Below are 144,179 nucleotides of genomic sequence, written 5' to 3'. Positions count from 1 at the left end.
GAGCCATGAACCAGATGGGCAGCAAGCCCTGAGCCTATAGTCCACCAGGAGAAGGAAACTTTGACAAAAAAAAAAGCCCTGAGGAAACAAACAAGGTGATTTTAGGTAGTCCTAGGTGACACGGAGAAAGTAAGAGTGGAGAGAAGCAGGAAGAGAGCGAGAAGGACATTCGGGGGAGTGGAAGGACCTGAGAGCTGAGCGAGAGGGTGGGCTTTCCAGGCAGAGGGGGCGGCCAGGGCACAGACTGTGCAGTGGGAATGGGCTTGGCGTGTCTGAGGAGCCCAGAGAGAGGCTGGGGGAGTAGGGCACAGTGAGCAGAGACGATGGAGAGGAGACAAGGGCTGGATCACTCCGCGGCTGTGCACCAAGCACAGAGGCATTGTGTGTGCGTATTTAGAGAGAAAGAAAGGGAGATGGAGAGAGAGAGAGAGAGAAGCATCAATGTGAGAGTGAAACATTGGTCAGCTGCCACCTGCATGCCCTGCACCAGGGATCAAACCCGCAACCCCAGGCATGTGCCCTGACCAGGAATTGAACCAGCAACCTTTCAGTGTAAGGGATGGTGCCCAACCGAGCCACGCTGGCCAGGGTGAGGCATTGCATTTCTATTCGAATGGAAACAGAATGGGAAGTGTTAAAGCAGGGAGGTTCATAAGATCTGAGTCATGGTTTGGGAAGGTCACTGTGGTGGTGGTTCGGAGAAAAGACTGTGATGGCGCAATCAGGGAAGCGAGAGACAGGCTGGGAGGCTGCTGAGGCCGGCGACGGTGACAGAGCAGAGCATCTGGCGATGCAAAGCCGAGCTTAGTCATGTAAGTCATTCCTCCAAGACAGCGCCACAGTCAGAGCCTATTGCTGCAGCCCAGAAACAGCAATTACTTGCCAGAAAAAACACACACACATGTATTTATGCTGAAACAATAGTAATTACCAGGCAACTCCTCTTCACACCTTCCCTGCTGTCTCCCAATTGCCCTAACTGCTCTTGCCAGGGAGTGATTCGCTTTGCCCACCTGCTCTTGCCCTATGGGATGCTTGAATTCCCCCAGGCCCCTGCCACCCTCTGCAATGCCCCCACCAGTGTGCTAGACTTCCAGTACCAACTGGTTACTCGACAGTGTCAGAGGTGTAGGGATCCGAGATTTTTTAAGATGTTTCACATATTATAAGTTATTTGCTTACTGTGACAAAACAATTATTCACCTCAAATCCTTTATCATTCTGGAAGAATGTACTCACTCATTTCTTTGTCTGTTCACTCATTTTTCGTTCAACAGACATTTGTGGAATCCCTACTATAATGCCATACCCCATGCTGGGCAGGAGCTGGAGAAACTGAGGCAAAAGGCACAGAGCCTACCCCCAGGCGGGAATGGCTGTCCGCGTATCTCATTGTGACTGGCTCTTCATTACGCACCAACACCAACCCAGGGTTTCCATCCACAGAGCTAGAGACTCTCTATCTAGTAGAAGGAAGGAAATGAACATTCACATCTATTAAGTAGTTACCCTCTGCCAGATACTGTGTAAGGTCCTTCCAAAGACCTAACCTCATTTAGTTCTCACAAAAGCCTGGAAAATGGATGTGTTTGTTGAACTGGTGAGTCTCTTGAAGCTGGGAGAGGTCCTACTATTTGCACACTATTGTGTAGTCAGTGACTAGCCAAGCAATCAACTCTGCTTGACTCAGAGACCCACGCTCTTTCCACCCCAACACAGTTAAACTGTAAAAAAGTAGATCAGCCCTGGCTGGTGTGGCTCAGTTGGTTAGGCGCCGTCCTGTGCACCGAAAAGTTGTCTGTTCGATTCCCAGTCAGGGCACACGCCCGGGTTGTGGGCTCGATCCCCGGTGGGGAGTGTGCAGGAGGCAGCTGATTGATGTTTCTCTCTCTCACTCTCTCTCTAAAAATCGATTTAAAAAAATTTTTTTTTAAGTACATCAAATTGAAGTAGAAGGGAGGACCAGGGCACATGCTGAGGCCCTCCTCAGTCAAAGGAGAGAACAGACTGTCAGGACAAGAAGGAAGTCACATGTCAGGGATGATAAAGTGTCAGCAGCAACAAAAGAATCATGAAAACAATAACAAACACAAAGGGACATCATGGAAAAATCCCACAAGCTGTTTCACTTCACAGAATGAGTCATTTCTGAAAAACTTTGGAGAAAGACTAGAAAATGGATAGGCTGTGGAATAATTACTTATCTGAACATTTTCTGGGAGTCGGAGTCCTGCCCAGGCCCTGTATTTAGCATCCAGCTGGGGGAGGTGGGAGGACAGTTCTCCTAGGACTTTGAGTTAAAGTCAACCAAATGGTATCCTCAGCTCAGTGTCAGGAAGAGGACCCTCCAGGTCCCTGTGTCTTGACCTGGATGCCTGCACCCAGGGGACTGTTGGCAGGTCAGAGGGTATAACAAGTCACAGGAGAAAGAAGACAGACTTTTTTTTTTTTTAAGGATTGTCCATTTCACTTAAAAATGTGAGTAAAATCAATAACATTACTTTGATAACAAGTGTTACTCTATTATGGGAGAGACAGCCAGTTTCATACCAAATGCTAAGATAGTACAAGTCTTCGAGGAAGTTTCATGATTTGGGTTGGGCTCCTTCAAGCTTTGTTCCAGACTCTCGGAGATCTGTGAGCTCTGGTGGGAAATAACTGAGACACCCCATGCAGGTCATCTGGGACGTGTCCCATGAACTCCCCACCTCCCACGCTCAACTCCGCTTTAACCAACAGTAACTGAACTCTCATCCTGGGCTAGTTATTCCGCTGTGTCCTGCTTGAGATTCCTAAGTCTTGTTCATGCCGTAGACCCTACTACATGTCCATAAAAACGATAATATAATGCATTAATTATGTGACATAGAGGCATGCAGAGAGAGTTACGGGGTGCTCAGGGAAGGAGAGATTAGTTCTACCCGCGAGAGGAGCTACGGGGCAGACTCTGCAAAGAAGTTTCAGCTGAGAAGGAAGAGCTCTGTCCCGGCACTTACTTATCCCAGGCAGAGGAAGCTGGGGGCCCTGCGTGGGTGGCCTAGGCCGGGATGCAGGAAGGCAGGGTGCTTACCACGGCTAGAGTGTGGAGATCACGGGAGGCACTGGTCACAAGGCCTTAAATACCATCCTGGGCGTCCTAGGGTTTATTCTGGGCACGGTGGAGGGTGGGTACCAAAAGGTTTAGAATTGCTGAGAAATGCAAGCAAACCTGTGTTTTAGAAGGTTAATGAAGGAAAAGGGTGGTTCGAAGGGAGGAGGTCTTGTATTCAGTTTTCTGAAGCCATCCATTGGTGTCTGTCCTGAAACCATCAGCCACTTGGGCAGCTCAGCCCATTTCTGTCACAGTCTAATGGACACATTTAGGAAGCCCATTCTAATGCGTAGTTGCTCCCATAAGTGTATATATTGCTATATCACAATTTTTTAAAGGTGTTTTAAAACTTTAATGTCCTTCATGTATTCAACATAAAACACTGATAAAGTCCTGGCCAGTGTGGCTCAGTGGTTGAGTGTCAACCCATGCACCAAGAGGTCGCTGGTTCGATTCCCGGTTAGGGCACCTGCCCAGGTTGTGGGCCCAATCGCCAGTGGGGGGCATGCAGGAGGCAGCCAATCAATGTTTTCTTTCATTGATGTTTCTATCTCTCTCTCCCTCTCCCTTCCTCTCTCTGTAAAATCAATAAAGAAAAAAATACTTAAAAAAAACAAACAAAACAATAACAACAACTGACAAAGGATAAACAGGGGCACAGACTCCAGCAGGGCTCTTCCAGAGCTCACAGCATCACCCTCGGGGTGTCCCTGGTGCTGCGGCGGGGGTGGCGAGTCAGCCGGAGAGAACCAGACACGCGGGCTGCACAAGTGTCGCTATATCACACTTCCTGGTAGCATTTTGATAAATACATTTCAGTGTAGTTTCCTTTGTCTTCCTGTGTGTTTTCTTTTTTGCACCTAAAAGCGCTGTTCTGGGAAAGACTCCATGCACTTCGCCAGCACCCACCGAGGTTCCCGGCTCAGAGTCTTCCAACATTTGCAGATGTTACACAGACCACCTTCTTCCCTTTCTCTGCTTGTGGTAACTGCCAGACCAAGCAGGCATCTATCAAACACCGGCCACACGCTCAGGCATTGGCACAGGCTGTCTCTGTGAGCCTGGGACCAGGCTGCCTGGGCTGGGATCCTGGCCCTGCCGTTTCCTGCTGTGTCCTGGGGCCAGGTCACCTCCCCTCCAGTCTCCTCCTCCGTAAACCCAGGACAATAACAGCTCTGACTTCGTGGGGTTCTCGTGAGAATTCAACCAGCTCGCGTGTGTGAAGCTGTAGCCCAGAGTCCAGCCCCTGCCCCCGTGTCAGTCACGGTGTGCTCACAGTATGGTCGCTGAGCCCCCATAACCCCGGGGGGCTGCCTGAGAGCTGAGCACTACTCGGTACAACTCTCATCACTCTGGTGTCTTTTCTCTAGGTCTCGCTCTGAATGACCCAGAAATTTCGCCCCAAAGTAGTAATAGAATCCCTTCAAAGTCTATACTTTACCTAAAATTTGTGTAGATGTCTTAGTTGGGGCAAGTAGTATATATCTGGGGAATGATCCCAGGAAGCAAAGTGGGGAAGCGAGACCGGGAAGAAGGAAACGCCGGGAAGGGTACGTTACTGAGCAGGTCACCTGAGGGCAACTGGGACCCTCTGAGAGGCTGTGTGGAGCACACCCCCTGCTGTCCCTCCAGGGCTGAGGGGGCTGGTGGACTGATCCACAGCTCCTACCCTCATCTCTTGAGGGCTGTCCTGGGGCTGGTTGTTTGTGGGCTCAGCATGACAGAGAACCCCTCCGGCATCAAGACACAGGTGGCCACAGGTGAGGCACTGACTATGTCCACTTCAGTGAGCATGGCCAAGTGAAACACAGTTGGTTAAAGGCAAAAGAGACAAGGAACAGATTAGTTTTGATTTCATTTGGTTAAAAATAGGACTAAAAGATGCCCGGCCGGTGCGGCTCAGTGGTTGAGCATCGACCCGTGCACCAGGAGGTCGCCGGCTTGATTCCCGGTCAGGGCACATGCCCAGGTTGTGGGCCTGATCCCCAGTGGAGGCGGCCAATTGATGTTCTCTCTCATCAATGTGTCTATCTTTCTCCCTCTCCCTTCTTCTCTCACTAAAATCAATAAAGAAAGAAAAGAAGTACTAAAAGAGGCTTGACCAGCCTGAATCTTTCAACTTCTCCTTCCACACCCAAACTTGTCACAGTCTGTGATTTTCAGATGGTTCCTGTAGCAACCTGTGTGTGATTCACTCGTTAAGAGTGTTTATCAGAAATTCTAACCACCCACTCTTCAAAGTCCACATATTATTGTGGGTAAACTTCTCCGTGATTTGGGGAAGGGTGTGTCAAAAGATATTCATTATTTTGGTACCCACTTATTAGCAAAAAATAAAATGAAATGTATTTTATTGACTTGACTTGCAATGCAAAATCTTAGGACCGTAGGATGTTAGACTCATCTGGCTAGATATCAGTATAAGTAGAGCCATAACAGCTTGCCCTTTGGTGAGGAAATGAATGACTGTCACAGTGTTAAATTCCATAAAAAGCAGTTACGTCTGCTCAGTTTCCAGGTGAGAGAGAGAGAGAGAGAGGATACTGGAGAGAAAATGTATCGTCATTATTTTTAAAAGTAATAGCAGAGGAAGGGAAATATAGAATAACACATTTTAAACTACACTGTGAGTGCAATAGTGTACCAAATATGTAAGTTTGTAGATGAGAACAGGAAGGTAAAATGAGGAAATGAAAACTGTTTTGCCAATACAGTCTATTTTCTTTTCTTTATTGATTCTAGAGGGAAAGGGAGAGAGAGAGAAAAAAACATCGATTGGCCGCCTCCTGCATGCCCTTCACTGGGGATCTGGTCTACAAATGTGCCCTGACCGGGAATTGAACCAGCGACCTCCTGGTGCATGGTCGATACTCAACCACTGAGCCACACCGACCGGGCCAGCTCATTTTCTTTTTAACACAGAAGGCAAGAGAGTTCAGCAGCTCCTATAAACAAGTCCCACTGGGACATAAACCTGTCAGCATGCTTTTAGTTCCCTTGGTACCTTTTCTAGGTTCAGATCTAGTTGCTGAGGAATTTCCCCAAATTTCCTTCCCCCCATTTTTGTTTCTTCTGAAAGTAGGCTGAAAATTTGGACGGGCGGGCAAAGTGCGATGAACATGGATGTACGTCAGTGAAACCACCGAGGCACAAAGGCTGCATGTTGTATGATCCCATTTACATGACATTTCTTTTAAAAAAAAAAAAAGGCCAAACTGCAGGTCTAGAGAGCAGACAGAAGTTTCTTCGTGGTGCTGGAAGGAGACAGTGGGTCCAAACCAAGAATGAGGAAAATGTTCGGGGTAATGAAATCGTCCTACAGTTGGATTGTGGTGATGGTTACACAATTATGTAAATGTAGGAAAACTCATCAAACTATGAATCTTAGGACGTAAATTATATCACGAAGCTGTTTGCCGGAGCGACGGAGAGGCATTGGTCGTTGCATACTCCACACTCCGTGCCATTTCTGAAATGCAAGAAAATGTCAGAAAACAATATCCCGTTCCTGCGGGACGGAAAACCTCACTGAGGCTGGAAGGGTGGGAACACCTCCCTGCAAGTTATCCCAGCAGCCCCCACAAATGAACCTCCTCAAACACATGTTGGGGAGGGGCTGTTCTTGTTTTGCTAAAGAACAGCAAGACAGGCCTCCTGAGCCCCCTTCCAACGGATTGCCCCCCAAGCCCAGCTACAGAAGACCTGCTACAGCAGTGCACTCCAGCAGAAACACAGTGGGAGCCACACAGCTGAATTCTACGTTTTCTAGTAGACATAGTAAAAACAGGGAAGGAGCCCTGGCCGGGGTGGCTCAGTTGGTTGGAGCGACGTCCTGTACACTGAAGGGTGGCCGGTTCAATATCTGGTCAGTGCACATACAGAAGGCAACCAGTTGTTTCTCTCTCCATTGATGTTTCTCTCTCTCTCTCTAAAATAAAAGAAAAAATGAAACAAACAGATGAAAAAAATTAGTAATATATTTTCTTTAACCCAATATGTCCAAAGTATTACCCCTTCAGTATGTACTCAATATAAAAAATTACCCATGAGAGGTTTTGCATTCTTTCTTTTCATGCGAAATCTTCAGAATCGGATGTCCTGAGCATGTCAGTTCAGATGGCTACATTTTCAAGGGCTCAGGACTGGCCAGTGCAGGCCTAGAGATTTCCTGCTCAGGAACGAGAATCCGGGGGGACTGGTTCTCACGCGAACCTCTGCTGATGGAAATAAACGCACACGTAAAGGTATATGTTGGATTGTAGTCTAGGAAAACACTCATTTCCGCGATCCTCACTTTTTCTAAAAAGATTAATTTTTCACATGGTGCCGAGGAATTTTTTAATGTACTCAGTGAGTTTCATTTTTATGTCTTGGCAGTTAGATCCCTACAGTCAGCACATTCAACCGTGTTTGGAATGGACATGGCAAAGGAGCCACTTTGAGACCAGGAACGATGAAGCAAGGAGTTTAGTCAGGATGCAAAGGAATGCGCTTTATCAGGGCGCTGCATCCTATTCTGCAAAGGAACCGCCCTGGCGATGGACAGTAATGTCTATCTGATTATTACCATTATTGAACTAAAGCTCCCAGCCGCCATCTAGAAATGACAGGTGACACAGATAAAGCCCTACAGTTTGGGAGGGCCTCAGGTGGACTTTTTTGGTTTGGTTTCGTTGGCGGTAGGATTGTCTAGTTGTGGATAGCACAGCCACTTGAAGTATTGCCAAGATTCTTACTGCTCTGATTCATCGACGGGTTCCATTCTGCTCTCTCCACTGCAGGAGAGTCCGATTCATTCTACAATATTCACCGCCCAACTTTGGCAACTGTAGCTGACCACCCAGGTTCCGTGTGGAATTATCATGGTGCCGCAGCTGTGGCACCTGAAGAAAGAGTTCTTTCTCCAGAAACACTGTAACGGCATTTTCTCTGTAAACCCACACATCCAACTAAAAATACTGCAGCCTCATAAAGTCAGCAGGAAGAAAGGCAAGCGGGTGTTGATTATTGGAAATCCCCCTTTGCTCGAGGTGGCCGCTTGTTCTACTCTTCCTTCTGTGGGTTGGAACTGTGCCCTTGGGACGCAGGTGTCTTCCTTGTGCCCAGCTGCTTTGTATCTGTGCCTCCCTCTCTGCATTTTCTTTTCTTTTCCTCCCTTACAAGTAGAGCCACAGCCAGGGAAGGTGTTGCTAGGTCTGCTGGGCTCGTTAGGGGCATTGTTCTGTGGCAGGAGGCAGGCCCCTCACGCAAAGGTCGGGAAGGGAGAGCAGCTTTGGCCTTGGCCTTCACCCTTGGTCCCTGCAGTGGGGACCCCCTGTGAATCTAGACCCCCTGTGCCTCACGTCTGCCTTACCCACTTGGTTCTTGGACTCTGTAAGCTCAGTTTGGCCTTCCCAGGCCCCGAGTTTGCTTTGAACATTTGCCTCTGTCTCGACCACATCCTTTTCCCATTTACACGTTCTGCCTCCAGCTCACAGCACTAGATCTGAGAATAAGAAATACTTCCGCACCCAGAATCCCTCATGCTCTTCCGACCCCAGCTGTCGGCAGATCCCGGCCTTATCCACAGTCAGCTTGAGGGTTCGGCTTTGTGACCAAATGACCAGGACTGAGCTCCCCGGGCTGTAGCTCCAACGATAGCTCTTTCCGATTTCATTCTTGTTCAGCAAAGGAGCAACTTTACTTCTGAACGTTAAACAAAAGGAAACACCTCCCCACATGCTTGTCGACACATGTTTTAGTTTAGGTTGTCCCCCAAACAAAGCCTCAGGTAGAGACCTGGATCGTGGGCACAGGTAGCCTTTTCGGGAGGGGAACCTGAGAAGCAGGAGTGAGGGAAGGGGGGGGGAGCCAGTAAAAGATGTTAATCCACTGGTTATTGTTGCGGGCAATTGGGCTCCCTCTTACTGGGGGCCCTCTGAGGAACGGTGTAGACTGCCCCCCTGAATTTTGCCTCCAAAGAACCAGAGGCTGGAGGCCCTTTGGCACTCACTGTCCATCCCTCCAGTGGTTGAGGGATGTCCTGGGAGTGTTCCCCTCCCCACCCCCACTCTGTACTGCAGGCTGCCTGTGTGAGGGCCAAGGGAACCACCAGAGCTTCAGAAAAGCCCTGTCATGGAAAACTTCAGGGACTTCACAGGTGCTGACAGTGGGTGCTGCCAGTGTGCATGGAGACCATCCACCCTGGCCACAGCTAAAGTCCCAGACAAGCCTGGGCCGGGTACTAAGTCGGTTGGAGCGTTGTCCTGATATGCCAAGGTGACAGGTTCGATCCCCGGTTAGGGCAAGAAGCAACCAACAAATGCGTAAATAAACAAATGCATAAATCTCTCTCCCCCTCCCCTCCACCTCCTCTCTCTCTCTCTCTCTAAAAATCAATCAATAAAAAATATATATTGAAATCCCAGACAAGCTGAGAAGACGTGGTGTGGAGCACAGAAAGCATTGGCTACCATTTATAAACAGTAATTAAAAGTTATCCTCCTCACCCTCCTCAAAAAAACAAAGTACGTTTACGTGGAAATATTCCCAAGGCCCGATACAGCATCTGCAGCTGTTGCTTGGTGTCAGGACGATGGAATACTCCAGCCGGCTCACACACCGGCAGCTCGGGGCCGATGCCAAGAAGCCTTTCGCTGGAGCCTGGCCTCGTTCCTGTGTGTCCCTATCTGAGATGTGCTCCGCTAGCTGAAGGCAGGCCACAGAGGTGGTCATCCAGCCCTGCGCTTGCTCTTCATCTGTCTTCCAGGAAGCTGACCCAGAGGCAGTGGGCTTGGGGAGAGGACGTTTGCTCCTGTGCAAGCTGAGGCTTTGGGAACATTCAAAGCCAAGCTGAAAACTGGTCCAAACCAGAACTCAGCTGTTTCCACAGCACAGCAGTTCCCATGGTAATGTCGTCAAAACTAGAGAAGGCAAGTGGAGAAGTTCCTCTTCATTGGCGCAATTCTAGATGACCGCTGAGAACTTGGGGACAAGGAGGTGAAAGGTTGGGGGGCTTTGCAAGGAGCCCTTGGAGCATCAGTTATGGGAGATATTTATGTCAACAGACAACCTTCTGAAGCCTGTGACTCTTGAAGGTATTGGCTTAAATTTACTGCCAACTATTGGATTCCCAAAGCACCAAGATTATTCCTTTAAAAAAAAATTGCTTATTGATTTGAAAGAGGGAAAATAAGGGGGAGAGAGAGAGAGAGAATACCATTGATTTGTCATTCCACTTATTTATTCACTCATTGGTTAACTCTTGTACGTGCCCTGACCAGGGATCGAACCCACAACCTTGGTGTATTGGCATGATGGTCTAACCAACTGAGCTACCTGGCCAGGGCCACCAAGATCATTCTTAAAGTAGAGAGACAGACAGTCTGGACTATGGGATAGGATAACCCGGGAGATCTGGGATCCCTCTTAATAGTTCATGACGCAGCTTGGCCTTTTCAGTAAGGACTGGGGGTACTAAAAGATATTATTCTTCATGATAGCTACCATGTAGTGCACTCAGAATACATACACAGATCTTTACTTGCAGTAGCTTATTTAATACATAACAGCAAATTAGCTCTAGTATCATCGATGACAAATGAACAACCGTGTTCACAGAGGCCGAGGACTCGCTCAGAGCCACACACCTTCGTAAGGAGCAGATCTGGGATTCTGGGCTAGCTGCTGGGCAAAGACAGAAATAGGTTCCTGTTATGATCATATATACACCATTTTATAGATCCAGGAAGACAGGCAACCTAACAAGTCAGCCAGAGATCAGACTGTGGAGTCAGATCATCTCTTTTGAAGACCATAAATGTTAAAAAATAATCTCCTTATCTTCCTTACAGTATGTGATTAAATTTAAAAATAACAATATGGCCCTGGCCGGTTTGGCTTAGCGGTTAGAGCATCGGCCTGTGGTCCAGAGAGACCCGGGTTCAGTTCCCGCTAAGGGCACGTACCTTGGTTGCAGTTTGTCCCCGGCCCTGGTTGGGTTGTACGGGTGGCAGCCACTCAATGTGTCCCTTTCACATTGATGTTTTCCTCTCTCTCTCTCCCTCCCACTCTATCTGAACAAAAAATGGAAAAATGTTCTCAAGTGAGAATAAAATAATAATAACAATAAGTAATGTGTGCATGAGTGTGAGTGTTTTGACCTTGATGTCCATCAGAAGAAACTAAAATGTTTTCCAGGAAAAACAAACAAACAAACAAACAAACAAAGCTGTGAAACAAAAATGTTACTTTGTGGCCTTCTACAAGATACGTTTGTGTCCTGACTACAGAAATCTGCTTATTCTTTGGGTCACACATTTATATTCGGCAGCAAATTTCAGAAGTTTGCATGAACAAGTTTCCTTGGGAAAGTGTGGAAGGAAGAGCTTGTGTGCACACCCAGCAGAAATGAAACTGCTGGCTGGATGGGTTTGCAGGTCTGCCTACGACACAGAGGAAACCTGATGGGACGTCGCCACTCGCCTCTGTGGCTGCAGTCTTCCTTTTTCTTGTGTTTTTTCTTGAAGTTATTGGTATGGATTTCTGTTGTGCTCCATCCAACTTCCCAATGAACTGTCAGGAAGGCATTGCTCTTCAGCATTGCAGACAAGTAATGAGCTGGCACACATGAGGTGCTTCATGGAGTCAAAGCTTCTCAAGATTGAAAGAGACTTTAAAGGCCTTGAGCCTGCCGTGGACTTCCGTGGTTTTTATCTGTTTGTTTTGCAGCAAAACGACTCAAAAGAGGTCCTGTCTCCACTTGCCCACATGCAATGTTTTCCTCAAACCCCTCCAGCCTATGGTCAGTTCCCCCAACACTGAAATTGCCCTGGTCAAGTTTTCAGAGAGATTTTATATCACTAAATGCAGTGGTTACTGACCCACTGACCTGAATAACATTAAGCATAGTGGACCACCCCTTCCGGCTTGAAATATTCTTTTCAGGTTCTTCTAAAACCAGTTTCCCAGCTCCCTTCTGTCTTGGTTAATAAAATCATATACGTTTTAGGTGTACAGACTGGCTGGTGTGGCTCAGTGGTTGAGCGTCGACTCATGCACCAAGAGGTTGCCAGTTTGATTCCCGGTCAGGGCACATGCCCAGGTTGTGGGCCCGATCCCCAGTGGGGGACATACAGGAGGCGGCCACTTGATGTTCTCTCTCATTGATGTTTCTATCCCTCTCCTTCTCTCTCTAAAAATCATTAAAGAAAAAAGTTGTTTTACAAAGTTTCAGGTGTACAATCCTATAATACATCATCTGTATATTGTACTGTGCGTTCACCACCCCAAGTCAGTCCTTCTTAAATCTCTTCTACTGATTTTCCTGCCTCCAGTGGCCTCTGATTTTTGCCCAGCCGAGGGCTTTCTTCACCATTTCCCTGGAGATATTGCTTCCAGGCCTCTGGCTTCAATACTGTCCACTTAATGATGTTGATGAAAAACGAGAGCTATGCTAAATCTCTCCGAAGGTAACCTCACAGGGTGATCTGATCATAAATTCCTGACTGGGCAGGTCAGGATGGGAAGTCATGCCCCAGGCCTATAACTTCCCTAAGGAAAGGTTATCTTTGCTTTAAGTAAGCCCTGTCCACTGTTTTTGTGCATCTAGGTTAACACAGTTTTGAAATGCCTCTTTTTCAGACCCTTGGGAAGCATCCTCAGGAGAGCACATACTCTTAACTACCCTGTAATCTATCCCCTGCCTTGCTGCCCCCACCTCACAGAATCTTCCTTCCCTTCCCCTCTTAATTCCAAATGTATCAAACAAACCGCCACTCTGGGCAGCAGTCCTCTGTCTGTTGCGATCTTGCTTAAACAGACTCATAAAATTTCCCCACAGGTTGGTATTTTCTTATGTCGGCATCGAGGATTCTCGGATGTATACCCCGAGCTCCATCCAGAGTCAAGCACCTACCTGTTGGCTTGACTTTGATTCTGGGGTGCCTGACAGAGCTCACCAAGCTGCTATGTGCAAAACACCGATCCCATCTCCCAGCCTGCTCCCCGCCGTCTTTCCCTTCTCCGGGATGGCACCGCCGTTCACCCAGCTGCTCACGCCAAAATCCTAGCTGTCCTCTCTCTCCCTGTCCCAGGCCTCCGCAAGCCCTGTGAGTTTCCTGTCCCCAGTACATGTGCCAAGTTGATCTACTTCTCTAAGCTATCCTCTCCGCCGTCTCTCATCTGGATGAGTGCCATGATCTGCTGCTGGCCTTCTGCGTTCACGTTTACTCTCCTGTAATCCATTCCCAGAGAGGACCTTTTATTTATTTTTATCATTTCTTTTTTTTTTTGGTGGTACCTGCCTCTAGCGGGAACTGAACCCGGGACTCTCTGGTCCGCAAGCCAACGCTCAACCGCTGAGCCAAACTGGCTCATTTCTTTTTTTAAAAAATTATCTTTATTGTTGAGAGTATTAAGGATGTCCCCCCCTTATTGGCCCCCTCCAATCTGCTCTTGCCCCCCACCCAGGCCTTCACCTGTTCCTTCTTTAGGCGTATATGCATATACTGTACGTTCTTCGGTTAATCTCTTCCTGCTCTCTCCCACCTTCCCTCTCAGATTTGTCAGCCAGAGCAGATCTTTAAAAACTGGAGGTCAGCCCTGGCCGGTTTGGCTTAGCGGTTAGAGCCTCGGCCTGCGGACCGGAGAGTCCCTGGTTCAGTTCCCGCTAAGGGCACGGACCTCGGCTGCAGTTTGTCCCCACCCAGGTTGGGGTTGTGTGGGTGGCAACCACTGGATGTGTCTCTCTCACATCAATGTTTCTCACTCTCTCTTCCCCCCTCTCTCCCTCCTGCTCTATCTGAAGATAAATACAAAAATGTCCTCGAGTGAGGATAAAAAAAATAAAAATAAATAAAAAACTGGAGGTCAGACAATGTGGCTCACTGGTTTAAAACCCTCTAGGGACTTCCCATCACTTAGAATAAAATTCAAATCCTGCAGCAAGATTTATCAGGCACCTCACAATTTAGCCCAGGGGTTGGCAAACTTTTCTGTAAAGGACCAGATAGTAAATATTCTATGCTTTTATTTTGTTTGTTTTTAAAAATATTTTGTTGTTGTTGTTAGTCCTCACTTGAGGATATTTTTTCCATTGATTTTTAGAGAGAGTGGAAGAGAGGCAAGGAGAGAGAGAGAGAGAGAGAGAGAGAGAGAGAGAGAGAACATTGATGTGAGAGAGACACATTGATTGGTTGCCTCCCACACCACTCCGATGGGGGCTGGGGATTGAATCTGCAACCCACAACCCTTTAGTCCTTGGGCTGATGCTCTAACCGCTGAGCCAAACCAGCCAGGGTAACATCTAATTTTTTTTTTTTTAATGTGATGCTTTAAGCCACAACTTCTCCATCTTGTTCCAGCTGATTTCCATCTAAGTTCAGGACATTATATTTAACTTTAATGAATTTTACAATGCTCTGTTTGGCCCATTGACCTTTCCTTTAAAAGCCAAATTTCTTCTGTACCCATTGAGTCAAAGTCTTTGTCAATTATTTTCTCTATTTGTGTCATGATACAACACCATAAAATCCAACGCCAAGATCTTTGTGAATCACATTTGTGCAATCCAGGGTACCCCTTCCAACATCTTCTGCAAGTTTGAGAAGCATGCCTTCTGTATATTCACCTGCGTCACTATTACAGATGTTGAAAAGGACAGAGCTGAGCATCAAGCCCAAAGAATGTATATGGCTGGACAATGATTCATTAGCCTTTAGGTTTGGCTGGCCAGTCAGTCACTGCTTCTCTGACTTGGGCTAGCAACCACCTGTGTTTCTCAGCCTGTCTATAGGAACTCACAGGATACCAACTAAGTATCTTGCTGAAACACATAAAGGGCTCCTCACAACTGGGTATTCATTACTCCATTCCCGAAGTTAAGTAGAGCAATGTGTTATTTAGGATAGGCTAATCCAGAGTAACAAATGGAGCCAAACATTTAATGGCTAAATCACAATGGAATTTCACTTGTATCTTGGGTAACAAGCTACTCAGGTTGGGGTGGGGTGCTCTCCTCCATGCAGCCACTCAGGGATCCAGGTTCTCTCTGCCTTGTGAATCTGCCATTCTCCAGGGCCGCACTGTCATCTACATCTAGCCATAGAGGTGGAAAGAGCATAAAAGAGTACACGTAGGAAGTTTTTGTGGGACAGGCCTGAAAATGCATATCACTGATGCTCACTTAGACACAGAGCCACACCTAGCCAAATGGTAGATAGGGAAATGCTGTTTAGCTGAGTGCTTAAAAACAGGGAGAGTAGCTCAGTGAACAGTCAGTGGTCTCCACTATGGGCACCTACTATAATCATGACACAAAACTAAAATCACTAATCAACAGACCACACACACCTTCCTTTTAAAACCAAGTTTCTACCCCTGTCTATTGGTCAAAGTCTTTGTTCATGATTCTCACTAGAGTTATTAGGCTGCAACGACATAATGCAAATACAATACAAATTACATACAAATTGAAAGCAAAGTGAAACTGTCAGTCTTGTTTTGTTTTGAATTTTTATTTTATTTTATTATTTTTTTAATTAATTTATTTTTGTTACAGATGTTTCTCCTTTTCCCCCCACTGATTCCCCTCCTCTTCCCTCCCTGCCCTGTCCCCGCTTTGTTGTCCATGTCCATTGTTCATGCATACATGCATATAAGTTCTGTGGTTTATCTCTCCCCAACCATCCCCTCTTCTGGGGATTTTCAGTCTGTACCCCACTTCCAAGTCTCTGGGACTACTCCATTCCTCAGACTGTTATGTTCATTATATTCCACAAATAAATGAGATCATATGACACTTGTCTTTCTCTGTTTGGCTTGTTTTGCTTAGGATCACACTTTCCAGGTCCCTCCATGTCGTTTCAAAGGATAAGAGATCTTTCTTTCTTATAGCTGCATAGTACTCCATTGTGTATATGTACCACAGCTTTTTTATCCATTCGTCTACTGATGGACATTTGGACTGTTTCCAGATCTTAGCTATTGTAAATAGTGCTGCTGCGAACATGGGAGTACATATATTCTTTCTGATTGGTGTTTCAGGCTTCTTAGGGTATAGAAACTGTCAGTCTTGCAAGGTAGCCAAGATTTCAGGATTAGAAAAGCAGTTTTGGGGACCAGCCTCATTATTGGCAAAGCCATTGACAAATGAGGAAATGGCAGTGTTAGACCAGAGAAAATCTATGAGGCTGAGGACCAAAAAAACACTGCATATAAGAATGTTGTTAACCTCAGAAGGGTAAGAGAGACACCTGGAAAAATTAACAAATGCCTTAAATACTTTTGCCAAAGTTATACTGTTTATGATTATGCTGTGAAAGTCAAATCATAATGGAATAATTTGATATTATATGATCTTATAATTTTATCAAAAAACATGCCAAAAAAATCCCCCATGCAAGAGTGGATTGATCATTTTTGAGGTTGTTGTTGCTAGTCTTAGAGTGAGCTGGTGGCACCTCTTACTGGCTTCTTTTCTAAGGCCCAACCTAAATGTTGGTGGCCCCAGAGTTTCATCCCGGTTGTCTTCCCTTCAGCATTTCCCTTCCTAGGTGATCCCCTCCAGGCCCTCGGCTTTAAACATCATCTACGTGCCGCTGACTCTCAAATTTATACTGTGTACTTCTGGTGCACTTAAAAAAAAAATCCTCACCAAGGATATGTTTACTGGTTTCAGAGAAAAAGAAACATCAATCAGTTGCCTCCTGCACATGCCCCAACTGGGGATCAGACCTGCAACCTAGGTATGTGCCCTGATGTGGAATTGAACCAGCCGCCTTTTGGTGTACGGGACTATGCTCCAACTGACCAAGCCACCTGCCCAAGTATATTTTTGTACTTGACATCTCTACATGAGTGCTTAATAGACTCTCAGACTTAGGTGTCCAAAAACACACCTCTTGATTTCAAACCTATTTATCTAGTCTTCCCTACTTTGCTTACTAAATGGTAGTATCATTCTCGTCAAAATCTCGAGTCATGGTTGGTGCTTCTGACTCCACCCACTCCCACCTCTAATGGAATTACAGGTTTTGTTGGGTCTATCCTCAAAATACATCCCAAATTGACTCCACTCCATCTCCTCCCTACCACTTAGCCCAAGTGGCTGCATGGCTTGCTGGGGCCCGTGATGGCCTCCTCTCCGGTGTTCCAGCTCACACTCTACCTGCATGGTCATCTGTTAAACATTCACATCAGATTGTGTCATTCCTCGGCTTAAATCCTTCCAATGGCTTCTCATCACATTTATAAAAATCCCAACTCTTTCCCATGACACCACAGAATCTGATTTGTGCCCAAGTCTCTCATCTCATTTCATCACCCTGTCCCCTTGCTCACTCTCTGGCTATCACGTGGGCTGTCCTGCTGGCTCTGCCTTCAGCCTCTGCTGTCCAGATCACACTTTCCTGCAGAGCATGCCTGCCCGGTTCCTTCTCAGCCCCTGATCTCAGCTGCAGTATATTCATAGAGACCTTCTCTGTCCCCCCTCTAAGGCAGCACCGCCCCCTCCCCAAACCCAGCCCTCTTTGTTTGGTCATCTAATTTATTTTCTTCAAAGCAGTTATTGGTATCACGAGGTAAACTATCTCATTTATGTATTTACATTGTTTTCCTGTCTTCCCTTAGACTACGATCCCTGTCGAGGGCAGGGCTTTGGTCTCATTTGCTCACTGCTGTATCTTCCTTGCTGGAGGCTGTCACGTACGCTCAGCACATATTGGTCAACTAAATACTTTTTAAAATACAACAAAAGTAGCTTATGTTCCTATTGTAAGTTTCACTTTTTAGGATAAATATCTCAGCAACAGCCCTTTTATTCACTATTTCATGTGAAATTATGGATTCCTTCACAAGGGGATTTATTTATGTGGTCTTTTTCTGTACCAGTGATCTCTGAACAATAAAAATCTCCTATGTTTGTGTATTTCCTTCCCTGGCTAGACTAATAAACCTGTGGAATAAAGAAGTGAGGGCAAGGTGCACATGATTTGTTCTTGGTTAACCCAAGCTTGGTCTCAGTGACCGATCGTTTTTCTTCCAGGGGCAGAAATGCCCTTTCCTCTTTAAAATCCATCCTCGAATCAGGCCTGCAGTCTGTTTTGCTCACAGGTTTGTGGTGTGGAACCCTCTTTCTTCTTGTTAGTGGACCGCTTTTTTCAGTCTCTAAGATTCCAGCACCATTTTAAGTCCTGCAGGTCCTCTAAGACCACAGATAAACACTGAGAATCTCTTTCCTGGGTTCTCTAAGTCCTCTGGCCTGTAATTCATCTGGGTCAAGAGAGTTGACTTTAATTCGATTTAGGAGACAAATAAAGGTCCTCATTAGAGGGGAGAGGACACAGTACAAGACAATTTGGCAACACGCTGATGTCACTGAGTCACAGCATTAAACAGACGCCTCCTTAACGAGGAAGCTCTGAAGTCTTTCAGAGCACCGGCTTCTGCTCCCTGAGTTCTGGGAACCAGTCATCTGGGGCCCAGGAGTGTTGTGGAAGGGTCTGAGGTCACCTTTAAAATTCCCTTCTATGTTGTCACATGCCATGCTCCTTCGGAGTCGGTGGGGAGAGAAGGGAAAACGAGGAGGAGGAGAGGGAACCAGCTTCCCACACCCCCTGTCACCTCACCGCGGGGTGCCGAGGAGAGGTGGGGGTCCACCGTGTGTGGCCTGCTGGGGTAAGTGGTTCTGCCGCGGGCTCTGAGGTCCACCTGAGATTGCACACCTTTCCAGACGGGTCAGCTGCTCCTTGCAGCTCCTCTGGACGTTTGCCAAGCTGAGACGTGTGAATTTCCTGTTGCAATGCCCGAGTTTTAACTGCTGGCTCAAATTTATAAAAACCCCATGTCATCCAGCTAACACGTGCCCTCAGGTCTGATGCAGCCAGTGGTTCTTAGCTGGCAACCTCTGGCCTAAGACATCACGTCAAGATTGCTGATGGGCCAAGAGAAGATGCTGATCGTCAATTTCTCCAGTCACTGCTACCAGAATGTGGTGTGGACAGAGATGCCTTTCCTTCTTGGTCCAAAAGAGCAGTTTCTATTTTATAGGGGTGAACAGGCAGATGCAAAGTTGTTGTTGTTGTTTTTTTAAGTGGTGCTGCAGAAAATCTTCATTTAAATGTCATTGATGTTTGACAGAAAGCCTTAACTTATGTGGTTGTGGCCTTGGGGCACACTTTTGGTGGGGGCCTGTCTCTCCAAGTAGGAAGGCACTATGACTTTGTCATCTACATGTTTTGGGGCCTCAAATTGGTACTTGGAATAGTGCATGCAGTAGGTGCTCAAAAATGTATTAATGTTGCTGGTCACTTTCAGCTTGCAAATTTCACTTTAAGAGACATTAGGAAAAAAAAGTCTCGTGTAAAATACCAGATTCCCTTAGGTTTAAGACCAGACATGGGGCAGAGGAGGACAAAGACAAGGGAACCACCATGAATTAAACTTTTGTCACATCGTTCTATAAATATCACTTTATTTAACATTCATAATGTCTCTGATGGCCAGATGCCAATGTTATTATCCTGATTTTACAGCTGAGGATACTGAGGTTCTGAGAGAATCAATAGCTTGTCCAAAGTCAGCTCGTAAATAAAATAGCTGGGACTTAACCCCAGTTCCAGTGTGATTGTCGTCACTAACGCTCTGTGAGCCCTACCTCGAGAGGAGACTTGCCTGTGTCTCGGTTTCCTGGAGGCCACCCAATGTCAGAAATAAAAGCTACATGAGCTCAGGGATCGGATGAACTGTCACACACCTGCTAAGGCCTATATCGTGGCAACAAGAAAGGCCTTCCAGAGAGTTTGGTTCGACCCTTCGAAAACTGGGATCGCTGTTTTCAGATACAACAGGCAGTTGCGCTTTTGGGGTTTTCCATTTAGAATCAGTACGTTCTAAAATCATATTTATTCTCTTCCCAACCAAAAACTTCTGTGGCATAGATCCTAACTATTGGCATCATCCAGTTACTCAAACTAGAAACTCTGGGGCCGTCTTTGACCTGCCCCAGCTCTCATTGGTTTCTCACTTCTGCACAGTCTCCTATTCATTCCGTCCCTCTGTCCCTTGGGTCAGGGATTCGTCCTTGCTTCCCCGGAGTATTTTAACAAGCCCTCCCTCCCCCCTCGTGCCCGCACCTCCCATTTGATCCAGTGTAGATTACACGGGCCGTCATTAAAATCATGACGCCGGCAGGTACCTTCAACTGCCTCACCCCTCTCCCTCCCCACTGTAAGGCCTTCGGGTAATCCCAACCCCGGTCAAATCTCACATTCTCACTACTTTTCACCTGCACCCAGAAGCTGAGCCTGGGTAGGAAAAACCCACTCCTACTTGCTGATCGGTCTCATTGAGAAGCTCACTCCATAGGTAGGTCCTCAGTGCGGCTTGGCAATGACAATATGTTCCTTTGGTCAGCTCACTTTCCGACTCCCCTGCACAGCTACCCGGCAACATCTCTCTCCTCCAGGCTCCAGTGTTGCTCCAAAACCCTCAGTGCCCCTTCCTCTCCGCTGATGACCTTGCTCATGACTTCACTGGGAACAGAGAAGCACCCAGAGGAGGCATGCTTCACACTCCTACAACTAGATCATCAGCCTGACTGATGCCCTGTGTCTCCCCTGCCTCCAACTCCTCATTGTCCCTCTGGTCAAGTCCCCACACTTTTGCCAGAGTGGTCACGTGATCACGCACCCAGATAAAATCCAAACTCTTTACCATGACCCAACGGTCCTCTGCAGGTCTCTGATTTCACGTCCCCTGCTTCTCCCCAGCTGTCTGCCCTGCCCGCACTGACGGCCTCCTCACCAACACTTGGAGCACAGACCCACCGCAGGAGCACAGACCCACCGCAGGACCGCTGCGCGTGCTGCTGCAGTGCTCCTCCCCACAAGGCACGCGTGGTTTGCTCTCTCATCTCTTTCAGGTCTTTCTAGGCTGAAAGTGCCCTTTCAGACAGGCCTTCCGTAACCACAATAGTGTCTCTGCACCTGGTCACTCTGTTCATTCCCTGCTTTGTTTTTGCCTTTAGCACTGATCAGCCTGACATATTATATATTTATTCCTTAAAAAATTTTTTTCTTCATTGATTGTTTTAGGAAAAGGGGAAGGGAGAGGGAGAGAGAGATAGAAACATTGATGAGAGAGAACATCGATTGGCCGCCTCCTGCATGCCCCCCACTGGGGATCAGGCCCACAACTGGGCATGTGCCCTGACAAGGAATCAAACTGGGGACCTCTTGGTGCATGGGTCAACACTCAACCACTGAGCCACCCCAGCCAGGCTACATTTATTTCTTTATTGTCCCCTGCTAGTAGAATGTAAACTTCCTGACAGCAGGGAGTCTGTCTTTTGTTCATAATGGCACCCCTGACATCTGGTACGGTATCTAAAACGTGTTAGACGCTCACTAAATATTTGTAGATGAGGCATGAACAGATGAAGGAATGGCATCTTGCTTTGTATAGTCTGTAGTCTAGAGTTTTTAGCCTGGCATTGAAGCCCTTGAGGTCCTGCCCCAAACGTTAGCCTTTATCTCTGTTCCTTCCATCTTCCTTGGTCCCTTCCAGGGCCCCAAGTCCAAGGGATCTCCCTCCTCATTCCTGACCTGTCCATCTCCTCCATGATTTCATGTTATTTCCTATCCGGGAAGCCCTTTCTTTCTTTCTCTGGCAAAATCTTCCTTCCTTGTTTGAGGACATTCTGTTTATTATTCAAAACCCAGTATCAACTTCTCTGTAAAACCATCTGGCCCTTGCAGGCAGAACGTGGGATGATGTCTGTGCTCTTACAGAGGGTCACATGGCCCTTTCCGGCTGCCGGGAGAGAGACTCTGGTCCGTCACCCATAGCAATGGCCCTCTTTCCTAAAATCAGTCTGAGCCCTCTGAGGTCAGCAGATCATATCACTTCTCATTTCCCCCTCCTGGGTTTTCACCTCTTTGGTTTCTCTTTTCACAAAAAAGACTGAGGAGTATTTTAGACCCAGTTGGAGACCCTTCTGTTCACCTGAAGATTGAGTGTGGCAGGACTTTCTGTGTTTATTAAACACATCCAAGTTTCTCTCCACACCTACAGAAATAGAAACAGCCCCAAACGCTTGCCACTGAATGGGTGAGCCAAATAAGGAGAGGGTGTCTCTGCTGGAGACCCGCTTGCTTTGTAGTCCAGGGAGGAGGAGGCTTGGGTTGTAGGCGTGGTGCATCAGTGAGGACGCAAGGTTACAAAAGGAGAGATGAATTTAATCCCACGAAAGAACTGAGAGCACGTCAAATAAGGGCCCAGAGAGGCAAAGGTCAACCTAGCCTCATCCTGCCTGATGCCCCTTCCCTCCTGCTTTCTAAATTTCAGCCCACTATTTTCCATGGCAACTGGGAAGCACAAAGGCTGGGATTTTTACCTAAGTAGATTAATTTACAACTTGAGGAAGTGGTGGGCAGGGAACAGACACACGGTGTATTTCCTTCCCTCCAGTGTCAGGACTTAAATAAACTGCAAGGAGAAAGTAAAAATAAATCGGACAGGGAGTGTGGTTTCCAAGCAAAGCAGTCCTCAAGAATTTTGTTAAGATGTCAGCCATCCCCCAGGGGCCCACACTGGCACCCTGTGATCAGGGTCCTGTCAGGAAACGGCAGCTTTGATACGGCGGGTCTGGAACCACTGGAAGCCGCTCGGAGCCTGGCAAGGCAGAGATGGGGCCTTGGAAACACGTCACAGACTAAGCGTTATAACACTAACCATTTTCTCCCAAAGGAGCAACCTTATAAATGGGTGATGAATTCTTCATAGGAATGGAAACTACATAGATTCCAGGAAACAACCGGAGAGATGCCACACGAGCAGCACTTATCTAACCATCTCAATCCTTTAAAATCGCCAGTCCCTGGCCAGGTAGCTCAGTTGGTTAAAGGGTCGTCCCGACCAAGGTCGAGGGTTTGGTCTCTGGTCAGGGCACATACAGGAATCAACCAATGAATGAATAAATAAGTGGAATGACAAGTTGATGTCTTTCTCTTTCCCTGTCTAAAATCAATGAAAAAATTATTAAATTGTATTTAAAGTCTTTAAAAATGGGTAAAAATGTATGGTGCCTGTGATACTCCACCAGTGGCCAACAGGGTTCTTGGGTGGGGGTATACATCTTTTGAATGAAGGAGGAAGTGAAACTTTACATACAAATAAAAAAGGGTCACAGACCTGGAGCACACATTTCCTCTCACTCAGTGATTCTCAAACTTCTTGGTGCCACTACTCCTTTATATTTTTTTTAAATGACTGGAAATCTCAAAGAGCTGTTGTTTATGTGGTTACATCTACTGGTGGTTACTATATATAAATTAAAACAGAATTTAAAAAAAATATGTTTTAATAGATTTTTTAGAGCGAGAGGGAGGGAGAGAGAGATGGAAACATCAATGTGAGAGAGAGACATCGATCGGATGCCTCCTGCACACCCCCTACTGGGGATTGAGCTGGAAACCCAGGCTTGTGCCCACTGGAAATCAGACTTGGACCTCTCAGTCCATGGGACAATGCTCAATCTGCTGAGCCACACTGGCTGGGCTAAAACAGAACTTTTAAAAATAATTTTTATTAACTGACCTAAAAATAATGGCAATAAATCTATTTACTATTTGGTGTTAACATTAATATAATATTTTTATGAAAAATAGTTTCTAAAGTAAAATAGTTTTCAAAACAAAATAAATAGGGAGCATAAGGGCATTATTTTACATTTTTGTAAAACTTAAAAACAATTTTTTTTCTTTATTGATTCTAGAGAGTGAGGAAGGGAGAGGGGGAGAGACAGAAACATCAATGAGAGAGAACATTAATTGACTGCCTGCTGCATGCCTCCCACTGGGGATTGGGCCCACAACCTGGGCATGTGCCCTGACTGGAAACTGAGCCGACGATCTCTTGGTGCACAGGCTGATGCTCAACCGCTGAGCCAGGCTGGCTGGGCTTTTTGCAAAACTTTTAAATGTGCCCCTTAAGAGAAGACAGCTGGATTCTTCCCTCGCTGGTTTGGCTCAGCAGTTACAGCATCAGCCGATGGACCAAAGAGTCACTGGTTCAATTCCGGTCAAGGGCATGTACCTTGGTTGCAGTTCAGTCCCCAGCCCTGGTCGTGCAGGAGGCAACCGATTGATGTGTCTCTCTCACATGGATGACTCTCTCTTTCTCTCTCTCCCTCCCACATTAAAGATAAATGAAAAAATATCCTCAGGTGAGGATTAAAAAAAAAAAAAAAAAAAAAAGACAGCTGATTCTTGTATGTCCTGCATTCAATCTGTTGTGCTATCATGTGTCTGCTTCTGGAAAACTCACATGCACATTCATAAAAGAATGAGAGTGAAAAAAGCAAATATTGTCCAGTATTAATATGAAAGTAGTTTTGACCTCATGGGCCTCCTGAAAGAGACATCCAGGGGTCTCCAGCCCTTACCTCTAGAGCCACCACTCCAGCTCAGTGTGCCAGATAAAATAAATATCAAACATTTGCTTGGCTTACAAGCCATTTACATGGCTTCCCTTCTTGGTATGTACAGTAGGCAGAATTATAAGATTGACCCATTTCCTATTCCCTTGTTCACATACTCCTATATAATTTGGGGAACTTGTGAAAATGAAGGAATAGTTACTCCTATGATTACGTTATGTATATGGCACAGTTGACTTTAAGATGGGAGACTATTCTGGGAGTATCTGACCTAATCAAGTGAACCCTTAAAAGGAATCGGGCTCCTGAAGAATAGATTGAAGTGTGTAATTTCATTCAATTGAACACAAGTGAGATTCTCTGTTGCTGGCTTTGCAGGTGGAAGGAGCCATATGGCAAGGAATGCAGGGAGCCTCTATAGCTGAGACTAACCCTTCGCAGATAGTTGGCAAGGAAACAGGGACCACAGTCCTACAGCCACAAGGAACTGAATACAGCCAATAACCTGAATGAGCTGAAAGAATTTTTTACTCAGAGCCTACAGAAAGGAATACAGCCTGGACAACACCCCGATTCAGCCTGGGATACCCTAAGCAAAGAACCTAGTCACACAATGCTTGAACTTCAGACCTACAGAATTGTGAGATAATGAATATTGTTTTAAGCTGCTAAGTTTGTGGTAAAGTTACAGAGCAATGGAAGACTAATACAGTATGTACTATTTTAAACTACACAAATAATTATAAATACATCTTTCTTGTAAAAAATGAATACATTATTGAGAGATTAAAAGTTCCCTTTGAGCCCTGGCAGGTTTGGCTCAGCAGTTAGAGCACCAGCCCGCGGACCAGAAACGTTCCCTTTGACTCTCTCTACCCTAGCCAATCTTAAGCCCCTTCATACCCCCCTTTTCCTAGGGGTATGATATGAATACCTCCTTTGTTGGGTATGAATCCTTCCATTTGAACCACTCTATTGCTCTTAGATCTAAGTTGAAATAGAAATGTCTTTTGGAGGTTGTTTCGAATGGTGAGGATGAGGTTCCACCAGCAGAGAAGCATTTAGAGTCAGGGCTGACTTCCCATTTCTGGTTTCCAACCTCTGTCTCTCAGGTTATTCACAGCTAGGATGTACCTGCTCAGTTATAGGCTCAATTCCAAGCCACCAGAGAAACATTGGTGGCTCCCTTGTCCCCAAGTAACCCTTAATGACCATCTGGTTCCTGCTTTCATCCAGTACTGGAAAATCAAGGAACTTGAGAATATCTTTCAAAGAACTGCTAACTCTCCATTGATTTAAAGAACAATGAATAGGTGTGACCTTTTCAGAAACAAACCTATACACCCATATTACCTCCAGGAGCTAGGACGAATCTCCTTTGATAGTGGACCGCAGAGCCAGCCTGTGGGGGGTGGTACCTTGCCTAAGCAATAACCCACCATCCTAGCTTCTGATAAAACTGCCAGAAGCAGGTTTTCCAAGGTGGCTCTCAGAAAGAAGCTCCTTTCTCAAGCAAGTTTGTTCTCCAAACTCACAGAGCCGATGGGCCACAAGCCTGTGTGTGAAAAGTGTGCACTTCTGCATTCTTGCTGCAAAGGAGACGAAACAGTGGCCAGTTGGCAGTGTCCTTCCTGCTTTGCTAAGCTCATCTCATCTTGTGCTCCCCTGACATCACAGTGGTCCTGACATTTTATAACAGCACAGACATGCCCTTTCGAACTTTGTTTGGCCTTTTGTGATGTTGAGTTTGCCAGGGAAGCTCTGGCTGCCTACTTGTTCTGGGTGAGCAGGAAACCTTACCCGTTCATACATCCTTGGACAGAGTGTGCCCATTAACAGGGTTTTACACTTACTGCCTTCCTGCAAAGGCTATACCCACCACCCACGTCCCTTATCCATGATTTTCCATGCTTCCTGGCTGTTCAGGTAGGACCATCCCACAACTATGAAAACACAGGTGTCTGGGTGTGGAGCTCTGCCCAGCGGGGCCCCACAGCCTTTGGACAGGAATGCATGCATGGAGTGACAGGTGACTACTTTGTATGTCTGTGTCTCTGAGCGCATATGTTTCTGTTTCCTTTTCTGGTAAAATCCTCAAATAGATACAATTCCCAAGGTTCACCCCAGGGGAGAAACGAGCTTTGGGAGTCCACAGACAGAAATTTGGGTAAGTCTCGAAACTAATCCAGGGCCACTGGGTACAGGCTCCTAAAGGTGACTTCAGAGAGTGGAAATACCCCAAACTTTCCTTCCAGACAGTCAGTTGGCCTTAGACGAGGAGGGAGCAGGTTGCCTCGAAAGGGGGCGTCCAGCGTTTGGTAGTTTGGGATATATTCGGGCTGCTGAGTCACACAGGGGCCAGGGCTCCTCTATTCCACCACGCCAGGGGTTTGCAGAGCGCTGGTGTTTGGGAGGCTGACCTGGGTACCCGGGCCTGCGGGGGACCGTGAGAGCGCGGAGGGCGGCCCCGGCGGGACGAGGGCGGAGCGGGCGCCGCTGCGCTGACGGCCGCTGCAGAAAGGGGGCGGCCGCGCCCATTTCCTCCGCTCCGCCTCGGCCGGGGGATCCGCAGCGCGAGCGGCGCCTCTCGGGTGTCGGCTGCGGCGGCTCCCGGACCTGCCGGGCTCTGGCGAGACGCTGCGGGCGAGCTAGCGGCGGCGGCAGCGGACGCTCCGAAGCCCGCCGCGAGGTTGGCGTTCCGGCGGCCCGCATGGACGCGGCACTGAAGCGGAGCCTCTCGGAGGAGCCGGCTGAGCCCCTGCCGCCGGCCCGGGACCTGGAGGAGGAGGAGGAGGAGGAGGGGATGGAGCAAGAGCTGGAGGAGGAAGAAGAGGTGGACCCCCGGATCCAGGTAGGGCGCGCGGGGGCGCCCGGATCCCGGCTCCTCGAGCGCGGGCGCGGAGGTCGGCATCTACACCCACACCCGCCCCGCAGCCCCAGTGCTTGCGGTCTGTGGGCAGGAAGAGCGGCTCTGAATCCTCGGCTTCACCCGGTTCTTGGGGAGGCTGCAGTGCCCGCATGAATACGGCCTGACTAGATTGCGGGGACACCCCCGCAGACTCCGGGCAGGACCCTGGGGTCGCCGCAGCGTGCTCAGTGGATGTGCAACAAAGGGAAAAAGGGGGCGGGGGCGCCATGCGGGTATGGGGTACCCCGCCAAGCTCCCGGCGCCGCGGGCAGTGCGCGGCCCTCGGGCGCGGGGAGAAGGGTCGGCCGCCGGGTGGGCGTTGTCCGCCCTGCAGCGTGGCGGCCTGGCACCGGTGCCCTGGCTTCCCAGTCTTCACCTGGCGCAGGTGCCTGGCCTGAGCCATCTTCCTCCTTGGATTCATTGTTACCAAACTGAAGGGTTTATTGTCACCGCTGGCTCAGCCTTGCACTTGGCCTGAAAGGTTTAAAACCCACCTTTTCCTTGTGAGGCTGAGTGTGAACAGAAATTAGGGACAACTGATGCGCAAAGCTGACTCGGGGAGAAGGTGAGGGGATTGGCCTGGCTCTCTGCACCTCCATTTCTAAAGGAGATGATTAAAAAACAATTTCCCAGCCGAGATCTAGGAGTGACAGCTTAACCTCTTCACCCTTCAAGCAAAAAGCACAGCAAATCCTTTTTCCAAGACCCGTTTTTCTACCCTTCCCATAAATCGTTTTTTAAAATGGACTTACATGCATTATGCACAACCAATGGACACAGACATTATGTTGGGAAAAGCAGAAGAGGGTGGGAGCCGGAGGAGGGGGTCATGGGAGAAAAAAAGGGGAACATCTATAATACTTTCAATAATAATAAAAAAAAATGCTTTAAAGTATGTTTTTCAATTCCTGGAGCCCTAATTGGTTTTACAGTGCACAGATCAATTAAAAGCTCATTTAACTCAGCTATTTCAATTTAAATGAATAGTTTTGGCAGATTAGCAAGATAAAAGATCAAGTGGGAAATGTTTGCATTAGAAATTTTATTAAAATCATCAGTTTGAACTGTTCTCTTGTTTTCTTGGTTCTGGAATTCTGTTAACAAGATCCTTTGTTTGCATAGTAAAATGAGTTAACTTCATGCTGGCTACTTTTTACAGAATTTCATTATGTAAATGTTTATTTAAAGATAGTTTGTGTGTTTTTTAAAAGCTAGTTTTTAAAAATAGCTACCTAGGGAGATTGAATAATTGGCAGTTTGAAGAGAAGAGATTTTCATCTTTATAGAAAAATACTCAACCACCAATGAGTTAATGCCAGAATTCTGCCCTTGATTGAAAACATTTCACTGGGTTTATACTTTTGGGTTGGCCTTGTTTATTTCCTTTTATTATCTTCTGCAGAGTTCTTGCTATAAGGCAGAAGGCAATGGTTTTGATTTGGTCCCTAAACCATTTGTAACAGGTGGGTTTACCTGAAGGCACAAACCTGGAATAAATATTTGACCTTCTAAGAAAAGACAAATTCCTGGGACCTTATGACATTTCAAATCAAGAAAAAGTTTTCAGAAATGCTGACATGAATTTGCTTTTCTGGCTGAGGCTCAGCTATTTTCCTTGAGAATTAATACTGACTTGTCCCCCTCTTCCCACAAATTGTGCTGGTGTGATTTTGCAGGTAGTGGGCTGAGTCATAGTGGAAACAAAGGAAAATCCCTTAAATCTTTTTTTTTTTTTTCTTCCTCTTTTCTTCTTTAGGGAGAATTGGAGAAATTAAACCAATCCACGGATGACATCAACAGACGGGAGACCGAACTTGAGGTATGGAAAGCCGGGTCCCTGTTCTTGTTGAAGTGGGCAGTCCCGCGGACACCAGAACGGTTAATTTTGTTTTAGTAGCTGGAGGGTGGTTGCTGGCCTCCCCTTCTCGAGGTTGAGCAATAGCCTGCTGCCTGACAGAATAACGCACACCACTGAGCCCAGCTTGTGGGTGGATCGCATATGGATCCAATTTCACATGTTGTTTTTCATCTTGGAAGCTCCATAGGGCCAAAAACCAAGGACTTGACACACGTGTAAGCCCTGAAGTTAATATGTCTGTGGAAGAGCTGAAGAACAGAGGGCGAAATGAGCTGAACTCTTTAATGGAGAAGAATAAATTAGCTCACAAAATCTGGTCAGTGTTTCCAGGCGGGTCCTTACGTTGTACTTGGAAACCTTGTGTGTTTCCTCAGGCTCAAACCTTTTTGACTTTCTTGCTCTAATAACTCACCCCCTTCTGCTTCCCTGCTCATGTCTTTATTGTCTGCTTGGTGTAGAATATAATTATCTTAATGGTAAAGAAAAACTGTTTTGACTGGGAAGGGCTTTCCTGCTGGGAAGAATCTTGAGAGACTAGAACTTGATTTGAATTTCATGAACATCTTCCAACCTGAGTGTAAACAGATTAGCATTCTTCACAGCTACCAATTAGTCCCTGTGCTTTTTCAGTTGAGGTTGGTTTCACCATCCATCAGCGGATTTGAACAACTCCCGCGTATAACGAGAGCCTGTGAGTGACTGTCAGCTGAAGGAGTGCAGGGAGCTGCTGGGAGGGCCTAGTTCTGTAGCAGAAGAAATCACAGGGGAGGTTGATGGAAAGGGTGGGACGCATCTGGTCCCTATAGTGAGGGTGCAGAAGATAGGAATGTAATCTACCAGCCACAATACACTGGCAACCTTGATTTCTGGCTGCCTTCCGTGCGTAGGCCCTGGAGGTACCAAATCTGGATGTGGGAGTGGGGATTAAAAACTTGTTTTTCGGAGCTGTGTGTGAAGGGTTAAAGTCTTTATTGCAATAGTAGGAATCTGTGAACACTGGCTGCCCTTCTCCCTCAAGTGGGGTAAAATCTGAGTGTTTGTTTAAATTCTTTTCACTTAGGATGAATCGAGTCCTTTTGTTGGGCAATTGAAATCTTTTAGAATCTCAGATCTCATATTCTACCATCCCAAGCAGGAAGACCAATTGGAAATAGTGTTTATTTTTTTCAAAGGACTGATTGATTCATTCATTCAACAAACATTTGTATGCCTACGCTGCGCCGGCCGCTGTTCTGGTAGCGCTTACTTACCTTCTGGGGGTACAATTGTTTCATCTGTTAAACTCTTTTTAGCCCTGATTTCCGAATGCTTTTCTGAATGCTTAGGTGTTTGTGTGTCACAGGAAGCCATGGGACAGGTGTTTCCTGCCTTGCTCTGGAGCGCACTTGGCAGCAGCAGAGAGGTGGTCAGAGCTGGCCTGTGTCTCTGGCTGACCTTTTCATGGTATTATTGTAACCAAGATGAACTCAGAAACATAACGCAAGCTCCGTAAGCAATTCAAACTTCCTAGTAACCACATTAAGAAGTAAAAAAAAAATAGCTGGAATTAATTGTGATCGATTTCATTTAACCCAGAATGTTCCAGATATGTATAATTCTAACATGGAATCATTATTAAAAGTCATTAAGATATTTTACAGATATTTTTTATATGAACTCTTCAAAATCTTGTGCCTATTTCACACCTAGAGCACATATCAATTTTGACCGGCCACTCATAGCTACATGTGGCACCCGTAGCCCAGGACCAACAGGTGTTTGCCGTCAGTCTCCAAAGGAGCGGTGGGGTTTTGCCCTCAGTGCAGGCTCTCTGGATGCTTGTCATGCTCCTGGAGCCAGGAGGAGAGTTGGGTGTCACTGTGTGTCTGTGATGGGCTGTTCTCCTTCAGTCAAGCCCTGGGCACCAACCTTGCATCAGGCACTTTTTTGGGGGCCACTGCACACACGTGGGTGAACAAGGCAAAGGTCTCGCCCTCAGGGAGTTTACATTTTTGATGGGGGTGAGGAGTGGAGAGGTAGTTGATAATTACCGATTGTAATAACTACAATATAAGAAGGATGGGACAGGCCTGTAAGAGAGGAGCCACCGGTAGATGGCCGAGCAGAGCCTGCAGAATGAGAGCCCATGTGCAGAGTGTGGCAGGTGGCGTGAGCAGCGGGGGTGGCAGAGAGGAGCGTGCCAGAGGATGTGGGACAGGAAGCAGAGCATTTTGATATACGGTTGGTTCTCGTCCTTCGTGGTAGTTGTTTTCTACAAAGTCGCTGTGAACATTGGATTAGTGCATCCTGAACCTTTGCTCCCAGAGGGGAAATGTGACCATAGGCTTGCAGGACCCTCCCACGCTAGGGTCCTGGGAGCCTCCAGTCACGTTTATGTCAATGGATTAGTACATTGTTTTGTGTGTTTCTGTTTAAAGACACCTTATTGCTCTATGTTATTGATGCATTCATGTTGAACTCACGGGCAGCAGCACAGAGCCTCATGCCTGAAAGGGGCCTGTTTAACACACGAGTTCTCTGCAAGGCCCAGCACAGCCTCCTTGGGCTCAGGAACACCGGACATCCACACACACCACACCACCCACCACACCCACACAGCACTGGGCTCGGAGACCATTTCAAACAGCAGATCACACACAAAAAGCACAAAAGTGCAAACACCGTGGCACTGAATGGACCGTGTAAAGGTCATTTGTTCACAGTGTGAGAGCTGAAACCAGAAGGCAGAGAGAGGGGTCTCCTTTGCTTGACCTCGGCTGGGGACACACACATTGGGCAACTCAGTTTCTGTTGCTCTGTGCATATCCACGAGGGTTGATTTGGAGTTATGAGTCAATTTTAGTAAGTACGGAATTTGCAGATAACGAGGATTGTTTGAAATAATTTCGAAGCCTCGAGAGAGCGGTCTTATGCTGTCCACATTTCCTTGTCGCTTCACTTTTGATTATGGTCTGGAGTGCCCAGCGCCCCTCCTGACTCTGAGTCTGCTTAAAGTGAATTGGTGGCCAGGTTTGTGGCAGCTGCTGTTTTGCTCATAGAACGTGGCTTGGTGCTGTCTGGGCAGCCGTAGGCCGAGGTGCAGGCCTGGATTCACCTTTAGTGTCCCATTCGGCTCTTTAAATCAGAGGTTACAGGAAGCCGCTGGATGCCAGCCACCTGCATGGCGTCAGCTGGATGGCTGCAGCCTCGCTTTGCCTCTGACCTTGTTTGAACAGGGCTGTGTCCCCTTTGCACTCTGATTGCGATCGAGAGGGCCAGCCTTTCCAAGCTGGTGACGGGAGTGACCTTTTCACCAGAGAGGCCCTTGGGTACAAGCCTCATGTTTCAAATGAAGAAAGTACATGTATTTTCCCACAGACACATCCTTGAGTATTTATTAAGCACCTACTGTGTGCTAAGGGCAGTTTTAGGCGATAGGGAGAGAGCAGTGGAGAGAATGGACAGAACTCCCTGTCCTGATGCTTATACTGTGAAGGGGGAGGAAGTGCAGTTAACAGTGAACACCAGTCACAGTGGTTACATAGTGACATGTGCTAAGGAGAAAAAGGAGTCAGGAAGGGCCTTGGCAGTGTGGTATTTGTGGGGGAGGAGAGGGTGGAGAGGTCAGTGTTATAGATAGTGGGTGGGAAAGACTCCCTGAAAGCTGTCTGGAGAGAGGGAGCCTCCGTGCCCTGCGAGGGAAGAGCATTCCAGCCACAGGGAACAGCCAGTGCTAAGCCAAAGGTGTGGCCTGAGGACCAAGCAAGGGGAACCGGTGTGCTGGGGGTGGTGTGAGCGAGAGATAGAAGAGGAGGGATTTAGAGAGAGAAATGGGTCATTCGGGTGAGGAGGAGGAGGAAGAGGAAGGAGACAGGAAGGACACAGGCCTAGTTACCCACATACAGCTGTTCTGGCTCCCAGCGATCAAAAGCTGCCTTTTCCACCCTGCCCGTCCCCAGGGAGCCAAGCAGTTAGTGGTAAATGTTCACGCTCTGTTCCTCACTGTTCGGGTGGGGACAGTTTCTGGGCAGACTTGTCGGGTGGTTAGAAAAAGCATCTGATTCTGTGTATCTGTGTTTCCCAACGTGCATAAGGCCTGCACCCAGAACCTGCCTTTTCTCCTCTTCAGAAACAAGCAAATATTTTCTCTTAAGAATAAAGTTTGAGCTTAGAAACTTGGAGGTGGGAGACGGGAGGCAGTAGTGAACTGGAAGCAGTATGGCTTCTCTCTAATGAATTATTAACACAAGTCAGGGAAGACAGGAATTCTTCCCTGAAAAGATAGTGTTGTCACATGTTAGCACTTTGTCTTTCGAGACCCATGTGGTGTGTGTATGTTGTGTATATGTTGTATATGTGTGGTGTGTGGGTTGTATGTGTGGGTTGTATGGTGTGTGTGTGTGGGATGTGGGGTGTGTGTGTGTGATGTGGGGTGGGTGTGGTGGGTGGGGGATGTGGGGTGTGTGTGGGTGTGGTGGGTGTGGTGGGTGTGGTGGTGTGTGTGTGGTATGTGTGTGTGGTGTGGGTGTGGTGTGTGGTGGTGTGTGTGGGTGGTGTGGTGTGGGTGGTGTGGGGGTGTGTGGGGGTGTGTGGGTGGTGTGGGTGTGGTGTGTGTGGGTGGTGTGGTGTGTGTGGGTGGTGTGTGTGGGTGTGGGTGGTGTGTGGGTGTGGATGGTGTGTGGGTGTGTGGGTGATGTGGTGTGTATGGGTGGTGTGTGTGTGGGTGGGGGGGGGTGGTACATGAGTGGATGCATACTGGGGAAGGTCCTATAAGACTCCAGTTGTGTTTTGAAGAAAGTTCTAGAGAACGTTTGAACTGATAAATGTATGAGGGGAAGTGAGGAATAACTGCTTCTTGAAACTGGCACCAAATTCCAGGCCTGGTGGCAGGCTGCCCAGTCCGGGCTGGGAGGGGCTCTGACCTCTTTGTACTCAGGTGGGGTCTGGTCCCAGTAAACATGGGCCTGGGGGCATTCCTGTCACAAACACACAGCCCGTCCTGTGGGCTGAGTCCTGTGGGTCCCTCCGCAAACCTCGGACACAGTCCCTGCCCTGGTTGAGCTTGCCAACTCCTGGGTTCGAGCCTGCAGTTATGGAGTGAGAGGGCCATGCAGGGCCCTTCGGGAAGAGGGGGTGTGCTTTGTGGAATAGGGGCCATCAGAGTTGAGGCCTGGAGACCCAAGTCATTTGGGAGGGTCCATTCATATCCTGAGCAGCCTAGACGCTGACAGTATAGACATCGCCTGCAGCTCAATCCGTGTTGTTATGACTCTGGTTATGACCACTGGCTGGTGGTGAAGACAGACACACCTGAGGTGCCTCTGGTGCTCCTGCTTCAGTGACATTCCCCTCCACCCACCGCCACTGCTGGGATGTCAGGGGACAGTGACTTTTGACCCAGCAATTGCACTTGTAAGAATGTATCCTAAGAGAATAGCTGGGCAAGGATATAGGTCTGATAATGTTCGCGCTGGCATTGTTGAAACATGTTGGGAAATTATAAATCTGAGTGACTGTCAAGAGGGGGTTGCTGACATAAATGAATACAATGCACTCGCGATGGTTGATAGAATCTAGACCTGAAAATGATGACACAGCGTGTTATTAACATAGAAAGGCGTCTGAATGGGAAACAGCAGATTCCGGAGGAGCAAGCAGTGCGCTGCTCTCCTTGAACACGTCTGCACGCACAGAGGTGCCTGGAGAAGATACACACCAGCCAAGCCTGGGAGTGAGATGAGTGATATTTATTGTCTCTCTGCTTTTCTATATTTCCTGAATTATTTGCCTACAATTTGTAGAAAAACAAAACAAAACCCAAAGCCATGGGGAAGGGGTGGGTGGAGGGTCTTGGTATCGGGTGACATAGGGTGGTGTTGGGTTAGAGTCTGAGGTCTGGTGACTTTTAGGGGCACTAGGCCCCTTGGAGCCTGAGTCTTGTCATCTCCGAAAGGGGGGAGGGTATGGTTCTTGCCCACGTCCCGTGGGTGGCCTGGAGGACAAGAGGAGGTACTGTGTGAAGGAGTGCTCTGATATTGCACAGCCTGGGTGAAGCAGAGGTCTCCTGTGTGTGGGGCTGGCAGGGAGTGCTCAGGCCCTCTGGGTACCAGAGGCAGAAAAGGCTCTGACAAGATGTCCATTGGCGCCAGGCCCGCCGCGGGGTCTGGCGATGCCTCTGCTCTCCTTCCCCAGGCCCTGCCGTGATGCTCTGTGGTCACTGACTGGCACTGGGCAAGGGGCCAGAAAGAGGGCTTATACAGGCCAGGATTACGGGGGCGTGGACTTTGCGTTCACTGGAGCAACAGGGCTTTGCTCTGTGTCTGGTCTGCTGGGATGTGGAAATCCGTCTGTCTCCGGTGAGCCCTGCTTTGTTAGGGTCTGTCTCCTTCTGGAATTTGCCTGGCACATGAATAGGTGCTCAATAGATATTTGAGTGGATGAATAGCAACAGATTGCCTTTCATGGCTGTGTGACCTTGGGGACAAATTATTTCATGTCTCTGGGCCTCAGTTTCTTCATCCCAGTGATGGTACATCGTAAGCAATCAAATATTATTGCTGTTATTGGAGCAGGGCGGTGAGGGCTGCAGTGTGGTGGGTACTTGCAGGAAGGCTTGAGTGTCTGTTCCTGGAATGTCATTCCTGCCTGTTTATGTCTCCTGATTACCCTGCAACAATAATGACTGCTAATGATAGTATCAAGTGCCTACTGTGTGCCAGGCTCTTTTCTACGCACCCTGCATACATAAGCTCCCCACATCCTTAGAACACCTTTATGAGAGAGAGATTTCTCATCCCCATTTTGCTGATAACAAAACTGAGGCGTAGAGTTCAAGTGTCTTGTTCTAGAGCAGTTGCTCAACTTTAGCTCTGTTGATGCTGTGGGCCAGATAATCCTTTGTTTTATGGGGTCTGTCCTGTGCACCATAGGAGGTTTAGCAGCATCTTACTAGATGACAGTATCAGCACCTCTCCTCCCCAGTTGTGACAATCAAGCATGTCCCCAGACTGGCAAGTGTCCCCGGGGTGCAGAATTGCTCCTGGTTGTGAACAGTCTCGCTCTAGAGCAGTGCCATCAAAGTGTGTGGTCCTTGCACCAGCAGCCTCAGCGTGACAGGAACTTGTTAGAACTGGAGCATCCTGGGCCCCGCCCAGAAGCAGAGTCTCTGGGGCATGGGGCCCAGAGGCTGTCTTACCCAGCACTCCTCGTCTCATGCACTTCCTAGCACCCTTACCCACCTCTGGTGTATGTTCATCAGGCCGTATTGTGGTCATTTGTTTACTTGTCTGGCTCCCCCACAAAATGTGGCCCTGGAGGGAGGGTCGTGGCCACCCGTCTTTTGTCCACAGCATTTCATGCAGTGCCTGCACACGGGTATGATGAATGTTGAGTGAGTGGATGTTAGTTTTTGCTTAGAATCAAGAGCCTTTCCTTGTGGACTCTTGGCATCGTCATACACAGTGTCCTGAAAAACAGACGGGTCCCTCTTCTCCAGTGCCGGAGGCTCTGAAATTGCATTAGTACCCAGGCTGTTGTTAGGGCCACCCCTGGGCACAGTTGTGACATTTAGAAAGTACTGCCTGTGTCCTTCCTCTCCCCAAAGTCCCTCACTTACCAAAGTCTTAGCTCACAAAGGTCTAAGATCTGCCCTGCTTGGCAAAGTTGGCATTTCCAGAGTGGCCTTTCACGTTTGAAAAGGATGGCGTGTGTGAATATGGACAAATGGTCATGCTCTATTTAGTAGAAGAAAGATTAGGCAGTACAGCTATAAAGTGTATGCAAAACTCTATGCAGAGTATATATAAAACCAGGTATGCAGTAAGAGAATATGTACATCCAAGAAACGAAAGTTCTAGAACACAGTGGTTTATACTGTGGTCCACACACAGTGAGCTCCTGGTTACCAGTTAAGGTGACATAAATACAGACACTGAGAGTAAGAATTTAGCAACTTAAAAAGAGACATTGCCGGGCAATCCAAGTGGCATTTCAGATTTTCTGGTTGAGTTTTAAAAAATATGTTGTTAATGATTTTAGAGAGAGAGAGGGATGGAAACATCAGTTGGCTGCCTCCTGTACACCCTCTGCTGGGGATGGAGCCTGCAACTGGGGTATGTGCTCTGACTGGGAATCCAGCTGATGACCTCTTGGGGCATGAGACTACGCTCAGCCAGCTGAGCCACACTGGCTGGGCTCTATCTAGTGAGTTTTATTGTGTTCCACAGAAGTGTTGCTTCACAGTGGGTTGGGGGTGGGGCATTCTGGAAAAATGTACCCTCAGATGTTACTACTGGTGATTGCTAGTTGTTAAGAATGCTGGTGACTTTTTATTTTCATTTTTTGACGTTTTCTAAATTATTTACAAAGACCATATTTTACCATTTTCATAGGCAGGGGATGGGGGTGGAGAGAATGAAGCATTATTATAAAAAGATGTCTTTATGAGGAAAATAAATGGATTTCTATGAAAGGAATTTTGGGAACTATGAAGGCTGGTGGGAGAAACTTTTCAGATGGGTAGTCCCTGCCTTAAACTGTGGATAAATCCCCATGTTGGTGGGCTTAGTGAATTACCCTGTTGTTAAACTCTCATTGCACTAATTCATGGAGGGATGAAAAGTGCCTTAAAGGCATTTTGGGATTGTCTGCAGCCAAGAAACCCTCATTTGTGAAATACAAAAAGTCACCAGGATATAATAGTGGAAAATATGAAGAATATGTAGATATTCAAACTTAGTTACCATGTGAGTTTGCGTATTTGCATCATTTCTAAACGGATAGACTTGTAGGCACCTATAGGCCCTCTTGCACGATCTCTTTCACTTATAGACACATTAGCAAAATGTTATTAGTATGGGCTGTTGAGTAGAACATAGAAATAGCTATGGGATATCTAGTATTGACTCCGTTGCCTTAAAAAAATCAATGTGTCTTCCTTTTAAGCGGTAAAGGCCAGTGAGATAATACACAAGCTCTCCTGGCCCGTCATAGGGACATAGGCACTTGCTGTTGTAGGAAAGCAGACTTTTGTACAGTGACAGGACTGTGCCCCCGGGCTTATCAAAGATGCCTCCCCCTTACCGAGGTGCCCTAGGTATCCTCACGTCAAAAGGAGATGGGCCGTGGGGGTTGATGGATTTGTTGCTGGCCTAATGGACGACAGAATCTTCAGACTCCCCGGGCAGCAGACAGCTGTGGTCTCTGGGATGTCGCCTCGAATATTGAGCTGTTCTTTTTCTCTTTCTTTTCCTTTATTTTATTTTTTAAACATTTTAATAAGATTTATTGGGGTGACATTGGTTAATGAAATTATATAGGTTTCAGGTGTACAGTGTTATAATACATCATCTGTGTATTGTGTGTTCATCACCCCAAGTCCAGTCTCCTTTCGGTCACAATGTATCCCCCCTTTATCCTCTTCTACCTCCTCCTATCCCCCTTCCCCCTGGTAATCACCATACTGTTGTCTGTGTCTACTAGGTTTGTTTATTTTTCCTTAAACTCTTCACTTTTTTCACCCGGCCTCCCTTCTAACAGCTGTCAGTCTGTTTTCTGTATCTATGAGTCTGTTTCTATTTTGTTCGTTTGTTCATTAGATTCCATCTGTAAGTGAAATCCTATGGTACTTGTCTTTCTCTGACTGGCTCATTTCACTTAGCGTAATGCTCTCCAGGTCCATCTATGCTGTCGCAAAAGGTAACATTTCCTTCTTTTTTACAGCTGAGTAGCATTCCATTGTGTATATATACCACAGCTTTTTTATCCACTCATCTACTGATGGGCACTTGGGCTGCTTGAGCTGTTATTTTCCCTTCTGAGCATTTATTATAGGGATCTTTAATGTAGCAGTGTACGTGTGTGTTTTGGCTGGCTGAATTAAACACCTATGGAACCTCGTCCTTGGGCAGGCATCCAGTTATCTTTGCCCAGCCCTCCTCTTTGAGACTTACTTAATCTACCTGTGGCCACAGAGATGTTTCAACAGTAAAGACTGTCGCTTTTATGCAAAGCATCTTAACCAAGGGTTTCATGATCATTTGCAAAACAGCTCTTAGCTCAGAAGCAGCCTCTTTCATTTCCTTAAAGGAAGGTGGGAAATTTTTTGTTCTATTCTTGCCTTATTTTTCCTTTGCTGTGTTTTGCTGGATAATCTGAGAGAGATTATTAATGTTCGCTGTGACAGAGAGAAACTGCTAGTGGGGAGACAATGAGAGGAACATCCGCTGTTTATTATAACCGCAGCCAAGCCTACTTAAGAGAAACTCACTGTTTGGCATCAGACTCGACCGAAGCGTGATGAGTGGGTTTGGTTGTCTTCACCCGCCCTTTGCTTCTGCTGCCAGCATTGCAAAAGGATTCAGCTTCATCCTGATAGACCTGAAGTCTGCAGATGTGATGTCCTATTTCTTCCCTGGTTTTTGGTTTTATTGAAAGAAGACATGAAATGGATGTTTTCCTTCCTCATTGTTCTGGTTACTATTTCTACCTAACAGATTACACCCAAATGTCATAGTTTAAAATCACTGCTTTATTTTGTCCATGATTTGTGGGGCAGGAATTTGGAAAGGGCTCAGCTGGGTGGTTCTTGCTTGAGGGGTCTCTGTTGCATTTGGGGTCAGATGGCAGCTGGGGCTGTGGTCATCGGAAGGCTCAACTGGACTGGACGTCCAGGGAGGTCTGTGTCTGTGTCTGGCAGTGGACTCTGGCACTTGACGGGGAGCTCAGCTGGGGTTGTCCACCAGAGCGCTTGCATGTGATCTTTCCAGCAGGTGGTCTCAGGCACTCTGACCTTATGGGGTCTGGCTTCTCCCACTGTAAGCATCCTGACATGACCAGGTGGAAGCACCTTGGCCTTTTCTATCTGAGCCTTGGAAGTCCCATAGTAGCACCTCTGTCGTATTTCATTGGTCCAGGCATCCTGAGCTCATCCAAATTCAAGAGGAGGGGAAATAGGTTCCATCTCTCAATGGCAGTAATGCCAAAGAATTTTGAGCTCTGTTTGAAAACTGCCACACTCATGGTGGTGATGTAGGCACAGTGACTCGTTCTGGGACATCCGTTCTCATTCGCTTCATAATCAACCACATTTCACAGTGCCTTCTTGGGTTGCTCTAATGGTTAACCAGCCAACAAAGCAAGGACTTTGGTTAGTGCTCCCAGTGAGCCGTAAACAAATCAGCAACGATAAAAGCAAGAGAGCAGTGTTTGCAGAGCTGTGGATCGTGTGATAGGGAAGTTTTTGCTGCCTTGCCCACTTCTTAAAAATTTTGTCTGAGAAAAGGATGCCATGGCTTTAGTGCCTATTAGAAAAAATTAGTGGAGCCTAGAGCCAAAAGTACAGTGTCTAGGCAGACACTGCAAATTCAGGGGGAAGGTTCTAAAGCTCTTTGGGCAGCTCTTGATATGCTGCTTTCTGTCACCGCTGTGGGTTTTGCTAGCATCTCCATGGGTGACGTAGAATCTTGGTATTGCATGCATTTGCTAGAAATTGCATCTACTCCCCAGGTTGGAATTTGTTAAAGCAAACCACACTTTAATGCTATGAAATGTGTAGGCAAAAGAAAAAAAAAGTAGGAAAACTTATTTTGGAGTCAATAGAAGCTTAAACTACAAAGCATGCAATGGTAGAAAACATGGCTTTGAGTTCAAGAGAGCTGGGTTCGAATTCTTCTGTTTCTTCATCAGTTGTGCAGTCATGGCAAGGTGCTTAGCTCTTCTGGGTTATAATTTCCTTCCCTTTGCAACACCTATCTTGCAGGGCGATTTGTAAAAATGCCTGGTGTGGTACTTAGCATAGAATGTTCAGGAAAAGTTGGCTTCTTCCTCTCTGTCCTATGCTCTTTGTTGAATAATGGCTCCTACATAAAAATACTATTTATTGAAAGCTTATTATATGCTAAGCTTTGTGCTCAGTTCTCACAGCACTTGACATTGATAAGAAATAGAGGCATCGAAAGATTGATTCAGTTCTCCCAGGTCATGTGGCCAGTGGGTGGGGAGGCAAGATTTGAATCCAGGATCTGAGGCTGGAGCCCATGCCCTGAGGTGTTTTGGGGATGTGTGCACACTTTGAGGTCCCTGCCGAGGCTAGTGAGATGAAAGAATGCTCGTCTAGGACTTTAGAGGACCAAGTTTTCAACCTTCGCTGGATACTTGCCAGGTATATATCCTTGGGAGAGGAGCTTGATCTCCTGAGGCTCCAGTTACCTACTCTGTGAAATGGGAGCATCTGAGCTAAGTGAGGGGCAAAGCCTTTTCCAGCCCTGATAGTGTATGAGTGAGATTTTGATTTTAATCCAGCCTCATGCTGAGTGAATTATGAATCACTCTCAGTCCTGATGATACAAAAAAATACAAAAGGTCTTTGGTCAGTCTATGCTGCAGTTAACTTAAAATTTTATTTTATTTATGTTTTTAAAATCCTTACCTGAGGATATTTTTCCATTTATCTTCAGATAGAGTGGGAGAGGGAGAGAGAGAGAGAGAAACATCGATTGGTTGCTTCCCTCATGACCCTGACCAGGGCCGGGGACAGAACCGCAACCAAAGTATGTGCCCTTGGCTGGAATCGAACCCGAGACTCTTTGGTCCTCCGGCTGATGCATTAACCACTGAGAAAAACCGACCAGGGCTAAAATTTTATTTTTAGTGAAGCAATGCTTGCACATTGTGTGTGTTTGTGTTTTAAAAGCCCCAAAGATTTTCTAATGAAAAATGAAAGTCCTCGGCCTAGTTTCTTCCCATCCCCAGTTCCACTCCAGGAAGCAACCACTTTTAACGTTTTTAGCTGTTTCTACTGATCGTTTCTTTCCTGTCTCTAACGTTATAGCAAAGGGTTTGACTTTCTTCTGCATCCTGTGCCCTCCTTTCCTTCCATTCTGATGAACTGCATCAGGAGGAGGGTTATCCGAAGCCAGCAGAGCCGGCCAGCCCGCGGAATGCTGTGGGTGGATGCGTGCATCCAACGGAGGCTGCACCAAGTACTCTCTGGAGCTTTCCAAGGCTGAGCCTGGAACTCCCCCCGGCACCCTGATTCCAACACTCGTATCAGTTATGAAATGGCTCTTGTATTGCATAACAGCTTGGTGGTGGTTGAAACATTACCCCGGTAAATGTGCTGATGAATCAGTTGTATAATCCATCTAAAATCTAATGTTTAAGAATTTTTGGAAAGCCCAGCCGGTGTGGCTCAGTGGATTGAGCGCCGTCCCATGGACTGAGAGGTCCTGGTTCAATTCCTGGTCAGGGCACATGGCCAGGTTGCAGGCTCCATCCCCAGTAGCTGGTGTGCAGGAGGCAGCCGATTGATGTTTCTCTCTCACATTGATGTTTCTATCTCTCTGTCTAAAAAAAAAAACTTTTTTTTTTGGAAAAAATGAATCTTGAAATTGAGGAAATATGTTATGCTTCTCAGTGTAAACATGGGAATTGTTCACTGGTGATTGAACTCAATAAAAAGCCCTGGTTTCAGCAATTCTGCCTCCTCTTACACGAAGAATCCTGTGGGTATAAAAACATGTTTGCCCATGAATGAAAAAGCACTGGGTCCTGTCAGTCTTTCTGGGGTGTGTGTGTGTGTGTGTGTGTGTTTGTTTGTTTATTTATGTAACTTGACTCCTTCCTCCAGGGCCTCTTAGGACTGACCCCTGTGCCTAAAGGTTCAAGGGTTTATGTGTTTTTTTTCCCTTTGTGGTGCTTTGGACTTTATCTATTAAAAAAAATAATTATAGGCCTGGCCGGTGTGGCTCAGTGGTTGAACATTGACCCATGCACCAAGAGGTCACTGACTCAATTCCCACTCAGGGCATGTGCCCAGGATGTGGGCCCAATCCCCAGTGAGGGGCATGCAGGAGGCGGCCAGTTGATGTTCTCTCTTATCGGTGTTTCTGTGTGTCCCTCTCTCTTCCTCTCTCTCTAAATAATCAAGAAAAAATTTTGAAAAAATAAAAATGAAAAAAATAATTATAGATATATTTTCCATTCTGGTGGCTCGTTGCTGTGTAATATCAACACCAACAAAAAAGAATTGAAAATGAGTCTTTTTCAAATTGACAGACATTCTACAAAATAACTGACTCCTATTATTCAAAAATATCAAGGCCATGAAAGACAAAGACTAAAGAACTGTTCTAGGTTAAAGGAGATGAGAGAGAAGACAACTAAATGCAAGGCGCAAATCCTGGCTTGGATCCTGGACCCCTAAACAGTTTTTTTTCTCTTTATTGAAAGAGATTTTAGTAGGACTGGCCGGTGTGGCTCAGTGGATTGAGCCTCATCCACTGAGAGGTCCTGGTTCAGTTCCCGTCAGGACACCCCAGCAAGGGGTGTGTAGGAAGCAGCGGATCCATGTTTCTCTCTCTCACATAGATGTTTCTCTCTCTCTCTTCCTCTAAAAAAAAAAAATCAATAAAACATATTTTAAAAAAGATATTAGTGGGATAGTTGATAATTTGAATAAAGTCATAGACCAGATTAGTAGCCTTGTATCAATGTGAATTTTCTGATTTTGAGTCTCATACTCTGGTGATGTAAGAGAATGTCCTTATCTTTAGGATATATGCACTGAAGTATCTCGGGGTAAAGGGGCACATGTCTGCATCTTACCCTCATTTTTTTCCAGTTGAAAAATAAAATAATTGAAATTATTTTAAATTAAAAAAAATTTTTTTTAAGTATTTTCCCCATTCCCAGATCTGCCAACTGCCTTAACTTAGCCTCCGATGGCAGTGCCTGCCCTTGACTATGGAATCTTGACCTTGGCCATGGCTGCAAAGGGAGATGTGTGGTCCGGCCTGGCAGGACAGCTGTGGCGGGCTGCGATGTTCTGGGGGATGGGCCTGGGGGCTCACATGCTTGTTTGGAAATTTTCTAAAGTCAGATCAGAGTCCGAAACCAGAGAGTCCTCGGCCCAGGAGGAACTCAGTTCCACCTAGGCCTGAAAAAGCTCCCAAACTGTGGTTAACCTCAGAAGGGGAAACTTACAGCAGGCAGCACTGTTGACTGCCATCTTTTCTTACTTTCCTTTTCCCTCTTGGTGGAAGGAACCCCTTGTTGGGTCATTGGGTCACAGCCAAGGCGGATGGTGTGATGCTGTGGAAGGAGAAACAGGATCTGGCCTTGTCCCCCAAGTCCGTCGAGCTGCACAGGGCTGCCCCCAGGTCTACAGCTGGGATTGGAACCCCTGTACTTGTCCCACCACCATTCAAACAGTTTAAATACAGTGGCGGGGGGGGGGGGAGGCGGCTCTGAAAGGTCAAAGGAGCCTTTTCTGGAACCCAAGGGAGGGAAGCATTGCTGGGCCGTAAGCACAGGGAGTCCACACGTCTCAGTTTGCCTGGACAGTCTTGGTTTAAGCCTGTTGTCCCAGCATAATTATTAACAGGGCCCCTCCTCATTGTTGAAAGTGCCTCGGTTTGGTCGATAGGTTACAGGGCTATCGAATTTCAGGACTAGAGTCTGGAACCCAGCTCATCCCCCCTCCTCTGCAGCCTCCTGCTGTTCTGTCCTTCGCTTTCTTCTCTCTCACTGGCATCTCTGTCTCTGTCTCTCCCTCCCCTGGGCTCCTCAGTTCTGTCCCCAGAGAGCGTGTCTTCTAGCAGAAACACGGCTGCAAGGTTCCGCCCGACGAGTGGAGGACGGTCCCCACAAAGGAAGTGGTGGCTTTGGTGAACATCCCAAGAGGCCTCTGCTCCTGTGGGGCTCAGGGTGGGGACATGAGTCAGAAGGAAGGGGACTTAGGTGCCTGGTCTCCAACAATGATTCTCACTTCTCCCAATTTGAAGGGCCTGCTCTTTTCTTCCCCTTGTTTCTTTTCCGTGAATATTTCCAATTCTTTGGAGCTGTTTGTAACCAGCGTCTTCTGGTTGAATGAAGGTGGCGGGTGTGGAATTGGGCTTGTGCAGCGGTCGGGAGTGTGGTGGTCCTTGGCGGGGCCGGCTCCAGCTCCCTGGTGGTCTGTCCTCACCCCTTCTCCGCCTCTCCAGATTGGCTCCCTGGCCTTTGACTCTGCCCTGGTACATTCTTTCTGATTCTGCCTCTGCTGCAGAGTGCCTGACGGCAACATTGAACTGTCCTGGCCCCTTCTCACAGCGCTAGGAAAGCCACTCTGGGAGCTGGGGCCGCGGGAGGGAAACCTGGACAGAGGCGAGGAGAGCAGGCAGCTGGGGACCGGAGGAGCCGCCAAGGGAAATCCAGGGTCTAGGAGCTAGCCCTGTGCTGTCCAATATGGCTACCACTAGCTATTTGAAGTTAGTTAAATTAAAATTTAGTAAAAACTTGGTTATTTGCACTAGCCACATTTCAAGTTTTCACGTAACCACATGTGGCCGGTGGCCTCTGTATTGGACAACAGAGGGAGAGACCGTTCCCACTCCTGGACAGCACCTTCCCCCTTTTCACGCCAGCACCGTTCAAAGTGTGTGTGTGTGTGTGTGTGTGTGTGTGTGTGTTTCCGTAGCTACCGCAAGTGCTTTTAAAGAATAGATTGGATGGGTGAAAAGAAAGCATTCTTTGTAATAATCTTCAGAACATTTTGGGTATCTTACAACTGGCCAGTAAGTCAGAAGGTTTCCAATGGTGCCTTTTATCATGTAATTAAAATGTTCCTCTGATCGGCTTTACCGTCCTAACTAGTCATTCTCTTGCTGCTGTAGTAATTTTCGCCTTATCCTACTTTTCTGTACGTACTATTTATTCCATATTTCCCTTTAAGGTGGTTCACATTGTTTACTTCAATTTGAAAAGGAGAATTTGTAACTGTAAGTGGACACCCACGAAAGGGAGATGCATTTTTAAGGCAAGAGTTTTATGGAAGGTATGGGTGAACGAAAGTGCCCAGTTGAGAAGGGCACAGCTTGGTGACTATCGAGGCAGTGCTGTTCCCAGTGGATTTATTGCTGAGCTTATCAAACTCGAGCAGATGCCCTTCTCGGTGGAAGGCTCTGAGCCGGGACGCACCACCCCCTTCTTAAGGGGATTAGCGAATCGAGCACCAGGAAGTGCAGAAGGTGCTGTGAAGACAGGGTAGCACCACGGAGGCTTTAAAGAAAGATCTGGGAAGGAATAACTGCTTCCCTGTTACTGAAAACGCACAGGTGTGTCTCCTATGAGAAGGATGTCTGCAGGGCAAGCCTGAGGGGCCGGTGCAACTTGTTGCCAAGCAGCAGAGAGAATGCTTTTTGGCCTTAGGTCTCCTTTTACATTCTTTTTTTTTAAAATCTTCACTCGAGGATATTTTTCCATTCATCTTCAGATAGAGGGAGAGGGAGAGGGAGAGAAACATGGATATGAGAGAGGCACATTGATTGGTTGCTGCCCACAGGACCCTGATCAGGGCTGGGGACTGAACTGAAACCGAGAAGCCAAATCGGCCAGGGCTCCTTTGACATTCTTATAATCATTGAGTACCTCAGAGAACTTTCGCTTTTGTGGGCAATACCTATAATGTTTGCCACGCAAGACATTAACATGAAGAGTTTTAAAAACTTGTATTAATTCATTTTTAAAAAATCATAAACCCATGCATCGAAAGGTTCGATTCCCAGTCAGGGGACATACCCAGATTGTGGGTTTATTGCCTGAGCAACTGATTGATGTTTCTCTCTCTCCCCATCTCCCTTTCTCTAAAATCAATAAAAACATATTTAAAAAAATAATAAATCATAAATCTATTACATGTTGACATAGATAATATATTTTGTCAAAAATAACTTTCCTCGCCCTGGCCGGTTTGGCTCAGCGGTTAGAGCGTTGGCCTGCGGTCCGGTGAGACCCGGGTTCGGTTCCCGCTAAGGGCATGTACTTCAGTTGCAGTTTGTCCCCGGCCCTGGTTGGTCGTGCGGGTGGCAGCTGCTTGATGTGTCCCTTCACATCGATGTTTCTCTCTCTTTCTCTCTTCCTCTCTCTCCCTCCCACTCTATCTGTACAAAAAATGGAAAAAAAAAAATAATAACTTTCCTCACCCAGCCAGTGTGGTTCAGTGGATTGAGCGTCGTCCAATGGAGTGAGAGGTCCCGGTTTGATCCCCAGTCAGGGCACATGCCTGGGTTGCAGGCTCGAGCCCCAGTAGGGGGCGTGCAGGTGGCAGCGATTAATGTTTCTCTCTTTCTCTCTCCCTTCCTCTCTCTCTCAAAAATCAGTAAAAAGAATAGTGAATATTTCCTCAAATAAAATAAATTCATGACAAGAATGTAATCGTTGATGATTTTTGCAAGTCCTTCTTGTGTCTGGCCCAACAGATGAGCTGGATTTTCATGTCTGCTTCTCGCAACGTTCTGAATCAAGGAATCTCTGGAAAACTCCACTGAACACTCATGAGAGAATGAAGGTGCAAAAGGCGAAAAAGTCTAACTTGATTATGGAAATAGATCCCCAGAAAAGGTCTCAGGGACCACCCCGACCCATGGTTCCTGGACCACACTGAGAACCACTGGTGTAGTGGAAGGCACATCGGACTAGAAGACTAAAGGTCTGTGCTTCTGCCTGAAGTCTGACATTTGTGTGTGACTTCAGGCTGGGCAGCACTTGGCCCTAGGGCTCCAGTTCTCCGAACTGTAGACTGGGAAAGGTCATTCTTGCTGAGCCAGTCTTACAGGTTGTTTGAGGTACAGATAATGCCTGTGAAATCTGGCTGCACACACCGAAAGCAGTGTATTTATAAAAGGCATTACTAAGGATCTTTGGAAGGGTGGTGTCATCTTTAATTTGTAGGACAGTTATTTTTAAAAACTGACATCCATCTTAATCTCACTTGGTCCTGGGGACACTTCCGTGAAGTGGAAAGACTGTCATTTTCAGCTCATAGGTGTAATAAGGGAGGCTTAGGTGAGTGGGTGGCCCGAAAACAGGGACTCTGTCCCCCAGATGGTGATACCTGGCACCCTGTTTCCAAGGCTGGCTGCTGGTGGCTGGCTCGGTTCAGCTGGAGTTCTTATCTGAGACAGGGCTGTATTTGTGACACATTCGCACAAGGAGACTCTGCCAACCTCAGCAGTTCTTTGCTTGAATGAGTTGCCCTCAGTCTGAGTCACCTAATGGATGTGACAGTTTTCAGATGTGAAGATCTGAGGCCTCCTCCAAGCAGAGGCCGCCCTTTTAGAACTCCTTCAAGTGCTGATCTAAAAAAAACTAAACTGGCCGGTAAACAGCCCTGGAGAGTAAATGGCTTGTTTTTCTTGACTGGTAAGGTCTGCGCGTTCTCCCGAGATGAGTTTGCACGTCTGACCACTCCCCTCCATGGGTCATTTGCCACAGAGAAAACAGTCAGCTCTCTCCTCCCCGGACATTCCTGGAAGCACCCTCCACTCTGATCTTGGGAGACGCGTTTGCCTGCAGTTGTAGGAGACAAAGGACCACGGTCGTCTTCTCGAACTAGGAAATAAGGCGAAAAGCACGAGTTCAGTGGAGCCAAACGGGCATTAAGATGGATTTAAAGAACAGTTTTATGCAAGTTTGGCTGAATTAAGTTCCCCAGGCTCTGCTTCTTATAAACACGGCTGTACTGTCGGGGGCAGGGCCCTCCATCAGTGAACCGCATTTCAGTACAGTGCTTTGCCGTGGTACACACTGTACATTGACCCTCCCTTCCCTGGCTAGTTAATATGACTACCGTAAGGCCTATTTTTCAGTCTTTTTTTTTTTCTTTTCAGTGATTTAATTTGATTGCAAGTAACAGAAATCCAATTCCGACTAGCTTAAATATAACATAAAGCAATGGTGACAGTTGGGGGTGTGTGTGGCTAGTTTGGCTCTGGGGAAGGTAGAGTATAGGATTAGACTGTGAAGCATAATTAGGTCCAGAAGCTCAAGTGTCATTGGGACTGCCTCCCTCCCTCTCTCCTTCTGTCTTTCTCCTTCCCTCTCTCCCTTCCTTTCTTTCTCCCTCCCTTCTTCCTTTTCTCTCTCCCTCCTTTCCTCTCTCCCTCCTTCCCTCTCTCTCTCTCTGCCTCCCTCCCTCCCTCCGGCTCTCCCCTCATGGTGCCAAGATGGTTGCCATCTGCTGCAGGCTTTCATTCAAATCCACTCAGGGGAAAAAAGTTTCTCTTTCAGGAAAGTCCTAGAATGAAGTCGTCTTGGTATTGATGAGTCATTGGTTCTGATGTCATCCCTCAACAGTCACCAAGGCTAAGAGTATCCATGATGGATTGGCCAGGCCTGGGTCTCCTGACCACTCCCGGGACCAGGATAAGGCCCCAGAAAATCAGGGCTGTTATGTTGGACAGGCAGGAAGGGTTTCGGTTTGTGAGTTCCAAACCCCAATACTTGTGGAGAGTTGTTACTCAAGTAGCTCTGATCCTCTGTGGAGCAGAAAAAGAACTGGGTCCACTTTATCTCATCAGGGAGAAGGCTGGCTTTGTGTTTAGCTTTTAACACGTCTTGGATGAATAGGCTTGTTGATGGTTGGACGTCAGCCAGTCATGCATCATCATCCCTGGCAACACAGCCTGTTTATGGAGGGAGATGCTGATCTCCAATCAAGTCTCTTGGGTTCAGTACCGTTTAAGGGTAACACACTTCATTAGGCTGGTGGTCCCTGAGTCTGCCCACCAGAATCACCCGAGGAGCCTGGTTCGCTCTCTGGTAAAACCCAGATCCCATCAGGTCACGCCTCTGCTTAAAAACCCACTGTGGTGTTTTGCCACAATTAAAAAAAAAAAGGCAAACAAAAAAACCCCACTAGTATTCCATTCTCCTACTCCACCCTGTCTTTTTCCTCTCTTAGAGGCAGTTTAATAGATTAGTTTAACACATTTTAGTTGATTATTTAGGTATTTACTTCTATGACTCTAACTAAATAGTAGGCTTTGTGGGGCTACTTCTTGATTTTTCAGTTTTAGTTCTCTAAACATCCCACTATGGAAGATGAGATTTAGACCCTTTCTTCCTCTGTCCCCACCACACACCCACTTTGCCCATTTCCTTTCCTCCCAGCAGAACTACTGTGAAGTCAGTATCCAGTGTTTACGTTGTTACGCCGTGTAAGTGCTGTTGACAATGGACAATAGCCATCTCGTCAACTACGATTGCTTTTACTTGTTGTGGTAGAATGCATTCCTCAGTCATATCTGATAAAGGGTCTCTGGAAAGTAAATTGAGACTTGCTTAAAAAAATCCACTCCGCCTCCCCATTGCGCATGCGATAGAGTTCAAGTGCCATACTATGGCACACATGCCCTTGTCCCAACCTCCACCAAACCTCCCGTCTGCCAATCCTTGCTCATGCTTATCCCTCAGTCTCTGATGCCCCTTCTCAAGGCCTGATTTAGATGGCACTATCTTTGGGCGGCCTCCCAGTTGTGTGTCTGTTACACAGTGTGTATACTGAGGTCTTGGTACGTATCACCCGACACTGTACTTATGTATTTACTGCTTGCGTTTAAATCTTGGCTCTGCCATTTCCCAGCTGCGTGACTTTGGGAAAATTATCTATTCTTTCTGTGCCTCAGTTTCCCTCTTCGTAAAATGTGGATGACAACAGTAGCACCTGCCTGATGAGGTTGTTAGCAGTTACGTAAATTGGTGGAATTGAGCATTTATAATAGCGTCTGCCACTTAGTATGTTGTCCATCTGTGCTGTGCATCCCTTTTTGTCAAGAAGGCAGCGTTGGTGGGTTATATTCATTAGTAACCAGAATAGCTCTTGGCAAATCAAACGTCTCCAGGAGTTGGCAGGGGACCTGAGCGAGAGAAGCAGGCTGGGTGTGATTCAGGCCCGGGGGGTGGGGCCTGGAAAGGGCAGTCTCTGTGTACAGGGCACTTCAATTCCACTGGCTAGTGGTTGTCAGGTGGAAGTGGGGCCCAGTGTTGCCAGATTGTCCGATTTTTATTTTTTATGAGAAATTTGAGAATCCACATTTTAAAAAAATGTGTGTTTTTCTGACATTCAGTACACAGCATACAGGCCAAAGGCCCATAGGCCACTTGTTTGGGGCCTAATTCTCATTTTACAGAGGAGGCCAGAGTGATGATGTGACCTGCCCTGGGTCACACGCTGACTGCTCGGGCCCTCGGTTGTCTCACTTGTGGTCTGGACGGGGACCGCTCTGGTGCTGACTCCCACCAGGGTGGTGGCTGCGAGGATGCAGTCACGCATGTGAGCACATTTGCAAAGCAGCTGCCTGCACGGTGTAACAGGTTACTAGGTCTTCCTGTCAGCTACCCCTGCCCCAGGGAGACCCCCTTGGTGCTTTTTAATAGGATCGTGGGTCTCTGTTCACGCCGGGAGAAAATTGTGTACATTTATGGAGTATCTACTGTGTGCCTAGGAACTGTTAGGTGTTTTGTTTTATTTATTTTTTATATATATATATATACATATATATATTTTATTATTAATTTATTTTTGTTACAGATGTTTCTTCTTTTCCCCCCGTTGACACCCTCCTCCCAATCCCCGCACCCAGCATTGTTGTCTGTGTCCATTGGTTATGTATATAAGTTCTTTGGTTTATCTCTTCTCTCCCCCCCCCACCCTTTTCTGAGGTTTGTTCGTCTGAACCCTACTTTTATGTCTCTGGGTCTATTACTGTTAGGTGTTTTACATTTGCAGTCTCCTTTATTCCTGCTAACAGCCCTCCCTAAGACATGGAAAGTAACTATTTTATAGGTGATAAAAATGATTCGTAAAGAACTTACCCAATTGGGGCTGCACAGAAAGAGCTTTAGCCAGAATTGGATGCATCTTTGATAAAAATCCCGGGCGTTAGACAACTGCTGATGTCAAGTCCAGCAGACGCGCAGGAGGTTTGCTGGTCCCTGGGCTGCCCTCATGCATCTGCAGCTCTTCCTCAGGAGCACATGCCTAGTCCTATTCCCGGTCTTCAGAAGCGGTAGTAGGAGACTGCAGGCCTGGCTAGGGAGGAGGGAGGCAGAGAAAATCCTGGTGATGACACAGGACTGGGGGAAGGGGCCACACTGATGTCAGAAGTGTCTGGGGTGACAGGACAGAGGGGAAGGAAACAAGAAGTGATCAGAGCCTCCTTTACTTCCATGAGCCATCCCACTGGCCCAACAGGTGCTTCCCATTTGCTGTTTAGAAAGTGTTCAGATAGTTACTTGTGAGGCAGGCACTTTGCAGCTAATGGAACCTCATGTGTTTTACCAGCACGGTGGCTCTTTGTCTCGGGGCAGCCCCGTGCTGGTGATCACGTGTTGTTCCTTCTTCTCCGAGTATCATTTCCCCTTCTCAAAGACGTGCACACACACGGGCACCCCCCGCCCCCAAGGTGTGGCTGCATCAGGCAAACGCCAACGGGAAAAGGAGGAGAGTGGATGTGGGGTCTGCGAGATACCGACCCGATCCTCCAATATGTCCGAGACAAGGGACTAAATTTCTTTTTAATTTTGTTTCTCCTTGTGATGTCCACAGGTCTGGTTTCTTGACTTTCACAGTGTGGTTAAGCCTGGCATGGCCCCTTTGCCCGTTCCTCCCTTCCAAACTCTTCTCGAGGCCCAAGTCGGTCTCCAGGATGGTGGCCACCCTCACCTTTTGTCCATCCACCACATTCCAGACTTCCAGCGTCCTTCCCTTTCTTGGAAACACTGTCCCCCCCCCCCCAGGCTGATGGCTCTGCTGCCTGCTTGGGACTCGTATGTCCTCTCCTTCCCCAGTGCCCAGTCATGCTCTAGGCTTCTGTGTGGATAGTGCCCCTCTGGGAGTTTTCTGGGAGTCTCCCAGTCGAGCCCTGTCTTACGTGGCCTAGTGAGGTTCTCCACTGCTGGGTGCCATGGCACCTCTGCCATTACCGTCCTGGCACAGACTTCTGAACTGGGCTGTCAACGCCGCTCTTCCCCACCAGACTGGAAGTGCCCTGAAGGCAAAGACCAAGGCCGCGGCCCAGCACGGGTCTGGCATGTGGGAAACTTGCTCTCAGTGCCTCATTTTGAGCATGTCACGTGGTTGAGGGCTCCACGGGAGGGTAGGGAGTGGTGCCATCCTTTGGAGTTCAGCTGCTGGGTGACCTGCTGGACGTGTTCCTTGAGGATCTGGACAGAGCCGTTCCATCCATCCTGTGCTGTCCCATACAGCAGTCAGTAGCCACGTTTATTTTTACAATTTAAATATATTTAATTAAGATGAAATAAAACTCATTTCCTCGGTCTCACCAATCAATTTATTTTCTTATATAGAAAGATTTTTTCCTCTTTTAAAAAAGTGTTTTATTTATTGATTATTCAGAGAGAGAGAGAAAAAAACGTCGATTTGTTGTTCCACTTATTTATGCATTCATCGATTGATTCTTGCATGTGCCCTGTGGATTGAACCCACAACCTTGGTGTATTAGGCTGACACTCTAACTGAGCTACCCGGCCAGGGCTCACCAGCCGATTTCAGGTGCTCAGTGCCCACGTGTGGCTAGGGTGTGCGTGCCGGACGGTGCCGACGCTGGGACACGGCCAGCAGCACAGGAAGTTTGTTCTTTTGGACGGTGCTGCTGGAGACGGTGTCCTGTGAAGGTGCTTGTAGCTTGTGTGAAGTCCATCCTCGTGTCCTGGGGAGGTCAGGCGGGTTCTTGCCGATTCCTTCCTAAGCCTGAGCTACGTTTCCTCCGTCTCCCCTGGCTGCAGGATGCTCGCCAGAAGTTCCGCTCTGTTCTGGTGGAAGCGACGGTGAAACTGGACGAACTGCTGAAGAAGATCGGCAAAGCCGTGGAAGACTCGAAGCCCTACTGGGAGGCGCGGAGGGTGGCGAGACAGGTAAGACAGCCCCGCACGGTGTCTCCCTGCCCCTGCCCCCATCCCAGCTGGCACTGGGGTGCGCCTTCTGACTTCTGTCTCCCTCAAAGGTTAGAAGCGTGAGTCCTGTGTGATGGGGCACAGCCATGACTTTGTAAACAGCTGCATTGAAGCCAGCCTCTTATTACCAATCCCCCTCCCCCAGGCTGCCTTCATTCCAGCTCTTGATACTATTCACAGAGGGTGGGTGCTGGCATGTGGATGGCCCTGTGAGTGGGCGCCACTTTGCCGCCGGAGTTGGCGCCCAGGTTCATTTCCCAGGCAGTGGGCCCAGCTCAGGCGGATGAGAGATGTGTCCAGAACCCCAGGCTTAGTTCTCTGGCCTCTCCTCGTGACTGCCTGTCAGGCAGCAGGGGGATCACTCTGCCCCTCTCTTTCTCCTCCCCACTGTGGGAGGAATTAGCCGTTCGCTTCTCTTGAAACATTGGTTATCTGCCCTGAGAGCCCAAATAGGCAACTGAGGCAGAAAAGGGGCAGCAGAGGGGAGCTGCGGTCAGGCGATTGCTGGGGTCCCCTGGAGGTTGGTTCTGGTTTCAGCGTTGACCACTGCTGAGATGCAGCGTGTGGGTGTGCCTGTGTCACCACTCGGCTCTGATGGCCAGGCATGTGCACGGGGAAGGAGAGCCCTGACACTGACGGGTCCCTGTCCTGTGGGCAAGCCACTGGGTCATCAGGTCTAATCACATAATAGCCCGACCCTGGGCGCCTGTGACTGCCTCACTGTCAACTGGCCGAGCTCAAGATGAGTCTGAGGGACTCCTGCCCGGCTTTGTGCCTGCAAACCCGCCCCTTAAGCTCATGCCTTTATGCAGGTGGGGCAGGAAGAAGGGCGGAGAAGGCTCAGAGTGACCCCTGCCCGTCCACCCCAAGGGACCTTATTGGTCTATAGCTGAGGAATGGAAAGGATGCTCAAAGGCCGAGGCTGGGTACGGATGTCACATTTCATCTCCGTGGCTGGGGACTGTCTGGTCTTGGGCCAGGTGGCTGAGTCTGTCTGTCTGCACCAGCGTGACCTTCCTGACGGTGAAGGGGTAGGGCCCTCCGCCAGCCGCTGCCAAGTGGGACTTCCTGTTTTCTTCCTCTGGTCTTACTCCACCCGCTTCCTTTCTGTATTTACAAACCATTCTGACTGTAGAGCAGGGGTGGTCACTCAGAGATGCTTCAGAGCGTCTCCTTCGAGTGTGTACCTCGAGGCACTGCATTCCCGCTGCGTTCACGGACCAGCCTTGGCTCTCTCATGAGGTCGTCCTTAGGACCTGAGTGAGATTGTGTTTGACCACGGGATCCCTGCATGAGCTTAGGTTTTGGCTTCATTTAAAAAGACTGTTGGCCCTGGCCGGTTTGGCTCAGCGGTTAGAGGGTCGGCCTGTGGTCCGGAGAGACCCGGGTTCGGTTCCCGCTAGGGGCATGTACCTTGGTTGCAGTTTGTCCCCGGCCCTGGTTGGGTCGTGCAGGTGGCAGCCACTCGATGTGTCCCTTTCACATCGATGTTTCTCTCTGTCCCTTCCTCCCACTCTATCTCAACAAAATACTGAAAAATGTCCTCGAGTGAGGATTAAAAAAAATAAATAAATAAAAAGACTGTTGTAGGAAATATCAAAAATAGACCAAAAAAAAAGAATATAAGTCCTCATACCTTCTGTTAATATTTGATGTATATGTCTTATTCTTTTTAAGAAAAGATTATAGCGTAGTGGTGATTTTGTTATATGTCCGGAATGACCGTGTCCATCCATCCAGAGGCTCAACAGGACACTGGAGACTTAACAGAGGGTTGGTTTTCCGTAAAGCGTTTACAGATTGGTAGTGGTCTGGCCTGTAGAAATGCCCTCTAGATACCCATCAAAATCTGCTTCGACTCTTGTTCCTGATGTCAACTCATTTTCCTACTGATGAGACAGATTCAGTGCTGCGCGTTTGAAGACCCAGGCCAGATTCTGTCAAGAGGAGGTGGAAGAGACCTGCCTTTTCTTGTCTGGGCCGAGGTGGGGGCAGGGAACTGACTTCGATTTATTTGAGGGTTTGTTCCTTGAGCCAGAGCTGTTGTTAAGGTGGCTTTGATGTACCTGCCAGCCCGTCTGGCCGTCAGTGTGAGGCAGGGACATTCTGCCGGGGGAGCCTGTGGGACTCAGGACACCTGAGCGGTGCAGTGTTTCTTGCTTATTTTGCTCCCTGGGTTCTATCTGGTCTAATACTGGCCCTGGGCCTGTCACTTTATCACTGCCAGTCCCAGCCCTTGTAACTGTTTTTTATGTTTATTTTTTAATCCTCACCTGAGGATATTTTTCCATTTATCTTCAGATAGAGTGGGAGGGAGGGAGAGAGAGAGAGAGAGAAAGAAACATCGATGTGAGAGAGACACATCAACTGGCTGCCTCTTGCACGGCCCCGACCAGGGCCAGGGATGAATTGCAACCGAGGTATGTGCCCTTGACCGGAATTGAACCTGCGACTCTGGTCTGTGGGCCGACGCTTTAACTGCTGAGCCAAACCAGCCAGGGTACTTTTCCTTTTTAAAAAAGTGTGAACTGTATGTAAGTCTTACCATTTTTAAGTGTACGGTTCAGTAGCACTAAGTACATTCATATTGTTATGTGACCCTCACCACCATCCATCTCCAGAACTTTTTCATTTTCCCAAACTGAAACTCTATGTTATTTACCCATGAAATAATAACTTCCCATTTCTCCTTTCCCTCTGCCCTTGGCAACCACCATTCTGCTTTCTGTCTCTATGAATCTGACTACTCTAGGCACCCCATATAAGTATAGTCATGCACTGTCTGTCTTTTTGTGACTTGCACATTTCACTGAGCATCATGTCTTCAAGGTCTATCCATATTGTATAATGTTAGAATTTCATTCCCTTTTCAGGCTGAATATAATAGACCCTATTCTGTTTATTTCATTCATCTTTAAGTGGACACTTGGGCAACTCTTGTTAGTTTTAACTGTAATTGTGAGAAGAGAGCAGAGTGCGTTGCACACCTGAAGGGCAGCAGAAGGTCATTCAGTGCTGCAAGTTGCCTGTTTGGTGTTTATGGGCCATGTAAGTTCATGTCCTTTACTCACCTGCCTTTGGGGAAGTGAGTGAGTGGGGGAACATCTGAAACTGGAGGAATGACGTAGCTGTGGGACAACCAGCAAAGCTTAGCTTCTGGAGCCAGGCTGCCGGTCTTGGAATTCTAATTCACCGCTTAATAGCGGTGGGACCTCAGCAGACTGCTTGCTCTCTGTGCCTCAGTTTCTTCATCTGTAAAGCGGAGTTGTGTGTTCGTTCTAGCTTTTGCTGTGAAACAAATCACTCCAAACTTTGGGGCTTAGAGCACTTAGTTAGCTCATGATTTTGCTGGGCAGTTTTCCTGATCTCAGGCCTCTACAATCAGTTGGTGGGTTGGCTGGAGGCTGGCTGATCTCAGATGGTTTTATCCAGTAAGCAGTTGGCTGGTTGACAGCTGAGGCCTCAGGGGTGACTGGACCACGTGTGTCTCATCTTAGCAGAAGCTAGCGTGGCTTCTTCGCATGGTGTTGGGATTCCAGAAACACAAGGGCAAGCCCTTTCCAGGTTTCCGCTAGCATCACGCTTGTCCTGTGGGGTAGAGTCAGTCACATAACCAGTCCACATTCAAGAATTGGGAAACAATAAGCTCCACCCACAAAGTATTATAGCCGTTTTTACATCTTACCGTAGTATTAAGTTAGTACATGTAAAGCGTTGGAATCAAAGAAAAAGAATGTAAGTTATTATTCCGGATGTGTTTACTGTGAAATATTATGTCTCCCTGGTGAATCTGCTGCCTTAAAATAAAATAGCCTAATAAAAGTTCGTGAGTAGAAGAAACAGACCTCTGCTGGCTGGGAGGGGGTATGGAAGATGGAGAGACCGGGGGCGCAGAAGGGTGACCCCAGGCAGGTTGAGTGCATACAGAGTTGCTTGTAAGGATAAAATGTGCCAGAGGATTGAAAACGATGAGGAAATAGCTCACTGACTTTTTGACTGATCTAAAGCCCTGTAAACCCAAACAGATAATGTGGTGCGGGCCTCAAAGGGATGGGGAGTCGTGTTTCCCACGACATGAAACAGGTCAAGTGCATCAGTAAGCCCTGAATTCTTAAGTTAATCACAGAGGCACAGAGTGCTATGTCTTCCTTTGTCGGGAAATTCTACACATTGGTTGTGTTTGCAGAAGACCCTCCATAGTGGGGAATGAGAGGCCCAGGTTTTGCAAAGGGGGGATTTTTTTTTCCTTCTCATGTATTATTTCCTTTCATTCAACAAATATTTACTGGGTTCCTACTAATTGCCAGTCACTTTTTTAGCCACTGACAAAGAACAGGACAAAGACCCTGATTCTATGGAGGTGACATTCCCCTCTTACCAGTCTTATGAAAGTGTGTGGAGCGGGGTGTTTGGGGCAAAAGTAGAATCTTTGTTACTGACCTGGATGAAAGGGTGGATTTTGTCCCTCCTTCATTTGAGAAATGGAGTGAGACTAGGGGAGGGTTACGGAGGGCCAGGGATCGGCAAATAAATGTGTCTCTTTGGGGGTCTCCTGAGCCTCTCCCCTTCGTCTGCGCCGGCCATTGTGGACATAAAATGTGGTTTGTATCCCCCAGGAGCGACATCTACATGCAGGAGCAAGGTGGTTTTAAGGCGTAGGTGGTTACAGTCCATTGTCATTATTCACGGTCTTCCTCTGGAGCCCCCGCCAGCGCTGAATCAGGGAGGCATTCCGCGGAGGCCTTGCTCCCAGTGAGGGGGAGGGTCCGGTTCTGAGGCCTGTGGTCCCATTTTCATCAACCCATCCATACAAACCTTGTTTCATGTGTATTTCCCTTTTCTTATATACTTCTTATAAATAATTACATACAGTATTTCTTCCTACTAAAACACCAGCCAAGAAGGGCGGAGCAGTTTCCTGACCCCGGGCGGCATGTACGTCAAGTCCTTTGGCTTTCGGCCTCACCCGGTGTCGCCCACGATGCTTTTCGAATTGGTCCTGACCTCTCGGCACTGATGCCAAACGGAGTCCGCAGATTTAGCCGCTTTTCCATAGTTTCATCATGCACGGTAGGCTTTATTTTAGCACTGGGGCGGCCTCTAGGACGGACGTTTCCTCTTCCTTTTTCTGGATGAACCCCATTGTTGACTCACAAACGCCGACTTCTTGGCCAGCAGCACCGTGACGCATGCCTGAGTGCAGTTCATCTAAAACTCTCTTAAAGGACATCACAGCCTTCTTGGGCTTTGGAGCCCTGGGCAGCACTGGGCTTGGGGCCATTAAATATCTGATCACCCACAAAAAGCACAGACAGGTGAAGTGCGTGGCACCCACTAGACAGAGGGAACAGCTGTTTGCAGTGTGTGAGGGCGGAAAGAAGGTGGCGCCACCTCGTGAGACCTCAGCTGGGACCGTGCACATGGAGTGACTCAGAGTTTTCACTACTCTGTGGGTCCAGAAGGGACCGCGAACGGACCGTCAATATTGATTTTGGGGTTACAGATACATTTTAGCAAGTAGGCAGATTCACAAATATGGAATCCACGAGTACTGAGGACCGACTGTACTCACCATTTAGCGAGCCCAGTGGGGAGGCTCCTTTGTTAGAGAACTGGACCACAGGGCATGGCTGTAGACGAGCCCGGTGCAGACGGTGTGTGGATGAAGCCAATGGACTGAGGTCACCGTGTGCGCGCGTGTAAAGCCTGGGGAAGAGCTGCACTCCTGAGTCCCAAAGCACAGGAGAGAGTGGGTACAAAGGACAGAAGAGCTGATCTGAGAGGGGTCAGCATGACTGTAACCCTGGGTATGTCAGCTTCAGGGCGGTGGAAAGGGAGCCTTAGGGGGCCCGAAGGACCAGCTAAGGAGGGAACGGTGCGGCCAGACTTGAGAGCACCTACAGCCCCAGCCTGGCCTCCAGACTGGGTTGAGGGCTCTGGCGTATGAGGCTCATGTGTTTGAGAAGTTGATTGGGCGTTGGTGACCAGTGTCGTGTCCTTCCGTTAATAGTGGCACCTTCTTATGAGATCTGTGTGTGAGGCACCATGGGTTCTGCTCTGTGTTGGGGATGTTATTTACCTCCCCTTGTTGTCCCCATATTACAGACGAGGGAACTAGTCTTGGAGCCCAGAAACCATTGCGTGGGCCTGTACGCACACCTCGCTGGTGTGCGACCTAATCTGAGAGAGTGTGAAGACGCGGCAGACTTAGTGGTTACAGCTGCCAGGACGACTCCTCGGGGACCTGTGGGCCAGTGGGAAATGGAAAGAGGCCAGGGATCCAACACTGGGAGAAGGTGGTGAGTTTCCTCTCCTGAATGTTAAAGTAGCGATCGGGTGGGTGCCTCCGTGGGGATTTCAGGGCAAGTTGGAGCTGGGGAGGGGGGAGACAACAATATGGAGGTGACTGTTTTACTGGAGGAGAGTGTGGGGACCTGGGTCAGAGATTAAGGATGGCGGGCAGGAGGAAAGGAGAGTCATTTTAACACTCTGTGTCCCAGGCACTTCTCTGAGTGCTTTACATGCGTGGGGGAGGTACTGATTTTTGCAGAAGAGGAAACTGAGGCTTAGAGAAGTTGAGTTATTCACAGGGCTCCCACATCCTCATTTATTGAGCATCTACTAGGTGCCCGGGCCTGTAGCAGTAGATCCATGATCTTGTCTAGTCCTCACTGCAGCGGGGCAAGGTGGCAGTATCGTCGTCATACGGAGGGGGAGTAACAGGCTCAGAGAGGTGAGGTCACGTGCCTGCATCACAGGCCTCGTGAGGAGGGGAGCAAGGATGTGAACCCGCAGCTGTCTGGTCTGGTTGCTGCGCAGCACTCAGGAGGCGTCTAGTGACTTGCCAAGCCTGACGCACATGCTGACACTGGGGGAACGGGTAGGAGAGGGGACGGACTGGTGGAGCCAAAGGAAGATTTTGAGCTCATCTGTGTAGTTAGGTCCTGCCTTCCCTACCTGGGGTAGCTGGGAGGCTCTTGTTCAGGTCATTTGGTGAATGACCCTCTCTGACACTTCCCCTCTGTCTAGTGCCGGGACTCATGCAACTTTGTCACGCCTCCCTTCTTCCCGGTCACTTTCATTTATGCTGAGCCACTTCCCTGCCTGGGTGGCAGCCTTACTGTGGGACTCTGGTCAGGAGGTTGTCAGTGACGTCCATCCCGGTGACCCTGACCGTGTTCCCACTGGGTGGCCGCAGGCCAGTTCCTGGGAACTGCGTCATCCCAGCTGCCCACGGTAAGGGCACGCAGCTGAGTGGCGGGGAACCGCGCCGAAGCAGTTCCTAGTGATTTACAGCAAGCAGGGAGGACGGCCCATTACCTCCCGCTGACCTGCAAGACCGCGGGTGTCCTGCCCTGCAGTCCTGGTTGGAGCTGCTGGGGTAGAAGCAGCTGCATTTCAGAAACCTAGAATCTTGAGTCAAGAGGGGTCAGCGTGGAGAGTGGCAGCTTCTGACCCCGGTCACAGGCTCCTGACGTAGAGTAGGCTTTAGTCAGAAGGGCGGACCCCCCTTGGAGTCACCGTGCCTCCTGCTTGGCCGGCTCTGCTGGGGCGGGACCGGGAGCCTTGCTGATCCTGACGTTCTCTCCTGGTGGTGCAGGGGGCCACCCGCCTTCGACCCTCACCCGCCTGGCAGGGGCGAAAGCCAGGAAGGGGGCTGCTCACGCAGGTCTCAGCCAGGCGGTGCTGAACCAAGCTGGAGGCACCACCCACCACTCCCTTGTCAGCTGGGGACTTTGCCAGGGACGGGTCCCTTTCCCTTGTCCCCTTGGCCTTTCACAGAGGCACGGCTGGTTCCCAGGAAGTGCCGCCTGGTGGGCGACACGCTGCCTGAAGCGAACAGATGGGGTTTGTCACCGAGGCTTAGCAGTTAGAGAGGAAGCTGGGTGTGGAGCTCTGTCCCGCAGTGGAGCGGGAGGTTCCCAGGTTTTCTTCTTTCCTTCCCTCCCTCCCAGCTGTCTTCAGTCACATTACTGCGTGGATGTAGAGCACCCCTTCCTTCCTTCCTTCCTCCCCACTTTGCGAACCGCGGGCACGCCCTGCAGAGGGGTGGCAGGTGACTGGCTCCTCAGAGAAGAAAACCAGAGTGGGGGACGTATGTTGGCTACCAGTGTTGTCAGCACGGCTAGGCTTTTTATGTTGCCAGGCAGCAAGGCTTGGGCCCTGGCCAGATGGTGGCGTCTTCTTTGAGCACGTTTGACTTCCCTTCCCGCTCCCCTTCCTCACCTTAGGGGTCCCCGCTGCCCACTCTGCTTTCCTTCTTTTCTCTGCCCTGCACCCTCCCTGCGTGACTGCTTGTTCTGTCCCCGTCCCTTCTTGAAAATCTCCCCTTAAGAATCCCCTGGAGCCCTGGCCGGTTTGGCTGAGTGGATAGAGTGTCGGCCCCAGACCAAAGAGTCATGGGTTTGATTTTGGTCAAGGGCATGTACCTCGGTTGTGGTTTGGTCCCCGGCCCTGGTCTGGGTCCTGTGGGAGGCAGCCAATCGATGTGTCTCTCACATCCATGTCTCTCCCCCCACCCCCCACTCTATCTGAAGATAAATGGAAAAATATCCTTGGGCGAGGATTACAAAAATAAATAAATAAAATAAAGATAATCCTTTAAAGTAAAAACCCGATGGACTTGTTCTCCCTGAGAAGTAGCTGGCTCAGAGATTTACCGTCTCTCTGGATGGTCAAGTCCTTAATGCTTGAAAAACATTTCATAGCTTGTGATACACTGTTTCCATCCTGATGGGACTGCTCGTTTCCAGCTCCGGGTTTGTCCCACAGTGGGAGCGTCTTGATGTGTGTGTGAAGGAACCTCACTCACCACACCAAGAGGGAAATCCCTAGAAGTCCAGGCCGTGGACAGAGTTTCCATTTCTGTGTGGTAGAATGTTCTCGCGGAGTTTAAGCCAAAGGTAGGGTCAGCAGACAGAGTACAGGCCACCCCGTTACATTCGAATTTCAGATCCTATTTTTAGGAGAACTCTGTTTCATGCAATATTTGGAACATACTTAACTAAAAAAAATTGTTGTTTACCTGAAATTCAGATTTAACTGGGAGTCCTATATTTTTATCTGCTACATCTGGTAGCCCTACAAAGGAGGGAAGTTACGGTGTTGAGTCATCAGCCAGATGGAGAGAGTTGGTTTGGAGTCAGCTGCCCCTTCTCGGGGATTCTGAATTGGTAGCCGTGGCGCCGTGGAGGGTCTGGTCCCCGTGCTGCTGGTCTTCAGCGGGTAGCGGGTACGAGCGAATGCCTCCGTGCGGTGTTCCTTACAACTGGGAAGTCCTCAGACGCTCACACCACTGTTCTCGGTGCCCCTACGCTGGCTTTTCTAGGAAGAAATGGGGTTTCTAGCTAAGTGGCTGCAGTGTTTTGTGTTCCTCCCTGACCCTCACTAGCTGATTGCTGAGGGCTGGTCAGCCCCAGAATTCCAGAGGGCTCCATGGGAGGTCATGTCCAAGGGGCTTCTTCTGAAGAATCTTCCAGCCCTGGCCGGCTTGGCTCAGCGGTTGGAGCGTCGGCCTGTGAACCAGAGAGTCCTGGGTTCGGTTCCCGCTAGGGGCATGTACCAAAAAATAAAATAAAGTTAACAATATTTAAAAAAAAAAAAAAAAAGAATCTTCCAGAATGTGGGTTCTTTGGCTGTTTTTCCACTGACTTCTGCAGACACCGCCTGGCATCTGCCTTCTTCCAACTTCCTCCTTAACCCCTACCTTTTTATTTATTTATTTATCTTTGTTAATCCCTACCAGAGGATATTTTCCCATTGACTTTTAGAGAGAGAGGGAGGACTCAGAAACAGTAGTCTAAACAACACAAGGATGCTTTCTCTCACCTTAAAAAACAAACAAAAAACCTGAATTAGGCAGTTTAGGGCGGGGCTATGACTCCATGGTCATCTGAGATGCAGCAACCCATTACTACTTCATCCTACTATGGGAGGCCCATCCTCAAAGTCACCGCATGGCCCAAGATAGCTCCAGGAGCTCCAGCCATCACATCTGTATTTCGGGAAAAGAGGAAGGGGCAGGGGGCACATGCTGCATCTGTTTTAGAGTCTGCGTGGAAGTCTATGTTTCTGTTTCGTTGCTGGAATCTAGTCACATAGTCATGGATAAATGCAAAGGAGGCTTGGCTTGGGTTTTTAAAATTTTTTAGCTAGCAGGACTGTTCCTAAGGATGAAGGGGAGAGTGGATATGAGGACTCAGCTAACCGACTCTGCCACACCTGTAGTGTGGTTTATCTGTCTCCTAGGTGGTCATTTGTGCCCCTCAGAGCAGGCACGGGAGGACTTCTTGGAGTAGAGAAACACAGTGAACCCCGTATCTGTTTGCAACATTACTTCCCTCTTCTATGGGGTGTGGAAACTTCCTTTCCCTTATATTGTGCATGAGAACTGTGAGGAAATGCCGGCCTCCCATAAAGGTGTAAGAGTGTGTGTGTGTGTATTTTATCACAGAATCCATTCCTACTTTCTTTCAATAAATGCTAATTAGCCCGGCCGGTGTGGCTCAGTGGTTTAGCATCCACCCATGCACCAAGAGGTCGCTGGTTTGATTCCCGGTCAGGGCACATGCCCGGGTTGTGGACCCAATCCCCAGTGGGGAGGCATGCAGGAGGCGGCCAATCAGTGTTCTCTCTCTTCAATGTTTCTCTCTCTTCCTCTCTCTCTAAAATCAACTTTAAAAAATGCTAATTAAATGACTCATTTCCCATTGCCACTTCTTTGGTGCAAGCCCTCATGTCTTGTCTGGACTATTCAATAGCCTTTCAGTTGGTATTCCTGTTTTCTGGTGCTCCTTCCTCTCTCCCCCCTGCTTCCCGGCCAAAACTTGCCAAAGTCAGTTTTACTGATAGCCTTCCTCAAAAACCTTGGTGCATGTGATTAATTTTATGGGTCAGCTTGGCTGGGCCACATTGCCCAGGTGTGTGGTCAAACATTATTCTGAATGTTTTTGTGAGGATGTTTATGGCATGAGACTCACATTTAGATCGGTGGATTGGAATAAAGCAAATTGCCCTTCATAATGGGCCTCATCCAATCAGTTGAAGGCTGGAAGGGACCAAAAGACTGACCTCCCCTGAGTAAGAGGAACTCTGCCCTACACAGCCTTTGGACTTCAGCTGCAGCATTGACTCTTCTGTAGGTCTCCAGCCTGCTGACCCCTCCCTCCCACCTTTTTGCAGATTTTGGACTTGCCAATCTCAAATATCACGTGAACTGATCGCTTAAAATAACTCTCTTTACTTATGCGCATCCTGTCAGTTGTGCTTCTCTGGCGAGCACTGACTAATACAGCTTTCCTTCAGTTTCTAGCGTCAAACCCGGGCTGGCCAGCCCCCTCAGCCTTTGGCACCTGCACTTCTCCATGTTGTGCCCCAGTGTGTGCCCTCCCCCACCTCCACCATGCACAGAATGCTGGGTACATCTTGCTGTTGCACTCACTTCTGAGTACATCATGGAACATTCTGCATCACTGGCCATTCTGTTCTCTCTCTGTGAGGTCTCCTCCCCAGACTAACTCCGTGATGTTCAGGACTGGAGTCATCAGCCTCATGTGGCTGCTTACATATAAATGAATACAATGAAGTAGAACTAAAAGTTCAGTTCTTCAGTGTCACCAGCCACATTTCAAATGCTCTGTAGCCACACGTAGCTGATGGCTACTGTTTGGCACAGCGCACACAGAGACCATTTCTGTCACTGCGGAAAGTTCTGTCGGATGGCACGACTTAGCTTCTCCTTGGGGCCTGGTTAGAGTGAAGACACAGGTTATGTGTCTTCTGCAGAAGACACCTCTGTGGACTCTCTCTGCAGTGCCCTCCCTCCCGAAGCCTGTCTTCAGCTTTGCTTCTTTGAGGACTTTTTAGGGAGTTATAGATATCATGCTCTGCAAATGTGCATGTGCACACGGGCGCATACATTATAATCACCATTTCAGGGTATTTGTCAGCTCCCCTCAAAGGTCATCCATGTCCTGTGGCTTAATAACCACAAGCTAATACGACCTAATGCTTGTTTATATCAGAGTTGACACTTCTGTTCTGCTTACTATATGCCTGTTTTAAGCACTTCACCTGTGTTAGCTTACTCCTCAAAGCAACCCCATGAGGTAGCGTCTGTTACTCTCTTCATTTTGCAGATGAGGAAACTGAGGCACAGAGAGGTAAAGTGCTTGGGTCACCCAGCTACGGAGTGGCCTGCCCAGGATTTGGCCCAGGCGGCCCCAGTCTGTGTTGTGACCTCTGCGCCTTTGCTGGTCTTCACGTGATGGGGTGTGGTCAGGGGAAGCGCCAGCTCGGGGATGGGAGGAATGCTTGGCATTGAGTTGTACACAGGCTCACGCGGGTTGTCCCAGCCCCGGGACGTTTGGATTCTTCCTTGTGGCTATTGTATCCTTTTCCTTTCTTAGTCCTTCCATTGGCTGCAGTTTGTTCCTGACCCCTTAGAGCGGGGAGAGGCCCTGAGTCCTCAGATCTACTTTGCTTGGCAATACCAGGTAGGAAGGAAGGGCTTTGCCAAGAGCCCCGGTTCACACGGAGAGCCCTTGCCAGACCAGCTAGTGCCAACTTTGCCTCTCTAGGCTGGGAGCTCGGCTGCTGCCCTGGCTCTGTCACACGGCCATTCCTGTCTTTTTCAGAGATCTCTTGGTGGCTTGAAGTGGCGCGGGCTCCAGTGGTTGGAGGGGCCCGGGATGTGTGAGCTCCTATGCCTGGGTCTATTGGCTTCAGTCTTGTTGACATCTTTGCACTTGCTTTGCAGTGGGTCCCTCAGCATTTTGGATTCGGTGCCAGGCAGTGAGGCATGGACTCTTATTCATACTGAGCCCTCAGTTTCATCTGTGTCCCCTGACCTTGACATTGTTCCGAGTTCTTCTTGCAGGTGGTAGTTAAAATGAAGTCATGTTGACCTAGAGGCCAAAGATGGGTTGGAGGAGGGGGTTGAGATCTCAATGAATCAGTCGCTCCTTGCTCTACTTAAGTTTAGCAGGTAATGACTGACCCAGGGGAGTGTGAAACCTGGGATGATGGGAAGGGGGCAGCCAGGTTCCTGGCTGATGAAGGGCTTGGAATACGTTGTTTCCAAGTGCAGGTTCCTCACCATTCTGGTCGTGGAGACTCACAGATGTACACAACCTGGGCCCTGCCTTCAAGGAGTTTGCAGTCTTGTCAAGAACACCAATAGTCAAATAATTCAAGAGATGTGTTATCAACATATTCATATGTTGGGCAGTTTTCAAAAATTTTTTTCACATACACTATCTTATAACATGGCAAACTACTGAAATAAATACTTGATCCTGTGAATTCAGAGAGGGTAAATTTTACCCAGGAACAAATTTCCTGAAGACCCACTGGGACCTGGGTTACGTGCCATTCAGCTTGGAGGAGGCAAGAGAGGGCAGAAAGGGGAACTGTTCAGATCTGGAAAGAAGGGCGCTCACGCCACATGATCTAGTGTAGACACTTAGGTCATTATTCAGGTGAGTTTTCACATGATATGAATGGGCATTTCCAAGGATAAATGCACCCAGAGAGATATTTATCTGCTTCTGTGAGCCACAGAAGAAGAAATTAACAAGGTGCATTGGAATGATTGACCATTGGGAGTTGTTTGTGGCTTATCCTTTGTACTCTAGCTGTCTCTTAATGAAACACTAACTCTAGCCCTGGCCGGTTTGGCTCAGCGGTTAGAGCGTCGGCCTGCGGTCCTGAGAGACCCCGGTTCGGTTCCCGCTAAGGGCATGTACCTCGGTTGCAGTTTGTCCCCGGCCCTGGTTGGGTCGTGTGGGTGGCAACCACTCGACGTGTCCCTTTCACGTCGATGTTTCTCTCTCTCTCTCTCCCTCCCACACTCTATCTGAACAAAAAATAGAAAAAATGTCCTCGGGTGAGGATAAAAACAAAACAAAACACTAACTCTAACCCTAATAGTTCGACATCTGCAGTGTACCGGTCACTAGGCGAGGTTTCGGGGATTAAAATTTCCGTAGCACAGCCCCTGCTCTTAGAAGGCTCCCGAGGTTGCTAGGAGTGATGCTGCTTTAAAAAAATTGCAGGAACTCCATGCACTGCAGAAAGGAGAGGCTGTGGTTCTGGACCTCTCTGTCGTAGCACTGACTTGGAGGGTGCTGGGCCCTGGGGACTGACCAGGTGTCTCTTGTCCTCTAGCACGTGTTGGTGGCCCTGGGGTTGAGTTGTCTACTGTTCCTTCTCCTCCCTGATTTCATGCCTCTCCTGTGGGTCTCTCCCAGGAGATTGGGTGTGTCCTTCGCCGCTGTCAATGGCAGCCCCCTGGCAGTGAAGCCGAGCAGTTGTACGAGGCACTGATGGAGGGAGACCAGCCCTGGCCGATGGAAGGCGGCTCTCTGGTCCGGAAGCTCCTGCTGTGGAGCCGAGCCTGGGAGGGAAGGGGCCATTGACAGGCACTTCCTGCCATCCTTTCTCCGGAGTATTTCTTGTCTCAGAGGCATGAGGAATGTTAGTGACTTTGAACCCGTTTGTTTTCATCATCTTAGAAAGCGGTCTCCGAATGGAGGCCAGCAGGGCAGAGGATCAGCTTGTTCAAGTTTGGCACGTGGCATGTCCAGCTGAGCAGGCGGGTGGCGGGGACAAATGGTTGCTCCGGCTGCCCCCTCTCTCTGAACCCAGAGAGCTAGCCTCCCCATGACATACTGAATGCTGTCTCCCTCTGACACTGTCCTTATAACCTTAGATTACGTTCTTACTGCTCTGAATGGGATTTGAAGGAGTTGGAGGTCACTAGTGTTTGGGGAATGGTGGCTGGCTCGTGGCCCAGCCAGCCACAGACTGTTAGTCCTCCTATGTCGGCAGTGTAAGAACGAGGCGGTGCAGGGTCTCCAGAAGTGCAGGGTTATTGGGAGTCAGCCTGCCGGACGACCTCCAAGGAGAGAGTAGCAACCGGCTTGTACAGACTAGGGATTTTTACACTCAGGGCTTGGGGGGTGGTCGTTCAGCCCAGGAGACGTGGTCGTCTTTGATTGGTTGGGCCTGGGGTCTCCCAAGTTCTTGATTGGTCGGGGGCTGGGGTCTCCTGAAACTTGTTTCTCTTGTTGAGCAACCATTTGCAGTTTTGGGTGGGTTAGGGTGGGTTAGGGTGGTTCCATGATTCCGTTCCGCCTGACCAGAGTGATGGGTTTTGGTTTCTGGAATGAGAGGCTTAGGGAAAGGTTAAACGATAAGAGTGATGGGTTTTGGTTTCTTGGAATGAGAGGTTTAGGGCAGTAATATGGAAGTTAAGAGCTAACAGGCAGAACATGAGCAGGGCCTCCTTTAGCAAAAGGGTACCCAAGAGCCGAGGATGGAGAAGGTAGCGGAGTGCCTGGGAGAGCGGCTTTGGATGGGGACGTGTGTGCATCTCCGTGCTGGGTGTTGTGGGTGATGAAGTGTAAACTCCAGTTCCTGCCTTCAAGAAGCTTTTGTTCTGCAAACTGTCACGTGCTCTGGCGCAGTTGGGCAGTGTAACGCGGGCTTTGAGTGAGTTCTCTGTCAATGCTGGGCAGTTTAGCGATGAAAGTTCAGAGAAGGGGGAAACTAGAATTTCTAGAAGATTACATGGGGCAAGGTGGGTTTTGAGGGATGAGGGCCCCGCCAGCCTGCTGTTTGACTAACCTTTCCTCCTTCCTTCTCCTCATGAGTGATCCTACAGGTATTCTGTTTGATTTTATTTATTTATTTAGGTTTCGCTTTATTATTTATTTATTGAGAAGATATGATTGTTCAACAAATATCTTTGGATTCCCTAATCTTTTAGTGAGTAGCATTTTCCTGAGAGTTTTGTGATTATGTGGCAGGTAAGTAGTAAAAATGATAACGTAAACCAAAAGCTGCAAAAAACATTTCTTTACGCCTTTTCATTATGGGCCGCTTCAAGGACACACAAGTAGAGAGAAGAATCAGAGCGCCCCCAGCATCAACAGTCAAGCTGTTTTACCCCCATCCCCGCCTATATTTTATCTGTTCTCTGATATCATATCACTTCATCCATAAATACTTTAGTATTTATTTCTAACAGATAAGAACCTTTGAAAAGGGCACATTTTCACAACTAACAAAATTAATAGTTCCTTTTATATCATCTAGTAACCAGTCTTTTTTCAAATGCCTCCAGCTGTTTAAAAAATGTGTGTTTAAGATCGCCTTTGATTGGAAACTGCTGCTCCATTTTGAGTTGAAAAATAGTTCAGACCGTCCCTTAACCCTCCTATTATGCTACTGCTCAACCCAGTGACACAGGTTTGAGTTTGAGGAAACAGCTATGCAATAGATAAATAGCAAAGTGATAGCTGATAAAGAAGTGCATGGCCCTGCCCGGTTTGGTGCAGCGGTTGGAGTGTCGGCCTGCGGTCCGGAGAGACCCGGGTTCGGTTCCCGCTAAGGGCACGTACCTCGGTTGCAGTTTGTCCCCGGTCCTGGTTGGTCGTGCGGGTGGCAGCCACTCGATGTGTCCCTTCACATCGATGTTTCTCTCTCACTCTTCCTCTCTCTCCCTCCCGCTCTATCTGAACAAAAAATGGAAAAAATGTCCTCGGGTGAGGATAAAAAAAAAGAAGTGCATGAACTGACCCGGTGGCTCAGTTGGTTAGGGCGTCATCCTGAAACGCCAAGGTTGTGGGTTTGATCCCCGGTCAGGGTGTTACCGCAAAGGGGACCTGGCTCTTGGCAAATCTGTCTAGGGCCAGCCGGTCATCTGTGGGTTCCTGACTTCATGCAGGAAAAGGGTCACAACACGAGTCCAGGTGAATTTTAGAGGATGTCATTAAAGCCGGGGACAGTGAAACCAGAAAGGGCTGGGACAATGAGCCTAGGCTGTCACTAAGAAGTCAGAGCAAAGGGGGCCTTGGGGAGAGGTTCAGGGGATTTGTCTGGGACAGACTGCCCCTGCCTATTGCTGCCTTGGTTGCAAGCTTGGGGGGGGGGGGTGCTTAGAGTTTAGGAGATGCACGCCTGTGGGGTAATGGCAGGGAGAGGTGTGGGCGTGCACTGAACCTACATTTTGAGGGGTTTTATTTTATTTTTATTTATTTTTAATCCTCAGCCGAGGACATTTTTCTATTTATCTTCAGATAGAGTGGGAGGGAGGAAGGGAGGGAGAAACATTGACTGGTTGTTCCCGACCAGGGAACATGATCCCGACCAGGGCCGGGGAAGAACTGTAACCGAGGTACATGCCCTTGATCAGAATTGAACCCATGACTTATTGGGCCTCGGGACGATACTCTAACCACTGAATCAAACTGGCCAGGGCCATTTTGAGGGGTTTCAAATACTGTGTGTTTAGGGGAGGTCTTAGGGGAGGATCTTAACAGAATGTTCACCAGCTTTATGCTGATGTACCAAAATGAGGTGTTTTTTTTTATCCTCACCGGAGGACATTTTTTTCCATTTTTTGTTCAGATAGAGTGGGAGGGAGAGAGAGAGAGAGAGAAACATCGATGTGAAAGGGACACATCGAGTGGTTGCCACCTGCATGACCCAACCAGCACCGGGGACAAACTGCAGCCGAGGTACGTGCCCTTGGCTGGAACTGAACCCGGGTCTTTCTGGACCGCAGGCCAACACTGTAACTGCTGAGCCAAACTGGCCAGGGCGAGGTTTGTTTTCTTGACCTGTCCTTGGGTGTGGTTGGCAAATGGCACTAATTGGATTTCTGCTCTGTCTCCCTGAGTAGGGTGATTTAAGCTGCTTACTCTCTGCTTGGGGAGGAGAAGTGCAAACCATTTACTCGGTGTCCCTGGCTTAGGGAAGACAGGATTTAGTAGATGGCTGCGAGCTGTTGAACTGTCTCAGTTCCCCATTCTGCTTGTCCTGCTCACTGGCCTGCCTCAGGGGCATACACCAGCACCAACCAATGAATGCGTGAGTAAGTGGGATGACAACATATCGGTGTCTCTCTTCCCTTTCTCTCAAATCAAAAAATTAAAAAAAAAAAAAAAAAAAAGTGTATCCAGGAGGAATCTTGTAAAAGTTTATTATGAAAAAAATTTTTTTTTTTTTTTTTGGTATGTGCCCCTGGCGGGAACCGAACCTAGGACTCTCTGGTCTGCAGGCGGACACTCCAACCACTGAGCCAAACTGGCCAGGGCTATTATGAAAAATTTGCAGACATATACAACAATAAAGATGATAGCAAAAGCAAAATAGCCTGGTGGTGAACCCGCCCCCGACAGACTGCTTGCCCACGTTGAAGCCGGACACCGTGTGCTGGATATGGCCTTGTGAGACCTGCTGTGATGATGTGTCTTCCCGTTGGAACCGAGGCTCCCTGGCAGTGAACGGAGGCCTTGGCATTCCACGCTGAGCAGGCCAGTGCCTTGCTCAAGGTTGTAGACCCAAGACAATGGTCATTGTCGGTGCCAGGAAGATGCCGGCTTCCTCGGATGCAGTGTGCTGCTTCACATGACCAGCTGTCCTGGTCAGTCAGTGCCAGTCTGTGCAGAGCGCTGGAAGGTCTCCTTTGTCAGCCCTGTGGTACGCGGAGAGTCGGGGTCCTCGAAAGGAGGCCGTTTTGTCCACATGGCCTTGGCGGGGCCAGCTCTCTGGAAATGTTGGCGGCTCAGCTCACAGGCCCCAGGTGCCTCCAGGGCAGGGCCAGGGTGCGGGCCAACCGGGCACTGGGCTCCTCTGGAGAGGAAGGAAAGAACTAGGGGGTGAGAGGAGGGGAGCCGAGCGTTGTCAGTGGCATCTCATGCCTTCAGGTCCTCGACTGCCCGCTGCGGCTGAGAGGAGGGAGGTGCTGTTTCCAGCTCTGGCATCCCAGTTTCTATGCACCCACCTCCGCGCCTGCGTCCGTCCTCCTCGTGGGAGACCAGCAGCGGCTCGTTAGCTGGGAAGGGCTGTCAGGAGGCATGATTATGGAGCACGTGGATTCTTCCCACTGTCCCCCTGCCTGTGCTTGGAGCACCACTCGACTCCCTTGACGCGTCAGGTCATGATCAGGCCGCCTGTCGTCAGCGGGGTCCGCACTGTGCATCTCAGGGAGGGGTGAGATGGCTTCCCCGATTGGCGTGCGTTTGTGTCTTTCTGACCTCGGGACGGGAGACGCTGATGCTTCCTGCGTCCTGGGAGTGACATTGTGGGGACTGGGGGGGGAGATGGGAGTCCGTGTCGGGGGACTTGCAGAGGAAGGTGCAGCCTGCTGAGCTGAGACGGAGTGTGTGTCGTGTGCGAGGGTCAGAGAGGGTGAGAGGTCTGCAGGGGGCTGAGCCTGGCAGGCCCGAAGGGAAAGTGGCCTGGACTGGGGCTGGTGGAGACCCAGGCTTGTCCCTTTAGCAGTCATTTTACTTGTTTGGCTCTAGGATTCTCATCTACACGATAAAATGGTTACTTTACATTGTTTCCACCTTCTTGAGCCCAAAGACGCTGTGGGCCAGGGGCCTGGGTATGGTGATGGCTCCGGGCCTTCACTGTGGCTGCTGTTACTGCCTCGGGCCTCGGGCCTCGGCCTCAAGCCTGGCCCCCAAGCCTGGCCCCAGGCTCTTACCAGTTTGTAGATGTGCTGCGTGGAATGCTGCCCAGCCAGAGCCAGAGGGGGCCGAGGATGGCGAGAGGAAGGGATGCGCCCTGCTCGCTGGAGTGGGTGGGAAAAGCCTGGGACATCTGTCTTGTCCCTGCAGCAACAGGAAGGATTGGACTTGGGGGCCACACGGGCTGTGCTGCTCCCAGAGACACCCCTGTGTGTAACTGTCAGGCTGTGTAAGCCTCCAGTGATTGCAAAGGGGGTACGATTGTGTGAAGGGGTTGGGCCAGCTGCTGGCTGACCAACACTGACATATGCTGATTTGGGCTGAGTAGCCCCCTCTGCCCTGGGGAAGTGCAAGCCTGGGACCTCCTCTTGGCAGCAGCTTTAGGCTGAATGGGTAGTTTTTAGGGAGACAATGGTGCCAACCCAGGCAGAGGCACAAGTGCCACGTGAGTAGATGGAAGCCTTTGGTGTGGTGGGCTGGGCATGCCTGTGCCCAGAGGTGAGTGGCAGGCCCGTGCCCAGCACAGACCAGCAAAGGTGGACTTGACCTTGGAGGAACCTCCCGTGGAGCCCCCAACTGAAACCTTTGCGTCAGACCCGCCCTGGTGAGGCTGAAGCCCTGGAGGACTGTGGGGACTGGGGATCCTCCTGCCAGAAACCAGGGCGCACAGCCTGAGGTGGCTGGGCCTTCCCCACACCACAGTCTCGCTACAAGTTACCCTCAAGGCTCCTTTATTATGGACTTTTAAATGTGTGAGTATTTATAACAGAGCAGGACTGCTGCCGCCGCCTATGAACACACGGATTGTGGATGACAGCTGAGCCCTCCCCCACCTCCCTTTCAGTGTCTGCGCAGGCTCTCGGCCAGCCAGAGCTTCCTGTGGTCCGGGTGTTTTACGTCTGTCCCGCGTGGGAGCCACTAGCCACGTGTGGCTGCTGAGCCTTTGGAAGGTGGCTGGTGTGACCGAGAAACTGAAATTTATTTGATTCTGGTTAATTTAAATGTAAACAGGCCCACATAGCTAGTGGCTGCTGTATCTGATGGTGCCGCTGGAGAGAATCATAGGTACTTGCAAATGATCAGTCCCCCCCCCCCTTTATATTAGGGAAAATATAAAATTTATACAAAAGAGAGAGAATAGTATAATGGAGCCTCTTCATCCAGCTTCTGCACTGACTAGCCCTCAGCCCACCCTTTTCCCTCTTCGCCCCTCACCCCTCCCAGCTCTCCCTTCTTACGTGCAGCTGTGTTATTTGGAAGCAGATAATGGCTTTTTAATTTTTTTCCTTTTTATTGGAGTTATTGGGGTAACATTGCTTAACAGAATTTAATTATTGTCTTTAAACAGCTCATCTTCAACCTCAGGACAGAGCAGAACTACTTGACCTTGACCTTTTTTCTCCCCTAATCCCTGAGGCTCCTGACATTACAACGCATTAAAGAATTTGGTAGCCTGTCCAGAGGACTTCAGGCCCTACATTATACCTGTTAAAATCTATCAACAATTGAATCCACAAATAAAATGAACAAGCAGAACAGAAACAGACGCATAGATACAGAGAACTTTTTGATGGTTGCCAGATGGGAGGAGGTTGTGGGGGGTTGGGTGACAAAGGGAAAGGGATTAGGAGGTACAAATTGCTTGTTATACTCATGAACCTCAAAGGGAAGGGGGGAGTTGGGGCAGGAAGAGATAAACCAAAGAATTTATATGCATATAGGCCTGACCAAGGGACAGACAATAATGTGGGGAAGGCAGGAGGGGGGTGAGAGTGGGGAGGAGGGGGTCAAGGGGGCAAAATGGGGGGACATCTGAAATACATTCAACAATAAAGATACATTTAAAAAAATTATCAGAGCTTTGTCATATTTCTCTAAGGAGAAATATACACCATGGATCTTTTATTTAATGTTTTATATTGTTTAATATGTTTGATCATATACAGTTTAATGTTAGCTGGTAATGGCTCAAACTGTACATGGTAACATTTGGGACTGAGTAAAAACTGATGTCCCATCTGTTCGACAAATTCCTAGATCTGCGAGAAGTGGGTGGAGGAAGACTGAGTTTGATAGAAATAATGAAAAACACCATGGCACGTGCTCTAATTAGTCAAGTTTGATGTGGATAGAACTGTTCAATGGCTCCAATTGATTTGAAATAGAAAACCACTGATCGTAATGAAACTAATTTGGACTAATTAACATGGGGAAAAAAAAGAGGAACCCTGGATATGAAAAATGATCAAGGAACTAAATGGGCTCAATGGAATTCTCTCTAGAAAATGCTTCTGCTGGGAATGTTTGTATCTAAAACAGCCTCAGGGGTAAATGGCCGGCACCTGTCTCTGGCCACCCTTCACTAACCTCGTACAGCAGTTTGAAAGGGGTGTGGAAGGATAAGAAATTTCCAGAATTGAATGTCTCAGACTCTCAGTGCTGAGCCCTAGGATTGTTCTGAACACAGACAGAAACAAGCGGGAATAAAACCAGGAACAGGTGCGTCTTGTCCACTTTGATGCTCACTCCGGACACCCCGCCCTCACGGAGACCAGCGGGGGTTTTGGATCATGCTTTCAGAGGTCTTTGATCTCTGGATGACTTGGAAGGGAATCTGGGACTTTTCTTCAGGAGCTTCTCGCTGGGGGATGGGTTCTTTATAGCAGCAACATTCACCATAAAGAGGGAAAGACACAATAGTATCTTTTCTTTTTTTTTTTAAAGCAAGGACAGGGGTTCTCAGTGGTGGTGCCCGGTGCGGCAGGGACCTTGTCCTGTCCTCTGAGGGCTGGGGGCCGTCCCAGCCAGAGCACTTCACCAGGCCTTCTGTGTCCCCAGGGCTCCCCGCCCCTCGAGGACGTGGACATGGATGGGGGGGCCGCTTCTGCTTCACCCCAGGCTGGTGGCTTTCTGGTCCTCGTTACACGGGAGTGGGGTGCTCCGAGTGTCCAGGTGTTTCTGGAAGCCTCTTGTTGCTCCATAATTGTTCCCATCACGCACTGGGAGGCGCATGTGAGCTGAGCCCACTCATTCCTACATAAGCCAGAGGGTCCCTCGGGTTTCAGGAGCCGAAGGCATTTGGAAGGGGGTGGGGAAGGCACCCATCAGGCCTGTACCCTGAGTGGGATGGAGGAACTTTGCTCCCTGCTTCCGTGTCTCATCCGACCTCCTTGCTCTTGGGAGTGGGGTCCGCGATCCCGAGAGCAGGCGAGGAAACAGCGAGGGGTGTAGGAGAAGGTAAGATCAGAGCGCTCGGGACCAGCTTCCAGACCCCTCTGTCTGCACCCCTGGCTTCAGCCTGAGTGAGCTCAGCTCTTTCATCCTGTGCCCCCCCAATCTTCTCCCTGCAGCACCCCCTCTATCCCAGTGTATTTAGCCGTAGCCAGTGTGGCCTTTGTTAGGTAAAGAAGTGAGGCCAAACGCAGCTTGACCAGTACGTCTTTGTCAGGAGTTTGGCCCCAGCAGGGGCTCGTTAGTAGAAGTTTAGCATGAGGGAGGGTCGTTAGCATGAAGGAGGACTCTGTCAGGGTGTGAATCTTGGCCCCGCTTTGGTAGTTGTGTGACCCTGGGCAAGGCATTGAACCTTTCAGAGCCTTGGTCTGCACTGCAAAGCGGGGATGATGTTTGCACTGACCTCATAGGGTAACTTTGAGATTTAAATGAGGCACTGTACTCAGAACACATTAGATATAGGATCTGACTCAGAATAAAGGCTCAAACACTAGCTGCTGTGATTTTCTTCACACTCCTGTGTGTCTATATTTACAGTCTGTTAGTAGTTAGGCACTCCATTTGTCTCGTCTTGGGGGCTCTCTCTGGGACTTGGGGCCACCCCAGCGAGAGCAGGGCTTTGGCAGCCAAGTGACAGGACCCTCCCACCCCCTTTCAGTTTCTGCAGCTAACTGGCCGGTGTGTTAGGGACACCTGTACGAGCTTCAGTGCCACCTGCTCGAGTCACCGGTGGGAGGCAGCACAGTGTGAGTCCCCATCTTGCCTCTGGCTCTCAGCTCCTCTGCTGGGTGTTAGTGATGGGCAGGCTGTCCCCTGTCCACTGATGATGTCATTGCCAGAGTACCAGGTAGAGCAGAAATAGCCCCCGACAGGTCAGGGGCCCTAGTTTCCTGGCTCTGGCCAGTCACCAAATAGCTGTGTGACATTCAGCAAGTTGCCTTGCTTCTCTGGGCTGTCCTTTAAAAAATGAAAGGATTGAACAAGATGGCCTTAAACTTCCTTCTGCGTCGAGCCTTTGTTGCAACCAACGCAAATGTCCAGATGCTCATGTTCCTTCCTGAGACCGATTATGGAAAGGAGTGGAAGTTGAGTCAGATGGCTGCGGCTGCATCCTCTCCCATCTGGCAGCCCAGACAGAGGTGGACCTCTCTCCCCTCCCCCCGTTGATGACTGTGGAACACCCGCGTGTTTCCGAGTGCTTCACGGTCACAGCTGGCCCGGGCCAGTGTCTAATGAAGGTCACTTACAACATTCATTCATGGGCAGCCTTTAGAATGCTCTCCGTAGAGCTGTTTCCCTGAAAGCCGTTCATGTCTGAGTCAAGAAGATCTTTACATTTTCCTGGGTTGCATCTTGCAGCTCTGACCTCTCTGGTACTGTTCTGAGCGGAGCCCCGGCTCTTCAGTTTGCCAACTGGGCTTCTCTGCTGCCAGGGAACTAAGGATCCGAGCGCCTGTGGGTACAAGTCATGCGTTCCTGCCTGGGCCTGGCTCCGTTGTTCAGGTTGGAAGATGAAAACCGTGCTGGTTGTACCAGAGATTTCTAGGCCTCATCTTTCACACATGGTGAGAACCAGATAGCTCTTTTGGGGATTGCCAAGTTGGCTTCTGATTTTTGAGGTGGTGTGTCCGCTATGGCTCTGGAAACTGTCTCCAGGTTGACCTCTGGTAAACTCCTGGATGCCACCTGCATTCCCATGGCCGAGCCTGATGGCTCACACCTTTCCTGTGAGGGATCCCCAGGAAACCTTGGGCATCGCTCTGCCCCATTATGTTCCCGTAGCGCTTTACACCTGTCACTTGTGTTGGAATTCGTAATGAACGTGTCTTCTCCCGACTAAATTGGAACCCCGGTTTCGGTGTGGGCGTCTCCCCTCCAGGACTGGCCTCCAGAGGTACTTCCTCAGTGTCGAATGGATGATGTCCTGCTGGTAAGGGCGCGACAGAGTGCTCCCTCCTCGTGTGCACCTGCCCGCTGCTTCCTCGTGACGTAGTTTTAGAAAATGTTTTGTGAAAATGCCTTAAGGCCATGAGCTTTGGGATTCTTTAGGAAGCCCCCGAAGTTTGATTCCTTGGCTTAATGATGGCAGATTAGACTGTGAACAGCCAGAAAGAACATTCATTGGTTGAGGGGGATTTGAGCAGCCTGCACTGGCTGCTGCAGTCACTTCCTTCAGTTCTGCAGAATAGCCCAGCTGTGCAGAGGGAAAGATGTGTTGTCATTTAGGTTAGAGTTGGCCGAATATAACAGATAACCCCCCAAACAACACGGGCTTAAGCGTGGGACTTTATTTTTTCCTGTCATGTAAAAAGTCAGGCCAGGGCAGAGACCTAACTTACTGTTTTACATCCTTAAGATAGTTATCTCATGATCCAAAATAGTGGTTGAAGCACCAGCCATTGTGTTCGTATCCCAGGTGGAAAGACAAAGGAGCCCTCCCAGAAGGTCCCACTCAATGTCCATTTATATCTCATTAGCTAAAGTCACGGGCACTAGTCATAGTGACAGCTGGGAAATGGGGTCTTTAACTGGGACATTGCCTACCCCTGAGACATAAAGGCTCTGTTACCAAGGACAGAAGGGACAGTGGCACAGGACAGGTGCCCAGCACTTACTTGAATGGCTAAGTAGATAAGTGATGGAGAGTGTCTGAGGGTTAAGTGTGAACCAAACCCTCATGTTAGTAGTAGTCACATGTGACAAGCAGGCACATTTCTGATTCCACCGTGTGGGAGGGAAGGGACCTCTGGAAACTTGGCAAACTCAGTAGGAACTTGACACAGAGCATGTTCTGCAAGAACCCCCATCCCTGGGCTTCCTCTTGTCCCTCTTAACCTGGTCCCCCGATTTGGAACTCCTCAGACGCATGGCAGCGGGTGAGGAGGTGCTGGCCGGGCCCCTGACCACCTCCACAAGAGCATCTTTCTCTGAGGAAAGAAAAACTTCATGATTCAGGCAGGGAGACCTGGGGAAGAGAGTGTATTTACCCTTAAATGTTGCTGAACTAAAATACGAAAATGTCCTTAAAAACACATACGAATCCCTTCTTAGAACATGTTAGGATCCGGTGGGATTCATTGTTGTGGCCTGGTGTCGGTTTGAGCCTGTAGGAAGTCTGTGGTGTAGGGAGGGGGGCGACTTTTCAGCGACAGGTTCCGGTGCTCCCGCCCTTCCCCCGCATCACATCTGGGCAGCTGGAGGGCCGCAGGACCCTGGCCCGGCCTGGAGGCAGGGGTCTGGAGTGGGGAGTTGTGTTGCTGAGAGCACGCTGTCCTGTCACTTCTCAGAGGGTTGGCCAGTTCCACAGAGGGCAGGCCCTGTCCCCACTGCGCACCTGAGGCACACCTGGTGGCTGTGGTCCCAGGGCACACCGTTGTCCACAGTAGGCAGGTCCCTGGGCCACTGGTTGAAGCTTTAGCCTGGCATTCATTGGAGGCCTTCGCTCTTGATTCCTTTTGGACATTGTTCTTTGTCAAGTCTCCCACAGTTTCTAACGTTTCATAAATACTGTTTCCTCTTAGTCTCTGCTACCCCACCCCCATTTCCAAATCATCCTCGTCTGAGTCCTCAATTCAGGACCTTCCTCCTTTAAGAAGCCACCCTCAGTTCCCTCTACTGGGAGTAATTTCTCCTCACACCTCCTTGCTACGTCCCCTCCACCCCAGGGCACTCTCAGTACAGCCTGGTGCCAGCCTTCTGAATGTCCACTCCATGCCCGCTTCACCCTGGCCACACCGTCATTGCCCGGAAGGGCAAGTGTGGTCCCCAGTCCATGTTCACTGGACGATGGGGCTGGTGGGTTCTGCGTCTGATTTTGTTTCCCATAACCGTCTTCGAAAAGTGTCCTCAGCCTGTGGTTCCCGAAGACTTCCTCTAAGTCATGTGAGACTTGCTCTGAGGATTTGGGGGGCCCCCACTGTTCCCCTTTGAAGCCCCAGGGACTTCCCCGTGGGTGTCCCCATGTTTATGTACATAAGGATCTGGTTAACCATTTGGCCCATGCTCTGGCCGGGGGTTCCGGGTGGGCCTGAGGGTGTGCTGTGATTTCTGACGTGATCACATGGTCCCCTCTCGAAGGAGGCGTGTCTACTGTACACAGAAATAGACTCTGAGTCCACTGTGTCATTTTACACCTTCTGGTAGCCCAGTAAAAAAGTAAAAAGAAAGAGGTGAAATTAATCTTAATATTTAACCCAGAATCTCTACACATTGTCATTTCATCATGGAATCCATGTGGAAGTCTACCTGGGGCTGGTGGCAGCCCAGCGTGGTAGGCTGCCGTGGCTTCTCCTTGATGTTCCGACAGTGAGTGTGAATTGAGTGGGGGCCTGTCTGGCTGAGGGGCAGCGCGGGGGTGACTTGCAGGACCTGGTGTCAGGTCACAGGTCTGCGTCCCACCAGCTCTGAGCGTGGGGAAGGCCTGTGTCCCTCAGGCTACCATTCTCACCTGTGGAACGAAGCCTTTGGAGTGTGATCCCTGGGGCCACACATCTGGGCCACGGGGCCACGGATCTGGGCAGGGACCACTGTATCCACCGTGGCATCATCAGCAAATGAGAACTACTCTACGAAAGGCCACGGTTGGCCCCTGTCCTGGGGGGCTGGTTTGCCATCTCTGTCTGACCGAAAGTTGGCATGTGTATCTGGCCTGTTGGGTTCTGGGCTGTGAAGACTGTCCGGTCACCTACCCAACCAGCATTTACAAGGCCCTGCGGGTGCCAGGCCTGTTGCCAGAGTGGACAGGGTAGGTCCCGGCCCTTGGCACACTCTTCTTTCGGAGGGTGTGATGAGGTCTCACGTGGGTTCTTTCGCCACAGGCTCAGCTGGAAGCGCAGAAAGCCACGCAGGACTTCCAGAGGGCCACGGAGGTGCTCCGCGCCGCCAAGGAAACCATCTCGTTGGCTGAGCAGCGGCTGCTGGAGGACGACAAGCGGCAGTTCGACTCTGCCTGGCAGGAGATGCTGAATCACGCCACCCAGAGGGTATGAGTCATAGTCTGTGCGCCTGTGGGAGGGTGCACCCGGGCATGTCTGCAAGTGTCCGTGTGCACGTGGGTGTCCCTTCAGGGGTGCTTGCCCGCCTGTGGGTGGCTGTGGGTGCGCCCTTCGCACTGTCCCTTGTCTGTGTGATCCGGCCTGCCCTGTGCTTCTGGTGAGCTCCGAGTGCGCCCTTTCCCCACGCAGAGGAAACAGCCTTCTAGGCACGGGCCTAAATCGCTCTCAAAGTCACAGGGCAGGAATAGAAAAGCCAGGAGTTACTGCCAGCAGCCTCCCCCTTTCCTGTGTCACTTGTCACAGTGGTTCAAGCTCTGGGGGACCTGATCATTAAAGATGGCCGTGTGCTTCCTTAACTAGAAAGCCTGGCACACGAATGATGTGACTGAGGAATCAAATCAGCTGTTGACTCTGCACTACCTCCCCCTCCCCCTGAAGCCGGGGACTGCTGGCTGGGCCTGGGGCCTGGGGCCTCCTGCCCCCTAGTGGACATGCTGCTCAGAGAGCCGAACACAGGCTGGAACAGCTTTCCTGGGTCAGCTGGTGCAAACCCAAAGCTAGAAATCTGGGACATTTACAAGCCACAGCCTGGAAGATGTGAAAAGGACACACACACACACACACACACACCACACACGCATACACGCATGCACGCACACACACGCACAAATTTAGAGAAGCTCCTTCCAGGAAATTAGCTGAAGGTCGCCCCTCCTTTGTTGTCCTCCCTCCACCCCAACCAAACATCCAAACTAGTCAGTAAAAAACATTTCAGAAATCACTTAATCTGCTCTTTAAAAAAGAACAAAACCTGTTTCTGCATTTTTCCCCTCCGCCAGTCCCAGGGCCCTGGTGGATGTGAGTGGATGGTCAGGGTGTCCCCACCACATCTCTGGGGAGCACCGCTCACTCCATCGTGTGGTGCCCTCGGGGTTGCGCAGTGGGCCCTTTGTGGAGCTGTACCCGACTTCGCTGGGCCTCCCAGGTTCCGTAGGGCTCCTCAGGGTTCTGGGAGGGCCATCTGATGTGCCCTCCCTGAGGCCACTGCAGGTTTCTAGGTCTTGGGGGTAACCACTGCAGATGAGCCAGTGTTCGGGGTCACAGGCCAGGATTTCCACCTGGGGCTGCTGTTCCTCTTCCCAGAGTCCTTCACACTTGCACAGGCCTGAAATGCTGCTCTTGAACTGCTGAGGGAGGAGGAGAATTCGAAACTGATACCAGCAAGAGACACTTGGTGGCAAAGCTTTCCCCAATCATCCCTGGGTCACTGAGAACTTCAGCCCGCAGGGCCGTGCTCCCGGAGTTGGATGGAGGGGCAGCCCTCTGGGTGTAGCATTCCCCCGAGTGGAGCGCCCGCTGCCCACTCCCAGAGCTTCGTGGGCCTGGCACACTCAGCTTGCTGAACAGTGGTTGACAGAGACAGTGAAGGGTCTAGAATGTCCCCTGCCTCGTCTGACTTCTGGATACTCCGAGAACCGTTTCTCCAGGGGACGGGAGCGCCGTCACCCTCTCCTTCTATAGCAAGTACTAATCGAGGGTCTGGAGAAAGATCCAGACTCAGGCCCAGGGCTGTCTTGAGGAAGTGGCAGCGATTTGGGCTGCATGATCCCCACCCCAGGCACAGTGGAAGAACACAGGTCTCCACGTTCCTGGCAGGAGGCCATCAGTGTCCCCCTTGTACTCAGACGTATGGTGACACTGGGCAGCCACACTTGGAGCCATGGCTGAAGCCAGCGTGCGAGGAGACTGTACACGAGCCAGGAGCCCTGGTGTCCTCTTCTAGGCCACATGCAAGGCCACAGACGGACAAGGAAGTTCTCGCCCGGTGCGGGGGCCCAGGAGGGCCTCGGAAGCTGCCAGCAGCAGCCAGCAGAGTGGCCTCCTGGGTGCGGGGCCCGGAGCCCCTGCTGCCCACCTTGGGGCTGTGGACAGCAGCGGCCCCCTCCAGCGCTGTCTCTTTTGGCCTTGAAGCGGCCTAGATGGAGAGGTGACAGCTTTCCACGCTCTGGGAGAGGAGGCCTGGCATCTGGGAGGGAGGGATTGGCTTTTCTGATGTCTGCGGAAGAGCCCGGACAGAGGAAGAAAATGTGACTTGGAAAGGGGGAGGCACGAAGTGTTTAGGAGATGGCAGCGCCGGAGAGGGAAGGACACAGCCAGCTGCCCCTCCCAGGTCTCAGGTGCAGATCGCCTGGGTGTGTGATCTGAGGCCTGGGACAGCACATGAGCTGTCCAGGCCTGCTTCCCTGACCTGGTGTGTGTGCACCACCCTCTCCCGTATGGTGGCGAGAAGCCACCTTCTCAGGCCCCCTCGCCCGGGGTGCAATCAGAAACTGGATGAGCTAGGGTTCTGAGGAAACAGGAAAACTGCCTTTCCTGGCGAGAGGAGGATGCTCATCTTTGAGACGGGATGTTGGAGAAGAGATTACATGCGGGGTGTCGGGGAGGTAAGCAAGGGCGGAACACCTTGGGGCTCGGAGAGGGGAAGGCTGGACAGTGAGGCAGAGGAGACATGCTGGGTGGATGTCTACTGGTCACTGCAGGTCATTATGCTGGCAGCGAGGAGGCCATGCCCAGCCCGGCTGGCACACCTGCTCAGTGTCTGTCAGAATCCAGGCAGGAAGGCCCCAGCTGTTGGAGTATCTTCTTTGTGCTGCTGTGAGCAGGGTCTCTGGGGCCTTTGGGACCCAGCTGCCTGCCTGCCCTGGGGCTCGTGGGAGGGAGCCAGTCACTCCTGGGCCCACTCCTCTCTCCTAGGAGAGGCCGGCTGGCATGCTTTTCCCTCCAGGGCTTGCTGCCCACGTGCCTGCCCAGGGCTTGGTGCTATGGGTGTCCTGGAGCAGACTCGTCCAGCACCAGCTCTGGTGGCTCACGTCGGCTGGGCGCTGGCAGTGGTCAGTGCTGGGGCAGGAGTGCATGTCTGCAGGTTTGGGAACACCAGCAATGCCTGACTTCTTACCCTGTAGGCCGGGACAGATGCAACCAGGAGTTAAGACAGAACCTGTGGGTCATCCCCAGGACAGGGGCCCCTCTGGGGAGAAAGTTCTAGACCTTTGTGAGGGAGGCCCAGACTCTGCATGCTGAACAATCATCTCTGGGAGCCTTCCAGGTCGGGAAGGAGGTGGGATGTGAGCACTGCCCCGGGCCCACTATCTGTGGGCCCTGAGTGCTCATCCGGGGGAGATGGTAAATGGGCAATGGCGTGTGGCTAGACGCAAGGAAGAACTGCAGCCTGGGCTTCAAGAGGCGGTGGGAGGCCTGGGGCGGTGGCAGTGGGCACCTCGGGTCTGAGCTGTGTGTGCCCAGCTCAGTCCAGCCTGCTGCTGCCTTGAGGCCTGAAGGAAATTCTTCATTATTGCTTCCCTTTGTCTTTGTTGCCCGTGGCTTGTTTTCATAGCAGAGCCTCCCTGTGCCACCCTCCTCCCTTATCCCTCCTCCGCCCCCCATTGCAGCTCACGGCTCACGCCTGATCCATCCTGAGGTGGAGGGGCTCCTTGGTTACTTAGATTTCACCAGGGCGACAAGCTTGATGACTTTCTCCCTGGAGGCAGAGTGGAGGGTTGGAGGGGTCTCTTCTGAGCACGCGGGCTGTGTGCATAAGGGGGGGGTAGATGGGATGTGGCTGGCGCGGCCTGATGGGGTGAAGCAGGGGACATCGACGTGCCAGCCGCCTCTGCAGCCCTCACTGGTAATATTTCCGAGGGCTTGGAGCGTTCAGAGTTTAATTTTAGAAAGCCTTCGCTCCCCTGCGGCCGGGGGGCTGAAACAGAGGAGGGCGCGTGTGCAGTGGTGGGAACGCTGCTTCCTGCAGGGACCCCTTCTGTGCAGTAACTCAAATCGTAGCCTTTCTAAGTCCGACTCTTTGAAATGCTTTCGGACAGCTCCTTGAAGGCCAACCCTGCAGTGAATTATTTCCTAATGGAACAGCTCACCCCCAGTGTCGTCTTCTGTCTGATAAGCGTGGGGTTTCGAGTTCTCATAAAGGTTACGCCAGTAAATCCTGGAACCCTAGGATTTAAGACAAGACTGTGTCCAAGCATGGGATGTTTTTAGTGCGTTTTATTTCTCTGTGGAATCTCTGGTGTGAGAAGCAGAGAAAGGATGCTCTTAGCCCTTTGGTCTTGAGAAGTCGTTCTAGCAAGCGTGTCACTGCATGCTAGCTTAGCCCAGGCCCCTCCTCGGGCTCTATTTAATTCTGTTGTTCAAGCACTGACACCTTGTTAAAAGATTCAGAAGGTAAAAGCATTACTCCGATAAATATAAAGGGTTCTTATGTCAAAGATTTTAGTTCACTAAGGAGGGAAATAATAAGATGGTACAACTATTTCAAAGGAGAATTCAATAAAACACGCTGTGTAGAAAACCAGGGATGCTGAAACAAATTTACAAACTGAGCAAAACTGATCAGTATTTACAGGGTCATCAGTAATCAGATGCACCTCCACTGGGACACAGTTCACCTTCATTTCTAGGAACAAGGATCATTTGTGTTACTACCAGTTTTCTATAACTTACAGGGTCGTAAAATAGCTCCAGGACAATGAAAGCCAGAGATAACATGAGAGGATACGCTAGACAGGACCTGCAGTCATTTTTTATGCTCACTTAAGTCCATAATTCCTGACGCTTAAAAAAAAATCCTTATTGTAAGAAAATGCATAAATTAACTATCCCAGGGCCGACCCAGGCTGACTGGAGGATGCTAGAATATTGGTGGCCTCCTGTGTGGACTTCTCTTAACCTTGAGTTAAAGGCATGGTGGTGCCTTCCTAAAACTGTCCTGGGGGCTTTGAGAGAGCGAGCCAATGCCCCGAGGGCCTTCTGGCTCCTTTCAGATGAAACCCAGAGCAGTCCACTAGCCTAACCTCGCTCCTGTCTCCCCAGTTCACTCTGTAACACTGTGCGTTGTAAGCAGGAGATGGGAAGAAACCGCGAGCTGCTTATGTGGCTTGAACTGCGATGTATTCCTTCACCTTTCTCAAGGCAGGCCCTGCTCCGATGCTTTGCTTCGGCTGAGGCGGGAGAACCTGCACTGGCCATGTGTCAGGGAATGGGCCCTTGAGCTGCTGTGTTTTTGGCTACTGAGGGCTCTTGATCGTTTCTTTTTTTTTATTTTATTTTTCTCTATTGATTTTAGAGAGGAAGGGAGAGGAAGAGAGATGGAAACATCCATGAGAGAGAACATGGATCAGCTGCCTCCTGCACGCCCCCTACTGGGGATCGGGACCACAACCTGGGCATGTGCCCTGACCGGGAATCAAACCGACGACCTCCTGGTGCATGGGTCGACGCTCAATCCACTGAGCCACACTGGCCGGGCCATTTTTTTTCCCACTCATTTTAATCAACAGGCTTAAGAAAATGTTCCTACTAGAATTTCCCATCAGAATGCTGAGTGGTCTCCTGGTCACAAAATTTTGTGAACCTCAAACTCTGGTATGAATGATTTGATAACTGTTTAAATGTAGTTCAATTCCTCTGGATCCTGGATTCTTCTGCACCCAGCAGCTAATTCAGGACATTTGGGAAAGGGCCAGACCGCTGAGATCACAGCTGCCTGTTGTCCTGATGCTGTCACACCTGGTTTTGCTAGGGATCCTAGTTCCTTGATGTCCAAGCTCCCCGTGGTGCCGTCTGCCCCTCTGCCTGCCCATCAATCCCTGCCCCGAGGTAGAAGCAGGAGCCCAAGGAGGCGACTTAGAGCCAGGAGGCCTGAGCAGAAGGAAGTGGACATCGACTGAATCAGAGAATGCGTCACATTTTTCTCTGATTTTTGTGTTTCCTTTTTTCTTGGTCATTGTCACAGCCAACTTGTCTATTTAGTCCTGTCTGACGAGACTTTTCCAAAAGAGCAAACAGGAAGAAGTAATCCTATTCTAGTTGGAAGTTAATTTAATCTTAGTCTGCTCACTAATTTACTAAAAGGCTATTTAAAAAAAAATGATATAAGTAATACCCTAACAAGGGATTGTTCTGGGCTTAGCTGGGTTGACCTCTGCTGTTGTTTGAAGGTCATGGAGGCGGAGCAGACCAAGACAAGGAGCGAGCTGGTGCACAAGGAGACGGCAGCCAGGTACAACGCGGCCATGGGCCGCATGCGGCAGCTGGAGAAGAAACTCAAGAGAGCCATCAACAAATCCAAGTGAGTGTGGGCGTGAGGGTCCCCGGGCCACGTGGTGATTCTCTCCACATCTTCTCAACCGTGTGTGCCTTGCCCTCAGGGACCTGCCTCACCAGAACCCCCTGCGCGGGTTCCCCCTGCCCGCCAACATTCCATACCCCAGAGGTCAAGGTGCGGAGTGGTGGGGCTGCTCCCACCACAGAAAAAGGAATTTCAAAAGCAAACCATGCCATGGCACATTGGCTGGGCCTGCTTATCTGTCAGTGTAATGGAGATGAGCTGTGTGCAGAATACATTTTCTCTGAGGACCAAGAGCTGATGAAACAGTGCAAGGCTGGTTCTAATGGAGGTTTTCCCCAAACTCTTCTCACTGTCATTCCTATATATTTTTATACAACAATGAACTTGGAGAAAAGCCCCCTGCTTTCCTTACTGTTGCTGGGCCTCCAAGCAGAAGAGATAGGACTTGGGATGGCCTAGATCCAACAGCCAAAGACACACCCGGAGCTTCATGGCAGGTGAACAGATCAAGAATAAAGCACTGGTCTGCACTTCCTGCTGAGGCATCAGAGTTGCTAAAAAGAGCTAGAGTCTTCTGGCTGACCTAGAACCCAGGGGACTAGAAGAATGTTTGCATTTCTTGTTCTCTGTCTTGCCCATTGACCTGGTTGGGTCTGTAGACAATCTGATACCTCTAGTCCTGGACAGAGCCCAAGAGGACCAACCCGAGTCCGTCCTTTTGGTGGCTTTTCTGTGTTCAACTGGGAGAGGACCAGTGCTTCTCCCTTCCCCAGTTGACCTCAGCAGAGGAGGGTGTTTTGAGGCATTCCCTCTCCAGCCTCATCTGCTGATCATCCCTGGGAAACCAACCTCCTTAGACGAGATCCAGGCCACATCAACTGCTCGGCGTGCTCAGCGTGCTCAGCGTGCTCAGCGTGGCCTTGATCAGCCTCTCCAGAGAGGAATGTGAACCGGGACGCAGGGTTTCCAGGATGTGTACACGTGTGGGTTCCCCATATCTTGAGTGAGCCCAGTGGCTCTGACTGGCATCTGGATCCATCAGGCCCTGGAATTGGGGGCACCACCTTCAGATCATGGCCTCATCAGAGTTGACTAAATCGTGGAAGGATGACCTGGCCAGCTGTAGCTAATGCCTCCTATGCCTCATGGAGTTTATTAGCGGTCATTGTGTTATATTACTTACACTCTTTCTTCCTGTCTTTCACAGGCCTTATTTTGAACTCAAGGCAAAGTACTACTTGCAGCTTGAGGTATGTGTGGCCTTTGGTTCTATTGGGGTTTTTCTGCAAAGCCTCACTTTCTGTGATAGACTTTCAGATAGCACATTTACTACAAGAGGGGAGTGGAGAGACATTCCTCAAAATGGTCTTGAGTGGTCTCTGAAGTTCTCTACATCTGCTCACCAGGCACTTTCTACATTGTACCGGGCAGTGGTTCTTAGTGTGCTCCTGGACCAGCATCAGCTTGGACACTCGTTAGAAGTGCAGATTCCCAAGCCCCCCCCCTAGACCCACTGATTAGAAACTGAGTGGAATCCAGCCATCTGAGCTTTAACAAGCCCTCCAGGGGATTCTGATACAAGCTCAAGTTTGATAACGGCAGTGCTGGGGACCAAGTGGCTAGAAGGTGGGACATCTGTGTGAATTTGATACCCAGCGTTGCTTCCCTGATGGGGTCTATTCTGCCACTGGTAGTTTCTGGGTAACAGTTTTAGTTTGTCACTCAGATGGGAGTTGGAGGTGGGGTGGCTGATTTGACATCTGGTACATGGATAACTGTGATAAAAGGAGTTAGATTCCTCAGTCATGTCCTGGAAAAATCTTTGGAGTGGAGCCATGGGCAGAAAGCATACTTGGACCTGTCTTTCAAAAGCATCACAAGGCCAGCAGGGCAGCCTTCACTTATTGAGCCTCCTGTTCTCCTGACCAGCAACTAAAGAAGACCGTGGACGACCTGCAGGCCAAACTGGCCCTGGCAAAAGGCGAGTACAAGACGGCCCTGAAGAACCTGGAGATGATCTCGGACGAGATCCACGAGCGACGGCGCTCCAGCACCATGGGGCCTCGGGGCTGCGGCGTCGGGGCTGAGGGCAGCAGTACGTCTGTGGAGGACCTGTCGGGGAGCAAGCCCGAGCCAGACGCCGTTTCCGGTGAGTCAGGAGCTCGTGTGCAAGCGGGGAGGTGACACAACCGTGTGACCAGCTTCTAGGGATGTCTCTGTCACAGAAGGGCCTCAGAGCTGGGTGGGACTGAGGCTGTTTCTGGTCGCTTTCCACATTTTGTGGGACATTGTTCATCAAGATGCTAGGGAGTGTTCCTCAAAGTCAGGTTTCTGTGGACGGCTAAGTTTGGAAAATGTGATACGTTCACCCCTCTCTGGGGTTCAAAGTGCGTATGAGCGAACATACAAGGTCTGAGAAGTACCGTAGTTGTCTAAGAACAGGGGCTTTGAAATTAGATTGGATTCAAACCCTGGCCTTCCCATCATTACTCGTGCATGACGCGGGCCAGGTTTGACTTTGTATGCCCATGTCTTCACCTGGGGGATGGGGAGTGTGACGGTGTCTGCTGTCCACTGTACCGTGGTGAGGAGTAAACACCGGCACCCAGGAAACACTCAGAGCCTTTTTCCAGGGAACTAGTACAGGTTTGATGGGGCCGGCTCCCTTTACGTTAACCAAGAAAACCTCCAGCAGTCTCTGCACACTGCCTCTCCCGTGGGAGTCCCTGTGAGCGTCCCTGTGGGCTCTTTCCGGCTCCTTTCTCAGGTGTTCTTTAATTCAACAAACATTTAGGTGCCAGGCCCAAGGTAAAGGAATAGGGAACTATATTTTCAGCTCAACAATGTGAGGGCTTTAATGTACATCATCTCATAAACGCTGCTCGGAGAGGAACATGACGCTCAGGGAGGTTAAGTAACTTGACCGAGGCTGTACAGCAAGTAGTACAAACGGGACTGGGATTCAGATCTGAGCCCGTTTTGTCCCCAACATGTCAGTACTTCTCATTTATGGTAATCCCCAAATGCGGCAAGGCTGTCAGTCCGGTTGTGCTCGGGAGGGAGGGTCACACTCCTTGCATCGGGCACCCACGGTGGCAGGGTTCTGTTCTGCAGTCCCCATGCGTGTCCAGCTGTCTGCCAGCAGCAGACACTTCTAGAGGTGTTTCAGGAACGAGGCTGCTGCCTGCCAGAACCTCGGTGACTGTTCTCTCTCATCCCAGTGGCCTCCGAGGCCTTTGAAGATGACAGCTGCAGCAACTTCGTGTCTGAAGATGACTCGGAGACCCAGTCTGTGTCCAGCTTTAGTTCAGGACCCCTGAGCCCATCTGAGACGGCCGACCAATTCTCTACAGTTGTGAGGCCCGGCAGCCTGGACCTGCCCAGCCCCGTGTCCCTGTCGGAGTTTGGGATGATGTTCCCGGTCCTAGGCCCTCGCAGCGAATGCAGTGGGGCCTCCTCCCCGGAGTGTGAGGTGGAACGAGGTGAGTTGCAGCCAGAGCTTGGCCCTGTTCCAGACCCTTGGCCAGGTCTGGGAGCCCCCAGTGCTCTTACTGGGTCTGTGTGAATGTGCCGTGGGTGTTTATCACGGAGACAGTTTCCAAGTCCTGTTCTGGAGGCTCCTGGCTCCATAGCTTGAGTTCTGTCTCTCTCATTGCAATAGTCTTCTTGACAAGCATGTGCTACTGAGGCCTCTGTTTCCCAGCTATTAGATGAGTATGACAGATTTCACCTCTAAAGACAAGGAATACAGTGATACCTCGGTTCTCGAACATAATTCGTTCCAGGAGGACGGTCGAGAACCAAATTGTTCGAGAACCGAAGCAATGAAACCCAATAGGAAATAATGGAAACTGGATTAATTCGTTCCAAGCCCCAGAAAATGCCTATTTACTGGCCTAATTTGTATATAATATGTAGAAAAACATAAGTCTCAACAAGAAATAAAAGTGTACAGTATGTCTAAGGGTTCAATTCAGTGTAAAGCGTGACTCTCTCCACAAAGCGTGACTCTCTCTCTGCACTCACACTGATGACGCAAGCAAGGCGCGCTGGGCCGAATGAACGCCATTCGGCTCAACTCGGCTCATCTCGGAAGTTCGAGTTCCAAATATTTGTTCGGATTCCAAGACAAAAGTTTCTCGAATCTCCTGGTCGAATACTGATTTGGTCGAAATCCGAGGCGTTCGAGAACCGAGGTATCACTGGTATATAAAATGCCTTGAGGAATAAAAGCAGTAAGCAATTACGTGAGGGACCCTCTGCAATATACACGGTTGGGCAACACTGGGAGATTCTGGAGGGATGAGTTGGCTGATTTGCTGGGGCCTAAGTGACTCTTGGAATTGTCAATATTCACTTAATATTTCCACTTCTATAGGAGACAGAGCGGAAGGGGCCGAGAATAAGACAAGTGACAAAGCCAACAACAATCGGGGTCTTAGCAGCAGCAGCAGCAGCGATGGTGGCAAGAGCCAAAGCAGCGTCACCCCCGAGGGCCAGGCCCTGGTGAACAGGATGAAGCAGCTCTCCCTCCAGTGTGCCAAGGGGAGAGATGGGATTATTGCTGACATAAAAAGGGTGCACATCGGCTGATCATCCGAGGTCCTGGCCCCAGCGCACACCACTATTTATACGAGAAAACTGTGGGGAACCTTGTGCCAATACTCTAATACATGCCAAATTGTAAGCGTTTACTCTCAACTGTACTAACGACGTTTCAGTGACCTTGAGGGCGGAAGGTTTTTCTTCTGAGTAAGAGCTCTTGGGTTGGTTTGTTTTCTAGAGCACAGTTGTTGTTGCAGGTGGACTATGACCAGATCCACAGTCTTGGTGGAATATTAACTAACAGTGTTATGGAAGCAATAACTAGTTCCTATGAAATAACATGAGCCAGGAAAGGGGCTGGGAAACAGCCCACTGGGGTCAGCAGTTTGCTTCTCCCACCCTCAGTGTGGGGCAATAGAGATGTCCTCGCCTTTATAGCTTAGGGGATCGGAACGAAAAAAGAACGTAAGACAAAACTCAACCATTCAATTCAGAACATATTTTTTTGACCCAGTGAAGGCTTAAAAAATCCAAAAACATAATTCATTTTTATCATCTCTGATGTTCAGAAGGGGCTTTAAAAAAGTGTGTATGTTGGGACACCCATTAAAACCATTTTCTATAAAGGTTACTATGAACTGCACTTTTTGGGGTGGGGAAGGTGAATGCCAATGCGGGGCTGGGGGCTGGGGGGGGGGGGGGATAAGGGTAGCAAGGACATACCATAGAATGGGATTTGTGGCTGTGGGAGAGAAGGTTCTATAGCATAAACCTTATCCTACCAACCAAGGGGACTTATTCTAAGAGAAGTGCATGTGAAGAATGGTTGCCATTGTTGTTCTAGACTGACAAGGTGTTAATTTCTCTGTAGATTGTAACTTTAAAAATAAAAAATTATTTAAGGGTTATGCTACACTAGTCTTTCTTAGAGGAAACTGTTTCTTAAAGCTAGAGAAGGGAGTAGGCATGTGTTGACAAAGGCTGTTAAATAGATGCAACAGAGTCTGCTATTCTAATAGTAGTAAGTGTTAAGACTGCTTTTCCTTAATGTTTTCAAGGTTACACATATTTAAGAGCACTGTATTTTATTTGTTAAGAAAACCTGGCATTTCTAAAAGGAAAAAAAACAACCCCATTTCAATTTGTTTGTTAATTCTGTCTCAACTTGTATATTTTAGTCATTTGTAAATCTCTTCATACTGTAGTTTTCTCCTTTTTTAATGACTGATACAGTATCTTAATTACAAGGTTATTTTGTACTTGTCTTAATACCTTGAGTGTAATAAAAAATGCTTCAGAAAATGTCTAACTTTCTATGACTTCAAATGAGAAATCCCGATGCTACCTAAATCTTCTTTCTAGGCAACTTTCTTGCCATAGGAAGAGCATACATAGAATGCAGTGGTCATCTGTTCTTTTCAGTTAAAATCATGGATCCTAAAAATTTAAGCCCTGATTACCAAGGTTTGAATTAGAATTCTACTTTTGCTGCTACAAAGCTGAGCAATAAGGATATACAGTGGCAGGAAAATAAAGACAAGGTTGTTATACTGGGAGAGTGGTTCTCAACCTCTGGTTTTTATTTTAGAGAAATATAGATCAGCTGCCTCCTGCACACCCCCTACTGGGGATCGAACCCACAACCTGGGCATGTGTCCTGATTGGGAATGGAATCAGACCTCTCAGTCCATGGGACGACGCTCAGTCCACCGAGCTACAATGGCCAGGCTGGATATTGGACTTTTTTCATTCCTCACCCGAGTATATTCTTCCATTGATCGTTAGATAAGAGAGACACATCTATGTGATAGAGCCACATCAACTGGCTGCCTCCCGCACAACCCGACTGGGGCTGGGGATGAACTGCAAACAAGGTACGTCCTTGACCGGAATTGAACCTGAGACTCGATGGTCCGTGGGCCGACACTCTTGACTGCTGAAGCCAAACCGGCCAGGGCCAGGTATTGGACTTTTTGTTTTATCCTCAACTAAGGACATTTTTCCATTTTTTGTTCAGATAGAGTGGGAGGAGGAGAGAGGAAGAGAGAGAGAGAGAGAAACATCGACGTGAAAGAGACACATTGAGTGGCTGCCACTCACATGACCAACCAGAGCCAGGGACAAACTGCAACCGAGGTACATGCCCTTAGCGGGAAACAAACCCGGGTCTCTCTGGACCGCAGGCCGGCAGGCCGACGCTCTAACCGCTGAGCCAAACCGGCCAGGGCTAGATCTTAATTCAGTTTGCACCCTGGAAGATCTTTAACACAGAGGGTCAAATCATATATGCGTTTATAATAAATATAACTCTTACACTTTACATTTTTTTTCTTTCAAGGGCCATAAAAAATTAGTTCAATTGATCTACCTAAAATTAATATCTAAAATCAAAAGCACTAAATATTTACCAAAGAGAAATCTCACTAGTATAGCAATCTACCACTACTATTCTGAATGTTAAAGAACTGATTTTTTGAAGCATGAAATTTCTAGCAAATAAGTTTTCTTTTTTAAATGGAACGTACTAGATGAAGTCCTTTAGTAATTTAAGTTAAACCATGCACTTTCCATAAGTATAAACATTTTATTTCAATTACAGGTAGCAGAAATACAAAATAAGTTTTAATAATTATAAAGTAGAGATGATGAAAAATACCACCTTATTTTCAGATCTTTAAAATCTTGAGCATCATTCTGCTCTGATGGATTTTTATGTAAACAACTAGGAATTTGCACATGACAGTATCCTGGCAATTTTTCCAAATGCAACCCCAATTATAATATATTAAATTCTCCATTGTATTTTCTTCAGAGTGCTGTTACCATTCAGAGCACTGAACTACAAAGCAATTAAAAAAAATGTACCAACTAAACAGTGATATCTTCAATGTCTCATACTACTTTATCAACCTGATAAAAAATGACTGTAATAGCTAATATACACTTCAGTCCTCTTTACATGATTCAATGGGAGACAGGTACCTTAACTTCAACAACCTTCATTCTTAAGCATGAGCACCTACCTTCATGCTAAGTTAATTGGTATTTCTTAAAGCTTTATTCTTTCATAACATCTGGGCAACAAACATTAAAGTCATAAATAATGCAGAATTCAAATCTGTTATGGTGACATAATTCATTTGGTAATCAGTTGCCCAAGATGCACAGTAGAGTCACAACACAAGCAGGTTTACCTTACAACATGCTCTGCCAGAAAGACAAACAACGTAAATAGTTCAGAATATTATACCAGCCTATCACTCCACTCGCTGAGTCTATGTCCCTTATCTGGTCTCAGTTCCCTCTCAGCAAAGGCATATCACAGTGCTGACTGAGTATAAACTTTAATCATCTGTACTTTTTCAATACAATGTGGCTCCTAAATGCAAGCCAATTTACAGATACACAAAACTATGTAAATGGTACTTCTAAAGTAGGGTCATTCTGACTCTATACAATTCTCACTAAACACCCTGACTTGAGCACCAGATTCCACTGTAACATTTTTAGATAATTAATTCTGTTCTTATTGTTTAGTGTCCTGGAGATATGTGTCCTCTTTTGAAGAGTTGATCATTTGGTAAGTATAAAATCCAGTTAACTGCAGAGATCTCCCCATCATTGAAGTTGTGTTGTCTTGATGGGGATAATACTATTAAAGTCCAAGAAAAAAGGTCCTTCTTGTTTAGGCAAAAAAGTACTAGGAATGATATTGTAAATCCCAGCAGGTATATTTTCTAATTCCAGGTAGCAAAACCCACACCTATATTCAGGGAAAATAAAAACAAGCTTTATAGAAGATGATGCCACAAAAAGCAAAGTATAAATCAGATATAATCAAAATGCCAACCTCACCTGTAGTCACCACTAGATTTCCTCTGAAAGCCATGGGGACCAGGATCTCCCACCACAGACACGGCTACAACTTCAAATCCAACACTGTATTGCCTAGCAGTAAAAAAGGAAGAGAATTGCTGCCAAGCAGTCTCAAATACAAACCTAAAGTGCAGATGTACTATTGAAATCAACGTATGCTTTCCAAAGCTTCAGCAGGAAGAAACAACACTCTGAAACGCATGCACACTATTTCTACTCTTAATTATAGAAAACATCATTTATGTTTTTAAATTGCAGCCATAAAGATTAACATTAAACTTACTTTAGAAGAGACTACATTTTTATTACAGGCTCCGAAATAATAATGTTAAATTTAAATGATAAAATATTGTCATTGTATTGACAGAAAAAGTGGGATAGGAGTGAAAACCATGAAAAAAAATCTAAATTTAACAAAGTTATTAGCATATGGCAGACATGGCATTCAAATCTGTAGGGAAAGAAAGGACTATTTAGGTGGTGGTGAAGTAACAAAAAATTAGAAACAAAATGTTAAATCATATCTCACACCAAATATAAAAATGCATTTCATATGGATTAAAAGAATGTAAAAAGTAAAACCATAAAAGAACTAGAAGAAAATATGATTGAAAATTTATTTATTCTGGGGGTAAGATTTCCTGCCCATAGCAAAATGAACCAGAAAAGACTGATTACTTTAAAAATAAATTGTTTTCTATGAGAAAAAATTATCTGGAAAGAATACTTGCAAATATGTAAAGGAGTTAACACTCTTAGACATATCCTAATTCATGCTTACAATTATGAAAAACATGACGACTCCAACAGAAAAATGGGCAAAGTCATGACTTAGGCAATAAAGGGGAAAAAAATACACATTGTCAAGTATTTTTACATGTTCAAATGTAAATTATAGAAATTATATACAAAAAGGTAATTAGATACCTTATATCACCTAGCAGACTGGTAAAGGTTTTTTAATTTTAATCCTCACCCGATGACATTTTTCCATTTATTTTTATTCAGATAGAGTGGGTGGGAGAGAGGGGAAGAGAGAGAGAGAGAGAAACATCGACATGAAAGGGGACACATCGACTGGTTGCCACTTGCATGACCCCAAGTGGGGCCGGGGACAAACTACAACCGAGGTACACGCTCTTAGCGGGAACTGAACCCGGGTCTCTTTGGACCGCAGGCTGACGCTCTAACCGCTGAGCTAAACCGGCCAGGGCTGGTAAAGGTTTTTAAAATGACTGAAAAGTAGCTTAGTCATATCTAAATTAGAATTATTAGTTTCTTTTGAATTACTTTGTTGTTTTTGTTTTTTTGGTATGTGCCCCTAGCAGGAACTGAACCCGGGACTCTCTGGTCCGCAGGCCAACGCTCCAACCGCTGAGCCAAACTGGCCAGGGCTTTTTGAATTACTTTGTAAAGCAGGCACAACTAAGCCTAGTTTTATTTAGAAGTACTTTTTTGTATTCTCTAGTTTTTAAACCTTTTAAAGTTGTGAAATATAACAATGTACATAAAACAAATATATAGCTAAGTACCTATTTTGTACAATGAACAAACACCTGGGTTACCACCACCTAAATCAACAGAGCCCCCTCAGCACCACAGAAGTCCCTTGTATCCAACTTTCTCATCACAACTCCTGTGACACAAAACTTTCAATCACTTTCTTGCTTTGTATATAGTGTGACTATCAAGTGTGTACCCTTAAACAACAGTTTAGTTTTGCCTTCATGTAAGTGGAACCATATAGTATATATTGTTATGTGTGGCTTCTGTTGTTGAGCATTATTTTTAAGATTTACCTATCATGTTGTGTGGGTAGGTGTAATTTATTTTCATTATTATGTAGGACTCTATTTTATGACTTTATAATCTTAAATGCCACTGATGCACATCTGCGTTTCAAATTTTTGGCTCTTAACAATGGTTTATTAGCCATTTGGATTATCTTTCTTATGACATGCTTGATCGAGTTATTTTTTAAAAACTGCAGACTTTCTTTTACTAATGTAGCATATGTAAAAATCTTTTTATTGAGATATCTCCTATATTAGTAATCTACCTAAAACTGACTTTGAGATTTGATGAGACAGGGGTCTCAATTACCTTTCTGGTACATGAATACTCAATTATTCCAGCACCATTTATTAAACAGTGTATCCTTTTCCTGCCCCCATGCTATATCATCATCATCACAAATCAAGCATTCTTATATACATAGGTCTGTTTCAAAACCCTGTTCTATTCTAAGCTCCTTTTTAATATAACATTATTAAGTTACTCATCACAAACCTTGGTCCTCTTAGCTCAATCAGTAGTGGCCCAGTCTTTTCTATATGGAATTGGTAAATGGGATTATTTTTATGAGTCTCTTGAAAATTTCCACATCCTCCAGCACTCTGACCACTCCACTTTCCATGAATCTAATAAAACAAAGTTTTGATATTAACAAAACTTCATGTTCTCCAATTCTACGTTAAAGACAAACTCCTTTACACCTCCCACATCCCCTCAAAGATAGCAACTCCCCACTCAGGCTCCACCCTCTCTCCCCCATCTTTATTTGCCACTGACAGGCAATGTAATTCTTCATTTCAGCCAGGCTACTTTGCTATATTAAGCACTATCTCCGTCTCTCAGCCTTTAATCAAGCTATTCTCCCTGCCAATAATTCTCCTTCACACTCTCTACACATCTAGCCTACAGAGTCAACCTCAAATTCTACTTAAGAAGTTCATCCACATGGCCTTTCCTAATGGCTAAGGTTTACAATAATATATGAATTCCTTATTTTTGCCCACAGAGTCACTTAATGTTCCTCATTGAAGATCTTGTATTCCAACCCAGACTGGATGGAGGCTATTTACATATCAAGCTCCAGAATATTTTACTTTGTAAGACACTGTTAAATGAAAAGAGTAAAGGAGAAAAAGGAAAGGGAATTCTAAGATTTCTCTGAGATCATGACACAGAGACAGAATTCTCTTACCTGTTTTGATAAGGTGTATGGTGAAGGAATCTTTGAAAAAGTAAAGCTGCATGCTGAATATACCTAGATTTAAAAAAAATTATTGTACTGATAAAGTTTATACTTATAAAAATACCAAAATGATAAAAGAATATATTGCAATACTGAAAAATAAGTTTGCACATATAAAGGTCATATTCTACAGGCAGCCTGGAATCAAGTCAGGTTTAATGAAGCTAGGACTCTGGTATTCACTTTTTCTGGCACTACTGTGACTCAGGACAAATCAACCTCTGTAGGCCTTGGCTTCTGCATCTGAAGAATGAAGGTGTGAAGGCAGCTCACCAATGTCCCTTTCATCACTAAAAATCTATTCAAATTGAACTTCTTTACTGATCTATGGCAAACTGATCTATGAAGAACAAAATTATAATGACCTTCCCAACTCATGAGAGAAATATTTACAGGAAATTGATTCCCTTTCACTAAGTTCAGGGTCTTCTTTTTCAAGTCAACAAAAATATTATGTAGGGTAAAGGAGTGTTTATTGCTTGCTCTGTGAATTTATTAGTCCAACATACCACATTACCTCAGGACTAAACAATTACTCTGAAAACAAAAATGCTCATTAAAAATGTTATTCAAAATAAAAAGATTACTTTTCAAAAACAATATTTTCTGCAGAAAGCATCCTAACATTTTAAATATTGAACTGATATTAGATAAACACACATAAAAATACACAGGTAACAATTTTCAGAAACAAATTTTTTCCATAGATAATCCCACTTACAAAGCAGAGCACATTATATACTTTATATTACTATTTTGTCATTGTATGTTGGTTTACTTACCCGGACTGTGTAATGGATTGTATTCTGTTTTTCATACTGAGAAACCACTAATGTAAAAGTATGGGTCCCAGGTGTGGTCAACTTTATCTTAGTCAAATAATGAGGACTGTTAATTCGAATCCCATCAATGTATGGGGGCGGGTCAGCTGCAATAAACCAGTGGGTTTACAGAAAAGGAGACTTTAGTTTTTAAATTTAAATTTTATGGTTGATGTAGGAAAAAATACTTAAATGAATGGACATCCCCTTAATTGATTCTATCTTTAAATATAATGTTACTAAAAAAAAAACAAAAAACAATTTAAATAAAAACACTATAATTAAAAATTTGAAATGTTAAAATTAAACAGATTCTAATAAGCAAAAATAATCTTTTAGTATATAGTCAATGAGGTAGAGGATAATCCCTGTTATCTGCCCTATGCTGCTTTTTTTCTCCAGTAGAAGATTCAAAAATCAGGATTAGCTTCTTTTTTTTCTTTGAGGAAATTAAAAAAAAAAGATACAGAGAAATAATAAAAAATATATCTATATTACCCACCACTCAGAATAATGTTTTGTTTTTGCTATATTCGCTTCTTTATTAAACAAAGTCCCTTTTAACCACCACTCTTAGTCTTATTTCATTCCACTCTAATGGATCTGATTGACATCTTTTCAAACTTTCACACACATCCCTAAAAAAGAATGAATGGGTAAATATTTCTGTGAGCATACATCTAGAAAAGGACTATACATGTCATGTTTTATATCTTTCATTTTTCACTAACATGTTTTTGAAATCCATACTATTCTATATAGATGTGGTTTATTCCTTTTAAAACTGCCTATATGTATAATATTCTATTGTATAAATATAACATTGTATCTATACCTCATCTAGTTATCCAGACAATCTGAATATTCAGATTATTTCCAATATTTTGATGTTATGGTGCTGCCTGTTATAGACTTTGTTAGTCTCATCAATCAAAGCTGGCATAATAAAATCACTTCATGCCCTGGCCGGTTTTGCTCAGTGGTTAGAGTGTCGGCCTGTGGACCAATGAGTTGCAGGTTTCATCCCCGGTCCTGGTGGGGTCATGTGGTTGGCAGTCAGTCAATGTGGCTCTATCACATTGATGTCTCTCTTTCTCTCTCTCTCTCTCTCTCTCTCTCTCTCTCTCTCTCTCTCTCTCCCTCCCTCCCTCCCTCCCTCCCTCCCTCCCTCCTTCCCACTCTGATAATAAGTAGAAAAATATCCTTCAGTAAGAAATAATAAAAATAAAAATCACTTCATGCACGTGCATTACCATGTCATTTTAGATCAGTGCTATATCACTTGGTTTACTTAGGTATATTAATTATTTATAATGTAATCTGTTAGAAAAATAAACATGTTAGAATCTCAAACAGGTCATATGTCTCTACTGCTTAGAGGTGTTTGATCTGGTGTGAAGAGAAAAAGAATGGGCATATCTCTGATCTAGGACAAGGTTTTTAACCTTTCTATATCTCAGGTTACTCTTCTGTCAACAGGGGAACAATGAGATCTGTTCTAGTTATCCCAGAGTGCTATGATGAAAATAAAACTACAAACCAGAAAGTACCTTGCAAAGGCAAAAATCACGATGGGTTAAGGAGGGAGCATTATTAAAAAGAAATCCTAGTAAAAACAGTAACACGTATTTGAAATTCAAAAGCTGTGTAACATCTTAATGTTAGGAACATATTCACAACGCTTGTGCTTTTCGGGTTGTATAATGACCAACATGTGAAAAAATGGAAAATTTGGCTGGTTTAAACAGACATTTACCATCGGAGCTACTATGTTCCATGCCCATTCCAGAATCTGTACGGATACTGACCGCTAATATCAGTGCTGGCCCTCAACACAGTGTAATGTGGAAGAATGCCATGTTTTCCTATGATTAAGCAAATCAAAACTCAACAAAACCACTTCTGATTCCAACTCCTCCAACATGGCCCATTTCTTTGTGCAGCTTTCATGAAAGAACTGTCAACAAGCTTCCTTCAATCTCTTCTCAAACCACACCACTTCTCCAACTCTGTTCCCGTCCAGACCAACAATGATGTCAGGATCTACTACATCCAATAGGCTCTCCTCTAATCTTACCTTACCTGACCTCCCAAACAGCAATTGATGTAGTTGTCTACTTTTTCCCTCATGAAAGATTCTTCCCTTGTGCTATATGAAATCTTACTATCAGGTTTAAATCTTATCAGGTTTAAATTCCTTTGCTTAACCTTAGGATGTCAGAGTTCAATCTCTATACCTACAACTCTCTCCATAGATGATTTATACAGTGTTATCTTCAAATGCTGTCCATACGACTGTTGCTCCTCCATATGTACCTACAGTTCTAACCTTAATCCCCAAAATCCAACTGCCTACTCCATAACAAATCTTTTGACTTTACTCTGCAACAAATTTGCTCCCTCCCCACCCTACCAACACTTAATAGTCTCTGGAAATGTTACACCTTTTTATTGCTCAAATAGGAATCAACCTGGATAACTCTTTGCCCCCCTACATCAACTCAACAAGTTCTGACTATCCTAGCAAAACACAAATCTGTCCACTTCTCCTTCCACTTCTACCAACCAAAGTTCAAACCACTATTTCTCACAAATAGCCTAAATGGTTTTTCTACTTCCATTTTTTTTTTGCCCCCTCCAATATATTCTACAAAGAATGTTCTTAAAAAAAAAAAAAAAAAAATCACTTAGAACCATATCCAAACCCTTTCCTGTGGCTTAAGAAACTCGTGATCTCAGCCTGCACACCTTTCTGACCTCTTCTGCTACCACAGCTGCCACATCTCCCCAGGTCTACTGGCCTTCACTCTGTTTCGAAAAAACATCAATCTTTTCCTCGTTTTAGGGCCCTAGCCTTTGCTATTCCCTCTGCCTGTAATGCTTTTCCCATTTCTTTGCATATGTTGATTCATTCTTGTCATTCAGAGTTCCTCTTACCCTTCTCAAGGAGAATGCCATGGCCCAACCAAAGTAAGCAACCAGTCACTAACACATGACCCTATTTATTTCTTTACACACATGTATTATTATTATTATTATTATTTTTTTGCTTTTTATTGGTCTCCTTGACTACAACATAAACAGTTTCTGTAACTTAGAAAGTGATAAAACATTTTTTTGAATGTGAAACGAAATGGTTTCAATACAGTATGTAAAATGCCTCACAAGTCCTGCAGAGGGAAAGATTCACTTTGGCTGGCAGGAGGTTATCAAAAAGAAAATAACATATAAACTGGATCTTAACCATGTTCCTATGCAGAATAGGGAAAAAGGACTTATGTGGGCAGAGGGAGGGATTCTTGGAAGGAGAAACTGTGTGAAAAGAGGTGTAACGAGGGCATGATGTGTTCAAGAGTAGCCATATACTTCACAGAGGGTACTATCAAAGGAGGGGGCATAAGATAAAGGGGCACAGGAAGGTTAAGGCCAGAATTACATACACTATGGTAAAGAGCTTGGGTTTTATTGACAAGTCCATGAAAAACCATAGGATTTTTGATCAGAGAAGAAGATATAACTTAAATTTTAGAAATAAAACACTCACAGCAATGTGAACTCCCAAATTTCTGAGGACTCTTTTAAAAACAAATCAAAACAAAACACAAGTAGCATAAATACCCACTTATTCGTCTGAGTGATTTCTATTAGTCTATCAGCATAATTGTTGATTTCTGCATATTATCCACATAAAATTATTTTCTACTTAATCATATAAATAAAATTTTAATGTTTGTTTGAATGTTTGCCTACTAAACCTACCTGGGTAATACACTTTTTTCCCATCAGTCTTGTATACAACCATTGTGATAAATTCTCGATTATTCGCAAAATCATCCTAAAAGCATAAAGAATCCAATGTGGTTATGAAAATGGGTTCTGAAGTGAAAAAAAAAGAATAATTCTAATTTTAAGAGCATTTATTTCAGCTACTTAATACTATTAAAAACACTGTTTTTCTGGGTTAAGCTGTCATTCCAATACAGTAGAGTGACCATATTGTATGCAAAAATATATTAAAAAAATTCTGAAGCTATTAAAATATGGTTACCCTTTACAGAATCAGGCCTAATGATTCAAAATTTCCAACTCCCCCTTAACATATTTTAATGTTAATATTCTTAACACCTAAAGCAGATATAATCAACATGAAAACCCTCACTAAAAGCATAAACTCCCTCATGTTTTTCTTCAGAAATTTTTGAATAAAACTTCTAAGAGTATGATTACAAATGATATTTCCTGAGAAAAATATAAATTTACCTAAGAAAATATCATTTTCAAGCCACCTAGATAAAATAGGCTGATGATAAAATTATGTATCTTATTCACAATGATCTAATTATACTTAAAATAATTTCTGTATGGAATATCATAAAGGTGTCAGTACCTTGTCTGTTATGTGTCTACTAAGCAAAACCCAAACTGCAGCACCCCCTTGTGGACACTGGACCTCCAATTTGTACTGGGGATTGTTGGCCAGGCTATAGGCATCTTTTACAGGTCCTTGCTTAGCATCCCAAGTACTAAAAGATCAAGTCAACAAAGAAGGAAATAAATTTCTCACAGAGCTGAAATATATTAATATTTTAAAAAGTGTTGTGTTTCAGATATAATTAAGTTATCAGGTTTAATTTTTACAGTTTTTGGCAGGATATAGAAGCATATAAAGAAAATAACTATTACATGATAGTCATCTGTGGGCATGACAAAAAGAGAATACTAGTTTTCTTAAATTAATCATTTCATTTTAAATGAAAAAAGTAAAGACTACTATAAAGCATATTCTGAAATATGCAAAGAAATTACCTGTGAATACATGTTGATTCTTTAAAAAGACTTGGATTCCAACTCAAATAAATCACATCATAATACTGGCACAGATCATCCCATGAAATCCAAAATATTCCTAAAAATTAGATATCTTTATTAACCTAAGATACATCTTAATACTAAATGACTTCAGTCAAACACATTTCACATTGTTAAAGTATATTATTTAAAGATCAAATAATATAAAAATTACAAAAATATACATTTGCCCTGGCTGGTGTGACCCAGTGATTAGCATGTGGGCCGGCCCACCGAAGGGTCGTGGATTTGATTCTCCGTCAAGGGCACAAACCTGGGTTGCAGGTTTGATCCCAGACCTGGTCAGGGCACGTTGCAGGAGGCAACCAATCGATGTATCTCTCATATGAGTCTTTCTCTCTTTCACCTCCTCCCTCTAAAAATCAATGGAAAAAATATCCTCAGGTGAAGATTAACAATAACAAAAAGATATATTTACCATTGTCTATTTTTTGAGCTGTTCGAGGATCAAAGTTTAAATATTTTTGCAACTCTGGGGTCCAGTTTTTTACATCATTTTCACTGTATCTTCCTTTCCAACGTAAATGACTCCAAGGATTTTTCAACTGGATAAATCGCAGTCCCTATTGAAAAGAAAAAAAACAAAACGAGATAACAAAGTTGCAAAACCATTTTTACCATATTGTTATTAGTTATATCATTCTATAAGGGAACATGCATTTTGAATACTTATTAATTCTTTCTAAATTAATTTAAATTAGTATTCTTTAATTAACACTTTCACCATGTCACATACCTGATCAAAAACTGTAAGTGGCTATCTATCCCTAGAGCTATGCAGTTCATATGGACGTCATTAACCACATATATTTAAAATGAAATTAAACAATTTAAAAATCAGTTCCTTAGTCACACTAGTCACTCTTCAAGTATTCAAGGACTATGTGTAGCTAGTATCTAGCTCATCGTACAGCACAGACAGAGAACATTCCCATCACTGCAGGAAGTCTTATTGGGCAGAGCTGCCTTAGAGCATCAGTTATTTCCTGTTCTTTCAGAGCCTACTCTAAACTGGCCCCATTAATTTTCATTCCCCGCATATCTTTGGCTCTAGTCCAGTCTTTCCTCTCATAATCCTACACATAATTCTTTCTTTCTTTTTTTTTATCCTCACCCAAGGACATTTTTCGATGTATTGTTCAGATAGAGTGGGAGGGAGAGAGAGAGAGAGAGAGAGAGAGAAACATTGACGTGAAAGGGACACATCAAGTGGCTGCCACCTGCACGACCCAACCAGGGCCAGGGACAAACTGCAACCGAGGTATGTGCCCTTAGCAGGAACCAAACCCAGGTCTCTCCAGACCACAGGCCAACGTGCTAACTGCTGAGCCAAACCGGCCAGGGCCTACACATAATTCTTACTCAATTTCATTTCTAAAGGCATTTGTTCACATTGTTTCCCATTTCTGGAAGACCCTCTCTGATCCCTTTTAACTACTTTTCAGATCCTCTAAGCTTCTTCCTCCACTATCTCTCTGTGAAGATCAAAGCAGTGAAGAGTGAAGAAACCTGTCCCAGGACACAGTTTACTCCATCTACACATGTTCAAAAGTGCCTAATCTTTACAGACTAACTGCCATGTAGAATTGGTGTTGTGTAATACTACTAATTTTTACTACTAAAAAGGCTGTTATTTGAAATTCATACTTCACTGGCAATCAGAAATTTTTATTTAATTTTTATTAATTTATTTTTGTTACAGATGTTTCTTCCCCCCCCACTTATTCCCCCCTTTCCCTCCCTCCCCGCCCTGTCTCCAGCTTTGTTGTCCATGTCCACTGTTCATGCATACATGCATATAAGTTCTGTGGTTTATCTCTCTTCCACCACCCCCTCTTCTGGGGATTGTCAGTCTGTATCCCACCTCCACGTCTCTGGGACTACCCCATTCCTCAGACTGTTATGTTCATTATATTCTACAAATAAGTGAGATCATATGATACTTGTCTTTCTCTGTTTGACTTGTTTCACTTAGGATAATGCTTTCTAGGTCCCTCCATGTCGTCTCAAAGGATAAGAGATCTTTCTTTCTTATAGCTGCATAGTACTCCATTGTTTATATGTACCACAGCTTTTTCATCTATTCGTCTACTGATGGACATTTGGGTTGTTTCCAGATCTTAGCTATTGTGCTACGAACATGGGGGTACATATATTCTTTCTGATTGGTGTTTCAGGCTTCTTAGGGTATATTCCTAGAAGTAGGATCACTGGGTCAAATGGAAGTTCAATTTTTAATTTTTTGAGATAATACCATATTGTTTTCCATAGTGGCTGCACCAGTCTGCATTCCCACCAGCAGTGCACTAGAGTCCCCTTTTCTCCACACCCTCGCCAACACTTGTTGTTTGATGACTTGTTGATGGCGGCCATTCTGTCAGGTGTGAGGTAACACCTCATTGTTGCTTTAACTTGGATCTCTCTGATGATTAGTGATGTTGAGCATTTCTTCATATGTCTCTTAGCCATTTGTATGTCCTGTTTGGAGAAGTGTCTATTTAGTTCCTCTGCCCATTTTTTAATTGGGTTCTTTGTTTTCCTTTTGTTGAGTTGTATGAGCACTCTCTCTATATATATTAGAAGTTAACCCCTTATCTGATGTATCATTGGCAATTATGCTCTCCCATATAGTGGGTTGCCTTTCCATTTTGATGACTATATCTTTTGCTGTGCAGAAGCTTTTGAGTTTGATGTAGTCCCATGTGTTCATTTTCTCCTTTGTTTCTGTTGCCTTAGGTGACGTATCAGTGAAAATTCTGCTGCGTAGAATGTCTGAAATTTTGTTGCCTACAGTTTCTTCTAGGATTTTTATGGATTCATGAGTCACACATTTAAGTCTTTTATCCATTTTGAGTTTACTTTTGTGTATGGTGTAAGTTGAGGGTCTAGTTTCATTTTTTTGCATGTAGCTGTCCAATATTCCCAACACCATTTATTAAAGAGGCTGTCTTTACTCCACTGTATGCTCTGTCAAATATTAATTGAGCATACTGCCTTGGGTCCATTTCTGGGTTCTCTATTCCGTTCTACTGGTCTATATGCCTGTTTTTATGCCAGTACCAGGCTGTTTTGATTACAGTGGCTTTGTAGTATAACCTGAAATCTGGTAATGTGATCCCTCCAAGTTTTTCTTTTTCAAGATTGCTGTGGCTATTCGAGGTCTTTTTTGGTTCCATATGAACTTTTGAAGTATTTGTTCTGGCAATAAGAAATTTTTAAATGCTTTAAGTCAAACCACAGGTGCCTATTTTTTTCATAAACATGTTATTTGTCTAGTTTCCTTTGATCATTCAGAATAGTCTCATTATTCAAAGTAAATGATATAATCACAGGAATTTCCCTCAAATTCAAGCTTACTTTTATATTGCCTGTTTCATAGTCTACATTTAAATCTTGTACCACTATTTCAATATTGGTCACCTATCATACCTACCTCAAAGAATGTTCTAACAATAATATGTACACAGTACTATATAACAGCAATATTTTTTTTTGTCCTCATCCGAGGACATTTTTCCATTTTTTGTTCAGATAGAGTGGGAGGGAGAGAGTAAGAGAGAGAAGCATCGACATGAAAGGGACACATTGAGTGGCTGCCACCCGCACAACCTAACCAGGGGTGGGGACAAACTGCAACCGAGGTACATGCCCTTAGCGGGAAGTGAACCTGGGTCTCTCTGGACCGCAGGCCGATGCTCTAACCTCTGGGTCAAACCGTCCAGGGCTATAAAAGCAATTTTTATTCCCAATGTTTTGTTTTATAATGTAATTTTCCATAAACAAACCTCTCAGCTTATTCAGTTCACATACATTTTAATACTTTTTTCTTTCAGTAAATTGTTATGCCACTTTTATTTTTTTATTATTATTATTTTTTTAATCCTCACCCGAGGATATTTTTCCATTTTTTGTACAGATAGAGTGGGAGGGAGGGAGAGAGAGAGAGAAACATCGACGTGAAGGGACACATCGAGTGGCTGCCACCCGCACGACCAACCAGGGCCGGGGACAAACTGCAACCGAAGTACGTGCCCTTAGCTGGAACCGAACCCGGGTCTCTCCGGACCGCAGGCCGACGCTCTAACCGCTGAGCCAAACTGGCCAGGGCTGTTATGCCACTTTTAAAAGAAGACATTCTATACAGATTGGCTGGGGGGAGTGCCACAATGACTGGCTGATTTAGTAAGCCTTGAAACTGTAAATTTTTAAATGTTGCAGCAGGTCCCTGTTGCCTTCATAATGCATGTAATTCCATGTGCCATAAGAAAATCAGTCATTAATACATAGTGGTACACTGTTACGGCTGAATGATCACTCATTCTTTCTATAAATTTAAGCAGGGGAAACTGAAAAACACTGCTAGTTTAACTTCCCAGTGACTAAACAGCTTAGGTACCATGTCATTAGGGAAAAAGAGTCCCTCCTTAAAAATCTTTGTATTTTCTAATCCATAAAACAGATACATATTTCAGTTAAAAATATCCAATAATCTGCCCTGGCAGGTTTGGCTCAGCGGTTAGAGTGTCGGCCTGCGGTCTAGAGAGACCCAGATTCAGTTCCCACTAAGGGCATGTACCATGGTTGCAGTTTGTACCCGGCCCTGGTTGGGTCGTGTAGGAGGCAGCCACTCGATGAGTCCCTTTCATGTCAATGTTTCTCTCTCTCTCTCCCTCTGTCTCCCTCCTACTCTATCTGAACAAAAAATAGAAAAATGTCCTTGGGTGAGGATTAAAAAAAAAATAGCCAACAATCTGAGAAGTAATTAAGTCAACCATTCCAACACCTGAGCACAGAGAAAGGGTCTGAAAGGTTTTTTTTTTTTTTTTTATCCTCACCTGAGGACATTTTTCTATTTTTTGTTCAGGTAGAGTGGGAGGGGGAGAGAGGAAGAGAGAGAGAAACATCGATGTGAAAGGGACACATCGAGTGGCTGCCACCCGCACGACAAACCAGGGCCGGGGACAAACTGCAACCGAGGTACGTGCCCTTAGCGGGAACCGAACCCGGGTCTCTCGGGACCGCAGGCCGACGCTCTAACCGCTGAGCCAAACCGGCCAGGGCTGGGTCTGAAAGGTTTGACAGCATACAAAGGCTCTTAGGAAGAGAAACACTGCAAACCCAATGGCATGCTTCTTATTCATAGGTATCTTAATTATTTATTTTTATTGATTTTTTTTTAGAAAGGAAGGGAGAGAGAAACATCGACTAGCTGCCTCCTGCACACCCTCTCCTGGGGAACGAGATTGCAACCCAGTCATGGGCCCTGACTAAGAATCAAACCAGGACCTCTTAGTCCATGGGATGACACTCAATCCACTAAGCCAGAATGGCTGGGCAGGTATCTTATTTTTTGTATCCTTTCTTAAGTTATTTACTTAATGTCTACTATCCTCTAAAGCAATGGTTCTCAACCTTTCTAATGTTGTGACCGTTTAATACAGTTCCTAAAGTTGTGGTGACCCCCAACCATAAAATTATTTTTGTTGCTACTTCATAACTGTGATTTTGCTACTGTTGTGTCTTAGGTGACCCCTGTGAAAGGGTTGTTCGACCCCCAAAGGGGTTGCGACCCACAGGTTAAGAACCGCTGCTCTAGAGTCTAACACTGTGATTAATTCCCAACACCAACAACATGCTGCCCAGAACCTTGATGGGGTGTATTCACCTCAACTCTGCTACTTTTATGGAAAAGACAAAGAGGCATGTAGCATTTCTGTTCTGTCATCAACATCTATGCTGTCACTGCCATTACACTTTCCATGTTTTTATTTCATAATTCCCAATGACAGGTGAACTTGTTTTTAATGTAACAGGTGAAATAATTTTAAAACTTTGCTTAAACTTTGATTTGTCAGTATTCAAAAGTCTAATATATTATTTGGGATCCTTACAATGTGTTATGAACAAACAACAAAAACGAGAAAAAAATTTAAGGTAAAACCTTGAACTCTCTAATATCCAAAACAGCATATGCATGTGTGGGAACCAGACCCCACTTTTCTCCTTCAGCTTCTGTCATCATTCCAGTTGATGCAGTGATGAGGACATCCCCTTTGTGAAACCTAGAATCACAACAGACAAGAATTAAAAGAAACATTTTTTTTTTTTTAATCCTCACCCAAGGACATTTTTTCCATTTTTTGTTCAAATAGAGTGGGAGGGAGAGGAAGAGAGAGAAAGAGAGAGAGAGAGAGAGAGAGAGAGAGAGAGAGAGAAAGAGAAACATCGAAGTGAAAGGGACACATCGAGTGGCTGCTTCCCACAAGACCCAACCAGGGCCAGGGACAAACTGCAACCGAGGCACATGCCCTTAGCGGGAATCAAACCCAGGTCTCACTGGACCACAGGCTTACGCTATAACAGCTGAGCCAAAATGGCCAGGGCTAAAAGAAACATTTATAATCTTAGACCATACCATCTTATCCCTTTGTCTTATGGTTCACATGAAAATTTCCACAAATTTAATATCTTTTAAAAGATAAGTGAGTCCTAACATCCCCTGAGGGACTTTAACAAGAATTACATTTCTATTTCACAGCATATGAGATAAATGATCACATCCCCCACCCCACCCAAGTTTAGACAACTTAATTCTCAGGTAGATAGCTATCAATGAAGGAAGGAAGCAAGGGCTAAATTTTCAAACGATTTACAAAGATGAAGACATGAAATGCCAAATGCACTTTCTCTAAAGTAACACTATTTTGTTTATTAAAGTAATACTATTTTGTTTATTAAAGTAATACTATTTTGTTTATCAAATCATTCAGTTTTCTAGTTTCACTAATGAATGTATATTATTTATAGACAATTTTCTAGTCCCTATATGCTAACAATGCTTTTTGAGGTAGGGGGCTGTATCCATCTACTGCCCTCAATCTGTGAAATAAACTAAAGAGCAACAGTCATGCCCTTGCCTATATGTGAATTATCCTTTTACGGCTTAAGTTACCTTCCTCTTTATGTTCTCAGACTTCTCTTTTCCCACCTTCCCTCAAATTGGTAAGTACTAAGGAAGTAAAAAAATTTTCCCATATTAGACATTCCAGATTCAAATGTTTTAGATTCTAAAATTTGGATTAACTTGTATACCATCAATGAGGATAAGTGAGGGCTGTCAGTAGCAGGTACATAAATGAAGTCTTTTAAAAACACAATTTCTCTAACAATAGAAAATGACAGTCTATCTCATATCTATTTGAAATAAGGCACGAAGTTTCAAAATAGCCTCTTTTACTATGAAAAAAAAGAGAGAAAAATGTTTACCTTTGATAGAGCATTCGGAAAGAATTATCCTTACTGAAAGTTTGACTATCTGAATGCATAGCAATCCTTTCTGGTATCCATCCAGTCAGCGCATGGAGATCAATGTTCTGCAACATAAACACATCTCAGGACTGTTAACCTTTTTTTTCAAGCTTAAATATGTTCCCAGGGTAGTTGTTAATTCTCATTGATTTGATACAATGATTTTGAATGAATAAACCAGAAGGTAGTAAGTTTTTTTTCCTATCAGATTCATTAGATAAATTTTAAATAAATTTCTCATCTAATTCAAATTCCTACCTGGATTTAAGCACAAATTTCATCTTTTCCCTAAAACCTTTGCTGCTTTTCCTGATTAAATAACATGAAAACTCAAAACATATTAACAGAAAAAACTGCTTTAATAATAATGATGATAGTCAATCACCATTTAGTGATTAGAAAAGTATAGTTACTTTTCTAATGTTTCACATATATTCTCATACTTTCTCTAAGCTGCACTCGGTAAATGAACAGGCAATGGATTAGAAAGCAAAACTAAGAATATCTGAAGGATAGAACAATTAAGCACATAGATGGGGAAGAATTTTTTTTAATCCTCACCTGAGGATATTTTTTCCATTGATTTTCGGGAAGGGGTGGGGAGAAACACTGATGTGGAAGAGACACATTGATTGGTTGCCTCCCATAGTCCCCAACTAGGGTCGGGGATCGAACCTGCAACCCAGGTACATGCCCTTGACTGGGAATCGAACCTGTGACCCTTCAGTGTGTGGGCCAATGCTCTAACCACTGAACAGACCGGCTAGGGCAAAATATTTTAATACCCTATTGCATTTACCTATGACCTATGCATTCTTTGACTAGCATTATAAAAACCAGAAGAATGAAGGAGGCTGGGTATTAAGGCATGAAATTATCCAGGAACATTTGGGTGATATACATCATTTAATTTTTACAATTCTAAGAGGTGGGCATTATTCTCATAATGCAGATAAGGAAAGAGGCAAAGAAAGGTTAAATTAATCTTCTAAGGCCACAGGCTGGTTAGTGTTACAGTTCAAAGTCATGCTAATCTAATTTCTGGTGTAAACCCAATAGTTTACCTCGTACAACTAAAGGACATTGGGACATACCTAGATTGTTAAAGCTGGGAATAACTAACAAATGAACTCCTTGAATCCGAATTTACAAATAAAAAAAATATATATATAAGGATGACAATATGAAACATCCCTTTGATCTGAAGGGCTTTTTGGAAAGGTACACTATATTTAATTGCCCTGTATCCCAATAAAACAGCCAACAGCTACATTTTAGGCTTTCCTGAATACTTAACCTATACAGCAGTTCCTTGGATAATGTAATTTTGTTATAATGTTGATGAGATGATGTAGGAGCTTAACTCTTATTTATATTAATTAGATTATAGCAAAATTGGTTTTGTTGTATGTCATTTTTGCTTCAAGTTGCAGAACTTATGGAAGACATTAAGTGAGAACTTACTATACAATGTGCTAACTTTTATAAAGGAAAATATGTACTCCCATAATAAGGTGACTGACCAGTGTGTTTCAGAGGCGGATAATCTGTTTTCGTTTCCTTTAAACAAAATAGTACCTATTGTCTTTCAAATTTAAAATAGTCATATTAGATAACCTAAGTCTGTGTCTGGATCATCCTATTACTTACTGAATTGGATCCTGGGAAATCATATCCTCCCATGACCTTCATGTATGCTTTTTCAATGAGAGAAACCCATAATTCACTTTTGTTGTTAGAATAAGAACAAAGCAATTCTCCCTTATGATCAACAGGTAACTGATCATCAATTATCACCTGGGGAAAGATAACAGTAATTTCCTTAGTTGGTACAAAATTATCTTAAAATCTTTTCTATAAAAAAAAAGCATCTTTCATACTGATAAAGTAAAAGGCATGATATGCCTATTATTAAGGTAATGATAATTTCCTATTTCTAGAATCTGATCAATTTAAAAATGTTTTAAATTTACATGATGTTTTTATTCAAGTTTACACACTAATCTCCCTGTCAGGCATTAACCTTTAGCTAATTAGATGTTAAATGTTATGAATCTACCATCAAAATTGTTAGAAATTTTAGAAATGTACATTATATCTAAAATACTTACTTTTTGGAGCTTTCTATAAATTTTCCAAAAACCATTTTTAAAAAAACTTTATACTTGTCATGACTTTTATTTTTAATTAACATATGTTACTGATAGCAGTATGTATAATACAATACCACAGATTCAAAATCAACAAAATGTTATAATGCTTATATGCTTTTAAAATGTTTACACAAGTAACATTTCTTAATGATCCTATTCAATGTTCAAAGGTGGGTAAGGGAGAGAGAGTGAAGAGGCTGGGGGTGGAGAGAGACATTCCTCACCTTTCTTGGTACACCATTGAGGTGAAGTTTTACCATATACTTTCCACATGGATTGTACTCTGGCTCACCATCCTTATTCTGAGGGTAAATTATGCTTTTGTAAGGAAAATATTGAAATACCAACATTAATATTCAATATAACTATTATGCAGAATATATTATATTTAGACATATGCCATTGTCTTAGCAATTTTATACAAATAAACATGAGAATATTTTTCTAAAGTAGGCCTAGAAAAAAATTTCACCCTAATATAAGTGCTTTTTTAATGTAAATAAATGAATAAAGTATATTATGAGATCACACAGCAGGCCATAAATTTCACAATATTCTGAAAAATGCTCAGTGTTAAATTATATACTCCAATAAATTTTCTATTAAGTGGACATATTTTAAGCCAAATAAAATAATCTACTATTGGCTCCAAAAAGTAAAGAAGAGCATTTAAATTAACCACAACTAAGGCAACTAACTATAACTCTGACTGAGATAAAAGTTAAAACGATACTGATAAAAGCTATACAAAACAATCCAATAAGATACTTGTAAAAGCAATCAGTATCAATTCTCTTTCACACACTGCATATTATTTACCTATATGAGGTTTATCCAAGATGGCAAATAGCTTGAAACTAAGGTGTGTGTCTAATTTACCCTTATACTTTCAGGACTTAACACATAAAAACCACTCAGGAAAAGTTGTATGAAAAAATTAAGAAACTTAATTTTTATAATAAATAATTTTAAGCAAATAAAAATTTAAAAAATTCAAAAACACACAATTTCAGTAACATTTCTGAACACTCTAAAGCAGTTTCAGCCAAAAGAAATTTTATTTCATATCATATACATTTAATATCAAATGTTAAAGATAAATTTTAATATATTTTACTTACCATCTCCAAAACATTAGGATTTTGCAATATAAAAGTTTGAGATATTTTGCTAATTTCACATTTTTGTGTGTGCTAAGTTTTCAAAATCTGATGCATTTCACACTCACAGCTGATCTCAATTCAGACTAATCATTTCAAGTGTTCAATATCCACATGTAGCTAGTGGCTACCATACAATGCAGTGCAATTATAAACATGACATAATTTTACTTTGACCAATTTCATGAGCTATTTTTTCTACATACATTAACTACATGCACATATGTTCTTACACTGTTTTAGCAAATCTGTTCATATTCACAAATCATTTGCCTAACACACAAGGGCCATAATGTTCTGAGTGATATATTCTCTTCACTTCCTATGCCAATAAGGCCTGTTTTATATTCCTAGTTAAGAGATAATGGTATGAAAAGGGCTAGAAGGACAAACATAAAACTTTACCTGGTAATCAACTTCTTATTAAATCGTCTTTCATAAGCTGCACTAATAGCCAGTGATGCAACAAAGGAACAATCTGATACAATTGTCTGTTAATAAGAATTTATTAATATATTTCATTCATGTAATTTCAACATTTCCACAATATTTAAGCATTGCACCTATCACCTGACTTTTTATACTAAATATCTTGACTATTGCTTGAATAGGAAATAAATAGAAATACCATACTGCCAATTCACACAAATTTTATTTAAATAAGTCCTTGAAAAACCGAATAAACTATTTCAATAAAGTAATTTAGAATAATTAAATATGGATGATACATTCCTTACATGAATAAAAGCATAATCGCTGAAGCACAGGTTTTTTTGTTTTTGTTTTTCTTCTACAATGTCATTTTATTATTTTTTATTGAATTTACTGGGGTAACATTGGTTAATAAAATTATATAGGATTTGTGGTTATAATTCTATAATATATCTGTACATTGTACTGTGTTCACCACCCCAAGTCAAGCCTCCTCTCATCACCATTTATCCCCCTTTACCCTCTCCTACTTTCCCCCACTCCCCTTTCCCTCTGGTACTCACCATACTGTTTTCTATGAGGGTTTTTTTTCCTCTTTTTTGTGGCTAAATCCCTTCACCCTTTTTACCCAGTGAATCACACTGTTTTTAATAACAAAAAAATTAAAGGTATCTTTAAAGTTGGTTTATGACCAATAGATAAATATAGATATCAAAAGATTCTTGAATCATAGTATTTCAGGATCATTATTTTATACTATTGTGGAAGATACCTGTGACTTCACAATAAAACTTAAAGTTTGCAATAAAGCCATATTGTTGTTTCACCACTGAAGTGTTTTAAATAAGCCCAATTTCTATCTTTTATATGAGTCTCTTATCAAAGGTGAAAATCACATTCTCAACTTTCTCATCTGCAAACATGTATCAATAAATAGGGTTTATATGAGAATCTGTGATTGCTCAAAAGTTATTCATACTTTTATCTCAGTATGTCTAAATGAAAATGTGCAGACTAAATAATTCTTCCAATTACAAGCATGCATCTGAATATATAATAAAAATCTAAGGAAAAAGTCAAATCCATATTTAAATTATTTTAAAAATGTTAGCTTTCATATAAAATTATACAAAACAAATGTTTACCTGCTTTATGCTGAAACTGGACACGGTGTAAATCATTGTAGGATTGTTAGTGAGGTCTTCTGGGCGTATCCATTTGGAAAACATAGCTTTTTGTTTAGGTGATAATGGTAACTTGCCCAATCTATCACTGAGATAATAATAATTAAAAAACAACAATAAGACTAATCTTAAACAATGACTCAAAACCAAAATTAAATTTCCTAATTTTTTTGGTACAGTGATGACAGCTATATTTATGTCATCCTAAAATAATTCTCTGGTCAAATCTGGCTCTTTATACTTAATCATGAATTCAGTCAATCTGAAAATAGAAGAGCAACTTAAATTCACTTATACTTTTTTATTTTATTTTATTTATTTATTTTTTTTATCCTCACCCGAGGACATTTTTCCATTTTTTGTTCAGATAGAGCGGGAGGGAGAGAGAGGAAGAGAGAGAGAGAGAAACATCGACGTGAAGGGACACATCGAGTGGCTGCCACCCGCACGACCAACCAGGGCTGGGGACAAACTGCAACCAAGGTACGTTCCCTAAGCGGGAACCGAACCCGGGTCTCTCTGTACCGCAGGACAACGCTCCAACCGCTGAGCCAAACCGGCCAGGGCACTTATACTTATTTTAAAAATATAATTTTGAAGTTTAATATAGCACAGTTATATTCAAGAAATTCAGTTTTGATAAAATTAAACCATTAACAGTATGAGCTGAGCCAAGCCAGTGTGGCTCAGTGACTGAGCATCGACCCATGCTCTGAGAGTTGCCAGTTCAATTCCTGGTCAAAAACAATATAAGCTTATTCATTCAGTTTTTTCTTTATTGATTTTAGAGAGAGAGGAAAGGAGGAGAGAGAGATAGAAACATTAGTGAGAGAGAACATTGACTGGCCGCCTCCTACATGCCCCCAACTAGGGATTGGGCCCACAACCTGGGCTTGTTCCCTGACTGGGAATTGAACTGGCGACCTCTCGGTGCATGGATCAACGTTCAATCACTGAGCCATACCAGCCGGGAGTAAGCAGATTCATTCAAAATAACCTAGGAGATACAGATCTTTTAGTTCTTCACAAACTCTTCTCTGCAAGGCTAATAATGAGAGTAGCTAATTACTGAGTAATATGCCAGGCATTATGCTACAATACTTTACATACATCATTCATTGAATTCTCAAAACAATTCTATTAAAGCAAGTATTTTTGGAAAAGGCTTAATGTGATTAAATAACTTGCCACCATCAAACACCTAAGTAGCAGAACTGGTGTTTGAATCCAGGTCTCTGATGCCAAATCCACCATTCTTCTCCATTACCCTCTACTCATTGTGTGTTGGCAAAATATACTATGTATTATTTCTCTAAAATTGATACCGAGTACAAAATAAAAACATCGACCTTTCCTCAAACCTCTTCTAGAACATGGGCAACAAATCTCTGGGTTTAAAGATGTCCTGAATATGTCTTGGCTGGGTTGCTAAGTGGTTAGAGCGTTGGCCCTTGAACCAATGAGTCTCAGGTTCAATTACGATCAAAGGCACATACCTCGGTTGCAGTTTGTCCCCAACCCTGGTCGGAGTCATGCGGGAGTCAACCAGTCAATGTGTCTCTCTCACATCAATGTTTTTTTCTCTCTCTCCCTCTCTCTCTCTCCCTCCCTCCCTCCCTCCCACTCTATCCTCGAGTGAGGATAAAACAAAACAAAACAAAAAACACTGGCTGGTTTTGCTCAGTGGTTAGAGCTTTGGCCTTTGGACCAAGTAGTCTTGGGTTCAATTCTGGTCAAGGGCAGATACCTCGGTTACAGTTTGTCCCCGGCCCCGGTTGGGGTCATGCGGGTGGCAACCAATCGATATGTCCCTCTCACATAGATGTTTCTCTCTCTCTCTCTTCCTCCCACCCTCCCTCCTGCTCTATCTGAAGATAAATGGAAAAAAATCCTCGAGTGAGGATTAAAAAATAATAATAATTAAAAAATAAATTAAAAAAAAGATTTCTTAGAATAGTATAAGGTCTACATGCAAACTAAAACAACTGCAACATTCTTTTTCAAAGAATGTTCACAGGTATTAGGAGAAAGAGGGTTTTATGGTCAGGTGTAATCTGCAAACTCCTGGTTAAAATATTGGTTTTTGCATTGGAGGACATCTCTAAACTTTTAATAAGCTAATGTTTACTATAAATCTTAGAGTACAATTTGGTATATAACATTTCTCAAAATTTTTTGATAATCATCTCAAACATTTTGGTATCTGTGTAGTATCAAAAGCTGATTATAAATAGAAAGTGAGCTGAGTAAATTTAGAAAAACTTAAATTTTAAGGAAAAAAGGCTAATTCAAATATATAATCTAATTACTTGCTATTATTAACTTGCTATGTGAACCATAATACAGAGCAAACTCGATTCCTTAATACTTGTTCTCAAAAGTCACCACTAAATTACCAAATTAAATTTTTTCTTATAAAGATATTAAAAATATTTTATAAGTTTTATTGTAATACATGACCAGAACAGAAATTAAAAAAAAAATCAATCATTCTACCACAGATTCATAAATTATGAAGCCTTTTTTCATCAATCTGTTTATCTTTGAATTTAAAAATGTTTACTGTTACTTTTCTGATTTTTCTCACCATAAAATAATCTAGAAAAAGAGAAAGGAAGACATCTTGACGGTAAGAGCAGTTAATTTTAGTTTAGTTTTTATTTTCCTCCCAATTTATTAATTCAGTAAGTATTTACCAGATATTGTGGCAGGCTCTGGAGTGCAACTTAATTAAAATAGACATATTTTATGTCCTTAATACAGTTTATAATCTAGAGTGGAGAATAGGCATTGAGCAAGTAAATGTAAAATTCTAACTATGACAAGCGCTATGATTAAATTAAGGAAGTTTGCACGATACTATATTTTACTACTTCAATTATATTGTAAGCACTTCCCCATGTTTTTAATTCTTAGAAACTTGATTGTCTGTGGCTATATAATATTCTCCTTATGGTTATTTTGTTGTATGAGCACTAAAAATACAATTTGTCTTAATTTATTACACAAAGATTGGCACTACAAGTTTATATCTCTAATTGGATATAACTATTTAAGAACATACTATCCTCTACCTGTCAACTTCAAGAGTTCCAGTTGGCCTGCCAGTGAGTGAGGCCAAATACTGTGAGTGCTACTGCAGGATTAAGCCAATTCTTTATGCAACTGACTCAGTCCTTAATGGCAATTTCTTCTAAAATTTTTTTTTGCTGGGGAGGGTGTGGGTGTGGGTGTGAGGATGGGGGTGAATTTGAAGTTTAAAGTTTAAACTGCACATATGATGTAGTCTGCTTGTTTTCTGTTTAGACAGGCTTTCAGCCCAGCTGTCTTTACATGGAGTGTGATAATTGATGACTTATGTGCAGAAAAGCACTTATCCAGATGCGTTATCTAAACTGGTTTACTAAAGCTCCAGGTTGTGTTCTTACACTAAGAAAAACATTCAGTAAACAGACAAGTTTAGGAAAAATTAATAAAAGAAACCTTACACTAATAAAAAACCCCAAACATATTAGAATAACTGATTCACATTTTCATAATTATAGTATTATAGATAAATATCTTTTATACAAATCTTTAACTACATTTGTAAGTACTTTTTAGAATTAGTTTTCTAAAGTGAAATTACTGGTCAAAGGGGTATAAACATTTGTAAAGTGTTTGAAATGTGCAGCAAATTGTGTAATATAATTTAGTATTTAGCGAAATAATGCTTTTTCTAACAGTTAATCCTTATTACATAGTGCTTACTATATAACTAGCACCATTATAAGTGGTTTATCATCACTGTAATGGTATGATAGATTCTATTATTATTTTAAAATCTGAAGCTGATTGAAAACTGTGTGCAGCATCACACAGGGCATGAAACTGAACAACTAGGCTCTGGAATCTGTGCCCTTAACATCAGTGCTATAAAGCCTCTCAAATATAAAAGTTTTTTAGGTCCCAATCAGTAACTACCATCACATTGTTGCCTGAATGAAGAAATTAGGTTGCTAACTTACTGGCTTTGAGATGACTAACTTCTGCCTATCCAAGAACAGCAAAACACCAGAAATGAGGAATGGCTCTTTTGTTCTTTATAGAACCTTTTATGTATTCTGTATATAAGCATTCAACTCTCCTGTTTTCTGATAACATGTGCATTGAAAAAATTTTGAAATAAAAAAAATATATTTTTAAAAGTTAAATCATCCAATTTTGCTACCTATAAATAAAAACAAAACATTTTGGTGTATATCTTTACGTATATCTATATTTTTTTATATAGCTATAAATATATAAAAAGAAAAAAATTTGAATGTTGTATGTGTGATTTTCTATCTTTTTACTAGATTGCAAGCATTTTCCCTATACTTTTCAAGGACTTATATTTTTATGGGAACCATAATATTTAATGTAATATTAATGTACCATTATTTAATCATTCCCATACTCTTAGATATTTAGTTTGTTCCAATAATTTTTTGCTATAAGAGATGCTTTGATGAATGCTTTTATTATATACTATACATCCTTGACCAAATTTTTATTTTCTTAGGATGACTAGAAGCTGGGACTCTTGAACCAAACAATATTTTTAAGGCTCTGACATAAACTGCCACTGTCCTAGAAGGCTGTGTTAACACTTTCATAATTAACTCTTTCTTGAACTGTATCTTCTTAGTAAACAACAATATTGCCATTATACTCCACTTTTTTTTTTTTATCCTCACCGGAGGACATTTTTGCATTTATCTTCAGATAGAGCGGGAGGGAAGAAGGGGGGGGGAGAGAGAAACATCGATGTGAGAGAGACACATGGACTGGTTACCACCCACACAACTGCAACCGGGGCAAGGGACAAACTGCAACTGAGGCATGAACCCTTAGTGGGAACCGAACCCGGGACTCTCTGGTCTGCAGGCTGACACTCTAACCGCTGAGCCAAACCGGCCAGGGCTATATTCCACTTTTCCATTCAGTTCTTTTAGACTTGCATTTCTTTGTGATCAAACACCAATTCCATAAATACTTACTGAGTACTTACTTTGTGCCAGTACTGTACTAAACACTATAAGTATAATATTAGGCAAAAGGAGACAAAAGTAACAGAGGTAGTTGCCCCACCTCCTTTCCATAACCACACTTCTCTTCCAATCACATTTTTTAATTTCAAATTTTAATTTCAAGACTATAAATTAATAAGACTTCAGAATATGGAAAAAGTATAAAAAAATTAAAATCTTGGAAGTAAAAATTACAATAATGCTTACTTACCAGAAAGGCATTGGATAGGCAAAACGTTCCCTCAGGTCAATAGTCATGAAAGGAACATATTCTATACCATTTATTTTTGATGTTGTCCTATAAAACACAAGAAAATAAATCTGCAAATTACCAAATTTATTTAAACTCCTTAAAATTTAAATGAAAGATATGGTACAATAATAGTATTAAATGAATGATTTCATGTTGTTATCTTTATTTGGACAAAATTTTCACAAAATAGTTGAATACCAGAAAATAAATAATCTAATTCAATTCAGTAGAGTTATTCTTTTTAACATTAACATCCTTCACAACAAAACAACAGTCTCAAGAGAGGCCCACACCAGAGGTATTGAAAGTGTCTTTGACACCAGGGCACAAAGTGAATTCTATCCTAAGTCCACAGGAAGAAAACAAGTACTTAGTTATTCTGAGATTAAACATGACATTTGTAACTATGAAACTATGCTCTTCATATTTTCTGAGTATGAGAATATGGAGTGGGTAGAGAAAAAAGGAAATGTCATAGATAACAGCTATGGCCTCTTGACAAGTTAAAGAAATGTGGTTTGTAGCAGCTTTGCATATTTTCTTCTTGTTCTGTGTATGTTTATTTGTATATATTAACTATTTCCTCCTTCTGTTTCTTGCCCTTATTTCGTATAGAAGTAATTGCAGGGTAATTTCACAACTTAGTCTCCAGGTATCAATATTCAGGGAGACTGTGACTGAATTTGAGGAACAGTTAATAGAGTAAGTGACAGATACGATGACTGTGTATACACTTATTTTGAGAGATTGAAAGCTTTTCACTTGTGTGAAGGATAGCTGCATTTTGTTAGGCAGAAATATGGAGTTGTTTCATTGCAGTATGGAATGTTAAATGTGGGCAAAAGAAGAGTTTTTGGATGGTGAGCAGCCTTAGTGTTGGACTGTTATTAACCTACTGTCTCTCAATTCCAAAACCACCTTTTTAAATCGTGCTATGTTGTATTGGTTCATATGCAATTTACTAGGCAAAGAGAGCCAGACTAGTAGTAGAATTAAAATCTATAGCAGGAAAAGAAAGAAAAATGCCTTCAGGTGGCTGCTATGTAAAGAGCCCTTTCAGCTCAATTTTAGAAAATTAAAAATGAGCAACTACATGACTTGCACAACTCTAAGTAGGTTGGATCTCTTCCAGAGCTCAACTTGAAGAACAGCCACACTGGCTCAGATTTATCCCATCTGGGCTGGCTCAGAATGCAGTCAAAGATTTCCATATGACTACTGTTTTGCATTTTTAACTCCCTCAAGGCTCTTTCAGACACTGAGCTGGTTTCCTAGACCAGGGGTTAGTAAACATCTTCTGTAAAGAGCCAAATAGAATATAGTTTTGGCTTTGCAATGAGGTCTCTGTCACATCTTCTTCTGTTTTCTTTTTTACAACCCTTTAAAGAAATGCAAAAATCATTCACAGTTTAAGACTCCCCTTTACCTAACGTGGCCTAGACTACTATTTCAAGGTAACAATTTATTTTTCCCCTTAGGGTTCTGGTTACAAAGTTGCAGAGATGACTGACTGGTCTGCCATAGCTCTGTTTTGCTCCCTAACTTGCAGTGCTTAATTGTGAAGAATGCTAGGATTTTCAGGAAAAAATGTCTAGTAGAAATGCTAATACTAAAATATATTAGAAAAAATTTTATTTCAAGTTGTGACTATATGATTATATAATGTACAAGTACACAATAAGAGTATTACACACTATAAGATGTGACTATTACTCAGAAAACATAATGAAAATAAAATTAACTGTGCTGAGTATGTTAACAAAATTGTTCATTACTATGAATCATAAATTAATTTACCTGAGAACTTCTATTTCTTCTGCTGTATATCTCTGTCCTTGTGCATCGCATGACTGCGGACTTATAAATGGCTGAGGTCTTTCAAGGAAGGGATTAGTTCCTAGTGGAAAATGTGTTCTTGTTGGGGGTGGCTTTGGTTTAATATTGGTTGACTTGGTTTTGCATAGTGGCTTTGTTAAAGGCTCACTCAATGCTTCTGCTCTACAATAGAGAGAGTACAGAAAAGCGATTTAATTTTTCTTCTCATATTTAAGCTTTCCAGAAAACAAAATTTACTTCAAGGATCAGTCAAGCATTCCTAATGTAAAATTCGTATATAAAATTCTTACATACTAGTCAAGTGTTCACCACTTAAGCTACTCCCAAAGGTATTTTTATTTTATTTTTTAGTATGTTTTTATTGACTTTTTTGTTTTTTTTTGAGAGAGGAAGAGAAAGAGATAGAAACATCAGTGGGCTGCCTCCTGCAGGGCCCCTACTGGGGATGGAGCACACAACCCAGGCATGTGGCGTGACCAGGAATCGAACTAGAACCTCTCAATCCATGGGACGATGCTCAATCTACTGAGCCACACTGGCTGGGCCCGAAGGTATTTTTGCAAACAATATTCTATAAACATTAATTAAGCACTTACTGCATGTTAGATACTATGTAAGGGGGATACAAAAATGTATAAAACACAATTCCTACTCTTAAGGTGTACAGTTTTGTGAGGAAAGACAGACAACTGCATCAAAAGTGACAGATGGTAAGATGAAGTATTACACTTGAGTGAATGCACAACAGAAGATACTAACTTAATGAACTGGGAGGAAAGAGTGAATCAGGGAATGTTTTTTTCTGAAATAATGTTTGAGCTGCAGAGAAATCTACCTGGGGAGTGAGGAAGCATTCTAAGTAGAGAGAATAGAATATGCAAATGTGGGGAAATATGAAACAGCATAGTGAGTTAAGGAAATTTCAAAAGAATGGCTGCAACCCCTGTGAATAGTACAAATGAAGGGCAGCAGGAGATGAGACCAGTGGCATGGGCTGGATTACAGACCTCACATGATATTCAAGGAAATTTTGACTCTGTTCTGTCAAAGAACTAACAAGCTAAAAAACAGAAGTTCTTAATCTGATATGCATATATAGTTTCAGGAGTCTTATGGACACCCTGAAATTGTATGCCAAAAATGTTATGTACATTTTTATTAGAGAATGGATCCATAATTTTGAACAGATCCTCAAGGAAGCTGATGACTGACCCACCCCAGTGCACTTCGGATACACTCACAGAATACTAGATGGATTATCTGCATAGGTAATAAAAGTCATCTATAATTCTGATTGGTGAAAGTCAAAATGGAGAAAATAACTATGTGTCAAAGTGTCCATATCTTCAAGAATTTGGAAAAACAAAATAAAGGTTAGATGACGGTAATGAAAAGGTGGGATGACTTTTACACCTCAATAAAAAAAGAAGGGCTGAGGGTGGTACAGGTACCTAGTCAGAGAGCCTCAAAAGGAGGCAATTTTATGAATTATAGCTATAAGAGCAATTTCCACCCTTTTCCTTTGTCTATAAGTAATGCTCTTCAAGAGGTATAATTCTATTGTGCATATCCATTCATTCTTTCAACAAATGCCTTCTGAGCACATACTCTATGTCCAGCACTCTGCTATGTGCTTGATTATAGCACTGAACAAAACAAAGTTCTCTGTACTCACAGACCTTGCAACTGAGGTGATGAGTGTTGGAAGGGACACAGACATTAATAACAAACACAATAAACTGGTAACTGACACGTCTTAGAAAGTGGTAAGAGTTATGGAAAACAATATTAGAATAGAGTAAGCAGGATGAAAGTATTGAAGGAGAGTCAATTTTATATTGGCTAGGGAAGGCCTTATTGAAAAGTTGACATCTGAGCAAAGAGTTAAAGGAATTATATATATTGTATAATTTGGGGTATGTATATGGCTGTAAGCTGGCTCAATCTCAATTTCTTCATTGTTAGTTTAACTCTTGAAGGCTCTTTGGACGTTCTCCTCTTTGGAAGTCTGATATTACACAACAGAAAGGAAGTTTTCCATTTCAAATATCATAATCATTTTTATTCTACACATAGAAAAGGCTAAAGAAAACATTTCTTGATTAATGCTATATATATTTTTAAATTTAAAGTAAGAAACTAGAGAGGAGTAAATTCACTCAGAGAAAGAAGGCAGACTAGCTCTAGATCTCAGGCAAAAGATGGATATTTATTACTACGAGCTCTAACACATTTAGATAAATCTGTCACATTTAAGTCACACAATATATACTGCCATTCCTGGATAAGAACTTGATTGACCAAAACTCACCTATCTAGTGCCTGCCGAGCCAACTGTTTCAGTTTATTTTGCAGAGTTTTATCAGCAGTTTCAGAGGACTTAAGAGAAAGAGAGACAGACATTCTGAAGCATAATTATTTTCTAATTTCCTTGATCCATGATATTTCTAAGCAAAAAAATTAACCATGCACATTACACTTCTTGCAATTATGAGAGAATAAACCAAGACATTTTATTTTCATTCTTAAATGTATCTTTTAAAATAGCATTGAAAACTTATTGAGGTAAGCTTTAAGACCACTTAATGTGGACAGGTGGTAACTGGAACACAACTGTGTGACCATGGTACCATGGAAGGCAGGAACCTGAGAAGACTAGCATTTACCTCCAGTTTCAGGCACCCACAGAAATTAGGCTGGATGTTTCTCCTGAACAAAACACCCTGGACAAAAAGCCAGTATGCTCTGAACAGTGCTGAAACCACTCTACCACTTCACCTCATCTGCCTGTCAAATACACTGCTCTTATGTACTAGATGCCCCTTAAAAAGTCCCAGCCAGGGCTCCTTAGAGAGCAGTAAGAGCCACTCAGTATATAGATTTTACATTACAAATTAATAAAGCTCTCCCAAACCACTACCTTAGTTTTTAGTGTATGAAGTTGAAAAAAAGGGGCGGTGTGTGTTTATTCTAATTTCACGATGGTGGATTCTTTCTAAATAATTTTAGTTATATGTAAGAAGGTTAAAAAAACTACCTGTAAATTAGAAAATAATTGCCTAATGACTCAATCTTAATGCTGTTAAAATTTTAACAAGATGTTAAAATCCATTATTAATTTTCTACTCATCATCTTTTAATGAGTAACTTAGTTACATTCATGACACAATTATTTTTTTCTCTAAGGAATTGTTAAGTAAAATTCACTAGTAAAAGGAAAAATTCCACAGCATAATTCCACCAAATTTAACTTGTAGCTATACATACAGTTTTCAGACAGAGATCTACGGCTTCTGTATACAATTCTATAGCATCTTCAACATTCCCTTTTTCATCTTCATCAAAAGCTTGCGTAACAAGGAAATGGGCACGCTCCAAGTCCAACTGTTGTTTTGATTTCAAAGGATCAGCACTTTTTGACTGAACTAAGATAGGAGAAAAGCCACACAGAAGAAATATTACCTATATATCTATACAGAAAACAACACACCATTTTAATACACTTCAGAATTCTTTACCAAAACTCTAAAATCCTTCCTTTAAAGAAAAGTTTAGCAAGGTAGAATTGTGCTAAAAACCACTGCATTGTATACAATAAAATGGTAAATCTTATGGTATGTGAATTCTATCCCAATAAAGCTATCTTTCTTAAAAAGCTTTACATTTTGTCTTTATAGGTATATGGTGATCTTTTAAAAACTTTAACCCTCAGTAATACCTCTCTGAAGTAGGTACTAATCCCATTTATAACATGAAGATAGCAAAGCTCAAAAATGTTAAATATCTAGTGCAAGGTTTCTTAGCCTTGGCACTCGTGACATTTTCGATGGATAATTCTTTGTTGTGGATTGTCCTGTGCATTGTAGAATTTTTCACAATATCCTTGGCTTCTACCCAAACTAGATGACAGAAGCATATTCCCCACCTCCCCACAGGGTAAAAACCAAATGTCTTTCCAGACATTGCAAAAAGTCTCCTGAGGGGCAAAATTCCTCCCAGTGAGAATGACAGATAACCAAAGATTTCATAGCTACAAACGAAGGGCAAGGACTTAACTTAGATCATTCATTCCTTTATTTATTTTTTAATGTTCAATGATCTCCGAACTTTTCATTGGCCTCGTGCTGCCAACTTCTGCTGCCTTAATGCCTCAGAACTTTGGTGTCACTGACTTCAGACACCACTTTGCCACCCACAATCCTGAGGGTGGTGGTCACCTGGATGGATTGTATAGAGTTGCTGTTGTCCAGGGCATCCCCAAGACTGAAGTCCTCCCCTTTTTCCAGCAGGTGGCACTCTCAGCCTCTATGATCAGCAGGCCTTGTATTCTTGGGACTGGCGTTGCCCCTCTGCTGGAGTTTTGGCCAGCTCTGACTCCATGTGCAGCAGCTATTGAGCTATGCCACCTGCATGGCATACGGCATCTCTACCTCCTTCAAGCTGTTCAAACTGGCCTTCAGATTTCTCATTGAGTCCAGGTCAACATACAAGAACTAACCATACGTCTCAGCTCTGTGAACGTTATTTCAGCATTGGTCTGCGAGGTGCTCTCCTTAATCTGCTGGGACCAGTACTTGTCTAGCCCCTCTTCGTTCTTCTGAGCCAGCTTGTCATACTGAGCCCAGATGCCCGCCAGCCATGATCTTGCTAAGGTCCTAAGATTTGGAGGCATCCAACTCCACAGACAACCCAGAGGTGGCAGTCTGATTTTGTAGACCATTTACTTCTTCCCTTCCTTATGGTTCTTCTTCATGAAGGGCAACTCTTCCTTGAGAGCCTCGATCCCTGTCTCCAGCTGCAGCCAAGTGATATTGGTGTCGTTAGTGATCTTTTGAAGCTCACTGATGTCACTTTCCAAAGATTGGTGCATGGCCAGCTCTGTCTCACACTTAACTGAAGTCATCATCAGCAGGATGGGCATTATAAATCTGCAGAACAATATGGGCACTGTCCACAGAACTTGCAAGTGTCTGAGTCCTCAGGTTCTTGAAATAATGCCCCCAAGTCCCTGACTTGGGGTCCTTTCTTCTCCATGCATTCCTGGATTTTGCTCTCCAGTCTTTATCAGCCTCCATGCTCCTCAACCTCTCCAAGTAGGAGGCAGGTGGTCATTTAGGGATTGTACAGTTTCTTTCCTGCTCTGGAAGCCCCCTATGCCTTCCAGGCCCCCAGATCACCAGCAGCCTCATATGCTGGTAGACTGGGGTACACAGAGATCTGAGAGCCCAAACCCCCAGTGCCTGTATAAAATGCTGGCCACACTGCTGGCTGGCTAGGCACAGTGGCTGGGCGACTGCACAGAGCTTAGTAGGTGGAGAGCTAGAGAGTGGGGGCTGAAGTTCATGTTGTTCAGGGAGGAAGGAGAGAGACCAAGACTCAGGTTCAAGCTGCCTCAACTTAGATTTTTTAATTCCAAGTCTTGAGTTCTTTATTCTATACTAGTGAATTTCAAACTGTGTTACCTTTTCCCACCCAAAAGGCAACATTTCTCAAAAGGGCAATATTTCAGCAGATTTTACATGTTTTAAAGATTGGGCTTATGAACAAGATTTTTATTTGATAAATGTCTCTTATGTTTAAAATAATAATTAAGGAAACTATTTAATTATTTACAGATTACATTTCATTTGTTGAATAAAATGTGACCAAAAGCTGGCAAAACAATTAAGGTATGTTACACTTTAAAAATTCTTTTTTTCCCTCCCATTGATTTAGAGTGGAAGGGAGGGAGGAAGAGAAACATGGATGTGAGAGAGACACAATGACTGGTTGCTCCTGCACGGCCCTGGAGGGGTGGGGGGATCTAACCTGCAACCCAGGTACATGCCCTTGACCGGGAATTGAACCTGTGATTCTTTGGTTTGCAGACCAATGTTCTAACTGCTGAGCCAAACCAGCCAGGGCTAAAAATCCACTGAACTTTACTTCTGTTTCACTGGCAAGTCTTTATTCTTTCGAGAGATAAGGGCTGTCTCATTCTATGCCACAGTATCATATTTATAAACTTAAAAACTTCATTTACTTAGTAAGGAAAATAAAGTTCCCTTGAATTCATTGGTATTTTGAATACATGAATCAATGTAACTTTTTATCAAGTAGGGCCCTGATGCACAGACAGTCTACATTTGAATATAAACAATTTCTAGGACCTGTCTTAAACTAACCACCTAGCCCTTAAGGGGACTGTCATAACAAGAAATCCAATCACCAACTCTACTTTATCCTGTGTTATAACTGCTCCTATCTATTTAGAATGAGTGGTGTAATGTGGCATGAAATCTATTAGATAATGCACAAGTAGTGTGAATAAAACAAAATCATACCTATTTTTTGTTACATTGAAAAAATATTTTTTGGTGTGCTGCTGAATTTTATTAATTAGTTTATATGTGCCATGAGATCAAAAAGGTTGAAAACTGCTGCTCTAAGTTGCTGTGGCTTTCTTTCATGGCCAAGGAAAAAGAGTCAAGAAGAGTCCTTAGTGAGATAAATGCATTTCTGAAACAAAATAGTGTTGGGGGGTGGGTGGGGGGGAAGGAGGTGGAAAAAGGGGATGTAATACTTTCAACAATAACGATACATTTTTAAAAATGTCAATAGGTGATCACTTTCTTTTCTGCCCATGTGAACAGCAGATTGACATAAACCACTGACCTCTAATGAACAAAACTGCGATCATTAAACCTGTGTGTACTTGCTTTACAGTATTTGCCACACTGTTTAAGAACATAAATACAGGGTGTTTCAGGTCTCTGCTTACATGTTGCTTTTCCAAGATATGGTTTAAAAAAAGAGTTTAGTTTAGCTAAGGTCTTGAGATTGATGAACTGATATAGAAGAGACAGTGAACCTACTAGCTGAAGTCTTTAAACACTGAAGAGGAGTAGTCATTTAATCCTAATATCAGGAGAGGGCATGTGACAGATATTTAAAAAGCAGATTTTAACAAGGTCCTAATCCTGACTTTGCCAATAATACAGTCAGAATGTAAATAATTCACCATTTCTATACCTCTGGGAAATTAGGAGAATGGACCACAATATCTCTAAGGTTCTTCTTCACAGATCTATCACTTAGTTACATATTATGACTTTTTTTGTTTTATTGCACCTCGTTTTATTGTGCATCATAGATGTTGCAGTTTTTACTAATTGAAGGTAAGACATCACAACAAGAATATTTTCTAACTTGCTTTATTGAAAGACTCACTTTATTGCAGTGGTCTGGAACTGAACCTGCAATATCTCCAAGGCATGCCTATACATGTAAATCAAACCACATGCTGTATTCCTTAAACTTACACAGTGACATGTTAATTATCTCTCAATAAAACTGGAAACAATATGTTGTGTGTAATTCCCACCACTCCTGGGTACTGCTGTGTACTACCTGGTGATCTTAGACAAATCATATAACCTCTTGGAGCCTTAGCTTCCTCACCTGTAAAGTGAGAACATTATCTGTTGCTACATGTTACGATTTTTAAAGATATGATTACCAAAAGAGGAATGAGCAGCAAGAGACCGAGGATCAAGATCCAAAGATAAAAAGGAAAGAGAAACATAGAGGAAAAGTAAGATGTGATGGAAGAGAAGAAAAAAAATGCAATGACAAGTTTAGTAGTCTTTTACTAACCTGCTGAATATAAAGCCTGAACTCTTTCCAGATACTCATTTATTTTTTCTTGAATGCGTTCTAGGCTTGATCCTGCCATCTCAGCATAAATTAAGGCTTGTGCAGCTTCCTAAAAAGAATTCAAAAGAATCTAATACATGAATTACAATTTGAATTTTCTTTACCATTTTCTAACTCACTATTGATTTCAATGAATGACAAAACAAGAATGCCCTTAAGATATCAGTAATTTTATTTATAAAGTAAACGAGTTACATAATCCTCCCATACCTTTTCTTCAGTTCTCAATGCTCCAAATTTTCTCACACTGTTGAAAACTTATAAACTCAAATAGGAGGGATTGATTAGAAACATTTTCTTGAAACAGCTGTGGTTTATATGTTTTCAGTTTTCCTTTTTCTTTATGCAATAGGTCAGGCTTAAAATTATATACCTTAAAATGGTGAACTGAGCCTTAAAAGCATTAGAACAGATAATAATCACCAATAAAATAAAACTAAATGTCGAAAAAAGATTACAAGAAATTATGAAGGTTCAATACCTCATAGTGGAAAGAAAATCACTTTCTCCACAGAACATATTGTCAAATAGCATCTCGAATTTTAAAGCATATTTCAGTTGTCTGAAATCAACTTATTTTAATTAAGAAAACCTGGATCCATCTTTCAGTTATTCACTCCGTAACTTCCAGAGCCAGTTATGCTGTGGCTAGTGAGGAAGAGCCACAATTCTCCTCATCACCACTTCAGGAAGGTTACCTAATGCTACCACAGAGAAGGATCAGAGATTTCTTCAAATAGCAACATCTTCTCTGCAGTAACCTAAGCATGTACACTACATGAAACTACATGGCTATCTGGATCCAAAGAAGCCATGCCCAGAATATCACTTTTTGGATCCAGTTACTAGGAACAGGAGTTGCTTTATTGAACCTAACAAAATTAATAACAAGAATACAGTTTTGATCCAAATGGAAATTCAGTCTAAAGGCTCTGGGGGTACAAAAGCTATGATTTCCTCAGATTCTGTAACTCAGCTATTTCAGGGGAGAAAAGGATAACTTTACATATAAATATTAAATACTGTATCTTATGCACCATCATTATTTAAATACAGTATAGCTATACTTCTCTTCAATAAACTGATGTAATATATATATGAGTATAAATACATATTCTACCCCTTTAATTATCTTGCATGTAAATATTGATTTTCAAATTATCTTGCTTAAAAAAAACAAAGCAAATTTTAAAAATTGCTGGTATCAATTTTATTTTCCTCATTTCATTTCTATTTGAAAGTGATTAACAATTAAGGAATCCCTTATAAAACAGTATTAAGATAGTAAGACTAAATAGTTCTTAAAGTTTATGTAATTAGTTCCTTGAAGCACAACCACTTCAGACTTTCTCAAGGATAAAAAAATTCTTCCTAATGACATGCATATAATCCCACAGCAAAACAAGAGGCACAGCATAGTATTTTCTTTTGCTTCAGAAAAAGCTGTATTACAGGGCACTATTTTAACCTATGAATATTTATCAGTTATTTCACAAAACTAAGACACAGAATTTTACTTTTAAAGAAATAACATCTTTGTGAAATTGTTCAAAAAAAAAAAAAAGTCCAAAAGAAATGATTCTGAAACAAAAGTCTCTAAATATGGATTATAAAATGAAGGTAAAATATTAATTTGAGAAAAGCAAACCACACATTATTGATAGCACCACCTATTCATGGAAAAAAATGACTACTACTTGTATCATCCAAGTCTGACATCCTTTCTAAAAGAAAAGGTGACAATATACTAAAGATATAGCTACCTCCACAAAGAGGAAGAGGGCTTGGCTAGAGCTGGAGGAGTGTTTGCAAATCCTCAGGATTGGACAGCAAAGGGTGGACTGTGGAAGCTCATACTCTGATTTAATAATTCTGCCCCGAGTAATTTATACAAAAGAAATATCAAAGACATGTGTAAAGCATTAGTTATAAGGATATTAATCGAACCACTACTTAGGATGTTAGAAAACCAGAATGAACCTAACTACCCAATAGTTTGTAAATAACTTACATCCACATAATGAAATGCTACGCATCTATTAAGATATCACTGAAGTAAATGGAATGATCTGAAAAAATTCAGATGAAAAGAACAGGTTACGAATAGTATAAAACAGCAGGATCCAAGTTTTTTTTTTTTTTAAAGGTGCGCTCACACATTCGTCGAAACACAAGCCCAAAGATGGACCATCAAATGCTAGGATGAGACGTTTCCTTCTTTTTGAATTTACTTGTTTTCTTCAACGACCAGGCGTTATGTCAGTGTATGCTGGAGACCACTGTCCAGTAGCCATAAATCAGAACCAAGGGCCAGCATCAGCTAGCTGCTAAACGACCCACACTTAACTAGCGCCGCCACAAGCAGCTCAACGGTGGGCACGGCCAGTCAAGGCTGCAAGCAGAGAAGTGGTCACTCCAAAGCTACGACCAAACCTCCCCCCAGTGTCAGCAGCCCGGGTGGGCGCGGGGTGCCTGGCCTCTACAGCCCGGTCGCCGCTCCCCTGAAAAGGAAAGCAGGAAGAGGATAAACGCAAAGTCTGGTGGGCCCGGTCGCCTCGGCACCTGGACCCCGCCCCTCGGCCTCTCCCACGGAATCCGCGGTCCCCGGCTCACCTTGTAGTAAAACACCGCTTCAGAATAGCGACCTTCGTGGTCGCGCTGCACCGCCAGCCGGGCGAACTGCACGGCGTCCCGCTCCAGCGCCGACGAGTCCATGGCGCCGAGGGCCCGCACCGGGCGAGGGAGCCAGGCCCTGACGCAGAGGCGCTTCGCCCGCCGCGGCGCACCGGGGAGCGGGGGCACAGACTTCGGAGCACTGTGGAAAGACCTGCGAAGTTTCCTTTCCGCAGCCGAAGGAAAGCGGGCCTTTCCGGCTCGGGACGCCGCGCCCCCACGGCGTAGCTCCGGCGCCCAGTCGGTGGGGCCGCCCCACTTCGCAGCCTCCGCATCTCCCGCCCCGCCCACCAGCCGCACTGAGCAAGCGCAGCCTCACCCTCCGGAGTTTCCTCTGCTTGTTTAGGGTGGCGGAGGCGGGACTCCTCGCGGGAGTACGCTAGCGGTGGGCGGGGCCAGGCCTGCTGGAAGCATGTGCGCATTTGACCGCCCAGGCGCACAGGATTGGGTGGGGGAAAGCTGTGCCACGTCCAAGTCCCGGACGTCTGCGTGGAGGTTGTCGGGCCGGCAGAGGTTGCTGCTGGCAACACGCTGGGAGAGGGGCGCATGCGCCTTGCAAACCCCTTTCTTCCCCCCCCCTACCAGCTAAAGGGAAGGCTCAAAGAGCCAACAAAAAGCACTTCCCAACATCATCTGGACTGATACTTTAAAAATTAGGGACGTAAAATAAGGACATTAATAGGATATATAGGATTCTTTTAAGGTACCCCTTAACGTTTATTTTCTACAAACTGAATCATGACCCAATAGACAGCTCCTCTAGTGTATACCGTAAGTATTGATTGAATTGTCAACAAACTATATTTTCACTTGCACCTATCCTTAGATTAACTTAATGCTGTTGTAATAAAATAATTAGGTGGTTATTTGATTAATGTCTTCTCTTCCTTAAAAGTCAGAATTCAGCCCTGGCCAGTTTGGCTCAGCGGTTAGAGCGTCGGCCTGCGGTCCGGAAGGACCTGGGTTCGGTTCCAGCTAAGGGCACGTACTTCGGTTGCAGTTTGTCCCCGGCCCTCGTTGGTCCTGCGGGTGGCAGCCGCTGGATGTATCTTTCACCTCAATGTTTCTCTCTCTCTTTCTCTTCCTCTCTCTCCCTCCCACTCTATCTGAACAAAAAATGGAAAAATGTCCTCTGGTGGGGATTAAAAAAAAAAAAAAGTCTGAATTCAGCAATAATAAAAATGAACTAGTGATAGGCACCACAATATGGATGAAACCCCAAATTCATGCTGAGTCAAAGAAGCAAGATGCAGAGTACATACAGCATGCGTCTGTTGGTAAGAAACAAAGGAAATCAATAGTGCTAGAAATCAGATCAATGACTGGGAAGGGAACATTCGGAATGATGGAAATGTTTTAATGGTGGTGGTGCCAAAAGGTATACATTTGTCAAAACCCATCATACTGTACATTTTAAATGTGTGCTTTTCATTTCTTTCTTAGTTATACTTCAATAAAGTTTTAGTCAGTTAGTATGTGTTCAAATGGAACCAATTTCTTAATCTTTTCACTCTCTCTTCATATTTAGATATGTTAATGATGATAACTATTCCATCGGCCTGTTGTACAGTTGCACAAAAATGGTTCTCATCCTACAGTTTTATAACTGAAGCAGGGATGTTTTCTGTCCTTACTAGTTTTATCCCAGTATTAAGTACAATCCTTGGTACAGAGCAGATACTTAATAAGCATTTTTAAATAGTGAAGGAGTGAACCCCCTACTGAGTATATTCAATACTCTGTCCCCATCTTGATTCTGAAGCATGAAATATAAATTTCTTAGCACAGAGTAGAAGGTCGTTTAGAATGTGTTCAGACCACATTCTCAAAGTGTTTGTAGTCACCATCTTGAGCAAATTGATCTCCAAACTATAGCAGATAAATGCAGTTTTACTCACTCAACACTGGACTTCTTTATCTAATGCTCCTTCTCTACAGCTTGCAGAATTCCTAGTTCATCATGAAGGAAGCCTTTCCTAGCATTTCGAACTGAAATTTCTTTTTTCATTTGACTTAATTTTAATAGCTTTATACAGTAAAATATACATAAAGAAGAAAATACTAAAGATAATTGAATTATCACAAAGTAAAAACAAAAACACATGCAAACACTTTCCAGATTAAAAAACTAGAACATTATCCTCACTCCAGAGCCTCCTGCCCCAGGCCCATTTCATTCACTGTTTCCACTTTCATCCCCAAATATCACCATTCAGATGTCTAAAAACAAAGTTCTTTTTACCTGTTTTTGAACTTCACATACATTGAATCATGCTGTACATAATCTTTTCATTTAACTTATTTCTGAGATTTATCTGGGATACTGCATGTAGCAGTACTTGGTTTCATTGCTATATAGTATTCTATATTATGAATATACTACTGTTTATTGATCTAGTTTACTACTAAGGACTATTTGGCAATTTCTATTTGGTTTTATTATTAATGCAGAGATCACACTTTGAGAACCACTCCTCTAGATAAGAAAAGGAGGCCTTGGAAACTTAAGGCCTGTTCCCAGCCAAGACTCTTGACAGATGGCTACATGGTCTTGAAATTTCAGTGCTTGGGGAGAGAGCACCTGATGCTAAGGATGCCAAGGCAGATTGAGTGAGTTCCTTCCCTGCAGTCCCATCTCTACTGTGTGGATCCATGTTCTGGAACCTACTTTTACTTCCTCTCTTCCTTCTTTCTTTTCTACCTTCTTTTTTTTTTTTTTTTTTTTTTTATCCTCACCCGAGGACATTTTTCCATTTTTTGTTCAGATAGAGCGGGAGGGAGAGAGAGTGAGAAACATCGATGTGAAGGGACACATCGAGTGGCTGCCACCCACACGACCAACCAGGGCCGGGGACAAACTGCAACCGAGGTACGTGCCCTTAGCGGGAACCGAACCGGGTCTCTCTCTACCGCAGGCCGACGCTCCAACCGCTGAGCCAAACCGGCCAGGGCCTTTTCTACCTTCTTAATTGTTTCTTCTATGGCCCTTCAGGATACTTAGCTTTTGATCCTGTGGTGTGTCTGACCACTGTTTTTCCAGGCTAGGCTCCACCATCTTTCATGTCTTGTAAGGTCATAGACTTTTTATGAGTTATCTGCGTGCAGGTGGATGATCCTGAGGTGCACCCACACCCCCTCCAGACTCCATCCCTGATGTCTTAGTCCCTGACTTCTTACAGAAACCACCAATTTTGAGTGATCTCCTTTCTTTCCCATATAAGAGGAAAATGGAATACTTTTCCTCCCCTCGAACACCATCCTGTGACTTCCCACGTGGGAAGAGAAAGAATAACTGTTGGTCCTTGTTTTTTTGGTTACATTGGCTCACTTACTCTGGTAAGAGATCAATTTTTCATGTCTTTGACAGATTGGGGATGGGTTATCCATACATGTAATAATGTCATCTACATATTATTACATATGTCATATGTAACAGAGGTTACATTCTGCCTCGTAACAGAGGTAGAAATGGAGAGGACAACAATGTGTCAAGTGCTCATATCTTCAGGAATTTGAGGACACAAACTAAGTTTGGTACATGATGGTGATGAAAAGGAGGGTGTTATGGCCTCATCAGTACCTCAAAAGGAGACAACTGTACTAATCCATGCTTTTAATGCAAATGCAATTCCCATCCTTTTTCTTTGTCTACAACCCTCCTCAATTTCTATGTTTTTTTTCACAGACCTCCCTCTCCTCTTTGGAAAGCACTTAAAATGTGGTTAGTACAAATTGAGATGTCCTGTAAGTATAAAATTTATACCAGATCCCAAAGACTTAGTACAAAAGAGGATGTAAAAAATGTAATTATTTTTATATTGATTACATGTTGAAATGATACTATTTTAAATTTATTGTTTTAAGTAAAATATATTTAAAAATAAGTTTCACCTGTTTTGTTTTCCTTTTCTATGTGTTTACTAGAAAATTCAGAATGATGCATTTGGCTAACATTCTATTTCCTTTGCCAGCATTATTTAAGACATTCCATCAGGCTATTTCAGGCTGTAACATATGCTTTTAATGCAACACCTTAGTGGTATTCTAGTCATATGTCACATATTGGTTCTCAAGGGAATCCAGAGGCTGAAATGGATAAAAATGAGTCTTATTAGAAATATTTGTGAAAGAAAATGGGAGGAAAAAAGATTGGGAAGAGGAACTGTCAGCCTGCCATGCAGACCTGACATAGTCTCTTCCAGTCTAATGGGGAACTCCAGAGCAAATATTGTTCGTTACAGGTGCCCTCTTTTGCCACAGATGCCCAGGACTTTGTATGGCTGCTTTGCTCAGTTATTGGTTGGGGGCTGTTCTAAGAAGAGCATGCCTTACGTTGAAAGCTGAAGCCGGCATGACTGTCAGCCAACCACATTCTTCTCATCTGGGCAGGGAGTTCTTTCTGGAAGGAGGTTCTGAGAAGAGCCTGCAGATGTGTGAAATGGGCTCATGATATTTAGAAATAATTAGAATTACTTGTGATTGAAAAATCAGAGATTTTCACACCAACATTTGAGCTTCTGGCTTCTCTTGGGAAAAAATACTAGATTCATATGCCTTTCTTGGAGCAACTGTGTAGAACTGAGCAGTGGCTGCCTGATTATGTGCGACATGAGCTCTCCAATTCACTCTCTCCACCCAGCTTGATTCTCACACTGACACTCTGCCGGGGGGACAGAGCTCATGTGCCCCGAGGAGTTCCAGAGAGGATTCAGACTGGAAATCGTTGTACTCTGAGTCTCTCCCAGTGCAGATGTTACAGCAGGTGTGAAATAAATGTTTACTAAACGGATCAATGAGTTCCTCAAGTTCCTTCTAACGCAACATGCTAGAATACTCCCTGGCATTTCTCCGAGAAGACACAAGGTGGTGGTGTGCGCTCAGAAATCCACCTATATTAGCACCGCAAAGATGAACATTAACATCTAATTTTTTTCACATGGAGATGTAAAGTACAGCATAGGGAACACAGTCAGTAATCTTCTAATAACTATGCGTGGTGTCGGATGGGTACTAGACTTATCAGGGTGATCATTTTGTATATTATATAAATGTCTAATCACTATGTTGTACACCTAAAATGAATTATAATATTGTATGTCAACCATAATTAAAAATAGAAAATTATTTTTGAAAATTCTGATTTTATTGATAGGTATGACTTTGAGTTCAGTGGGCCATGAATCTGTCAGCGTAACTTCTAATAATATATTGTAATTTTACACATATCCTAATGTGTATAGAATCTTTTTCCACACACATATGTACATATATAATAAAATGTTTAAAACTAGAAGATAATAATTAGGATATATATAATTAACATATGTAGTTAGACTATATATAATATGAATAAATGGAATTATAATATATATTAGATTATATATGCATATATAGTTAAAATACATTTATAATTAAATATATAATTAAGGTGTACATATGTAATTAATATTTATTAAAAGATATATACAATTAGTATATATATGAAATTAGGATATGTAATCAAATATATATATTTACTATAAACAATTAAGATGTATATAATATGTAACTACATGAAATGACTGTTGTCACCTTGAAAAACAGCAATTTTATACAATTGAACATAATGTTTCAAATGGTCTAAAGTTATTACATTTGTCCAAAAATAAAGCTTATCTTGTGTTCTCTTTCACTAGAATAGTCTGTTCTCAGATTCTAATGCCAATGTCCCCAATCTGTCAATGACATGAAAAATTTGTCTCTTACCAGAGTAAGTGAGCCAATACAACCAAGAAACCAAGAACCAACATTTATTTTTGCTCTTCCCATGAGGGAAGTCACAGGGTGGTATTTGTGGGGAGGGAAATTATTCCGTTTCCCCATTACATGGGGAGGAAAGGAGGTCATTGAAGGTTGGGGTTTCTGTAAGAAGTCAGGGACTGAGGCATCAGGGATGGAGTCTGGAGGGGGTGTGGGTGCACCTCAGGATCACCCACCTGCACGCAGATGATCATAGAAGCTTATGTCCTTACAAGACGTGTGAGATGGTAGAGAGTAACCTGGAAAAGCAGTGTTCAGACGCACCGCAGGATCACAAGCTAAGTATCCTGAAGGGCCATAGAAGAAACAATTAGGAAGGAAGAAAGACAGGTTGGTTCCAGAGCATGGACCCACACAGCAAAGATGGGACTGCAGGGAAAGAACTCACTCACCCTGTCTTGGCATCTTTAGCATGATGTGCTCTCTCCCTGAGCACTGGAATTTCAAGGCCATGGAGCCATGGTCAAGAGTCTTGGCTGGGAATAGGCAGGCCTTGGGCTTCCCAGTCCTCCTTTTTCATCTAGAAGAGTGGTTCTCAAAGTGTGGTCTCTGCACCAGCAGCATCAGTATCACCCGGGACCTGTTAGAATGCAAATGTCAGAGTGCCACCTACTGAATCAGAAACCCTGGGGGTGGAGCCTAGCAGTTGTGCTATGAACAAGCCCAGGTGATCCTGATTCAGCTAGTGTGAGAAGCACCCTTCTAAAGTCTTATTCCCATCACTTTCCTACAGCCAGACCCAGTGAATCACAATCCTCCCAATACAATGGGCTCAGTGCTCCTGCTTCTGGTTGAGCCTGAAGCAACCCTCTCTTCCTCTCTTCTTTGCTCTTATACTGCTTTTGGGTTTGAGATTCCCCAGGATGACTTAGATGCTGTTCCTCTGGCCCTCCGAGCCCCTGACTTTCCCCTCTCTTAGCAATTATCAAATGGTGTTTGGACTATGGGTGCAAGTCTTTCTCTTTCTCCAAGGTGAACTCTTTTGTTCATTTAAAAAAATTTTTTTTATTTATTAATTTGTTTTTGTTACAGATGTTTCTAATTTTTCCCCCATTGACACCCTCCTCTTCTTCCCCCCTGCTCCATCCCCAGCTTTGTTGTCTATGTTCATTGGTCATGCATATATGCATGTAAGTTCTGTGGTTTATCTCTTCCCCCACAAACACCCCCCTCCTCTGAGGCTTGTCAACCTGTACCCCACCTCCATATCTCTGGGTTAATTTTGTTCAGCAGTTTGTTTAGTTCATTATATTATACAAATAAGTGAGATCATGTGATATTTGTTTTTCTCTGCTTGGCTTGTTCCACTTAGCATAATACTCTCCAGGTCCTTCCATGCCATCTCAAAGGATCTTTCTTTCTTATAGCTGCATAGTATTCCATTGTGTACATATACCACAGCTTTTTAATCCACTGATCTACTGATGGATACTTGGGTTGTTTCCAGACCTTAGCTATTGTGAATAGTGCTGCTATGAACATAGGGGTACATACATTCTTTCTGATTGGTGTTTCAGGTTTCTTAGGGTATATTCCTAGAAGTGGGATCACTGGGTCAAATGGCAGTTCAATTTTTAACTTTTTGAGGTAACGCCATAGTGTTTTCCACAGTGGCTGCACCAGTTGTTCATTTTGTTTTAACCCCCAGTGCACGGCTCATGGAATTTAAAAAATTTGTTGAATGCAATAATAAATGATCGCTGGGCCAGCAACTTTAAAACAAGTAATAAGAATCATAATACTATGAATAAGAAGAAGTAATATTTACACTGTATTTTTTTATAAATGAAAAAAAAGAGCTGTATTTAGGTATAATGAACACACAAACACACATTTTAAGTGTACAGTTCATGGTGTTTTGACAAATGTATATACCCCGTATAAACACCATCACTCCCGAAAGTTCCCCATGCCCCTTTCCAACCTATCTCCAGGCTAGCACTGACTGCTTTCTGTCATTATGTGTTAGTTTTGTCTTTTCTAGAGCTGTGGAACTATGAAATCACAGTTTGTGTTCTTTTGTGCGTGATTTCTTTTGCTCAGAATAATGTGTTCAAAATTTACCCTTGTTATCGTGTGTATTGGTAATGGATTTTTTTTTTTTTGTAGTGTCCCTTTTTACTAATATTTTGCAGTATGGTACATTTGCCACAATAAATGAATCAATGTTGATACGTTGTTAATAATTAAAGCCAATATTTTATTCAGATTTCCTTCCTTTTTAATCTTATGTTGCTTTTCTGTTCCAGGATCCCACCCAAAATATCACAGTACATTTAGTTGCCATGTCCTGCTTAGGTTCCTCTTGGCTGGTAATGGATTCTATTTTTATTGCTGAGTAGCATTCCATTGTATGGCTATAGCACTATTTGTTTATCCATTCACTTGTTTTTGGACATTGTTTCCAGTTTTTGGCTATTAAGAATAAAACTGCTGCCCTGGCCTGTTTGGCTCAGCGGTTAGAGTATTGGCCTGCGGTCCAGAGAGACCAGGGTTCTGTTCCTGCTAAGGGCATGTACCTCAGTTGCAGTTTGTCCCCGGCCCTAGTTGGGTCCTGTGTGTGGCAACCACTCTATGTGTCCCTTTGACGTCGATGTTTCTTTCTCTCTCTCTCCCTCCCACTCTATCTGAACAAAAAATGGAAAAATGTCCTCGGGTGAGGATAAAAAAAAAAAGAATAAAACTGCTGAAACTAATATAATATTGTATGTCAACGGTAACTAAAACTTAAAAAAAAATTATTACAAAGAAAAAAAAGAATAGCCCGACCAGTGTGGCTCTATGCTTGAATGTCAACCTATGCACGAAGTCACTGGTTCGATTCCTGGTCAGGGCACATGCCCAGGTTGTGAGCCAAATCCCCAGTGGGGGTGTGTAGGAGGCAGCTGATTGGTGTTGATGCTTCTCTCTCATATGTTTCTAACTCTCTCTCCCTAAAAAAAAAAAAAATCAATAAAAACATTTAAAACTTTTTAAAAAGTAAAGCTACTGTGAACATTTGTGACCACACTTTGGGTGGAGATACTTCCTGTTTTTTAAGTAGTCTCATTCATATCTTCTCTGAGCTTCACCAAACCTGGGCGATCTGTCAGCTAAGGGTCTGGCATATGTGAGTTTCAACTGTTAAGTGGATGGATAGGTATCCAAATGTATCACTACCCATTTGAAAGATAAGAACAGGTCACCAACCAGTCCAGTGGCTTGTTCAGCACACGGTGAGTTTGTGATGGATCTTCCAAGACTAGGGACTCAGCGGAGGGCACGATAAAATGGAATGCAAGCTCTGGGCTGAATGCTTTGGGGAGCTGGGCTGGAGGAGGTCTTACTGCTGGGCTTGGGACTGTAGGGAGAGGAGGGACAGGAGGACAGGGCACACATAGCTGGTGCAGGCAAGCTCGGGGGCCCAGATACATGTCTTCCAGGGCAGCAGCTTTCGTTAAGAGACTGATGGGGCCAACAGCATCCTGAACGGTGCCTCAGAGTTGTCGGAGACATTGTACAATGAGGGTATATTTGTGTATTGCATGCCTACAATAAAAACACTAAAAAGCTAATTTTGCAAAGGATAGAAATGTTGAAATGTGGTCTGTGGAAGATATTTAAATTCCCCACTTCTCAGATAAATACACAAATGCCCCAGTTCACTCCCCTGCTTCGCC

General features: G+C 44.9%; 2 protein-coding genes across 4 annotated transcripts; one reads left to right on the top strand and one right to left on the bottom strand.

The window, feature by feature from the left end:
• The first annotated feature begins 27,053 nt into the window (after positions 1–27,053).
• On the top strand, positions 27,054–93,631 carry SH3BP5 (SH3 domain binding protein 5). 2 transcript variants are annotated; one of them, XM_036266346.1, is made up of 9 exons: positions 27,054–27,357; positions 29,171–29,233; positions 53,816–53,944; positions 81,513–81,677; positions 87,698–87,828; positions 89,036–89,078; positions 89,758–89,977; positions 91,050–91,310; positions 92,207–93,630. In XM_036266346.1, exons 1-9 carry the CDS (start codon positions 27,217–27,219, stop codon positions 92,419–92,421), a joined length of 1,368 nt encoding a protein of 455 aa, XP_036122239.1. In that variant the 5' UTR covers positions 27,054–27,216; the 3' UTR covers positions 92,422–93,630. The 2 variants fall into 2 exon arrangements, with proteins under 2 accessions (XP_036122239.1, XP_036122240.1); XM_036266347.1 differs by lacking the exons at positions 27,054–27,357; positions 29,171–29,233 and adding an exon at positions 47,472–47,717 and having other exon boundaries at positions 92,207–93,631.
• Positions 93,632–94,937: 1,306 nt separating this feature from the next.
• CAPN7 (calpain 7) lies at positions 94,938–134,763 on the bottom strand. 2 transcript variants are annotated; one of them, XM_036266531.1, is made up of 21 exons: positions 134,662–134,763; positions 131,989–132,097; positions 127,621–127,778; positions 126,665–126,732; positions 124,315–124,515; positions 122,476–122,562; positions 117,175–117,301; positions 116,003–116,088; positions 114,662–114,755; positions 113,935–114,081; positions 112,243–112,349; positions 110,918–111,038; positions 105,395–105,539; positions 104,914–105,013; positions 104,495–104,630; positions 103,867–103,942; positions 100,069–100,214; positions 99,236–99,298; positions 98,539–98,669; positions 96,229–96,321; positions 94,938–96,136 (listed from the first exon to the last, which is right to left on the bottom strand). In XM_036266531.1, exons 1-21 carry the CDS (start codon positions 134,761–134,763, stop codon positions 95,992–95,994), a joined length of 2,442 nt encoding a protein of 813 aa, XP_036122424.1. In that variant the 3' UTR covers positions 94,938–95,991. The 2 variants fall into 2 exon arrangements, with proteins under 2 accessions (XP_036122424.1, XP_036122425.1); XM_036266532.1 differs by lacking the exons at positions 100,069–100,214; positions 104,495–104,630 and having other exon boundaries at positions 94,976–96,136.
• Between the last annotated feature and the right edge of the window lie 9,416 nt (positions 134,764–144,179).

Source organism: Molossus molossus, unplaced genomic scaffold (genome assembly GCF_014108415.1).
Source record: "Molossus molossus isolate mMolMol1 unplaced genomic scaffold, mMolMol1.p scaffold_m16_p_18, whole genome shotgun sequence".
Classification (NCBI taxonomy): domain Eukaryota; kingdom Metazoa; phylum Chordata; class Mammalia; order Chiroptera; family Molossidae; genus Molossus; species Molossus molossus.
The sequence above is the reverse complement of the archived record's forward strand: the minus strand, read 5'-3'. Positions and strand labels throughout refer to the sequence as shown.

Bases quoted from the DNA above. Each gene is read 5' to 3' on its own strand.
- CAPN7 (XM_036266531.1), bottom strand. From the start codon at position 134,763: ATGGACTCGTCGGCGCTGGAGCGGGACGCCGTGCAGTTCGCCCGGCTG. The intron at 105,014-105,394 runs GTAAATATATCT...TCTAATTTTTAG, and splicing joins AGCTCAAAAAATAGACAATG to GAATATTTTGGATTTCATGG. The intron at 96,322-98,538 runs GTTTGTGATGAG...TTTTACTGCTAG, and splicing joins ATTGAGCTAAGAGGACCAAG to GCAATACAGTGTTGGATTTG.
- SH3BP5 (XM_036266346.1), top strand. From the start codon at position 27,217: ATGGACGCGGCACTGAAGCGGAGCCTCTCGGAGGAGCCGGCTGAGCCC. The intron at 81,678-87,697 runs GTATGAGTCATA...TGTTGTTTGAAG, and splicing joins TGAATCACGCCACCCAGAGG to GTCATGGAGGCGGAGCAGAC. The intron at 87,829-89,035 runs GTGAGTGTGGGC...TGTCTTTCACAG, and splicing joins AGAGCCATCAACAAATCCAA to GCCTTATTTTGAACTCAAGG.